General features: G+C 42.3%; 1 protein-coding gene and 3 non-coding genes across 6 annotated transcripts; 1 reads left to right on the top strand and 3 right to left on the bottom strand.

The window, feature by feature from the left end:
* Positions 1 to 3,614: 3,614 nt before the first annotated feature.
* Positions 3,615 to 97,363, bottom strand: rap1gap2b (RAP1 GTPase activating protein 2b). 3 transcript variants are annotated; one of them, XM_029701745.1, is made up of 25 exons: positions 97,012 to 97,363; positions 94,627 to 94,662; positions 51,767 to 51,857; positions 50,073 to 50,108; positions 49,570 to 49,620; positions 49,016 to 49,048; positions 48,599 to 48,838; positions 40,521 to 40,624; positions 39,622 to 39,700; positions 39,381 to 39,434; positions 39,204 to 39,287; positions 38,991 to 39,091; positions 37,601 to 37,730; positions 7,258 to 7,413; positions 6,766 to 6,837; positions 6,532 to 6,618; positions 6,143 to 6,286; positions 5,891 to 6,004; positions 5,595 to 5,695; positions 5,199 to 5,303; positions 4,889 to 5,009; positions 4,647 to 4,749; positions 4,445 to 4,515; positions 4,211 to 4,253; positions 3,615 to 4,104 (listed from the first exon to the last, which is right to left on the bottom strand). In XM_029701745.1, exons 1-24 carry the CDS (start codon positions 97,053 to 97,055, stop codon positions 4,245 to 4,247), a joined length of 2,166 nt encoding a protein of 721 aa, XP_029557605.1. In that variant the 5' UTR covers positions 97,056 to 97,363; the 3' UTR covers positions 3,615 to 4,104; positions 4,211 to 4,244. The 3 variants fall into 3 exon arrangements, with proteins under 3 accessions (XP_029557605.1, XP_029557606.1, XP_029557608.1); XM_029701746.1 differs by having other exon boundaries at positions 49,570 to 49,617; XM_029701748.1 differs by lacking the exon at positions 49,570 to 49,620.
* A 21,258-nt stretch (positions 97,364 to 118,621) lies between these two features.
* On the bottom strand, positions 118,622 to 118,703 carry trnas-uga (transfer RNA serine (anticodon UGA)). The gene has a single exon. It is a non-coding gene; the product is annotated as a tRNA-Ser (tRNA).
* Positions 118,704 to 119,160: 457 nt separating this feature from the next.
* On the top strand, positions 119,161 to 119,232 carry trnaa-cgc (transfer RNA alanine (anticodon CGC)). Its single transcript has one exon. It is a non-coding gene; the product is annotated as a tRNA-Ala (tRNA).
* A 2,865-nt stretch (positions 119,233 to 122,097) lies between these two features.
* Positions 122,098 to 122,170, bottom strand: trnav-uac (transfer RNA valine (anticodon UAC)). Its single transcript has one exon. It is a non-coding gene; the product is annotated as a tRNA-Val (tRNA).
* Positions 122,171 to 124,013: the final 1,843 nt, after the last annotated feature.

Genomic DNA, 124,013 nt, shown 5'->3' with positions numbered 1-124,013 from the left:
GACGAAGGCGACTTATACATATTCACGAATTGGGTGTGGGAATTTCCACATGGAGTTTAATACAGCTAATATGTTATCTGTATTCAAAAGATTAGCCAGCTGGCTCTATGACTGGTTCTGGAGCTGGATTTGTCATACACATTGATTTAGGGAAAACTTTGCCACAGATGGAAACCACTGGCCTATCTTTGACTTCTCTATCTATTGTTATCTCCAAAGTTTTGGCATCTTCCATAAAATGCGCCATAGAAATAGTTAGAAAGAATAAGATGAAGCTACAGTAATATGGATATTGATACATTTCTACATTGTAATGGACCTTTGGTAGGTAGGCTGCTGCAGGCCTAGGCTGCGGTACAGCAATGCCAAGTGAGCCCGTTCTCATAAAATGATAGGCTGCAATGATCATGCATGGCGCAAATTACATGTAACTTTAATGAGAAGGGCCTTGGTCAGAGAGGTGACCAAGAACCCAATGGTCACTCTGACAGAGGTCCAGAGTTCGTCTGTGGAGATGGGGGAGAACTTTCTAGAACCATCTCTGCAGCACTCCACCAATCAGGCCTTTATGGTACAGTGGCCTGACGGAAACCACTCCTCAGTAAAAGGCACATGACAGCCCGATTGGAGTTTGCCAAAAGGCACCTAAAGGACTCTAAGACCATGAGAAACAAGATCCTCTTGTCTGATGAAACCAAGATTGAACTCTTTGGCCTGAATGCCAAGCGTCCCGTCTGGAGGAAACCTGGCACCATCCCTACGGTGAAGCATAGTGTGGCAGCATCATGCTGTGGGGATGTTTTTCAGCAGCAGGGACTGGGAGACTAGTCAGGATCGAGGGAAAGATGAATGGAGCAAAGTACAAAGAGATCCTTGATGAAAACCTGCTCCAGGGCACTCCGGACATCAGATCTGGGCGAAGATTCACCTTCCAACAGGACAACACACAGCCAAGACAATGCAGGTGTGGCTTCGGGACAAGTCCTTGAGTGTCCCAGCCAGAGCCCAGACTTGAACCCAATTGAACATCCCTGGAGAGACATGAAAATAGCTGTGCAGCAATACTCCCCAACCAACCTGACAGAGCTTGAGAGGATCTGCAGAGAAGAATGGAAGAAACTGTAATCGCTGCCAAAGGTGCTTCAACAAAGTACTGAGTAAAGGGTCTGAATACTTATGCAAATGTGATATTTCAGTTTTTTTTAATTTGTTAAGTTTTCTTAAAACCTTTTATGGGGTATTGTGTGTAGATTGATGAGGAAAAAAACACAATTTTGAAAAAGTCAAAGGGTCTGAATAGTTTCCGAATGCACTGTAGATGGGAGGGGTTGAGGGTAGCTGAAGGGTGAGACTAAAATGAACAAAGGAAGAATTTTTAATATCTCTCATTGACTGCTCAAACCCCAAACCCCAGCCTGGTCTGTTTGGCAAGTGTTCCCAGAAGTCCCACGATGGTGTGCCTCTGGGTTTAGAAACTCTTTTGATATTACCTTGCTTAGGTGGCCTACGCCATTTGCATTCCTGTAATGATTATTTAAGTTAATATATTTTTTAAATTCTTTACCCCTTTTTCTCCCCAATTTCATGGTATCCAATTGGTAGTTACAGTCTTATCCCATCGCTGCAACTCCCGTACGGACTTTGGGAGAGGCGAAGGTCGAGAGCCGTGTGTCCTCCGAAACACAACCCATCCAAGCCACCCTGCTTCTTAACCCAGAAGCCAGCCGCACCAATGTGTTGGAGGAAACACTGTACACCTGGTGACCACGACAGCGAAACCCTCCCTTAATAAGGATGACGCTGAGCCAATTGTGCGCTGCCCCATGGGTCTCCCGGTCACGGCCAGCTGTTACAGAGCCAGGATTCAAACCAGGATCTCTAGCTGCACAGCTAGCACTGCCTTAGACCACTGCGCCACTCAGGAGGCCCTTTTAAGTTCCCACCTTGCCAACCGAATACCCACATGGGGCCAACAGAGTGATGTTTGCTGGGTACATTTTTCTTTTTCTTTGATTTTGCATTGTCATTTTCTCTTTTGCATGGATGATTGTTTCAGACAAAGAAATAGAACAATTAGAACAGAATCAGGAATCACTTTATTCCTTCTGAACAAAAATATAAACGCAACATGCAACAATTTCAATGATTTTACTGAGTTTCAGTTCATATAAGGAAATCAGTTAATGAAATAAATTAATTAGGCCATAATCTATGACTTCACATGACTGGAAATACAGATATGCATCTGTTGGTCAAAGACACCTTTGAAAAAAAGGTAAGGGCGTGGATCAGAAAACCAGTAAGTAACTAGTGTGACCACCATTTGCCTCATGCAGCGCAACATCTCCTTCGCGTAGAGTTGATCAGGCTGTTTATTGTGGCCTGTAGAATGTTGTTCCACTCATTGTCCATGGCTGTGCGAAGTTGCTGAATATTGGCGGGAACTGGCCAACTGTCGTACATGACGATCCAGAGCATCCCAAACATGCTCAATGGGTGACATGCCTGGTGAGTATGCAAGCAATTGGAAGAACTAGGATATTTTCAGCTTCCAGGAATTGTGTACAGATCCCTGAGACATGGGGCCGTGCATTATCATGCTGAAACAAGAAGTGATGGCGGCGGAAGAATGGCACGTCAATGGGCCTCAGGATCTCATCACGGTATCTCTGTGCATTCAAATTGACATTGATAAAATGCAATTGTGTTCATTGTCCATAGCTTATGCCTGCCCATTCCATAACCCCACCGCCACCATGGGGCACTCTGTTTACAACGTTGACATTAGCAAACCACTCGCCCACACAACGCCATACATGCTCGCTGTCTGCCATCTACCCGGGTACAGTTGAAACCGGGATTCATCCGTGAAGTGCATACATCTCCGGCGTGCCAGTGGCCATCGAAGGTGAGCATTTGCCCACTGAAGTCGTTTACGACGCCGAACTGCAGTCAGGTCAAGACCCTGGTAAGGACGACGAGCACGCAGATGAGCTTGCCTGAGACGGTTTCTGACAGTTTTTTGCAGAAATTATTCGGTTGTACATACCCACAGTTTCATCAGCTGTCCGGGTGGCTGGTCTCAGACTATCCCGCAGGTGAACAAGCCGGATGTGCAGGTCCTGACCTGGTGTGGTTACACGTGATCTGTGGCTATGATGCCGGTTGAACATACTGCAAATTCTCTAAAATTACGTTTAAGGTGGCTTATGGTAGAGAAATTAACATTCAATTCTCTGCCAACAGCTCTGGTGGATATTCTTGCAGTCAGCATGCCAATTGCATGCTCCTACAAAACTTGAGACATCTGTTGGGTGACAAAACTGCACATTTTAGAGTGGCCTTTTATTGTCCCCAGCACAAGGTGCACATGAAATGATCATGCTGTTTAATCAGCTTCTTGATATGCCACAGCTGTCAGGTGGATAGATTATCTTGGCAAAGGAGAAATGCTCAGTAACAGGGATGTAAACAAATTTGAGCACAACATTTTAGAGAAATAATATTTTTGTGCGTATCGTTCTGGGATCTTATTTCAGCTAATGAAACATGGGACCAACACTTTACATGTTGCATTTATATATTTGTTCAGTGTAGAAATTCCAGGCACCCTCAGATTGTAACATTTTATTTTGTATGGCAAGCCATGATTATTTTTCCCTTTCCAAGAATGGCCGTCTGGACATCAATATTGCCTCCATTGGTGATGCCTATGGCCAGAGTTTTTCCTGGTTAGACCAAATGGTCAGGAAAAACTCCTGGCCTTAGTGATGTTGAGTTGAATCTATGCCTTACAGTTCTGTGTGGTATTGAATGCAGTGCAGTTGCTGACAAGGATCCATGTTAGAGCCACTCGTAGAACTTTGATCAGTGTTCAGGAAACAACTAACTACACAGACAGCTGAATATGAAAGGACCGTTACCCACTAGGCAGAGCACAGCCTGGGCCCAAAACTTCCACTGTAGTGTGTGTACCGAATCATCCATCTTGAGCCATTTCTCTTCTTTCATCCTCTTCCTCAGGTTGGAGGGGCCTTCTCTCTCTTGTTATTTCTCTCCACCCATCCCTAATGTACTGCCCTTCATACCTCCATCCCGTTTGAACTGAGAAAGTGGGAAAAAGAGAAACAGTTCCAACTACAAAATGAGAAACAACAGAGTGAGAAACAAATTAAAACATCACATTTCAATTCACAAGAGCCTTCCTCACCTGTTTTATCTCTCTCTCATCCCACATCTCTCACCTAGTGTCCCTGTTAGAAAGACAGGAGGGGTTGGTGACACACACAGGTTCTCTTTCTTACACACACACACACACACACACACACACACACACACACACACACACACACACACACACACACACACACACACACACACACACACACACACACACACACACACACACACACACACACTTCATACTCAGAGAGACAATACTTACTGCTGCAGAGTGACTCAATTTATCAAAACGGAACTTTAAGTTGGATCTAGGAGAACTCTTATTCTTTAACTCTAGATTGAAAAGAGAAACAAAACAAGCATTTATAAACAAACATTTCCTCTGATGTAATAACTAAGAAATATTTACGTTAAGTTAGAAAAGTATGATTATTAAAAGCACAGGAAGCTGTTGTCGTGGTTACCTGTGGGGCTGCGACACATAATGACAGGGGTCCCTGAACTCTGACCTTCAACAGTGAGGGAGGGGCTGTGAACAGAAGGGAACACTGAGGGTGCCAGGGTGTTCTAGAGAAAGAAATGGGGAGGGATGGAGAGATGTAGAGAAGGGATAAAGTGAAAAATACACTACACATACCCACATTCTCATTCTCTTTGAAGTACGCACACACGCACACACACACTCAAACAAACAGGTCCCACTCACAGAGTCAGTGTCGGTGGCCTCTCCCTCTCCTGCTGCACTGCTGAAGCTATTTGTACTAGATGAGGAGCGTGAGACGTTAGTCCTACTGGCACTGCACTCATTCAACTTTACACTGCTGGGCCTGGGGGGGGGTGTAAGAGAGACGTTAGTCCTACTGCTCCCCCTTAACTTTATACTGTTGGGCCTAGAAAGAGAGAGAGAGAGAGAGAGAGAGAGAGAGAGAGAGAGAGAGAGAGAGAGAGAGAGAGAGAGAGAGAGAGAGAGAGAGAGAGAGAGAGAGATCCAATTTGGGGGAAACACGCACACACACCTTTCCTTAAGGGAGGCCTCTGGAGAGCTGGGGTTAGAGAGGGTCTCTGACCTCACTTCCTGCGTGGGGTGGCCAGTATCAAAGCTTCTCTGGTCACTATGGAGACTGTAAAGGACAAAAGCGGCACTATCATGTACTAAATCTTTTTATCTTAATTGTTTTAACAGAGTCCCATTGAGACCAAGGTCTCTTTTGCTAGGGAGCCCTGTGTCGTACAATTACATAACAAATTCCAAATAGGAAATACACCAGAAATACAAATACAAACAAAAAAACAGTCATGAAAAACGATTCCATTCCTCAATGAACACTCTGAACTGCCCGAAAGGCACCAACACATTCATTACATCTATAGATGTGATCTACATCTATAGTCTCTGTGTGTCTGTGTCCTACCTGCGATGATTGTGGTTATGTCTCTCTGTCTGGCTGTCTATACTGAGCAAACGAGGGAAAAGACCAGAGCGACGTTTCACTGGAGACTTAACATTAGTTGCCTGAGAGAGAGAGGAGTAGGGAAGAAGTAGGAAAAAGAGAGCCAGATGGGTGAGAAGTTGTAACAGCATTTTTATCAACTATATGACACTGTCCCCCTGTCCTCGCCTTTTTAACCACCCATCATCCCCACTCCCCCCTACTCTCTCCCACCTCCTGACCCCTGCCTTCACTTCTAACCCCCCCCCCCCCCTCACATCAGAGCTGCTGTGGAGCAGAACCCCTCCACTCAGACTGGTAGACAGGCCACCGCCACCTCCTCCACCCTTTGCCATCATCTCCATGGAGACACTCCTTCCTCGCATCGCCCTCTGAGAGGGGGAGAGAGAAAGAGAGAGAGAAAATGTATTCTTGTTTAGTCATTAATTAATGCCCTTTTGAGTTAAAATATGTGGAGGTAGGAGAGAGGGAAACATGAAAAGAGAGAGATAGTTGTGTGTGTGTCTGACCTTGATGGACTCCAGCAGTCCTCCGTGGCCGTGTCCATTCTCCGCCCGCTCCTCCTCGGGGCCAATGCCCACTCCCAGCATGCGCTGGGTGTGTCTGTGCAGCTCGTCATGTAGACCGTCGAGCAGGGCCGCCCGCGTCCGCTCCTACACACACACGCAAGTAATATAAACCCCATAAAATGCACTTAAATATGTTATACATTTGACCTGAGGTAAAATCTTGACCTTGTGGTCTTAGACTTGGGAGACCATTCAAGACCACATGAACACGGTTTTGGCATGGGTCTGGGGTTGTCCTCCTAGGTTTAGGTGAGTCTGAGACTCCCTCTGTAGTACGCAATGTGCTTACCATACAATTTAATCATTAAAATAACTTATTTATTACCCACCTCCAGCCTGGCGAATCTGTCACTCTTGTAGCAGGCATTTTCTGCATTGATCAACTTAGTGAGAAGATACTCTCTGAACTCTGGACCCTGGAGGGAGAGAGAAGAAAAAACAGACAAATGTAACAAATGGTCTCAAAGCCCAGAGCAATTATTCATGAATAGGTAAAAGCTGAAATCTATTTGAATTCTCTCAGAATAGACAATGTTTCCTAAATCTCTTCAGGCTGCTCTCACCTTTTTAAACACTGCTGGACTGGGGAGGGGCGGGCCAAATGAAGGTACACCCTCTCGGGCCGTGACTGACACCTGTCAATCATAACCATAATGACCAGAGTTGTCATCATGTGCGTGTGTATGTTAGGTTAGAGAAAGGGTAGACAACTTGATTCAGCCATAGGCTGATTTTTGTCAGAACAGATGGTCGGGGGGCCAGAACATAATTATAATAAATTGTACAATGCAAATTGACCCAAACTAAGCCCAAAAATTAACTGAATTTGAAAATAACAATAATTTCATACAATCACGTGGGAATACTTGGGAACAGATTTCCAAAATTAAACAAATGATTTGTTGAATTCCTGGTGATTTTACAAAACGACCCCCCCCACCCAAAAAAATCAACGTTATTATAGATTCTTTTACAAAAACATATTTTGGGTGCCCAAAAATATTACTTGCGGTGTGGCCGACCCCTGGGTTAGAGTGTGTGTGTTTGTTCAGTACCTTGTAGGTGGTTTGTTGGGTACAGGGGTTGTCCACCTGCACCAGTATGAAGGCGTGGAGGAAGTTTGAGGCAATCATGTCTGCTACGAAGGGTGTGGCCTCTTCCTGGAACACCACTCCTACGATGTCATTTCCTATGTGTCGCTTCCTCTGGAGCTGTAGGGGCGGGGTTACTCTCATCAATTTCTATTTCATCAAAAGTTACGAACCAATGTTTTGGTACCAAGCTACTACCTTTGTCAGGGTTTCTTTCAAATACTTATTTTGATGTATCACATGTGGGAGTTAGCTAGGAACTCCTACTCTCTCAGAAGTACCTATTAAAAGCGTCTGTTGGAGACAGGTGACCCTCACTTCCATAAAAGGACCCACTCTCCCGCCCTCTGGTTATTCTCGCTTCTCTTTGTCACAAAGAGTGTCACTCACTACTCTAGCTCTCCTAATATTGACTGGATACCTGTTGCCTGCTTAATCTTCTCACATGCAAACCTTGAAGGATATTGCTGCCAAGCTTAGGTCTTCAGAGCCTGTCGAGAGGGCTTAGGTGTCTTTTTGTGGAGCAAAACTTTTTGTGCAAGATACTACGCTGTGTACAGACCCCCCTGCGCACTCAATGTCATCAAGATACATAGAGTTTCCTTGTAGGCCTATTTGGCGGGGAAACTGTGAAGCGAGCTGTAAGCCTATTTCCTGTTTCTGAGTCTTTTATTAAAGAATGTCAAACAATATAGTCTGTTGGCTGCTTTTTATTAAGTCATGTAGCTGTTTTTATATGGCAAAAAGTAAATGTGTTCATATGGGCAGAATGTTATCTATAGGCTATAGTATACCTGAATTTTGATCAGTTATGAAAATAAAACAGTTAATGTGGAAAAATTTATTTTGATAAAAGAGACAAAAATATGATCTTTGTCACATGACCATATAAATCAAAACATTGTGATTTTAGAGAGACAATGTAACAATAATCTATGATTAAGGGGACTACAGTCAATCTGTTACTGGGCTCTCACCATCATCATTAGGCTATTCACATAATTAAAATGAATTCACATGCACAATGCTCCGGGAGAAAAAAAGTGTTCTGATTGTATAACATTTTAAAATCCAGTTGCTTGGAAAACACAACTCTCCTGTTGTCACAGATGGAGAGAGGATGTTCTCAGCTTTCTGTAGGTAAACTTTTTATTTCTCTTTTTATTTCTGTTGAGCTTAATATCAACTATTTTACAGAGAAGATAATGCGCATTGGTCATTACGAGTGCATAGGACTAATAGGGCAGTAGGCTACATTTAACTTTTTTTTTACATTAAATATTCTGTTAGATTAAAACAATTCCATATGTTAGCGTGATGGAGAAAATGTTAATGGGCTGGTGCCACCATCTGAAAAAGGATGTCTGAAATTGTTAGTCTGGAGTCTGCTACAAGGGGAATGTCCTCTGTATGGACAAGTTTTAATATTGTAGCGGACAAAGATGAGAAGAACGTTGATTCGGCCAAATGCAGGCTACTGTGCAACTCGCTATTCAGGTAGGATGCAATTTTGGAACTTTAATTTATTTATTTGTTAATATTTTTAAATAACTTGTTTTATCATTATTATTATTGTGTATCATTGTTATTTTTGTAGGCCTATTTATTAATGTAATTAATCTAGTTCTTTAAATATGCAAAAAGTGTTTTGTTTCATTCTGTTGAGACATTTTTGTTGGTTAAATTAAGTTTGATCTGTCTTTTTAATTGTGCTCCATATTTACATTAAGATCGGTTATAAGTAGGGGAAACTGGGGATGGTTGTAACATGGGATAGTTGTAACACTCAATATTTCTAATCAGGAACAAGCTAGAATCATGTGACTCACTGTTCACATGCTCAATTTAGTCCTCAACCCTCATGTGAAAAAGTAAGACCCTGTGATAGGCTTTGATACATTTTGAGGTAAGAAAGAAAATGCTTTGACCAAATTTTTGTGAGCTTTATAACCAGTTTGTAGCCACACTGGTTTATAACCAGTGTGTATATATACACTGAGTATAAAAAAATGAAGAACACCTGCTCTTTCCATGACATAGACTGAGCAGGTGAATCCAGGTGAAAGCTATGATCCTTTATTGATGTCACTTGTTAAATCCTCTTCAATCAGTGTAGATGAAGGGGAGGAGACAGATAAAATAAGGATTTTTAAGCTTTGAGGCAATTGAGACATGGATTGTGTATGTGAGACATTCAGAGGGTAAATGGGCAAAACAACATATTTAAGTGCCTTTGAACGGGGTATGGTAACAGGCGCATCGGTTTGTGTCAAGAACTGCAATGTTGCTGGGTTTTTCACGCTCAATAGTTTCCTGTGTGTATCAAGAATGGTCCACCACCCAAAGGACATCCAGCCAACTTGACAACTGTGGGAAGCATTGGAGTCAACATGGGCCAGCATCCTTATGGAACGCTTTCGACACCTTGTAGATTCCATGCCCCAACGAATTGAGGCTGTTCTGAGGGCGGGGGGGGGGGGGACTATTAGCCTTAGATGTAATGTCCCCTGAGCCTATGTGACGTAGGATGTGAAATCTGACACCACTTGAAGCTGGGATGTACGTCCTACCATTTAGTTTGCTCTTCCAGCTGTCCATCAACTCCTGGCTGAACCCTACGTCACAGCCACTGACAAAGCACATGCCTGCAATCCTTACATTGTAGCACAGCAGGAGAGAGTGGTTTCAGTACTGTACTGTAGCAATTCAGAGATTGATTTATAGCCATTAATCTAAAATAATTTAAAACAAAAAACACTTTGTCATACACAGACAATATTAATATGAAATGAAAGGTGAGTTCCTAATGGGTTCAGGAAGCCAAGCTAGAGCTATGTGAGACATTCATAGTGGTAGGGGCAGACATTTTATAATATTTAGAATGCATAAAAATCATTCACTTGAGTTTTTGTCCTCAAAAGTGACTGCACCTGTCACACACTGATCTGTTTCACCTGTCTTTGTGCTTGACTCCACCCCATTCCAGGTGTCGCCCATCTTCCTCATTATCCCCAGTGTATTTATACCTGTGTTGTCTGTTTGTCTATTGCAAGTTCATCTTGTCTTGTCAAGCTTACCAGCATGCTTTTCCGTGCGCCTGCTTTCCTAATCTCTCTTTTTCTAGTCCTCCCGGTTCCGACCCGTTCTCCCTGCCCTGACACTGAGCCCTCCTGCCTGACCATTCAGCCTGCCTTGACCTCGAACCTGCCTGCCCCCACTGTACCTTTCGGACTCTGACCTGATTAATGAACTTCTGCCTGTCCCCGACCTGCCCAATGCCTGCCCCTTGTATTTCAATAAATATCAGAGACTCAAACCATCTGCCTCTGGTGTCTGCATCTGGGTCTCGCCCTGTGTCGTTTGAACACCTCAGCAATTTATAACTATTTTTGATATTAAGTTGAGATTTGAACCTCCGACAGTTGAATTTGAGTTGAGGAAGAATGCTTTAGGACTACCAGAGTTACTGCTATAATCAAACAATATAATGCTTATCTTTAAAACAAATATTCTGATAGAAAATGAACTAATTAGCCTCCTCCTGTACGCCTATATCTGTATAGCCGACGCAGTAGCCTATCTGACATATCTATCTCTGTCTCTGGGCTAAGCCATAGCTTCTCTTCCTTTATATTCATTTTTTATATTAATATCATACAAAACAATAGGTTTTGCATATGCTACATATCGAAACACAAGGAATAGTGCTTTTGTAATTAGTTGTAGGCTGTTTTTAAGGACATAAATGTGGCTTGTTTGGCCAACATCCCTCGTTTATTGATGGCGCTGGCTGTGTGGGTGGACGCCCTAATGGATTACACACCCAGTGCATATTGATGACCAGTAAATGTCCCAAATGTCCAATACATTTAAATCTTCTTGGTCACTAGTCCGGAAAACTTGCTGTGCAGGTCAGTCACATTTCAGTCTCCAATTTTCAAATTGAAAAAAAATGCAGACAATTGACACAGACTTTCCATATTGGTGCCGATCACTAGTAGCCTAATAACACTCCTCCAAACTATGGCGAGATATTCAATGTTGCTGAGAAACATCATGTTTGAGACCCTCGAGGGAATTGGCCCGAGTAAGCCGCTATGCAATATCTAATCCAGTTACTCCCAAAGGGCTGTCTACTATTACGAGCGGATACAAGCTTCAGTTCGCTATGAAATCACCTCATTTTCTACTGGTTCTACTTAATTGGTGACAGGGGGCAGTATTCGGAAATTCAGATGATTAATGTGCCCAAATTAAACTGCCTGCTACTCGGGCCCAGAAGGTAGGATATGCATATCATTAGTGGATTTGAATAGAAAACACTCTGAAGTTTTGAAAACTGTTTGAATGATGTCTGTGAGTATAACAGAACTCATATGGTAGGCAAAAACCTGAGAAAAAATCCAACCAGGAAGTGGTTTGATGTTTTTCAAGTGATTCCCTATCCAGTATACAGTGTCAATTGGGTCATTTTGCACTTCCTAAGGCTTCCATTAGATGTCAACAGTCTTTGGAACGTTGTTTCATGCTTCTACTGTGACTGGGGAGAGAATAAGAGGTCCTGGAGTCAGATGACTGAGAGAATGACATGAGTTCAGTGGCGCGCACTCCCGTGAGAGTTAGCTGTGTTCCTTTTCTTTTTTGAAGACAAAGGAATCGTATGGTTGGAATATTATGGAAGATTTATGATAAAAACATCCTAAAGATTGATGCTATACATCGTTTGACTTGTTTCTACGAACGTAAATATAACTTTTTTTGACTTTTCGTCGTGACATTTTGCGCGCAGTGGACTAAACGCGCAAACAAAAAGGAGGTATTTGGACATATATATGGACTTTATCGAAACAAATGAACATTTATTGGGAACTGGGATTCCTGGGAGTGCATTCCAACGAAGATCATCAAAGGTAAGTGAATATTTATAATGTTATTTCTGAGTTTTGTTGACACCACAAAATGGCGGGTTGGTTTCGTCTCTGAGCACTGTACTCAGAACAGCCAGTGAAATAGCAGGGAGGCAAATTCATAACAACAAAAATCTCATAATTCAAATTTCTCAAACATACAACTATTATATCCCATTTTAAAGATAAACTTCTCGTTAATACAACCACAGTGTCCGATTTCAAAAAGGCTTTACGGTGAAAGCACACCATGCGATTATGTTATGTCAGCGCCTAGCCACAAAAATCCATACAGCCATTTTCCAAAGAAGGAGAGGTGTCACAAAAGTCAGAAAGAGTTCAAATTAATCACTAACCTTTGATGATCTTCATCTGGTGGCACTCCCAGGACTCCATGTTAGACAATAAATGTTTGTTTTGTTCGATAAAGTTAATCTTTATGTCCAAAAACCTCATTTGAAATTGGCGTGTTATGTTCAGAAATGCATTGTCTCAAACAAACATCCAGTGAAAATGCAGAGAGCCACATCAAATTACAGAAATACTCATCATAAACATTGATATAAGATACAAGTGTTGTACATACGATTAAAGATACACTTCTTGTTAATCCAGCCGCTGTGTTCGATTTCAAAAAGGCTTTACGGTGAAAGCACACCATGTGATTATGTTAGGGCAGCGCCTAGCCACAAAAACCATACAGCCATTTTCTAACCAAGGAGAGGTGTCACAAAAGTCAGAAATAGCATTAAAATGAATCACTTACCTTTGATGATCTTCATCTGATGGCACTCCCAAGTCTCCATGTTAGACAGTAAATGTTTGTTTTGTTCGATAAAGTTCATCTTTATGTCCAAATACCTCCTTTGTGTTCACGCGTTTAGTCTAGTAATCCAAATGCACAAAGTTTAGACGAAAAGTCAAAAAAGTTCCACTTGAGTTTGTAGAAACATGTCAAACAATGTTTCTAATCAATCCTTAGGGTGTTTTTGTCAAAAATATGAAATAATGTTTCAACCGGACAATACTATTTTCATTAGAAAGGAAAGGGAATGGAGCTCACGGCCACACGTGTGACTAAACTAAAGGCTTTCACCTGGGCCATCTGCTTTGAGTGCTCTTATTCTCTCCCCTTTCACAATAGAAGCCAGAAACAACTTCTAAAGACTATTGACATCTAGTGGAAGCCTTAAGAAGTGCAATCTGACCCCACAGACACTGGATATTCAATAGGCATTCACTTAAACTACAAACCTCAGAATTCCCACTTCCTGGTTGGATTTTTCTCAGGTTTTCGCCTGCCATATGAGTTCTGTTATACTCACAGACATTATTTTACAGTTTTGGAAACTTTAGAGTGTTTTCTATCCAATTGTACTATTATGTGCATATTCTAGCTTCTGGGCCTGAGTAACAGGCAGTTTACTCTGGGCACGCTTTTCATCCAACTCCCCAATGCTGCCCCCTATCCCTAAAGAGTTGGTCATTCTTCCGCTTTCTCGGCCTGCCGAGGCACCGACAGTGGCCATCCGAATACCCATACTGGGCTCCCCTGATTTAAATAAAAGTACAAAAAAATTATAATACTTGTTTCGATGTATCACATGTAGGGATTTGACCAACTCCCGTATCATAAAACATGCTCTCTGAAGCCAGGGTATTCCCAACATCAGCAACCCTCAGATGTTCCGTAACTAAGAAGTACTTACCGAGAAGGTGTAGAGACACACTGAGTACTATTTAAACAATTTCACATACCATAAAACTGTTAGTATAGCATGTGAAATATTGAAAATAGTATTCTAAATGTGTCATCGAATGTGCGATTACATTGACTCCCGCCATTCGTTAATTTTGGTACAGCGTGTCAATTAATCTGATTGTCAGCTGCTGTCAAAGTTCAGAAAAGTTGAGTGAATTCTACTAGATAACACACAGAAATGAGTATGCAGTTTAAGTATGTAGTATGCTAGTATGGGTATTCGGACCCGGCCAGTGATACAGTTTATCTATAACTGTAGTCTCTAAGGGGGCCACGTCATTTACACCCAGACTCTAAGCTTTTAGCTCATTCTGGGACATGTTTATTGTGCTTAAAATCCTTTCACAGCAGCTATTAACCGCTGGAAAGTGTGAAGACGTAATAGTCCTCCTTCTTTCCCTTTATTACTGCCCTTAGCGTCCCTAAGCGTATGGGTGGACTGTGCTCTACCAGCCACTGTTCATGCCCACAGTATATACAGGGGTTTTTCAAGTTTAATTACCTAACCCCATTTTTGGTCTGGGTCAACTTTTTCCCCTTGTCTCACCTTGGAGCCTATGGCTTTTCCTCTGTCGCCTTACCCAGAAACTGAAGGCGGATTTTCCTAATTTGGTGGAGACCTGAGGAACCTCAAGAGTTAACCAATCCTGTGAACGGGTTTGGTAACTGAAAGAGAATTTAAGGTTATGTAACCCCGGTTCTCTCATAATAGGAGTGCGATGTATCACTGCATTATAGCAAGATAAGCATGCTTGAGAATAACCAAAGGGCGGGAGAGTGGCTCCTTTTATGGAAGTGATGGTCTCTCCTCTTTCGCCAGAAGGAATTCACACCCCTTGACTTTTTCCACATTTTGTTGTGTTACAAAGTGGGATTAAAATGGATTTTTTGTCAACAATCTACTCAAAATACTCTGTAATGTCAAAGAGGAAAAAAAATCTAACATTTGAAATTAGTGGATTCAGCTATCTCAGCCACACCCCTTGAAATTAGTGGATCAAATCAAATCAAATTGTATTGGTCACATACACCTGTTTAGCAGATGTCATTGTGGGTGTAGCGAAATGCTTGTAAATTCAGCTATCTCAGCCACACCCATTGCTGACAGGTGTATAAAATCGAGCACTCGGCCATGCAATCTCCATAGACAAACATTGCAGTAGAATGACCTTACTGAGGACCTCAGTGACTTTCAACGTGGTACAGTCATAGCATGTCACCTTTCCAACAAGTCAGTTCGTCAAATGTCTGCCCTGCTAGAGATGGCCAACTGTAAGTGCTGTTATTGTGAAGTGGGATCGTCTAGGAGCAACAACGGTTCAGCCGCAAAGTGGTAGGCCACACAAGCTCACAGAACGGGATCGCCGAGTGCTGAAGCGCATATCGCGTAAAAATCCTCTGTCCTCCATTGCAACACTCACTACCGAGGTCCAAACTGCCTCTGAAAGCAATGTCAGCACAATAACTGTTTGTCAGGAGCTTCATGAAATGGGTTTCTATGGCCGATCAGCCACGCACAAGCCTAAGATCACCATGTGCAATGCCAAGCATCGACTGGAGTGGTGTAAAGCTTGCCGCCATTGGACTCTGGAGCAGTGGAAACGTTCTCTGGAGTGATGAATCCCGTTTCACCATCTGGTAGTCCGATGGACGAATCTGGGTTTGGTGGATGCCAGGAGTACGCTACCTGCCCCAATGCATAGTGCCAACTGTAACGTTTGGTGGAAGAGGAATAATGATCTGGGGCTGTTTTTCATTGTTCGGGCTAGGCCCCTTAGTTCCAGTTAAGGGAAATCTTAATGCTGCAGCATACAATGACATTCTAGATGATTCTGTGCTTCCAACTTTGTAGCAACAGTTTGGGGAAGGCCGTTTGCTGTTTCAGCATGACAATGCTCCCGTGAGGTCCATATAGAAATTATTTGTCGAGATCGGTGTGGAAAAACGTGGCTGGCATGCACAGAGCCCTGACCTCAACCCCATCGAATGCCTTTGGGATAAATTGGAACGGCGAATGCGAGCCAGGCCTAATCGCCCAACATCAGTCCCCGACCTCACTAATGCTCGTGGCTGAATGGAAGCAAGTCCCCACAGCAATGTTCCAACATCTAGTGGAAAGCCTTCCCAGAAGAGTGAAGGCTGTTATAGCAGCAAAGAGGGGATCAACTCCATATTAATACCCATGATTTTGGAATGAGATATTCGACAAGCAGGGGTCCACACACTCTTGGCCATGTAGTGTATCTTGATTAGATAAGTATTCAACCCCCTGAGTCAATACATGTTAGAATCACCTAAGGCAGTGATTACAGCTGTGAGTCTTTCTGGGTAAGTCTCTAAGAGCTTTGCACACCTGGATTGTACAATATTTGTACATTATTCTATTTAAAATTCTTCAAGCTCTGTTAAGTTGGTTGTTGATCATTACTTTGCCATTTAAGTCTTTTTATTTGTATTATTATTATTGAATGATAAAACATACAATCTAATTACAGTGAAGCTGCTCAACATTTACATTACATTCATTCATCTAACAGACTCCCATCCAGAGCGACCCACAGAAGCATCCAGGATCAACGCCCTGCTCAAGGGCACGTCGACAGATCTCCCACAGGGTAAAAAACAGGAACCCGAACCAGCAAACTTTCAGCCACCGGCCCAAGCTCCCAACTGCCAGGCCACCAGCCCTCCAAGATCACCCCCACAGTTCCCTGAGAGCTGCTCCGCAACCCCCCCCCCCCCCACCCCGAGATTACGCTTTGTATCCCAAACAATAAGGGGATTTGCTGAAACTATATTGTACTGAATTGTTTTTAGAAATTCTTTTGTCTTAGGTAAAAATAAATTGTCCTCCAGTAGACTTCGATAAAATGTCCAATATCTCCGTCCACGTGGAAATTCTGTAAGAGTTATGTGAAGGCCGATTAGACGATGATCCGATTGCATTCTGTCTCATATCAATATTTTTTAACCTTTGATGCAAGAGAGAAACAGACAAGAAAGTAGTCAAGACGACTAGCTTGATTAAGTCTCCTCCATGTATATCTCACTGGTTCAGGGTTTTTTAGTCTCCAAATATCAATTTTCAAGTCTTGCCAAAGATTTTCAAGCTGATTTAATTCAAAACTGTAACTAGGCCACTGAGGAACATTGAATGTTGTCCATCTTCAGTTCTCATATCGCAGCCATTAAACTCTAACTGTTTTACAGTCACCATTAGCCTCATGGTGAAATCCCTGAACAGTTCCCTTACGCTCCGGCAACAGAGTTAGGAAGGACGGCTGTATCTTTGTAGTGACTAGGTGTATTGATACACCATCCAAAGTGTAATTCATAATGTCACCGTGCTTAAGGGATATTCAATGTCTGCTTTTTTTTACCATCTACCAATAGGTGCCCTTCTTTGTGAGGCATTGGAAAACCTCCATGGTCTTTGTGGTTGAATCTGTGTTTGAAATTCACTGCTTGGCTGAAGGACCTTACAGATAATTGTATGTGTGGGGTACAGAGATGAGGTAGTCATTCAAAAATCATGTTAAACAATCCTGAACTTATTTAGGCTTGTCATTACAAAAGGGTTGAATACTTATTGACTCAAGACATTTCAGCTTTTAATTTTTATGACATTTCAAAAAATATCTAAAAACATCTTTCCACTGACATTATGGGGTATTGTGTGTAGGCCAGTGACACAAAATGTGGAAAAAGTCAAGGGGTGTTAATACTTTCTGAAGGCACTGTAGGTACTTAAAAAAATTACTAGCTGGAGCTCGCTGGTTACTTAATGCTGATTTGATTGGATCTGCCCACTATAACTGCTTGTCCAGTTAGAACATGAGGCCTGTGAGGGAACATTTTATTGTCTGAAGAGATAAGCCTTGAATTGTAAACAGCATCTCCTCTCACTCCATCTTGGTTCGTGCAGGTGACTGTGACCTCCTCCTCAGACCAATTGGCAGTACGCCCAGAAAATTGCTCTGGGAACCAAAAGGAGTATCTCAGTTTCAAGGTCCCAGCTTTGCGAGAAGAAGCCTTGTGAGATGTCAGTCAGTCACGTGCAGAAACCAATGTTAATGATGAATAATGAATCATGTAAATCATGCTTACATGACTTGGTTGTGTTGTAGTATAAGAAGACTGAAAGAGAACACCCTCTTCAGAGTTTTCATCAAGCTTGGATTGATGAATAATAATTATCACTGGCTGTGATAATAAATATTGATTAATTTACTTTGAGTTTGAGTTCTTAGTGGTGAATTTCCACAACAGGCCCATATCTGTATACTTGGTTGTCAGCACACATGGATGCACAAACGGACACACACACGGTTACACACACAGACAAAGCTGCTTCCATTAAATGTATTTTATGTGTGGTTCTAAAAGGGAAAGAACAAATACACTCATGAGGACTCATCCATACAATAATAAAACACAAGCATAATTATTCATAATGAGAAGCCTACATGCAAAGGTAGAGAGATGTGTAAACATATGGAATAAACATGCTAATGAAGGAATAAACTAAGCTAACATATGGACTTGTTTAAAGATGGTCATACCAAGCATAATTTTGCTATTTGATTTGGAAATTGATGAAACATTGAATTTGGCCTTACTGCTATTAGTCCATAGAAACGCATTGAATAACAGATTCATACATGGAAAAACAGACCGTCCAAAAATAAATCAAAAGGAAGTTTGTTTTAAAGTCTTAGATCTGAGAGATCAGGAGATTAGAAACTTTTTTTATGCATATAAAAAAAATGGGGGGCATTAAACTACTTCCCAATACACTGAGTGTACAAAACAGTATGAACACCTGCTCTTTCCATGTCAGACTGACCAGGCGAAAGCTATGTATACTGCTATGTATATTATATACTGTTTTCTTGGGAACTGGCCCAGATCCCCGTGATTTGTGTGAAGAGGAGGCGGAGACAAAGGGTCCGGAGGGTATGCTGCCTTCTGAGAATTCGTAGGCGATCAAATAAACCCCCACTTCCTTCCATTCTTCTAGCAAACGTGCAATCTTTGGAGAATAAAATAGATGACCTACGAGGAAGATTAAACTACCAATGGGACATTCAAAACTAATATCTTATGCTCCACGGAGTTGGGCTGAACGACAACACTATCAACATACAGTCGTGGCCACACATTTTGAGAATGACACAAATATTAATTTCCACAAAGTTTGCTGCTTCAGTGTCTTTAGATATTTTTGTCAGATGTTACTATGAAATACTGAAGTACAATTACAAGCATTTCATAAGTGTCAAAGGCTTTTATTGACAATTACATGAAGTTGATGCAAAGAGTCAATATTTGCAGTGTTGACCCTTCTTTTTCAAGACCGCTGCAATCCACCCTGGCATGCTGTCAATTAACTTCTGGGCCACATCCTGACTGATGGCAGCACATTCTTGCATAATCAATGCTTAGAGTTTGTCAGAATTTGTAGGTTTTTATTTGTCCACCTGCCTCTTGAGGATTGACCACAAGTTCTCAATGGGATTAAGGTCTGGGGAGTTTCCTGGCCATGGACCCAAAATATTGATGTTTTGTTCCCCGAGCCACTTAGTTATCACTTTTGCCTTATGGCAAGGTGCTCCATCATGCTGGAAAAGGCAGTGTTCATCACAAAAACTGTTCCTGGATGGTTGGGAGAAGTTGCTCTCGGAGGATGTGTTGGTACCATACTTTATTCATGGCTGTGTTCTTAGGCAAAATTGTGAGTGAGCCCACTCCCTTGGCTGAGAAGCAAGCCCACACATGAATGGTCTCAGGATGCTTTACTGTTGGCATGACACAGGACTGATGGTAGAGCTCACCTTGTCTTCTCCGGACAAGATTTTTTCCGGATGCCCCAAACAATCGGAAGGGGGATTCATCAGAGAAAATTACTTTACCCCAGTCCTCAGCAGTCCAAATCCCTGTACCTTTTGCAGAATATCCGTCTGTCCCTGATGTTTTTCCTGGAGAGAAGTGGCTTCTTTGCTGCCTTTCTTGACACCAGGCCATCCAACAAAAGTCAGATGCACTCACACCTGCCTGCTGCTATTCCTGAGCAAGCTCTGTACTGGTGCTTCCCCGATCCCGCAGCTGAATCAACTTTAGGAGATGGTCCTAATGCTTGCTGGACTTTTTTGGGCGCCCTGAAGCCTTCTTCACAACAATTGAACCGCTCTCCTTGAAGTTCTTGATGATGCAATAAATGTTTGATTTCGGTGCAATCTTACTGGCAGCAATATCCTTGCCTGTTAGGCCTTTTTGTGCAAAGCAATGATGACGGCACGTGTTTCCTTGCAGATAACCATGATTGACAGAGGAAGAACAATGATTCCAAGCACCACCCTCCTTCTGAAGCTTCCAATCTGTTATTCGATCTCAATCAGCATGACAGAGTGATCTCCAGCCTGTCCTTGTCAACACTCACACCTGTGTTAATGAGAGAATCACTGACATGATGTCAGCTGGTCCTTTTGTGGCAGGGCTGAAATGTAGTGGACATGTTTTTTGGGAGATTCAGGTCATTTGCATGGCAAAGAGGAATTTGCAATTAATTGCAATTCATCTGATCACTCTTCATAACATTCAGGAGTATATGCAAATTGCCGTCATACAAACTGAGGTAGCAGACTTTATGAACATTTATATTTGTGTTATTCTCAAAACTTTTGGCCACGACTGTACAGCTGGCTGGTTATACGCTGCACCGGCAGGATAGAACAGCGGCGTCTGGTAAGACAAGGGGCGCTAGACTATGTATTTTTATAAACAACAGCTGGTGCACGATATCTAAGGACGTCTCGAGCTATTGCTCGCCTGAGGTAGAGTATCTCATGATAAGCTGTAGACCACACTATCTACCAAGAGTTTTCATCTGTGTTTTTCGTAGCTGTTTTACATACCACCACAGTCAGAGGCTGGCACTAAGACAGAATGAGCTGTATTCCGCCATAAGCAAAGAAGAAAATGCTCACCCAGAGGCGGCGCTCCTAGCAGCCGGGGACTTTAATGCAGGGAAACTTAAATCCGTTTAACCACATTTCTATCAGCATGTTAAATGTACAACCAGTGGGAAAGAACTCTGGACCACCTCTACTGCACACACAGCTCTCCCTTGCCCTCCATTTTGCAAATCTGACCATAATTCTATCCTCCTGCTTACAAGTAAAAATTTAAGCAGGAGGCACTAGTGACTAGATCAATACAAAATTGTTCAGATGAAGCAGATGCTAAGCTACAGGACTGTTTCGCTAGCACAGACTGGAATATGTTCCGGGATTCCTCCGATGGCATTGAGGAGTACACCACATCTGTCATTGGCTTCATCAATAAGTGCATCGATGATGTTGTCCGCACAGTGACCGTACGTACATACCCCAACCAGAAGACATGGATTACAGGCAACATCCGCACTGAGCTAAAGGCTAGAGCTGCCGCTTCCGAGGAGAGGGACTCAAACCCGGAAGCTTAAAATAAACCCCGCTATACCCTTCGACGAACCATCAAACAGGCATTAACGTCAATACAGAAATAAGATTGAATCGTACTACACCGGCTCTGACGCTTGTCAGATGTGGCAGGGCTTGCAAACCATTACAGACTACAAAGGGAACCACAGCCGCGAGTTGCCAGTGACACGAGCCTACCAGACGAGCTAAACTATTTCTATGCTCGCTTCGAGGCAAATAACACTGAAACATGCATGAGAGCACCAGCTCTTCCGGAAGACTGTGTGATCACTCTCTCCACAGCCGATGTGAGTAAGAACTTTAAACAGGTCAACATTCACAAGGCCGCAGGACCAGATGGATTACCAGGACGTGTACTGCGAGCATGCGCTGACCGACTGGCAAGTGTCTTCACTGACATTTTCAACCTCTCCCTGTCCGAGTCTGTAATACCAACATGTTTTAAGCAGACCACCATGGTGCCGGTGCCAAAGAACACTAAGGTAACCTGCCTAAATTACTACCGACTCGTAGCACTCACGTCTGTAGCCATGAAGTGCTTTGAAAGGCTGGTCGTGGCTCACATCAACAGCATCATCCCAGAAACACTAGACCCACTCCAATTTGAATACCCCCCCAACAGATCCACAGATGATGCAATCTCTATTGCACTCCACACTTCCCTTTCCCACCTGGACAAAAGGAACACCTATGTGAGAATGCAATTCATTGACTACAGCTCAGCGTTCAACATCATAGTGCCCTCAAAGCTCATCAATAAGCTAAGGATCCTGGGACTAAACACCTCCCTCTGCAAATGGATCCTGGACATCCTGACAGGCCGCCCCCAGGTGGTAAGGGTAGATAACAACACATCCGCCACTTTGATCCTCAACACAGGGGCCCCTCCTGTACTCCCTGTTCACTCATGACTGCACGGCCGGGCATGACTCCAACACCATCATTAAGTTTGCCGATGACACAACAGTGGTATGCCTGATCACCGACAACAACGAGACAGCCTATAGGGAGCAGGTCAGAGACCTTTCCTTGTGTTGCCAGGACAACAACCTCTCCCTCAACGTGATCAAGACCAAGGAGATGATTGTGGACTACAGGAAAAAGAGGACGAGCACGCCCCTGTCATGACGTTGGCCTCTTTGGGTACAGGAAGGACAGTTGACCCCCTCCCCTTTGTACCATCACCCAACCTACCTTCCCCCCCAACCCAGGGTTGTAAAAATTCCAAGAGGAGAATCTACTACAACATGTTTCATAGAGAGACAAAGTAAATTCTTCCAACTCATAGAATTGGAGAACCTAGCGACATGTGTGTTCTGGAGAAGATATGGAAGATTGATGAAGACTCCAGCTACGAACTGATCCGCTTGGTACAATTTTGTGATACTCAGAAGAGACAATATAGCCATATTACCCTAAAACGGTCTACAGGATAGCCTCAGCGATGAGACTGAATCCACATGGGTGTATACAATGTATTATTAAGGATAAAGCTATTTGTAATACATTGAGATGCTATGTACTGATGTTAATGTGATAGAATTATATTTCTGTAACCAAGTCTAGCTCAGTCATAGGCACGCCCCCAGGGACACATACAGGACCAGGCGTCATTTGACAAGCCTGTTCTCTGGGTACTATAAAAGACCCCCTGATTTACATTTCTACAGACCAGGCCTACACTCCATCGTGAGTTTGGCCCAGAGGTTTGACCAGCCAAGTACTCTACTGAAAGTGAACTATACCACGTGGTTAACTTTTACTATCGAGACCGACAGAATAAGAACAAGTCTTTGATATTAATTATTAGTCTGCAGCTAAGTAAATTATATCATCGAACGCGAAGACCAACCACATCCATTCTATGACGACATTCATGAATGTCGCTCTGACAGATCCATTCTAACCGAGAGAGAGAGAGAGAGAACGCTGACAAACTCTCCATCAGAACAAAACTCTCCAACACGAATCCCGACGACACATGAGCGTAAATATATATTGATATTACAATTGTTCCCGAATGAGTGAGCCTTCAATTGTTAATATTAATGAACTCTGTGTAACTTCTCAGCTTACCGTTTTATGACCCATTGTCTAACAGACCAGCCATGCTTGTTAGCCAGTAGGGCACATTCCCCTACCAATCCTGTGTGACGATAATTACTGTTTGTATGTTTTCTGTTAATTACTTAGTGTAGTAAATAAATGATTTTAAGACAATTGATGTATGGATGATTTTAGTAAAGACTGGGTTCGTGCAGATAACCAAGAATTACAACTTTCATGATGAGACTGAAACAACATACGGGTTAAGATTGACTGCTATTGATGTAAAATATTACTAAGTATTTTAAGAGTTTATTCAGAGGATAACAGCTCTATAAACGTTCTTCTGTGGTGCCCCGACTTTCTAGTTAATTACATTTACATGATTAGCTTAATCAGGTAATATCAATTACAGAGAAATAATTTTATAAGTTAGCATGTCATATCACTTAATCCGGCATAGCCAAAGACACGACATATATGGTGCCCCCGTGTGAGGACTCAAACTAAAATGCACGTTGGCTCATTTTGATAATACATATATGGAGCCCCCGTGCGAGGAATCTAAGATAGAATTGGACTTTGCTGTGAAATTCTATATATCAATTGTGCAAACAGAATTGTACAAACAGCCTGCTATCTAAACAAAGTGATTGTGCATTTTCCATTGAGAGAAGCTATTTAAAATAGCCCCGGTCTTATATCGATAGCAGTGAGGAATAAATTCCAGTTTTAGTCCGTTAGGCCAAACGGTACTATTTCTGTCGGTAAATATTAACTTCTAGAGTAAGGTTAGAATTTAGAAGTTAACTGTCCGGTAACCGAGCCGAATAATTTGCCTACCGCACTAGGACAGTGTGGGCAGACCGTATGCGTATCTGTATTTTAGTACCGTGTCGCTCCGGTCAGCAGAAACGCTAGCAGAATATGCTGAATGGGGTTAAGGTGAGACGTCACTAGAAAACCCACCCTTTCCATAAGTGAAAGGATCCTATTTTGGTGCTTGGAAGGATACTTCTGAACCAAGTAGCAATAGCTTAGCATTACGGGCAAGCTAACAGAGAGGGAACATTTCCTCTCTCCGTACCACGTTTAAAATTCATCCGTAGCGCGACGGAAGTCCGACCTTTGTACTTCCGTTTAAATTTCATCATTCTGCACCCTGGTGGTGAAGAATTGCCAGCACATCTCTAGGGGAAATTCAAACGTGGAGCACGGGATATGACGTCTCATTCAATTTAACTAACAAGTGAAATTGCCAGATTTACCTTTTCAAGTGGATCTTTTTAAAAAATATCCAAAATTGATTGGGCGTCCATAATGAGACATGATTAACTTTTTCCAAACTTAACTTAGATGAAGCAAGGCTCTCAGGTTAATTGAAAGTTAATTCCCAGATAGCCTATACAGGTTTGATATATCATAAATAGATTAATCAGTAAAATCTGCTTTAGCAAGGCACATTCAGTAAAACCCATTACTGACGGGAGTGAATCCCATGTGGCTTCGGCCTTAAGGGAAAGTATAGTGGTGAATGTACCCTAAACATTTAAACTACATTACTGTTAGGATAACTCCGCAATCTGAATTGCTTGGGTATCATTGCCTCATTCAATTTATTTAGTTAAATTGTCGAACATACCTTTCTAGGTTCTTCCAACTAAATGAGACAACTTAAACTTTGCATATTAACCTTGATGAAGCAACCTCTCAGGTAATTCAAAGTTAATTTCCAGATAGCCTATACAGGTTTGATATATCATAAATAAATTAATCAGTAAAATCTGCTTTAGCAAGGCACCTTCAGTAAAACCCATTACTGACGGGAGTGAATCCCATGTGGCTTCGGCCTTAAGGGAAAGTATAGTGGTGAATGTACCCTAAACATTTAAACTACATTACTGTTAGGATAACTCCGCAATCTGAATTGCTTGGGTATCATTGCCTCATTCAATTTATTTAGTTAAATTGTCGAACATACCTTTCTAGGTTCTTCCAACTAAATGAGACAACTTAAACTTTGCATATTAACCTTGATGAAGCAACCTCTCAGGTAATTCAAAGTTAATTCCCAGATAGCCTATACAGGTTTGATATATCATAAATAGATTAATCAGTAAAATCTGCTTTAGCAAGGCACCTTCAGTAAAACCCATTACTGACGGGAGTGAATCCCATGTGGCTTCGGCCTTAAGGGAAAGTATAGTGGTGAATGTACCCTAAACATTTAAACTACATTACTGTTAGGATAACTCCGCAATCTGAATTGCTTGGGTATCATTGCCTCATTCAATTTATTTAGTTAAATTGTCGAACATACCTTTCTAGGTTCTTCCAACTAAATGAGACAACTTAAACTTTGCATATTAACCTTGATGAAGCAACCTCTCAGGTAATTCAAAGTTAATTCCCAGATAGCCTATACAGGTTTGATATATCCTAAATAGATTAATCAGTAAAATCTGCTTTAGCAAGGCACAGTCAGTAAAACCCCTTTACTGACGCTCAGCCCAGGTAGGAGCGTACCCTAGTGGTGAAGGGTCCCAACATTTGACCTTCGGTTTACACTTATGATATCCAATCAATGGAGATTGTAGGAACCAATCGTCTCATTCAATTTAATAAGTTAAATTGTCGAACATACCTTTCTAGGTTCTTCCAATTAAATGAGACAACTTAAACTTGCATATTAACCTGGATGAAGCAAACTCTCAGGTAATTCAAGTTTAATACCCAGACAGCCTACCCAGGTAGGACTAATCATTGGCATTGATTAATTCAATTTGCTTTTGCAAATTCATTCACGCCCAACTTCCACAGTACTGTACAGTACTGATGGTTCATTAACGTCTATAAATAGATTAAAATCGTCTTTGCAGCTCCCCACGTTCCAAAACCAAATTTTGGAAAATTAGGAAAAACATTTTTCCTTTCAAATGTTCTAATAATGTGCAAGCTATCAGAGGGGGTGGTCCCCACTCGCCCGCTAATTAGTGAACCTCCACCCGTAAATGGATTGATCTCTGACCTCAGCAGCGATAACAACCCTAATTATGCCATTAGTGGAAAAGCAGACAACAATGTTTTCCAAAATCAACCATCGGGTGCAGGCCTCGTAAAGGTTCTCTCCAGTCTAGCTCTGATGTCTTGCCATCCGAGATTGCCATCTGTCCAATACCGCAGTGCACAGCTGAAGCACGAGCAGGTAATGGTAGACATAAAGGGACAGGTGGAGAGAACCGGGAAACCAATGACCAAGGCAGACAAGGGAAAAATTCTGCTAGCTATGGAACTGCGTTCGAAAACTGAACAATTAAATGTAATTGCAAAAACGTATGACGATGAACAAGCACAAGCTCTTCAACAAAATCGTTTTCTACAGGAACAAAATCATAGGCTACAGGAACAACTCGATTTAGCCAAAACTAAATACGATGATGTCCACGCCAAACTAGATAAATCTGAAGAGTTATCTACAAACAGGAGCGCTCAACTTGACAACATGCATGCTGTTTTGTTGAATGTTACTCAAAATAACACGGTGCTCCTCAAAGCGCTGCAGACCAAAGACGATCAGTTAATGAACACAATGACAAAGTTGGATGATAAATCAGCAGAACTTATTGAAGTCGCTGACCAAATGAATGATGAGAGAACTCAGGTGATGAGGTTGGAAATATTGATTTCTAAGCAAGCAGAGGAAATCTCATCACTGAATCTCTCGCTCCGTACTCAAGACCTCTATCTGCAAACCATGACAGATAAGTTTGAGACCGAAAGGAGCAGGTGTGACACTCACGTGTCCAAAATCAGTACTCTAAGCGCTCAAGTGGACTCTGCAATGCAGCAGAATTCCACCCTTAGGTACCATCTGGAGGAAATCCAGAATGGTACCGCTCTACAGCGCGACTTCCCATCCAAGCAACCGGAGCCCTGTACTCACAGGAGTGAAGACAATAGGTTTCAGACATTGCCTCCCTCATGTGTCCCTCAGTCTTCTCCTCTTTGCCCTTCGGCACTGAGTTATATGGCGCCTCTTGGCCAACAACAACAAGGCTTGGCTTCCTCTCTTGGCCTTTCGGCCCCAATCTCTCCACAGGATGAAGCCAACCCTCTCCGCCCGCTTGGCACGGAATACCTTGACAAACTCGTCAAGAATTTCCCCACCTTTGACCCCATTCCAGGTCAGCCAAACGATACTGAGACGTTCCTAGCTGACATAGAGGATGCGTTGGATGGCTACCCGAACGCTACAGGTTCTGACAGGGTTTACCTGTTGAAGCGAACGTCAAATAGACACGTGACAAGGTTCATTCGTCTACAACAGCAACACGTGCTAAATGACTACACTAAACTTGCCACAGCTTTGAAATTAGAATTCAGTGGTTCTGCGACTCGCAAACACGATAGCTCACTGGCTAACACCGTCAAACAAGCTCGGAACGAACACCCACAAGCTTACTATCATAGGCTTCGTTCAGCTTACTTTGGCCTACTCACAGAAACAGGAATGGAAGAGCTTTTACCATTCAAACAAATGTTTCTGTCGAACATGTATCCCACCTTCATTACCTACTTGGGCCCTGCCGCCCACGTTGGCTTGCCTATCTTACAACTCAGAGAGCTTGCAAGCACAGCTTTTGAGGCATCAAAAGTTCACAACGCTAAGAGCCCTGACCACTCAGTTTTGAAGTTTAACCAGGAGCACTCACTCCAGTTAGAGGGTGCATTATCAGGTATTGGAGCGTCGAGTGATGACGCACAACAACAGTTTCTACCACGAAACCATGATTCCAATAACCTCCGCGGTCGAAATAACTGTAAAGTACGTAGCCATCAACATGACTACCGCTACAATCGACCCGTTCGCTACGTTCCTGCACCCAACCCACAAAAAGTGTCAGAGCACAAGGGTAACAAAGGGTTGAAGGACGATCAAAACGTAGACCAATGTTCTCCAGAAGTCCCACTACGGGAAGAACTTAAGCGAGAACAATTTGAGAAAAGGGTAAAAGATAAGTCACAAGGACTAGACGGGGAATTACCGGACACCAGGTCCACAGGAATTAACACCCATAGCAAGGACGTTAAAGTTCAAATTTCTCCCGCTCTCATTCAAGACCCTATCCAGGGCCCGCTTGATCAAGAAACAAGCCCCCGGGCTTTGTCTATAGACTCTGATACTAAAGTTGTGAAGATAAAGGTCAAACGCTTCGTTAAAGCCAAGGCCACTCAAAATCGGAAAAGTCAATCTGCTTCCATCTTGAACAGACATGGCACATCACGTCGTTGCGAACGACCACTCCACTTTGTGGGGAATATGTCCACTAACCACGAATCTAAACGGCCATACCTGGAAACAGTCCTGGAGGACTGCTTAGCTTGTCATGCGCTAATTGATTCGGGTGCGACAATATCACTCATCTCTCAAACATTGTTTGATGATCTCAAAAGGGCTTTGAAGCCAACTAAACGTTGGTTAAAAGTGGAACGATGCGACACTAAACTTCGAGGGGTCACTCAGACTACCTCGCCTCTCACATTGAGAGTCATGCTGAAACTACACTTCCAGGACGTATCGCTCGTTCACCCTGTGTATGTTACCAGCCTCGAAACTGTAACCCTCCTACTTGGAGCAGACTTGATGGATCGGTTACTCCCATTGATGGATTGGAAAACCAACCAGGTATGGTCACAGGCCACCGTGCCTTCTCCACTGACCACACTGTCTTCCCCTAACGCTAGCTGCAACGCAGTCCTTCACGAGGGGTATCTGTCGAAAGCACCCCTTGGGAAAAAGACGTTTAGAAACCTCTTGGTGCAGAATCCGATCCAAGGAGATATTACGATATCTCAACACATTCCATCAGCCAACCTGATTGACCATTCTTTTCATGATTTCGAGCCAGCTGCCTCTGTGAATAAGCAACTTCCCTCCTCCTTGCAGTCGTGCAATACGATAGTTGACATGAACTTCTCTTGCCCTTTGGACACTTCCGCAAGCACTGCGGCCGTCTCAGCAAGTAAAACATTGATGCACAGAGTATACTCTGCTTCCGATGATACACCTTCCGCTTTGTTCGGGACTGTCACCCCTTACAATGACACTAATGGCGTCAGTCCAGCAACTGACCCGATGACCCCCACTGGTGAAACACTTTGCGATATCACAGACCGATATCCTCGTCTCAGTTCGCAGGTAATGAAGAGGTTGCCACACGCGGACGCGGTGGGGACTGACATGCCTCGACAGCCACTGAGCGTTTTGAAGCACAAACACCAGGAGATTTGGTTGAAAGGTTACAGCCATTCTCATAACAACGCGGCCGCTGAAAGCTCGTACGTAGGGTCCGATCTTCTTGTTTGCGCATCGGGCACCAACACCACCCGCTGGTGGGGGGGTCCCGAGGCACAAAGGGGGGAATAGTAGCCCAGACCCATGATGAGCCTCATCGAGGCCGGTGGGGGGGTCAAGACTACGGACAACACCGTACGAGGCCGCCAGAGCATAAATCAAATCTAGTTGTAAACTCTCCTATGAGAACAGTGAGGAGCAGACAGGCCCCTAGACGGGGATTATCTTAGAACACATCTAAGATAGTAATGAGGTGTACCACACTGGTCGTAAAGGAAGTCCAGTGGACTTGTCCACCTCCAAAACAAATGGCATCAATAATCATTCTTTGCCATGTGTAGGTTCAACTACAATACAACTAGTAAAATGCTCCAATCATGTGTTCCGGTAGATAATATTTCAGAATAAATCGGTAGGATAACTGGTCCCCTTGAGTACCAGTACCAATACTAGCAACAGTCAGTCCAGCTACAATCAGTAAGAAGGTTAGAGATTTAACCAATCAAATTACCATTGACAACAGCGACATAGGAGTCACTCAGAGTGCAACACGTGGAGGGGAATCTCCAGTGCACTCTTCCAATGGTTAACACACATGTCACTAATAAATAGGACCCTCCATTCAGGAGGAAAATTATTAGAAGTCATGAACCATGATCACACCACGTATGACTGGTCCAATACTTAAAGAGTACTTCCGTCGTGAGGTTAGCTCCTCCGTGGATAACATAGCTATGAAATAGACTTCATACCTAACGCCACTACAATAGTGGAAGACACCGTGACTTGTAGAAAACTACTACAGACTCCCTTGACACCAATTCTGACTGACCTCCAGGCATTGACCTGAAAATTACCTGACTACGTCAGACTCATTCTGAACAAGTTGTAATCTGCCCGGATACTTGGTTTTCTTCCCTTGACATGCGCGCTTGTGTAAGCATAAGCGCACATGCACAACGGAACATCCAATTAGGATTTATGCTAGGACCACTTACGGGCCCAAGCAATATACCAGCCTTAGTAAAGTTGAACATTTACTTCTAGGCCTTTGACTCTACAGCACTCACCAGTTTTCTTCCCAGAAGTCCATAGGTCATCCCTGTAGACTGCCCAAAACTAGTGCATTACAGCTGTAGACTTATCATATAGTTATCAACTTAGGATAGCGCCTAAGCAACACACCAAGTAGGAAAAACCCTAGATATGGCATTAGAGACAATGCCATGATAATCATTTTGCCAGAACATTGGACGTATATAGAATACAGTCCAATTAGATGATTTTTTTTTTTGTGTGAGAACTATATTTTATTTATTTTTTGTTTTGTTTATGCTTTCATTCCTTTTCGGTTCAGTTCCTTTGACGCATAGGAAGTGATAGAGCCATAAACAAAGTCCCCATACAACCATCACTTAGTGCCACAACGCCGCTCATTGGGGAATGAATGTAATCATATATATTTCATGAGTGTGTGTGCGTTGTTAACATCTGCCTAAGTTACTGCCCAGATCTTCCAGTCTGGACGACGGGTCCGGAACGGCGACCCCAAATCCGGACACCCACAACCTATCCTTGTGGCGGCATGCCCGCTGTCAGAGAGACTACCAAGGTAAACCACCAGAGGGGGGGACCGCAACGGCGATCAACAACCAGGACATCCCCTGGCCCTCCCTGGGGTACTTTACAGCTTCCAGGGAACCTACCAAGGTACGCCACTAGAGGAGACCGCATCGGCGATCACCAACCGGACCTCAACTGCCCATCCTTGTGGTGGACGGCTCCGCTTTCAGAGAGCCTACCAAGTTCAACCACCAGAGAGGACTGCAACGATGATCTACCAATGGGACATCACGTGGTCATGATTTTATGTTGATTTGTAACTTGCAGGATAAACAAGATCCAAACCACCAGGGGGGGTATGTCATGACGTTGGCCTCTTTGGGTACAGGAAGGACAGTTGACCCCCTCCCCTTTGTACCATCACCCAACCTACCTTCCCCCCCAACCCAGGGTTGTAAAAATTCCAAGAGGAGAATCTACTACAACATGTTTCATAGAGAGACAAAGTAAATTCTTCCAACTCATAGAATTGGAGAACCTAGCGACATGTGTGTTCTGGAGAAGATATGGAAGATTGATGAAGACTCCAGCTACGAACTGATCCGCTTGGTACAATTTTGTGATACTCAGAAGAGACAATATAGCCATATTACCCTAAAACGGTCTACAGGATAGCCTCAGCGATGAGACTGAATCCACATGGGTGTATACAATGTATTATTAAGGATAAAGCTATTTGTAATACATTGAGATGCTATGTACTGATGTTAATGTGATAGAATTATATTTCTGTAACCAAGTCTAGCTCAGTCATAGGCACGCCCCCAGGGACACATACAGGACCAGGCGTCATTTGACAAGCCTGTTCTCTGGGTACTATAAAAGACCCCCTGATTTACATTTCTACAGACCAGGCCTACACTCCATCGTGAGTTTGGCCCAGAGGTTTGACCAGCCAAGTACTCTACTGAAAGTGAACTATACCACGTGGTTAACTTTTACTATCGAGACCGACAGAATAAGAACAAGTCTTTGATATTAATTATTAGTCTGCAGCTAAGTAAATTATATCATCGAACGCGAAGACCAACCACATCCATTCTATGACGACATTCATGAATGTCGCTCTGACAGATCCATTCTAACCGAGAGAGAGAGAGAGAGAACGCTGACAAACTCTCCATCAGAACAAAACTCTCCAACACGAATCCCGACGACACATGAGCGTAAATATATATTGATATTACAATTGTTCCCGAATGAGTGAGCCTTCAATTGTTAATATTAATGAACTCTGTGTAACTTCTCAGCTTACCGTTTTATGACCCATTGTCTAACAGACCAGCCATGCTTGTTAGCCAGTAGGGCACATTCCCCTACCAATCCTGTGTGACGATAATTACTGTTTGTATGTTTTCTGTTAATTACTTAGTGTAGTAAATAAATGATTTTAAGACAATTGATGTATGGATGATTTTAGTAAAGACTGGGTTCGTGCAGATAACCAAGAATTACAACTTTCATGATGAGACTGAAACAACATACGGGTTAAGATTGACTGCTATTGATGTAAAATATTACTAAGTATTTTAAGAGTTTATTCAGAGGATAACAGCTCTATAAACGTTCTTCTGTGGTGCCCCGACTTTCTAGTTAATTACATTTACATGATTAGCTTAATCAGGTAATATCAATTACAGAGAAATAATTTTATAAGTTAGCATGTCATATCACTTAATCCGGCATAGCCAAAGACACGACACCCCCATTCTCATCAACGGGGCTGCAGTAGAGCAGGTTGAGAGCTTCAAGTTCCTTGGTGTCCACATCACCAGCAAACTAACATGGTCCAAGCACACCAAGACAGTCGTGAAGAGGGCACGAGCATCCTGACTCGTTACGTCACTGCCTGGTATTGCAACTGCTCGGCCTCCGACCACAAGCGGTATCGGAGTGCCAAATCTAGGTCCAGGAGGCTTCTAAACAGCTTCTATCCCCAAGCCTTAAGATTCCTGAACACCCAATCAAATGGATACCCAGACTATTTGCATTGCCCCCCCCTCCCCCTCTTTTACACCGCTGCTGCTTTCTGTTGTTATCATCTATGAATAGTCACTTTAATAACTCTACCTACATGTACATATTACCTCAACGAAACTGGTGCCCCCGCACATTGACTCTGTACTGGTACCCCCCATATATAGTCTCGCTATTGTTATTTTACTGCTGCTCTTTAATAACTTGTTACTTTTATTTCTTATTCTTATCCGTATTTTTTTTAAACCTCATTGTTGGTTAGGGGCTTGTAAGTAAGCATTTCACTGTAAGGTTGCATTTCACTGTAATTTCACGTGTTGTATTCGGTACATGTGACTAATACAATTTGATTTGATGTCACTTAGTAGTAAGAATTGCAACACTGCTGTGTTTTTCATGCTCAACAGTTTTCTGTGTGTATCACGAATTGTCCACCACCCAAAGGACATCAAGTCAACTTGACACCACTGTGTGAAGCTCTTCAGTCTAGTGTTGGGCGGTATACCATCTTTCTCTCATCCCGGGACTTACAGTATTACCGGCTTAGAACACAAGGGGGCGCAAAAAAATCCCGCAAAAAAATCCCATTGGGCGTCTATTACCAGAATGCTAAAATTAGCACAAATTGAGTTTCCACGGAGGCTGCGAGCTGAATATGCTAAAGAGCACAAAGACAGGCTCATAAAGTTATACATGTATACAGTTGAAGTCGGAAGTTTACATACACATTAGCTAAATACATTTAAACTCAGTTTTTCACAATTCCTGACATTTAATCCAAGTAAAAATTCTCTGTCTTAGGTCAGTTAGGATCAGCACTTTATTTTAAGAATGTGAAATGTCAGAATAATAGGAGAGAGAATGATTTATTTCAGCTTTTATTTCTTTCATCATATTCCCAGTGGGTCAGAAGTTTACATACACTCAATTAGTATTTGGTAGAATTGCCTTTAAATTGTTTAACTTGGGTCAAACGTTTCGGGTAGCCTTCCACAAGCTTCCCACAATAAGTTGGGAGAATTTTGGCCCATTCCTTCTGACAAAGCTGATGTAACTGAGTCAGGTTTTTAGGCCTCCTTGCCCGCACATGCTTTTTCAGTTCTGCCTACACATTTTCTGAATGATTGAGGTCAGGGCTTTGTGATGGCCACTCCAATACATTGACTTTGTTGTCCTCAAGCTATTTTGCCACAACTTTGGAAGTATGTTTGGGGTCATTGTCCATTTGGAAGACCCATTTGCGACCAAGCTTTAACTTCCTGACTGATGTCTTGAGATGTTGCTTCAATATATCCACCTAATTTTCCTCCCTCATGAAGCCATCTATTTTGTGAAGTGCACCAGTCCCTCCTGCAGCAAAGCATCCCCACAAAATGATGCTGCCACCCCGTGCTTTACAGTTGGGATGGTATTCTTCGGCTTGCAAGCCTCCCCCTTTTTCCTCCAAACATAACGATGATCATTATGGCCAAACAGTTCTATTTCTGTTTCATCAGACCAGAGGACATTTCTCCAAAAGTACGATCTTTGTCCCCATGTGCAGTTGCAAACCGTAGTCTGGCTTTTTATGGCAGTTTTGGAGCAGTGGCTTCTTTCTTGCTGGGCGGCCGTTCAGGTTATGTCGATATAGGACTAGTTTGACTGTGGATATTGATACATTTGTACCTGTTTCCTCCAGCATCTTCACAAGGTCCTTTGCTGTTGTTCTGGGCTTGATTTCCACTTTTCACACTGAAGTACGTTCATCTCTAGGAGACAGAACGGGTCTCCTTCCTGAGCGGTATGGCGGCTGCATGGTCCCATGGTGTTTATACTTGCGTACTATTGTTTGTACAGATCAACGTGGTACCATCAGGCATTTGGAAATTGCTCCCAAGGATGAACCAGACTTGTGGAGGTCTATAATTTGTTTTCTGAGGTCTTGGCTGATTTCTTTTGATTTTACCATGATGTCAAGCAAAGAGGCACTGAGTTGAAGATATACCTTGAAATACATCCACAGGTACACCTCCAATTGACTCAAATGATGTCAATTAGCCTATCAGAAGCTTCTAAAGCCATGTCATAATTTTCTGGAATTTTCCAAGCTGTTTAAAGGCACAGTCAACTTAGTGTATGTAAACTTCTGACCCACTGCAATTGTGATACAGTGAATTATAAGTGAAATAATCTGTGTGTATACAATTGTTGGAAAAATTACTTGTGTCATGCACAAAGTAGATGTCCTAACCGACTTGCCAAAACTATAGTTTGTTAACAAGTCATTTGTGGAGTGGTTGAAAAACAAGTTTTAATGTCTCCAACCTAAGTGTATGTAAACTTCCGACTTCAACTGTAGGTAGGAGCCACCCAAATGTCATTGTGCAAATAAACAAAGTTTTGACGCATGCTTGTCTTAAGGAAAAACAGTACTGGCTCTGGAGCAGCATGTGTACATGCTGTGTCTATGTGGAGTCTGGATTTGCTAGGGCAACTGGCCGCCTGCTCTGTTCAGAGAAGATGGGGGAGGAGCAGACGGGCCCAGGAATGGAGAAGGGAAAAAATGCAAGGAAATAAAAAGATAGCTGTGGCAGCTGTACAGGTAACTCATGAAAAGGCTTTGACTTCTCAAACACAGCTAACACAATATGATGCCCTGTCACCTTATTAATTCAGCCACTTACTTAGATAACTAGCAAGTTAAACGTAGGGGTCACGTTAACGCAGAATTCTTTGCTTTTCACGCAGATAAAAAATATAAAACACATAAGAAATAACTTGCTATGTTTCGTCAACACACAACTAAATGCTTCTAATTGTGATTTCTGCTTGGCATTAGATTCATTTTGTGCTTCAGTTGCACTTCTCCACTCGTGAATTTACAAACAGGCAATTTATGAGCAGACTGACTGATGTGAGCTCTGACTGATGTGTAGCTACTTTTCCCTTGTACTTTTCTTGGTGTAGCCAGCCTACTTTTGTCCAGTAAAATGCCAGATTAACTTTATGCAAAACATTAGGAAATGTAGCTGACCACATTCTTTCTATGATAAACAGAAACATGATGGCCATTCATAGTTTTTGCAAAAAATATCTTGCTTTTTCATTGTAAACTCATTTACTTGTGTGGCTGCATGCTGACAACATTCTTTGTATGATAAACAGAAACATGATGGCCATTCATCATTTTTGCAAAAAATACCTTGCTTTTTCATTGTAAGCTCATTTACTTGTGTGGCTGCCAGCCAAATAGCATTGCACTTGCAACTTAATATTAGGAAGGTGTTCTTAATGTTTTGTACACTTAGTGTACGCTCCCATAATTTAAAAAAAAACTGGTATTTCTTTAAAACGTGACCCCTACCTTCAGACGAGATTCTCATCTTTCCATTGAGTGGTCATATTAGACTGAAGGTCAAACCGTTCGGACTCTACAGAAGTTTTGGTGAGAAGACCGATTTTCGGGATGTCTCATGTTCTGACAAACACCACTCTAGCTCTGTCACCTTTCACCACAGATGTGGAAGGCTACCATTGGCGGATGCGGTAAATTGAGATGCAGCCCATACAATAGAACTGATATCGCTATCTTAAACAGACGGATTTTGATGGGGACTTTTTAATTATGCTAATTTGATTCATGTGGATGCTACCATGATTACGAATAGTTCTGAATGAATCGTGAATAATGATGAGTGAGAAAGTTACAGATGCACAAACTTCACTCAAATGCTTAGACCTGACAAGTAGGCCTAGTCCTCCACAGGACAGGCATTGCACAACACAATATACACAATTTCCAACACTGACATGTCAATGTACGCACAACATTTCAGTTATGAACAACATGCGAAAGTCCATCAGCAACACAACTATTTGCTGCTCTTGCCATGACAAAACATGCACTAACTAGAGGTGAGGGGAGGCGGAGTCCTGCAGCATATTCAAGTGCCCTGATTGGTTGAAGGAACAGTGGTGTTAAGGGTGATTGACAGGGTTGCCTATCAGGTTGAAAGGGCCTGCCTTTTCTACAGAGAGAGTAGGCTGTCCTAGCGAACCCCCACATGTGATACATCTCAGTCATATTATCAGAGAACCGGGGTTATGCAAGTAACCATACGTTTCAGAAAGGTGTGTGCCGTTACGTGTAGGATTTTAGGTGTGTGTGTGTGTGCACCTGTTGCATGTCTCCCTCTGTGTAGGGCAGCTTGGTAGAGATGTGGAACATGATCTCCTGTTCTCTGTAGTCTGTGTAGACCGACTGTGAACCTGTCTGACCATGACACACATCCAGACCACCACGGAACCTACAGGGACAGGGAGAGAATGAACAGGGGGTTAGGATTAGAGCCTGTGTTATTCTTAACTTCTCATTTCTTTACCTCTCACCGTCAACTCCCATTCTCTCTTTCTTCCTCCCTCTACCACTCACTCTCACCCACTCCCCCTTCCTATTATCTATCTCTCTCTGTCTTTACCCCCCTGTCTCTCTCTCTCTCTTTCTCTCTCTCACTCTCTCTGTGTCTCTCTTCACCCCCCCTCAATTCAATTTCAATTCAAGGGCTTTAATGGAATGGGAAACATATATTAGCAATACCAAAGCAAGTGAAGTAGATAATAAACAAAAGTGAAATAAACAATACAAATGAACAGTAAACATTACACTCAGAGAAGTTCCAAAAGAATAAAGACATAAAAAATGTAATATTATGTCTATACACAGTGTTGTACTTAAAAATTGCACTGTTGGTTAGGGCCTGTAAGTAAGCATTTCACTGTAAGGTGAAATACCTGTTGTATTCGGCGCATGTGACAAATACACTTTGATTTGATTTGTAACGCTGTGTAAATAATTAAAGTACTAAAGGGAAAATAAATAAACATAAATAGGGGTTATATTTACAATGGTGTTTGTTCTTCACTGGTTGCCTTTTCCTTGTGGCAATAGGTCACAAATCTTGCTGCTGTGATGGCACACAAACTGGTATTTCACCTAGTAGATATGGGAGTTTATCAAAATTGGGTTTGTTTTCAAATTCTTTGTGGAACTGTGTAATCGGAGGGAAATATGTGTCTCTAATGTTGTTATACATTTTGTAGGAGGTTAGGAAGTGCATCTCAGTTTCCACCTCATCTTTTGGGCAGTGTGCACATAGCCTGTCTTCTCTTGAGAGCCAGGTCTGCCTACGATGGCCTTTCTCAATAGCAAGGCTATGCTCACTGAGTCTCTTTAGGGCCAAATAGCATTCTAGGTTGCTCTGGTTTTTTTGTTAATTCTTTCCAATGTGTCAAGTAATTATCTTTTTGTTTTCTCATGATTTGGATGGGTCTAATTGTGTTGTTGTCCTGGGTCTCTGTGGGGTTTGTTTGTGAACAGAGCCCCAGGACCAGCTTGCTTAGAGCCCCAGCCAGCTCTGTCTCTTCTTCAGGTTCATCTCTCTATAGGCGATGGCTTCTCTGTCTCCCTCCCTTCTCCCCCTCCTCTCTCTCTCTGTCTCTCTCTCTCTTTACCCCGCCCACTCCCTCTCTCTCTGTCTGTCTCTATCTCTCTTTACCCCCCCTCTTACCCTTTAAAGTCCTGTAGGTCTACAGTCTCTCCCAGTAAACTGAGGAACTCAGTGAAGGCTGGTGTCTCCTCACTGTTTTTAAACAACTCCTCCTCCGAAACCTGACAGACAGACATTGAGAAAGAGAGAATAGTGTTAGATTTATTTTTTGGGTTGTTATTAAAACCTAAACAGCATAGCTAAACTCCAGCACACACACAGAGGAAAACTCACCTGTCCAAACCTCTGGTAGATGACCCCAAATTTGAAGGTGGTGTTCACCTCATGTTCATCATAGCTCACTATAAGCTGGGAGGCCTGGTAAATACGCAGAGTAATCATTTAGAGCAGTGTTGTTGGTCATGGTGTGATATACTGCGTGTATTTCTGCGTATCTGAAGTTGAGCTCACCTTGGGATACAGAACTGGACTGAATCTGAGACCAACAGCATCCTCACACAGCAGCTGAACACACAACAAGTTATGAACCCACCGAAACACACAACATTTAGTTAGGAAGATATGTACGTACACTGTACATAGCTAGATCTTATCTCAATGAACCAAGATAATTCAAAAATATTTGCTAAATCCTCCAGAAATATGGTGGTCCCCTATGGTTTCTGTAGTAACTATGTAGTGGTTTGGTTACCTTGGCTAGTTGAGGGACACTAGGCAGCTCAGGAAGTTCTGCTAGAGATATCCTATCATACATTGTTTTCATCCTAGACCTGAGAGAGAGAGAGAGAGAGAGAGAGAGAGAGAGAGAGAGAGAGAGAGAGAGAGAGAGAGAGAGAGAGAGAGAGAGAGAGAGAGAGAGAGAGAGAGAGAGAGAGAGAGAGAGAGAGAGAGAGAGAGAGAGAGAGAGATGCATTGTATGGCAACTGCTCGGCCTCCGACCGCAAGGCGCTACAGAGGGTAGTGCGTACGGCCCAGTACATCACTGGGGCCAAGCTCCCTGCCATCCAGGACCTCTATACCGGCGGTGTCAGAGGAAGGCCCTAAAAATTGCCAGACTCCAGCCAGTAATAGACTGTTCTCTCTGCTACCGTACGGCAAGCGGTGCTGGAGACAAAAGGCTTAACAGCATCTAGCCCAAGCCATAAGACTGCTGAACAGCTAATAAAATGCTTACCCAGACTTTTTTTACGCTGCTGCTATTCGTTGCTTATTATCTATGCGTAGTCACTTTACCCCTGCCTACATGTACATATTACCTCAATTACCTCGACTAACCTGTACACTGACTCGGTACCGGTACCCCCTGTACATAACATTTTTTACTTTAGTTAATTTAGTAAATATTTTTCTTAACTCTTATTTTTCTTAAAACTGCATTGTTGGTTAAGGGCTTGTAAGTAAAGCATTTCACTGTAAGGTCTACTACACCTGTTGTATTCGGTGCATGTGACAAATTCAATTTGATTTGAAATTGTGCATGTTTTTCTTACTCATGTTAGGTGTGAGCTGTCACAAACGGTGTGTAATGATCAGTTGTGTTCAGGAGTGTTCAGGTGTGTTCAGGTGTGTTCAGGTGTGTTGTGTTCTTACCTGAGGATGACATGTAGATACTCCTGACCCTTCACTTCCTCGTGTTTCACAGACAGAATGAGGTTGCCATGACTACTGGCCATGCAGTAAAAATTCAAGTGGTCCTATCACACAGAGAGGGAATAGGACAACATTTATAGGAAACAGACAAGCACAGAAAAATATAGGACAACATGAACAGTACGTAACACTGAAAGAATAGGACAGTGTAAGTGTTTATACTCTACAGAGTTAGAGAGAATGGTCAGAATGTGATACATTAACAGAAAGTATAAGACCCATAGGGCTCTGGTCAAAAGCAGTGCACTACAGTGCCTTCAGAGCGTATTCACACCCCTAGACTTTTTAAAATGGATTAAATTGACATTTTTTTGTCACTGGCCTACACACAGTACCCTATAACACCAATGTGGAATTATGTTTTTCATAATTGTCTTGAGTCAATAAGTATTCAACCCCTTTTGTTATGGCAAGCCTACATAAATTCAGGAGTAAAAATGTGCTTAACAAGTCACATAAGTTGCATGGACTCACTCCGCGTGCCATAATAGTGTTTAATAACATAATTTTGTAATGACTATCTCATCTCTGTACCCCACACATACAATTATTTGTTAGGTCTTTCAGTCAAGCAGTGAATATCAAACACAGCTTCAACCACAAAGACCAGGGAGGTTTTCCAATGCCTCATAAAAAAGGGCACCTATTGCTAGATGGATAAAAATAAGAAAATGCAGACATTGAATATCCCTTTGAGCATGGTGTAGTTATTAATTACACTTTGGATGGTGTATCAGTACACCCATTCACTCCAAAGATTAATGCGTCCTTCCTAACTATGTTGTCGGAAAGAAAGGAGAAAGGAAAGAAAGGAAACAGCCAGAAGACTGGCCACCCCTCATAGCCTGGTTCCTCTCTAGGTTTCTTCCTAGGTTTTTGGCCTTTCTAGGGAGTTTTTCCTAGGGAGTTTTTCCTAGCCACCGTGCCTCTTTCACATGCATTGCTTGCTGTTTGGGGTTTTAGGCTGGGTTTCTGTACAGCACTTTGAGATTTCAGCTGATATACGAAGGGCTATATAAATACAATTTGATTTGATTTGATTTGAAACTGCTCAGGGATTTCACCATGAGGCCAATGGGGACTTTAAACCAGTTACAGAGTTTAATGGCAGTGATAGGAGAAAACTGAGGTTGGATCAACACCATTGTAGTTACTCCACAATACTAACCTAATTGACAGACTGAAAAGAAGGAAGCTTGTACAAAATAAAAATAAATAAAAACATGTATCCTGTTTGCAACAAGGCACAAAAGTAATACTGCCAAAAAATGTGGCAAAGCAATGCACTTTTTGTCCTGAATACAAAGTGTTGTGCTTGGGGAAAATCTAGTACAACACATTACTGAGTACCACTCTCCATACTTTCAGCATAGTGGTGGCTGCATGATGTTATGGGTATGATTGTAATCGTTAAGGACTGAGGTGTTTTTCAGGATTTAAAAAAAACGGAATTGAGCTAAGCACAGTCAAAGCCCTAGAGGAAAACTTGGTTCAGTCTGCTTTCCACCAGACACTGGGAGATGAATTTAACTTTCAGGAGGACAATAACCTAAAACACAAGGGAAAATCTACACTGTATTTGCTTACCAAGAAGAAAGTGAGTGGCTGAGTTAGAGTTTTGACTTAAATCTGCTTGAAAATCTATGGCAAGACTTGAAAATGGTTGTCTAGCAATTATCAAGAACCAATTTGACAGAGCTCGAAGAATTTTGAAAATAATTTAACAACAACCAATTTGACAGAGCATGCAGAATGTTTAAAAGAATAAAGGCCAAATGTTGCACAATCCAAGTGTGGAAAGCTCTTAGAGCCTTCCCAGAAAAACTCACAGCTGTTATCGCTGCCAAAGGTGATTCTATTTTATTTTTTTATTTTTTATTTATTTCACCTTTATTTAACCAGGTAGGCAAGTTGAGAACAAGTTCTCATTTACAATTGCGACCTGGCCAAGATAAAGCAAAGCAGTTCGACACATACAATACAGAGTTACACATGGAGTAAAATAAACATACAGTCAATAATACAGTAGAAAAATAAGTCTATAAACAATGTGAGCAAATGTGGTGAGATAAGGGAGGTAAAGGCAAAAAGGCCATGGTGGCAAAGTAAATACAATATACGTGGGTGAAAAAACTATTTGATCCCCTGCTGATTTTGTATGTTTGCCCACTGATAAAGAAAAGATCAGTCTATAATTTTAATGATAGGTTTATTTGAACAGTGAGAGACAGAATAACAACCAAAATATCCAGAAAAACACATGTCAAAAATTTTATAAATTGATTTGCATCTTAATGAAGGAAATAAGAATTTCCCTCTCAATCAGAAAGATTTCTGGCTCCCAGGTGTATTTTATACAAGTAACGAGCTGAGATTAGGAGCACACTCTTAAAGGGAGTGCTCCTAACCGCAGCTTATTACCTGTAAAAAAGACACATGTCCACAGAAGCAATCAATCAATCAGATTCCAAACTCTCCACCATGGCCAAGACCAAAGTGCTCTCCAAGGTTGTCAGGGACAAGATTGTAGACCTACACAAGGCTGGAATGGGTTACAAGACCATCGCCAAGCAGCTTGGTGAGAAGGTGACAACATTTGGTGCGATTATTTGCAAATGGAAGAAACACAAAATAACTGTCAATATCTCTCGGCCTGGGGCTCCATGCAAGATCTCACCTCGTGGGGTTGCAATAATCATGAGAACGGTGAGGAATCAGCCCAGAACTACACGGGAGGATCTTGTCAATGATCTCAAGGCAGCTGGGACCATTGTCACCAAGAAAACAATTGGTAACACACTACGCTGTGAAGGACTGAAATCCTGCAGTGCCCGCAAGGTCCCCCTGCTCAAGAATACATATACATGCCCGTCTGAAGTTTGCCAATGAACATCTAAATGATTCAGAGGACAACTGGTGAATGTAGCTGTCACGTTCATCGTAAGGATGGGACCAAGGCGCAGCGGGAATGTGTAAACTCATCTTATTTATTGAGAAGAAAACGAAACAAAACACTTGAATCAAAACAACGACGAAGAAACAGTCCTGTGAGGTACACAGCTACACATGGAACAACTACCCACAAAAACCAATGAAAAAACAGGAACAGCTGCCTCCAATTGAAGGTCAACCCAATAAACTAAACATAGAAATAGAAAAACTAGAATGAACATAGAAATATACTGACATAGAACATTAACCAAAAATCCCCGAAACACATAAAACAAACACCCCCCGCCACGCCCTGACCAAACTACAATAACAAACAACCCCTTTTACTGGTCAGGACGTGACAGTACCCCCCCCAAAGGTGCAGACCCCGGATGCACCTCAAACAAAAAACACAAGAATAAACCCCAAAACAATAATAATCCCAAACTAAAGGGAGGGAAGGGAGGGTGGCCACTGTCACCGAAGGTTCTTGTGCTATACCACCCCTCCCCAATCCTCCTACTATGCAGGTGGCTCAGGCTCCGGCCTTAGTCCCCAACCTAACCTGTCCACCCCCGCTGAAGGCTCAGGGCTAAGGCGCGTCGCTGGAGACCTTGGGCTGGAGGGCGACTCTGGGAGCTCCGGACTGGAGGGCGACTCTGGCTGCGCCGGTTCCGGACTGTCGGGCGACTCTGGCTGCGCCGGTTCCGGACTGTCGGGCGACTCTGGCTGCGCCGGTTCCGGACTGTCGGGCGACTCTGGCTGCGCCGGTTCCGGACTGTCGGGCGACTCTGGCTACGCCGGTTCCGGACTGTGGGCCGTCTCTGCAGCCTCCGGACTGTGGGCCGTCTCTGCAGCCTCCGGACTGTGGGCCGTCTCTGCAGCCTCCGGACTGTGGGCCGTCTCTGCAGCCTCCGGACTGTGGGCCGTCTCTGCAGCCTCCGGACTGTGGGCCGTCTCTGCAGCCTCCGGACTGTTGGCCGTCTCTGCAGCCTCCGGACTGTGGGCCGTCTCTGCAGCCTCCGGACGGTGGGCCGTCTCTGACGGTTCCGGACTGTGGGCCGTCTCTGTCGGTTCCGGACTGTGGGCCGTCTTTGCAGGCTCCAGACTGTAGGACGTCGCCGGAAGCTCTGGATGGGGAACTGTCTCCGGAAGCTCTGGACGGGGAACTGTCTCCAGAAGCTCTGGACTGGACAGGCGCACTACAGGCCTGGTGCGTGGGGCTGGTACTGGAGGGACCAGACTGGATACACGCACCTCAAGGCTAGTGCGAGGAGCAGGAACAGGACGTACTGGACTGGGCTGACGCACTGGAGGCCTGGTGCGTGGTGCTGACTTTGGAGGCGCCAGACTAGAGACACGCACCTCAGGGCTAGTGCGAGGAGCAGGAACTGGATACACCGGGCCATGAACAAGCACTAGAGGTCTGGAGCGCACAGCCTGCACCACCCGTCCTGGCTGGCACCGGGCGAACTGGGCTGTGCAGAGGCCTGATGGCTGCCGTGCGTAGAGCAGGCGTAGGGTAGCCTGGGCCTAGGAGATGTACTGGTGGCCAGATGTACTGCGCAGGCATACTCCTACCTGGCTGGATGCCCACTCTAGCACGGCACGGCACGTTCGTCATAAGGATGGGACCAAGGCGCAGCGGGAATGTGTAAACTCATCTTATTATTTATTGAGAAGAAAACAAAACAAAACACTTCAATCAAAACAACGACGAAGAAACAGTCCTGTGAGGCACACAGCTACACATGGAACAACTACCCACAGAAACCCATGAAAGTACACCCCTACTAAATAGGACCTTCAATTAGAGGCAACGAGGAACAGCTGCCTCCAATTGAAGGTCAACCCAATAAACTAAACATAGAAATAGAAAAACTAGAACGAACATATAAATATACTAACATAGAACATTAACCAAAAAAACCCGAAACACATAAAACAAACACCCCCCTGCCACGCCCTGACCAAACTACAATAACAAACAACCCCTTTTACTGGTCAGGACGTGACAATAGCAAGTAAAACACTGGAATGGTAGATGTGTAGTAGAAGAAAGTGCAAAGTATAAATAGAAATAATGGGGTGCAAAGGAGCAAAATAAATAAATAAATAAATAGATTAGGGGAGATAAGTGTTTCCAGTTTCAGAGATTTTTGTAGTTCGTTCCAGTCATTGGCAGCAGAGAACTGGAAGGAGAGACGGCCAAAGGAGGAATTGGCTTTGGGGGTGACCAGAGAGATATACCTGCTGGAGCGCGTGCTACAGGTGGGTGCTGCTATGGTGACCAGTGAGCGGAGATAAGGGGGGACTTTACCTAGCAGGGTCTTGTAGATGACCTGGAGACAGTGGGTTTGGCGACGAGTATGAAGCGAGGGCCAGCCAACGAGAGCGTACAGGTCGCAGTGGTGGGTAGTATATGGGGCTTTGGTGACAAAACGGATGGCACTGTGATAGACTGCATCCAGTTTATTGAGTAGGGTATTGGAGGCTATTTTGTAAATGACATCGCCGAAGTCGAGGATCGGTAGGATGGTCAGTTTTACAAGGGTATGTTTGGCACCATGAGTAAAGGATGCTTTGTTGCAAAATAGGAAGCCAATTCTAGATTTAACTTTGGATTTGATGTGAGTCTGGAAGGAGAGTTTACAGTCTAACCAGACACCTACGTATTTGTAGTTGTCCACAACCGATCGCTGCCTGCACGTATTTGTAGTTGTCCACAAGTCAGAACCGTCCAGAGTAGTGATGCTGGACAGGCGGGCAAGTGCAGGCAGCGATCGGTTGAAGAGCATGCATTTAGTTTTACTTGTATTTAAGAGCAGTTGGAGGCCACGGAAGAGAGTTGTATGGCATTGAAGCTCGTCTGGAGGGTTGTTAACACAGTGTCCAAACAAGGGCCAGAAGTATACAGAATGATGTCGTCTGCGTAGAGGTGGATCAGAGACTCACCAGCAGCAAGAGCGACATCATTGATGTATACAGAGAAAAGAGTTGGCCCAAGAATTGAACCTTGTGGCACCCCCATAGAGACTACCAGAGGTCCGGACAACAGGCCCTCCAATTTGACACACTGGACTCTATCAGAGAAGTAGTTGGTGAACCAGGCGAGGCAATCATTTGAGAAACCAAGGCTATTGAGTCTGCCGATGAGGATGTGGTGATTGACAGAGTCAAAAGCTTTGGCCAGGTCAATGAATACGGCAGCACAGTATTGTTTCTTATCGATGGCGGTTACGATATCGTTTAGGACCTTGAGCGTGGCTGAGGTGCACCCATGACCAGCTCTGAAACCAGATTGCATAGCGGAGAAGGTGCGGTGGGATTCGAAATGGTCGGTTTGTTGACTTGGCTTTCGAAGACCTTAGAAAGGCAGGGTAGGATAGATATAGGTCTGTAGCAGTTTGGGTCAAGAGTGTCCCCTCCTTTGAAGAGGGGGATGACAGCAGCTGCTTTCCAATCTTTTGGAATCTCAGACGACACGAAAGAGAGGTTGAACAGGCTAGTAATAGGGGTTGCAACAATTTCGGCAGATAATTTTAGAAAGAAAGGGTCCAGATTGTCTAGCCCGGCTGATTTGTAGGGGTCCAGATTTTGCAGCTCTTTCAGAACATCAGCTGAATGGATTTGGGAGAAGGAGAAATGGGGAAGGCTTGGGCGAGTAGCTGTGGGGGGTGCAGTGCTGTTGACTGCGGTATGGGTAGCCAGGTGGAAAGCATGGCCAGCTGTAGAAAAATGCTTATTGAAATTCTCAATTATAGTGGGTTTATCGGTGGTGATAGAGTTTCCTATCCTCAGTGCAATGGGCAGCTGGGAGGAGGTGTTCTTATTCTCCATGAACTTTACAGTGTCCCAGAACTTTTTTGAGTTTGTGTTGCAGGAAGCAAATTTCTGCTTGAAAAAGCTAGCCTTGGCTTTTCTAACTACCTGTGTATATTGGTTTCCAACTTCCCTGAAAAGTTGCATATCACGGGGGCTGTTCGGTGCTAATGCAGAACGCCACAGGATGTTTTTGTGTTGGTTAAAGGCAGTCAGGTCTGGGAGAGAACCAAGGGCTATATCTGTTCCTGGTTCAAAATTTCTTGAATGGGGCATGCTTATTTAAGATGGAGAGGAAGGCATTTAAAAAAAATAACCAGGCATCCTCTACTGACGGGATGAGGTCAATATTCTTCCAGGATACCCGGGCCAGGTCGATTAGAAAGGCTTGCTCGCTGAAATGTTTCAAGGAGTGTTTGACAGTGATGAGTGGAGATCATTTGACCGCTGACCCATTACGGATGTAGGCAATGAGGCAGTTATCGCTGAGATCTTGGTTGAAAACAGCAAAGGTGTATTTAGAGTGCAAGTTGGTTAGGATGATATCTATGAGGGTGCCCGTGTTTACGGCTTTGGGGTGGTACCTGGTGAGTTCATTAATAATTTGTGTGAGATTGAGGGCATCGAGCTTGGATTGTAGGATGGCTGGGGTGTTAAGCATGTCCCAGTTTAGGTCACCTAGCAGCACGAGCTCTGAAGATAGATGGGGGGCAATCAGTTCACATATGGTGTCCAGAGCACAGCTGGGGGCCGAGGTTGGTCTATAGCAGGCGGCTCAGGGGGTTGAATAAATATCTAATCAAAATACATATATATTTTTTTTACAAATGTAAGAATTTTTATTCCACTTTAACATGTGTAACCTTTATTTACCTAGGCAAGTCAGTTAAGAGCAAATTCTTATTTACAATGACGGCCTACTGGGGAACAGTTCAGGGGCAAAATGACAGATTTTTACCTCGTTAGATCAGGGATTTGATCTAGCAACCTTTTGGTTACTGGCCCAACGCTCTAACCACTAGGCTAGCTGCCTTCAACATTACAGAGTATGTTATGTAGATCGTTGATCATAAATGACAATTAAATACATTTTAATCCCACTTCGTAACACAACAAAATATTGAAAAAGTCAAGTGGTGTGAATACACTCTGAATGCATATTGGGAATAGGGTGCATTTTGAGACGCACATTAGGCAGCACAGTATTTAAATTATTGACATGTTACAGGTCAGAGAAAAAAGTGATGTGTTCCCATGTCACTGACCTTGCCCAGGAAGTGCTTCCTGTAGGCGCGTGCTGCGTCGTTACTCTCCAGCCGGTACCCATAACCCACTTGGGCAGCGTCCCCCTCTTCCCCTTCTCCTCCCCCTCCGCCATCCCCCCTGTCACACAGGCTGGGGTACTGAGAAGGGGGTGTGGGGACGAGGGTGTCAGGGTCCTCGATCCAGTATCCCCCAAACTCTGGCAGGATCACCTGGGGGTACGGACCACCCCTCTCCAGCACCTGGGGAGAGACAAATAACAGAGTAAGAACCATCATCTGTGTGTGTGTGTGTGTGTGTGTGTGTGTGTGTGTGTGTGTGTGTGTGTGTGTGTGTGTGTGTGTGTGTGTGTGTGTGTGTGTGTGTGTGTGTGTGTGTGTCTGTCAGTATGTCTGCATGTTATCAGTTTGCTGATGTACCTCCTCTATCCTGGGGTATGGGATGTAGTCATCCTGTAAGAGAGAGTGGAATCAGGTTCGGCTGTACATACAACACACACACACACAGTAGTCTGTACAAAGATTTGAAAAGCAGCTAACACAAAGGACAAGATGAGCTCGACACAAAATAAATATGACCATGAGGTGTTTTTTGTCTTTCTCTTGTAACAATGTAGAATGAATAAATTAGTGCTTTATGTTTTTACACCACAAAGACAAGCAAACTCACATGCATTACTGTCTGAACTAAAAGCTCAAATAAACTTTACTTGACTTTTCAAATCATTGGTGAATGGGATAAGGACCGTCTAAATGAATGAATGACAACAGAGAATATGAGTTTGTAAATAAAGAGGTATGAAAGTCATTCATAGTCAATTTCCACTATATACAGTACATTCAGTGAACGGATGGATATGAGGACAGACAGACAGACAGACAGACAGACAGACAGACAGACAGACAGACAGACAGACAGACAGACAGACAGACAGACAGACAGACAGACAGACAGACAGGTAGGCTGTCCACACCTTCAGTCTCTGAGGACCAGCCACTGTTTTTTCTGCTACCTCTGGTACCTGCTTAGGGGAGTTAGGGGTTATACGTGCCATGTATGGGGTAGATGTTAGAAGTCAGGGTCAGAAGGTTGGGGGGTTGGGTAGGTCGGTATGGTGTGATTTGGAGGCAAGGGGTTAGGATGTAAGGGATAGAGGTTTAGGGAAAGGATGTTGGATATTTATGAGGGTGAGATGTTTGGAGTTGTGATTTATGAGAATAAGGATTGTAGGCGTTAGAAAGCACAAATAAGATAATATTAAAAGCATAGTAGTAAGAGTGTAGAGTGAATGGTTCTGAAACCTTGTTGCTATATATAATGACTGACAATGCATTCTGGGAAGTGTCAAAGGTCATGAACCCCCTGATGACCTCTTGGTAACCTTTGACCTGTGACCTTATTATCAGTTCTGTTGTCACCTGGAGGATTCTGGGTTATTAATCAGACAGACACAGACGGCAGGAGTTTCATGCTTACCTCCATCTTCTCCATCATGTCGAAGAAATGGGCAGACTGGAGAGAGAGAGAGAGAGAGAGAGAGAGAGAGAGAGAGAGAGAGAGAGAGAGAGAGAGAGAGAGAGAGAGAGAGAGAGAGAGAGAGAAAGAAGTGAGATTCTTTCTCACTCTTTTAAAGTCATTTTTTGGGCCATTTCTCTGACATCGCTTCTTATCACATCACTTCCTGGTCCTGACTGAACTGCAGCGGAGAGGAAGAGGCAGAGTGAGAAGTTCTACTCATTCCAAAATCTGTCCAAGTGAAAATAACTTGGCATACTGCCAAGTGAGGAGTTTTTGTATGGGGGTCAATGAGAGAGCGTTGAATTTAGTCAAGATAAAAATGTATTGTTATTTTGATACATGAGGCTTATTTGATCGAGTAGAAGTTTGTTAATGCTTAGGTTGTTACGAGTGTACTGATATAAATGTGATGCAAGTGACATCCCAGCAACTTTGAGAAAAAACACTTTATATCGGAGTTGTCCCTGTTTAAATTCGAGATGATCTATGCATATTCATGAGGGTAGCATAGCATCTCACTCTCCATTTAATACGTCAATACCCCTCCTAGAATATTCAAAAATGTATTAAAATAACGAGATGTATCCACCAATCCAAAGAGAGGAATAGGTGGGAGCTTGATAGCCCGCCGTTCCACGTTGTGGTCAACGAATCCAATTGTTAGGGTGGAGACACAAGCGTCTCGTCATTATATCCAGTATCTCTGGCTGCAGAAGCAGCAGAGACACATCACTCCCTCCCAGGCCGGACTCGGATGACCCAGCATTTCACTGAAATAGACCCTGACTGTAGACTGTACTCTAACAGCTATTATAAACTGTGTGGTTTGAGCCCTGAATGCTGATTGGCTGAAAGCTGTGGTATATTTAAGCAATAAGGCATGAGGAGCTGTGGTATATGGCCAATATACCACGGCTAAGGGCTGTTCTTACGCATGATGCAACGCGGAGTGCCTGGACACAGCCTGTGGTATATTGGCCATATATCACAAACCCCTGAGGTGCCTTATTGCTATTATAAACTGGTTACCAAAAACAAATTATATTGGTAACCAGTTTATAATAGCAATAAGGCACCTCGAGAGTTTGTGGTATATGGCCAATGTACCACAGTTAATTGCTGTATCCAGTCACGCCGCTTGCGTTGTGCTTAAGAACAGCATTCATATATCCCTACTCAGCTGCATACAATCTGTATATTGTTGAAATGTTCAGCTGAACAACAGCCAACTCCTACATTACACATACTGTAGACATAGTAGGATATGTACTGCAGTAACGTTTGTTTCTATGAATGCATATACCTAGGAGTGTTGATTTCACACACACAGAACCCAACACACATTTACAAGCACTCTCTCACACACAATCATCACATACAGCATACTGTGGCACAAGAAATCAAAGGTCGAGAACGCAATGCCGATAACGGATATACATTTACATAAGTGTACACATTCAAAACGTCATACTACCTGCTGGGGATGGTCCATTGGAAACTGGTTCTCTCTCCTTCTCCATTCTCTATGCCTGTGTGGGTGTGTGTATGTGTGCGTGTGTGTTTCTATGTGCGTGTGTGTGTGTGTGTGCGTGCTTCTATGTGTGTGTGTGTATGTGTGCGTGCATGTGTGTGTGTGCTTGAGTGTGTGTTACCTTCATGGTGGGGGGTGCGGTGCGCGGAGGAGAGGGGGGGCAGTCTGCCAGGGGAACATTAGAGATGGTCAGCAGCTCTCTCTCCTGCTTCCTAAAACAAACAACAGCAACAATAAAACGGTTATCACTCCTACAATACACCTTTAAAACGGTCCTCTCTCTGTCTACCTCGTTCTATCACAAACCCACACAACAATCATTATGTGTACTAAACTTCTCTGTGTGACACAGAAATTAAATATGTCCTAGTTTGACCATTGTTATCATCTGCACAGTGAAAAAAGATAGAAAGGGGAAAGGGAAATTCAAAGAGAGACAGAGAGAGAGCGAGACGGGGGAGAGAGAGAGACGGGGAGAGAGAGAGAGAGAAAGAGAGACAGAGAGAGAGAGACAGCGGGGAGAAAGAGAGACAGAGAGAGAGAGAGATGGGGAGAGAGAGAGAGAAAGAGAGAGAGAGACATGGGGAGAGAGAGAAAGAGAGACAGAGAGAGAGAGACGGGAGGAGAGAGAGAAAAAGAGACAGAGAGCGAGAGAGACAGGGAGAAAGAGAGACAGACGGGGGAGGAGAGAGAGACAGGGGAGAGAAAGAGAGACAGAGAGAGAGAGAGACGGGGAGAGAGAGAGAAAAATAAACTTAGAGAGAGAGATCGGGGAGAAAGAGAGACAGAGAAAGAGAGACAGAGAGAGACGGGGGAGAGAGAGAGAGAGACGGGGGAGGGAGAGAGAGAAAGAGAGACAGAGAGAGAGAGAAAGAAAAAAGAGACGAGAGAGAGAGAGAGAGAGAGACGGGGAGAGAGAGAGAGAAAGAGAGACAGAGAGAGAGAGACAGGGGGGAGAAAGAGAGACGGGGAGGGAGAGAGAGAAAGAGAGAGAGAGAGAGAGAGAGAGAGATGGGGAAAGAGAGAGAAAAAGAGACAAAGAGAGAGAGAGAGACAGGGGAGAGAGAGAGACGGGGGAGAGAGACGGGGAGAGAGAGACGGGGAGAGAGAGAGAGAAAGAGAGACAGAGAGAGAGAGAGAGACGGGGGGAGAAAGAGAGACAGAGAGAGAGAGATCATAGAGAGAGACTCATAACCCCAATCTTTAAGAACGGAGACAAATTTGACCCTAACAATTACAGAGGCATTTGTGTGAACAGTAACCTGGGGAAGGTTTTCTGTAGTATCATCAATGTAAGAGTTCTAAACTTCCTTAATAAGCACAATGTCTTGAGTAAAAGCCAAATTGGATTTATACCAAAACATCGCACAACTGATCATATTTACACCTTACACACCCTGATAGATTAACATGTCAACCAAAATAATACCAAAATATACGCTTGCTTTATCGACTTCCAAAAAGCATTTGATTCTATTTGGCATACAGGACTGTTCTACAAAGTTATTGAAAGTGGTGTAGGGGGTAAAACATATGACATAATTAAATCAATGTATACTGGCAATACGTGCAGCATTAAAATTGGTAAGAAAAGAACAGAATTCTTTAACCAGGGGCGGGGCCTTCGTCAGGGTTGCAATCTGAGCCCTGCACTCTTCAATATTCACATTTACGAATTGGCCACTATTCTAGAAAAATCCTCAGCCCCTGGTGTTAGTCTCCACAATTCAGAAGTTAAATGCCTACTCTTCGCAGATGACCTATGCCTGCGGTCACCCACAGCACATGGCCTACAGCAGAGCCTGGACCTGCTAGAGCAGTACTGCCAGACCTGGGCCCTGGCAGTAAACCCCAAAAATACTAAAATAATGATTTTCCAGAGAAGATCCAGATCTCAGGGAATTAGACCAAAGTTCTCAATTGGTACAAAATATATAGAGTACTGTACACACTATAATTACTTAGGTTTAAAAATAAGCTCAACTGGACACCTTAATGAGGCAGTGAATGAACTGAGAGAGAAAGCACGCAGGGCATTCTACGCCATTAAAAAGCAAATTGAAATTGAAATACCTATTAAAATTTGGCTAAAACTAATTGAATATGTCATTGAACCAATTGCACTTTATGGCAGCGAGGTGTGGGGTCCACTTGCAAAACAAGATTTCATCAAATGGGACAAACACCCCATTGAAACCCTACATGCAGAGTTCTGTAAGATTCTCCTACGTGTCCAGAGGAAAACTACAAACAATGCATGCAGGGCAGAATTAGGCCAATATCCACTAATAATAAAAACTCAAAAAGAGCAATTAAGTTTTGGAAACATCTAAAATAGAGTGACCCCCTCTCATATCATTACCAAGCCCTGCTATGCCAAGAGCTGAGCAAAGAAAAGAGTCCCCTCATCCAGCTGGTCCTGGGGCTGAGTTCACAAACCTCTTCTACTAACACACTGAAGCCTCAGGACCAGAACATCCAATCAATCAGAATAAACCAAATTACAACACAGTCAAAACAAAACTACATTGCTTATTGGGAAACACAAGCACAAACACAAAGCAAAATGCAGTGCTATCTGGCCCTAAATCGACAGTACACTATGGCTAAATATTTGACCATGGTTACTGACCAAAACCTTAGAAAAACCTTGACAAAGTACAGGCTCAGTGAGCACAGCCTTGCCATTGAGAAGGGTAGATACAGGAAAACCTGGCTCCCTGTAGAGGAAAGGCTGTGCAACCACTGCACCACAGCAGAACCTGAGACGGAGCTGCATTTCCTGACAAAATGTCAAAAATATAAAACAATTAGAGAGTGTCATTTCCCCAAATTTGAAACCCTTATTCAAGGTTTCAAAGACCTCTCTGATGAGAGTAGGCTACCCGTCCTGTTTGGGGAGGACGCATAGAGCTGTGTGTTGGCCGTGCACTACATTGCTGCATGCCATAAGTTGAGGGACAGTGTCTGACAGACCAATAAACCTGCACATGTCCTCTACTGTATGCTTATTGTTATTGTTGAATGTATGGTTATTTTGACCCTTGGTTATTGTTGTTACTGTTGTCCCGTTGACAATTTTGATTCTCATTTTTTATTTATTTTTATATTGTAAATATCCAAAATAAGCTTTGGCAATATGTATATTGTTACGTCATGCCAATAAAGCGAATTGAATTGAATTGAATTGAGAGAGACGGGGGGAGAGAGAGAGAGATACAGAGAGAGAGACGGGGGAGAGAGAGACGGGGAGAGAGAGAAAGAGAGACAAAGAGAGAGAGAGACGGGGAGAAAGAGAGACAGAGAAAGAGAGAGAGAGAGACAGGGGAGAAAGAGAGACAGAGAAAGAGAGACAGAGAGAGAGAGAGACGGGGGAGAGAGAGAGAGACGGGGAGAGATGGGGAGAGAGAGAGACGGGGGAGAGAGAGCAAGAGAGACAGAGAGAGAGAGATGTGGAGAGAGAGAGAAAATAGAGACAGAGAGAGAGACAGAAAGAAAGAGAGACAGAGAGAGAAAGACGGGGGAGAGAGACGGGGGAGAGAGAGAGAGAAAGAGACAGAGAGAGAGACGGGGAGAGAGAGACGGGGGAGAGAGAGAAAGAGAGACAGAGAGAGAGAGAGAGACAGGGGGAGAAAGAGAGACAGAGAAAGAGAGAGAGAGAGACGGGGGAGAAAGAGAGACAGAGAAAGAGAGACAGAGAGAGAGAGAGACGGGGAGAGAGAGAGAGAGAGACGGGGAGAGACGGGGAGAGAGAGAGACGGGGGAGAGAGAGACAGGGAGAGAGAGAAAAAGAGACAGCGAGAGAGAGAGATGGGGGATAAAGAGAGACTGAGGAAGAGAGACAGAGATAGAGAGAGAGACAGAGAAATTATCTGTTCTCTATAAATACCAGCCCAATCCCTCATAAGCTCTTTCTCTGTCAATAGACCGCATAGTTTCTTCACTGAACCCACTATTACTAAAGAGACAGCAACACTTAATCTATTATAGACTAACACACACACACACACACACACACACACACACACACACACACACACACACACACACACACACACACACACACACACACACACACACACACACACACACACACACACACACACACACACACACACACACACACACACACACATACAGTGGTGGAACAAGTGCTAAATTGCCATACTTGAATAAAGTACAAAGTTAAAGTAAATGCTATGCATAAATTCCTTATATTAAGCCAACCACACAACACCATTTTCTAGTTTTATTAATTTACGGACAGACAGGGGCACACTGAAACACTCAGATATAATTTACATACACAGATTTTGTGTTTAGTGAGTCAGCCAGATCAGAGGCAGTAGAGATGAGAATGTGTTATGTTGATAGGTTGCCTGAACTGGACCATATTGCTGTCCTGCCTGAGCATTCGAAATGTAACGATTACTTTTGGGTGTTATGGAAAACATTTTCTTTATGAATTTAGTGAAGTAAAAGTAAAGTAAAGTACAGATACCCACAAAAGCAACTTAAGTAGGACTTCACAGTATTTTATACCACTACACACATGCACACACACTTGCATCGCACACACAAACACACATGCACACTTCCACATACATGCAGACATGCACAAGTGTAAGACATGTGCAAGAGATACTGGCATGCATACACACACACTTCTGTCTTACTGCTATAACATACTCTTTCATTCTGCACTCAATCTATGCTATCCATTCACACCATCTATGCCATAGTTCCAACAGACACACTGACAACCTAATTCAACTACACTATCAACATAGTTCAAATACAGTAGACACTAAACACTTTCTTACTAATAAAATCATTGTCAAACACAAAACACACACATGCTTCCACAGATCACAACTCATCACAAGCACACACACACACACACACACACACACACACACACACACACACACACACACACACACACACACACACACACACACACGCATCCTCAAACACCACCTTCATGAAAAGAAGAGTTGAGTTTACCCACCACTCGTCCTCCTTCTCCCCCTCTCTCTCCCCCTCTCTGTGTTGTCTGGAGCGGTAGAGCGGTCCGATCAGCGCCACCACAGAACGCACCCCTGCTCTCTTTGATCCCACTCTGGTGCCCCCCTCCCACATGATGAGGTCCCGCTTACCCCTGTTAATGCGGTTACAATCAGTGCCAAGCTGGTGGTCCAGTTACTTTATTACTATGGTAACAGCAGACAGAACGGTTACGGTGCCAGTGGTCAAGTCATCATTACAATATGTTACGAGATGGTCCCGTTAACCCAGTTACTACGGCAACAGTACAGCACCCTTGAGCCGGTGGTCCAGTCACTCTGGTTAGTAGCATAACTAACGACACAGGGTCTTCTGCTGTTCTAGACTACAGCCTCCTGAGACTAACACGGCAGATAGCACTGTAGACTGACACAGACAACCTTTCTCTACCTCTTGCTGTCGCTCCCTCCTTCTGCCTCTCTCTTATTCCCTCTCTCTCAGTCTCCCTCTCACTAGTTGTCTAACAGACACACGTGGTCTCTCTAAACTTCACTATCACTGTCTCTCCCTCTGTCTACAATAACAGATACACACAGTCTCTCTAAACTTCACTGTCAACTTACCTGCTCTTCTCCTCTCTCTGTCTCCCTCTTTCTCTAGACAATTTGTTGTGGTTGTTAGATACTACCTGCTCTTCTCCTCTCTATCTCTTTTTCTCTTTCTCTAGGTGATTTTTTGTGGTTGTTGTTCCTCTCTCATTACCCACTCTCTCTCACGCTCCATCCCTCGTTTTCTCTCTCTTTTTCCCTCCATCATTTCTCTGTTGTTTTATTTTTGCTCCAGACACAGTAGAGGTATGTATTGTCTTTTTTGGCGTCTATGTTGATGCATGTAACTGGTATACAGTATGCAAAAAGAGACTTCAGTTCAGTCTCATATAGATACACATACATAGGCACACACACACAGTGGTGATAATCTGGTCTTAATTTGAGAGTGAATTGGTTTGGGGATTCTGAGGTGTGTGTGTGTGTGTGTGTGTGTGTGTGTGTGTGTGTGTGTGAGAGAGAGCTGAGCAATTAGTGCATTTTGAGGTCGGTTTGGTTTTGGTTCGATGATCAAAATATATTTTTTACATTATTACATTATTTGGGTTGAATGCTGTAATAACACAGAACAAAATAAATAATAAAAGTCCCATGGTGGTAGTGACTACCCATTACTGCTTATCACTTATTAACCATCATTTATTCACATCACTTTACTTTAATAAAATATTTCAGTTGTGTATATTACATTTGTTTTATTTGATTACTTTATTATTTCATTCCAAGTCATCTTATCTCTATAGAGCTGCGGCCTATGCTGTCTGCCAAAATCACTATTTTAGTAGTGCTTCAAAGTAAATAACACATATTTTATGACTGCTAAATACCACATATCAATCACTTAGATCATGTATTTTCAGGTAGAGATACCTCTCCATGCAATTGCTCTCTATCCCTCTCCATCGCGCATTCTTCAGTCACTTCTCTCCCTCTCTGTGTCTGCCCCACACTAACCTAAAGTAGCAGGCGTAAAAGAAACACACAGATCGGACAAGTAGGCGAGCAATGGATTATGATCATTGCAGTTAGTTTAGCGCAGAAAATGTGGTAATTATGTCGAATATTGTCCTGTTGGAAACTACAACTCCCTATTACATCGCACAGTTCGGCCTTGATCTGATTTATCTCTAGAGAAACTGCGCCATGTGTGCATTGAGCTCACACACATTTTTAATAACAGTTGTTATTTTAAACAATTAGTTGTTTAAAAGCGTGTATGTGTGTGCCTTTCTGTATGTCTGTAGAAGTAAACATTATTGCATAAGATGAAGAGATGAGTATACAAGACTGATGTAATGTCACGTCCTGACCATAGAAAGCTTTTATTTTTCTATGGTAGAGTAGGTCAGGGCGTGACAGAGGGTTTTGTCTAGTTTATTTATGTCTATGTTGGTTCTAGTTTCTTTTTCTATGTTTTTTGGGGGGATGATCTCCAATTAGAGGCAGCTGGTCATCGTTGTCTCTAATTGGGGATCATATTTAAGTGGTTGTTTTTCCCACCTGGGTTTGTGGGAGATTATTTTGAGTAAGTGTATGTTGCACCTCTTCGTCACGGTGTGTTTTGTTAAGTTTATTTGTATGTCTTGCATAGTTTCACAGTTTAAATAAAATGTGGAACGATACACACGCTGCGCCTTGGTCCCATTCTTCAGACAGCCGTGACATGTAAACTGTATAAGATCTGGTTGAGTAGCCAAAAAGTGTGTGAGTGACAACATGTACACCCACCACACAACCATACACACAAACACACACGGTTTCATTACTGTTTCTCTTTCCCACTAATTTATCGATGTCTCTCTCCCTCTTGCTCTCTCTCTCTTCTCTCTGTCTTTATGACTGTATGAGGTGAGGCTGGTTGGTGAGGTGGGCTCAGGCTGTGTGTTATTTCATCAAGCTGGGAGCAGAAGGAGCTGTAATGGATTTGAGTTAATTTTGAAGATAACATTTCCACTGGATTGTCTGTCAGCCAGCCCACAGGCAATTTTAAGAAGGTTTATGCCATTGTGTTAAGGTGAGTGTGTGTGTGTGTTCAGGCAGATCTAGGGCCCTATAAAATCAGTTTCTTTTTTGGCTGATATTTCCTTGTTTTTTTTTACAGGTTTTTGGTCCCAAAACCACACGTTTTTAATAGGAAAACAATTTAAACAAATGTTTAAACGTCATCAGGAGACCCTTTTTTAGGTAGGTCTGGGATTATTATTTTTTGTTTTGGGTGTAGTTATCCTTTAATGCCAATGCACACCAGGAAGAGACCGTTTGGTTAGCTGTGATGCTGTAGCGCTCATGTGAGTTTGAAAAACAAATGACCACTGGATTGATGCAAATAATCCTGATATCATTCTGCCAGGTAGGCATAGGATACTTTGTAGTTAACATTTCATTGAGAAGGTTTTTGGGAAAGCGTATCCATCTCTACCAGAAGAATATTATCAATAGCGTCATCGCTAACGGCTACACAAAGTGTAGACATAGGCGCGCAGGGCACACATACACACAGACGGGCATTCCTGTGCCGTTTCAGAAAGTTTAATGAAAATACAAATTACTGATTAATTTTGTTAATGTCTTATGATTGGTCAAATTAATGCATTTTCTTACAAGTTAAATAGATTTAGTTGATTTCCTACTAAGTTCAATAAATGTTTCAATACTGTTGAATTCCGTTTTAACGTCTGGATTCCGTGTTTCAGTCCATGTTCTCCGCAGCCTGGATTTTATAGGGCCCTACAGATCGCTCAAGAGTGACTTCGAAATTGGACGTCTAGCAATGTCCCTGAGGACACTGGGAAATGCTTTCAAAACCGGCCACTAGGGGCAACAGTGAGCACTACTACCATCAAGTAGGCTTGGGTTTTCCTAAGGCATTGTGGATGGGGGTGTCAGATGGGCACAATCCCATGACTCTGGATCAGACAGGTGCATGTTTGATCCCAGTGGTGGACACTTGTTTTACATTTTTTACACCCTATCCCAAACCTTAACCATTAACTGGAGTTGTGCATAAAGTGTGTGACCACTGAAGAAGTTGAAGAAGCTGAACTACTAGAATTAACATTGGATGGTCAATTATCATGGTGAAGTCATATTGACAAAGTTGTTGTGAAAATGAGAGGTATGATTGTTATAAAAATATATTCTGCGTTTTTGACAAAGATCAACTGTACAAGTTATTCAGGCTCTGATATTGTCCCATCTTGATTACTGTCCAGTAATATGTTCATGTGCAGCTAAGAAATATCTAGCAAAGCTGAAGCTGGCTCAAAACAAAGCAGCACGACTTGCCCTTAACAGCACATACCAAACTAACATCAACAACATGGTTGAGGTTTGAGGAGAAATTGACCACTTCAAATTTAGTCTTTATAAGAAACATTTGTGTGTTGACAATGTCTAACCAATTATATAATTTATTTGCATTAACTTACAACAGACATAAATCCCACCAGACACGCCAGTATGGGATTCTTCACGGTACCCAAACCATTATGTATAGAGCCATGTCATCATGGAATGATCTGTACCAGAGGTTACTCAGTGATGTATGTCATCATGGAACTCATCATGAAATGATCTGTTACCAGAGGTTACTCAGTAATGTATAGAATCATGTCATCATGGAATGATCTGTACCAGAGGTTACTCAGTGATGTATGTCATCATGGAACTCATCATGAAATTATCTGTTACCAGAGGTTACTCAGTAATGTATAGAATCATGTCATCATGGAATGATCTGCTACCAGAGGTTACTCAGTTATGTATAGAGTCATGTCATCATGGAATGTTCTGCCACCAGAGGTTACTCAGTTATGTATAGAGTCATGTCATCATGGAATGATCTGCTACCAGAAGTTACTCATTTATGTATAGAGAGAGCCATGTCATCATGGAATGATCTGTACCAGAGGTTACTCAGTTATGTATAGAGTCATGTCATCATGGAATGATCTGCTACCAGAGGTTACTCAGTTATGTATAGAGAGAGCCATGTCATCATGGAATGATCTGTAAACAGAGGTTACTCAGTTATGTATAGAGAGAGCCATGTCATCATGGAATGATCTGTAAACAGAGGTTACTCAGTTATGTATAGAGAGAGCCATGTCATCATGGAATGATCTGTATCAGAGGTTACTCAGTTATGTATAGAGAGAGCCATGTCATCATGGAATGATTTGCTACCAGAGGTTACTCAGTTATGTATAGAGAGAGCCATGTCATCATGGAATGATCTGCTACCAGAGGTTACTCAGTTAAGTATAGAGAGAGTCATGTCATCATGGAATGGTCTGCTACCAGAGGTTACTCAGTTATGTATAGACCGTAATGGTACAGGGCAACCCTAAACAGTTTCAGCTGGACATTCACATTATCAAAGAGATAGCTCAGCAGGATAAGCTCTCTCTTGAGAAAGATACCACCACCCTGAGCGGGTCAGACCAGACCTCTTCAATAATCAACCCGAAGCAGAAAGTCATCCTCCCAGCACAGAGTACTACTCCCTCCCTTCAATTAAGAATAAATTCACCCAGCTGGAGTTAAGGCAGGTGGAGCTGGAACAGCAGGGGAACACACTCCAGTTAGGACAAAAAATAGTTCAGCTCAACAACACCCCCTCAACCAGACCCGGAGAGCTGGAGGTGGAGAGAGACATATCTGCACTCTGGACTGTGGTGAGACAACATCAACAGGAGCAGGATCAGGAGAAGAACAGAGCACTAGAGGAGAGGATTAGAGTGCTGGAGGAGAGGGTGTGGGGGATGGCGTGTGACAGAACAACCTATTAGAGAGGTGGCCACCCCCACAGAGAAGCCAGCAGAACAGCCCACCTCAGCCCCCTGCCAAAGTCTTGACACCACAGCAGAACAGTCCACCCCAGACCCTGACCAAAGCCTCGATATCACAGCAGGACAGACAAATGAAGAACCCCAAGCCCAGGGGATCCCACCCTCTTTGAGCACCCCCCCCCCTGTCAGCCACCCAGATAGCCCTCCTTACAACACCCACTAAGGACATACACAAGCCACAGATTGTACTCCTTATGGACTCAAACGGGAAATATATACAAGAAAAAAAACGTTTTCCCAAAGACAGTGTGTCTAAGCTCTGGTGTCCAAACACCCAGCGTGCTCTAGACCTTCTGTCTGAGGATCAACTAAGGTCACCCAGCCACATAATAATACACACAGGCACAAACGACCTGCTAACATACAGTGGTTATTTCCCGTGACTGTGGCTCAAAACCAAATGTTTACCTGGCCCATCACTCCACCCTGGACTTGAACAGTCTTTACAACCAGGTCCACCTATACAAGAAAGCAGTGCCCACCTTTGCCCGGACCCTAAAGGACATCGCCCTCAACCGCAGCTCCAACACCTCACACAGCAGCAACAGATCAATAGACAACCCGCCCAGACCAGTGAGATACCATCGAGACCCCCCCCCCCCCACATCACCACCACCGGACTACACAGAGACGACCCACGCCAAGAGGACCTACATCCAGACCACAGCACCACCAGCCACATCTACACCCCCACCCCAACCAATCAACAATCCCCCAAGTCAACCATGCCGGCACCCCATTTGGGCCCCCTCAGATCAGACCTATTTCTCTTCTGCCCACCCCATGCTCGACACTCCCGCAAAGAAGGCCTCAACATGAAAGTCACAGATACACCCAGGCCATGAGCAGGCAAACAGGCCCAACCCCCACTGTTTCTCTAGCCCAAGCCAATGGCATGTACCAGATGCTCAGCAGGCTCTGCTCACACTTACTGGCATGAGGCCAAACCACACGACTGAACAACATCGGACACTTTATGGGACACAAAGCCTTCAGTATCTCATCCTGGAATATCCAAGGCCTGAGGTCAACTGCCTTTGGCCTAAAGAGCAGGAACCTGGACTTCATCAAAGAATCGGGAAATACAGACATTGTCATCCTACAATAAATATGGTACAGAGGGAATGGACCCACTGGTTGTCCCCTAGGTTACAGAGAGCTGGTAGTCCCATCCACCAAACTACCAGGTGTGAAACAGGGAAGGGACTCAGGGGGTATGCTAATTATGGTATAGAGCAGACCTAATTCACTCTATTAAATTAATCAAAACAGGAACATTTTACATTTGGCTGGAAATTCAAAAGGAAATTATCTCAACAGAGAAAAATGTCCTCCTGTGAGCTACCTACATTTATATATATTTTTTTTACATTTTAGTCATTTAGCAGACGCTCTTATCCAGAGCGACTTACAGTAGTGAATACATACATTTCATTTCATGCATTTCTTTTTTTTTCTTTTCTTTTTTTTTTTTTTGTACTGGCCCCCCGTGGCACCCCGTCTATCAACCCAATAGAATCACCATACTTTAATGAAATCAAATAAAATTGTATTGGTCACATATAAGTGTTTAGCAGATGTTATTGTGGGTGTAGCGAAATGCTTGTGCTTCTAGCTCCGACAGTGCAGTAATATATAACAAGTAATATCTAACAATTTCACAACATATACCCAATACACACAAATCTACGTAAAGGAATGGAATTAAGAATATATAAATATATGGACGAGCAATGTCAGAGCGGCATAGACTAAGATATAGAATACAGTATATACATATGAGATGAGTAATGCAAAATACGTAAACATTATTAAAGTGACTAGTGTTCCATTTATTAAATTGATTTCAAGTCTATGTATATAGGCAGCAGCCTCTAATGTGCTAGTGATGGCTATTTAACAGTCTGATGGCCTTGAGATAGAAGCTTATTTTTCAGTCTCTCGGTCCCAGCTTTGATTCATCTGTAATGATCTCGCCTTCTGGATGATAGCGGGGTGAACAGTGGCTCGGGTGGTTGTTGTCCTTGATTATTTTTTGGCCTTCCTGTGACATTGGGTGCTGTAGGTGTCCTGGAGCACAGGTGGTTTGCCCCCGGTGATGCGTTGGGCAGACCACACCACACTCTGGAGAGCCCTGCAGTTGCCGGCAGTGCAGTTGCCATACCAGGCAGTGATGCAGCCCAAAAGGATGCTTTCAATTGTGTATCTGTAAAAGTTTGTTAGGGTTTTAGGTGCCAAGCCAAATTTCTTCAGCCTCCTGAGGTTGAAGAGGAGCTGTTGCACCTTCACCACACAGTCTATGTGGGTGGACCATTTCAGTTTGTAAGTGATGTGTACGCCGAGGAACTTTCCACCATCTCCACTGTGGTCCCGTCAATGTGGATAGGGGGGTGCTCCCTCTGCTGTTTCCTGAAATCCACGATAATCTTCATTGTTTTGATGATGTTGAGAGGTTATTTTTCTGGCATCACACTCCCAGAGCCCTCACCTCCTCCCTGCAGGCTGTCTCGTCATTGTTGGTAATCAAGCTTACTACTGTTGTCATCTAAAAACTTGATGATTGAGTTGGAGGCGTCCTTGGCCATGCAGTCATGGGTGAACAGGGAGTACAGGAGGGGGCTGAGCACGCACCCTTGTGGGGCCCCAGTGTTGAGGAGTAGTGAAGTGGTTTTGTTTCCTACCTTCACCACCTGGGGGCGGCCCGTCAGGAAATCCAGGACCCAGTTGCACGGGGCGGGTTTCAGACCCAGGGCTTTGAGCTTAATGATGAGCTTGGAGGGTACTATGGGGTTGAATGCTGAGTTATAGTCATTGAACAGCATTGTTAAATAGGTATTCCTCTTGTCCAGGTGGAATAGGGCAGTGTGCAGTGCGATGGTGATTGCATCGTCTGTGGACCTATTGGGGCAGTAAGCAAATTGAAGTGGGTCTAGGGTGTCAGGTAAGGTAGAGGTGACATGATCCTTGACTAGTCTCTCAAAGCACTTCATGATGACAGAGGTGAGTGCTACAGGGCAATATTAATTTAGTTCAGTTACCTTTGCTTTCTTGGGTACAGAAAAAATGGTGGCCATCTTGAAGCATGTGGGGATAGCAGACTGGGATAGGGAGAGATTGAATATGTCTGTAAACACACCAGCCAGCTGGTCTGCACATGCTCTGAGGACACGGCTATGGATGCCGTCTGGACCGGCAGCCCTGCAAGGGTTAACACACTTAAATGTCTTACTCATGTTGGCCACGGAGAAGGATAGCCCACAGTCCTTGGTAGCGGGCCGCGTCAGTGGCACTATGTTTTTCTCAAAGCGGGCGAAGAAGGTGTTTAGCTTGTCTGGAAGCAAGACCTCGGTGTCCACAACGTGGCTGATTTTCCTTTTGTAGTCCATGATTGTCTGTAAACCCTGCCACATACGTCTGTGTCTGAGCCGTTGAATTGCGACTCCACTTTGTCTCTATACTGATGTTTTGCCTGTTTGATTGCCTTGCGGAGGGTATAGCTACACTGTTTGTATTCTGCCATATTCCCAGTCACCTCACCATGGTTAAATGCGGTGGTTCGCGCTTTCAGTTTTGCGCAAATGCTGCCATCTATCCAAGGTTTTTGGTTAGGGTACTGTAGACTACTGAAGACAGCTTCTTCTTTCTGGAGGGGACATGGGACATGTACTAGTCTGTGGCGACCTAAATGCCAGAATTGGACAAGAACCTGACACCCTCAGCGCACAGAGGGACTAACACCTACCTGGAGGTGACAGCATTCCCTCCAGCATATGCCCGCCAAGGCACAACTACACAACTTAACCAACAAAAACGGGTCACAACTCCTGCAGCTCTGTCGCACGCTGGGTATGTACATAGTCAATGGGAGGCTTTGAGGGGACTCCTATGGTAGGTACAAGTATAGCTCATCTCTTGACAGTCGTACTGTAGACTACTTTATCACTGACCTCAACCCAGAGTCTCTCAGTGTTCACAGTCAGCCCACTGACACCCCTATCAGATCAAAGCAAAATCACAGTCTACTTGAACAGATTAATACTCAATCAATTAGGCAACAACAAATTCAATCCCTTTTAGACAATTTCCTGAACAAAACATTCCACTGTAATAGTTAAGGTGTAAACTTGGCAGTAGAAAACCTAATCAGTGTATTTGACCTCTCAGCTTCCCTATCAAATCTAAAAATGTTAAACAGAAATCCAAAGAAAATTAACAACAATGACAAATGATTCGATGAAAGCAAAAACCTAAAAGAAATTGAGAAACCTATCCAGCCAAAAACATGGAGACGCAGAAAACCTGAGCCTACGCCTTCACTATGGTGAATCACTAAAACAATACAGAAATACACTACGGAAAAAGAAGGAAAAGCACGACAGAAATCAGCTCAATGTAGTTGAAGAATCCATAGACTCTAATCACTTCTGGGAAAATTGGAAAACACTAAACAAACAACACGAAGAGTTATCTATCCAAAATGGAGATGTATGGATAAACCACTTCTCCAATATTTTTAGCCCTATAACAAAGAACAAACCGCAAAAAAATATACATGATCAAATCTTAGAATCAACTATTACGGACTACCAGAACCCACTGGATTCTCCAATTATAGTGAATGGACTACAGGACAAAATACAAACCCTCCAACCCAAAAAGTCCTGTGGTGTTGACATTATCTTCAATGAAATTTTAAAATATACAGACCACAAATTCCAATTGGCTATACTAAAACTCTTTAACATAATCCTTAGCTCTGGCATCTTCCCCAATATTTGGATCCAAGGACGGATCACACCAATCTACAAAAGTGTAGACAAATTTGACCCCAATAACTACCGTGGGATATGTGTCAAGAGCAACCTTGGGAAAATCCTCTGCATTATCATAAACAGCAGAAAACAATGTACTGAACAAATGTCAAATTGGCTTTTTATCAAATTACCATACGACAAACCACGTATTCACCCTGCACACCCTAATTGACAAAGAAACAAACCAAAACAAAGGCAGTCTTCTCATGCTTTATTGATTTCAAAAAACTTTTGACTCAATTTGGCATGATGGTCTGCTATAAAAATGTATGGAAAGTAGTGTTGGGGGAAAAACATATGGCATTATAAAATCCATGTACACAAACAACAAGTGTGCTGTTAAAATTGGCAAAAAACACATACATTTCTTTCCATCGGGCCGTGGGGTGAGACAGGGATGCAGCTTAAACTCCACCCTCTTCAACATATATATCAACAAATTGGCGAGGGCACTAGAAAAGTCTGCAGCACCTGGCCTCACCCTATTAGAATCTGAAGTCAAATGTGTACTGTTCTCTAATGATCTGGTGCTTCTGTCACCAACCAAGGAGGGCCTACAGCAGCCCCTAGATCTTCTGCACATATTCTGTCAGACCTGGCCCTGACAGTAAATCTCAGTAAGACAAAAATAATGGTGTTCCAAAAAAGGTCCAATCGCCAGGACCACAAAAACAAATTCCATCTAGACACCATTTCCATAGAGCACACAAAAAACTATACATACCTCGGCCAAAACATCAGAGCCACAGGTAACTTCCACAAAGCTGTCAACGATCTGAGAGACAAGGCAAGAAGAGCCTCATATGCCATCAAAAGGATCATCAAATTTGAATCAGTTATAGAACCCAATGCCCTTTATGGTTGTGAGGTCTGGGGTCCGCACACCAACCAAGAATTTACAAAATGGGACAAACACCAAATTGAATTCTGCAAAAATATCCCCAGTGTACAATGTAAAACACCAAATAATGCATGCAGAGCAGAATTTGGCCGATGCCTGCTAATTATCAAAATTCGGAAAAGAGCCATTAAATTCTACAAACATAAAAGGAAGTGATTCCCAAACCTTCCGTAACAAAGCCATCACCTACAGAGAGATGAACCTGGAGAAGAGTCCCCTAAGCAAGCTGGTCCTGGAGCTCTGTTCACAAACACAAACAGACCCCACAGAGACCCAGGACAGCAACACAATTAGACCCAACCAAATCACGAGAAAACAAAAATATAATTACTTGACACATTGGAAATAATTAACAAAAAAACTTTGCAAACTAGAATGCTATTTGGCCCTAAACACAGAGTACACAGCGGCAGAATACTTGACCACTGTGATTGACCCAAACGTAAGGAAAACTTTGACTATGTACAGATTCAGTGAGCATAGCCTTGCTATTGAGAAATGCCACCGTAGGCAGACCTGGCTCTCAGGAGAAGACAGGCTATGTGCACACTGCCCACAAAATGAGGTGGAAACTGAGCTGCACTTCCTAACCTCCTGGCAAATGTATGACCATATTAGAGACACGTTTCCCTCAAATTACAGATCCACAAAGAATTTGAAAACAAACCCAATTTTGATAAACTCCCATATCTACTGGGTGAAATACCACAGTTTGCCATCACAGTGTAATATGTACTGTTCATTTTTTATTTTATTTATCTTTTGTTATTATCTACTTCACTTGCTTTGGCAATGTTTACATATGTTTCCCATGCCAATAAAGCCCTTAAATTGAATTGATTTGAGAAGATTTCTTTTTATATAATTATTTTCCAGGAAATATCCAGATCTCATGGAATTAGACCAAAGTTCTCAATGCGTATATAATATACTGCTCAAAAAAATAAAGGGAACACTTAAACAACACATCCTAGATCTTAATGAAAGAAATAATCTTATTAAATACTTTTTTCTTTACATAGTTGAATGTGCTGACAACAAAATCACACAAAAATAATCAATGGAAATCCAATTTATCAACCCATGGAGGTCTGGATTTGGAGTCACACTCAAAATGAAAGGAAAACCACACTACAGGCTGATCCAACTTTGATGTAATGTCCTTAAAACAAATGAAAATGAGGCTCAGTAGTGTGTGTGGCCTCCACGTGCCTGTATGACCTCCCTACAACGCCTGGGCATGCTCCTGATGAGGTGGCGGATGGTCTCCTGATGGATCTCCTCCCAGACCTGGACTAAAGCATCCGCCAACTCCTGGACAGTCTGTGGTGCAACGTGGCGTTGGTGGATGGAGCGAGACATGATGTCCCAGATGTGCTCAATTGGATTCAGGTCTGGGGAATGGGCGGGCCAGTCCATAGCATCAATGCCTTCCTCTTGCAGGAACTGCTGACACACTCCAGCCACATGAGGTCTAGCATTGTCTTGCATTAGGAGGAACCCAGGGCCAACCGCACCAGCATATGGTCTCACAAGGGGTCTGAGGATCTCATCTCGGTACCTAATGGCAGTCAGGCTACCTCTGGCGAGCACATGGAGGGCTGTGCGGCCCCCCAAAGAAATGCCACCCCACACCATGACTGACCCACCGCCAAACCGGTCATGCTGGAGGATGTTGCAGGCAGCAGAACGTTCTCCACGGCGCCTCCAGACTCTGTCACGTCTGTCACATGTGCTCAGTGTGAACCTGCTTTCATCTGTGAAGAGCACAGTGCGCCAGTGGCGAATTTGCCAATCTTGGTGTTCTCTGGCAAATGCCAAACGTCCTGCACGGTGTTGAGCTGTAAGCACAACCCCCACCTGTGGATGTCGGGCCCTCATACCACCCTCATGGAGTCTGTTTCTGACCGTTTGAGCAGACACATGCACATTTGTGGCCTGCTGGAGGTCATTTTGCAGGGCTCTGGCAGTGCTTCTCCTGCTCCTCCTTGCACAAAGGCGGAGGTAGCGGTCCTGCTGCTGGGTTGTTGCCCTCCTACGGCCTCCTCCACGTCTCCTGATGTACTGGCCTTTCTCCTGGTAGCGCCTCCATGCTTTGGACACTACGCTGACAGACACAGCAAACCTTCTTGCCACAGCTCGCATTGATGTGCCATCCTGGATGAGCTGCACTACCTGAGCCACTTGTGTGGGTTGTAGACTCCGTCTCATGCTACCACTAGAGTAAAAGCACCACCAGCATTCAAAAGTCACCAAAACATCAGCCAGGAAGCATAGGAACTGAGAAGTGGTCTGTGGTCCCCACCTGCAGAACCACTCCTTTATTGGGGGTGTCTTGCTAATTGCCTATAATTTCCACCTGTTGGCTATTCCATTTGCACAACAGCATGTGAAATTTATTGTCAATCAGTGTTGCTTCCTAAGTGGACAGTTTGATTTCACAGAAGTGTGATTGACTTGGAGTTACATTGTGTTGTTTAAGTGTTCCCTTTATTTTTTTGAGCAGTGCATATAGAGTACTGACACTCTACAATTACTGAGAACTGAGAGAGAAAGCATGTAGGGCATTCTACGCCATAAAAAGTTAATTCAAATTGAAATACCTATACAAATTTGGCTAAAACGAATTGAGTGTGTCATTGAACCAATTGCACTTTATGGCAGTGAGGTGTGGGGTCCACTTGCAAAACAAGATTTCACCCAAATGTTTTTAATTATTATTATTTTTTTTACCTTTATTTAACTAGGCAAGTCAGTTAAGAACAAATTAATATTTACAATGACGGCCAATGAGACAAACACCCCATTGAAATCCTGTTCTGTAAGATTCTCCTACATGTCCAGAAGAAAAACACAAACAATGCATGCAGGGAGAACTACGGCAATATCAACTAATAACAATAATAATAATAATAATAATAATAATAATTTTAGAAAAGCAATTCAGTTTTGGAAACAAAACAGTGACCCCCTCTCATATCATTACCAAGCCCTGCAATGTCAAGAGCTGAGCAAAGAAAAGAGTCTCCTCATCCAGCTGGTCCTGGGACTGAGTTCACAAACATGTTCAACTAACACACTGAAGCCGCAATCAGAATAAACCAAATTACAACACAGTCAAAACAAAACTACATTACCTATTGGGAAACACAAGAACAAGAAGAAAAATGCAGTGCTATCTGGCCCTAACTCAACAGTACACCATGGCAAACTATTTGACAAAGTACAGGCTCAGTGAGCACAGCCATGCCATTGAGAAGGGTAGACACAGGAAAACCTGGCTCCCTGTAGAGGAAAGGCTGTGCAACCACTGCACCACAGCAAAACTAGAGACAGAGCTGCATTTCCTGACAAAATGTAAACATTTTATAATTTCCCCAAATTTGAAAACCATATTCAAGGTTTCAAAGACCTCTCGGATTAGAATAGGCTACCTGTCCTGTTGGGGAAAGATGCAGAGAGCTGTGGGTTGGCAGCACACTACATTTCTGCTTGCCATAAAATGAGGGACAGTGTCTGACAGACCAACCAACCTGCACATGTCCTCTACGTCGTTGTTATTGTCCATTGTATGTGTCACGCCCTGACCAGGTGAACTCTTCTATTTTGGTCAGGGTGTGGCATTTCTATAGTTTATTTTCTATGTTTTTGGTATAGCCTTGCTTTGGGGCGTATTTCTATGTTGGGTTCTGTCGATTCCCAATCAGAGACAGCTGTCGCTAGTTGCCTCTGATTGGGGAATCATATTTAAGTTCCTTTTCCCCCCACGATGTTTGTGGGTTGTTGTCTCTTGGTCTTTGAGCAGTAACGATACGTTTATTCTCTGTTTTGACCGTGTTATTTCAGTCTTTAATAAATAACATGTGTTCGCTCCCAGCTGCGCCTTGGTCCACTTCTTCCTTCCTGCACGACGATCGTTACAGTATGGATATTTTTACCCTTGATTATTGTTGTTACTGATTGTTCATATTGTAAATTAATCACTTAATCTCTAAAGTACGCTTTGGCAATATTTACATTGTTACGTCATGCTAATAAAGCACATTGAATTGAATTGAGAGAGAGAGAGAGAGCGAGAGACATGAGGACAGAAGAACACAAGAGAAAGAGAGGTATTCTTTCCTCTTTAAATTCAAGGCTATTATTGTACTTCATAGATTAGATTTCTACCCAGACATACAGATTGGGAAAATGGCAGAGGGATGGAGGAGAGATGGAGAGAAATAAATGGAAAGATAGACAGACGAGAAGAAGGGCGAGGCAACTTTCTCTTGGCGAGAATCTCAGCCCCCTATTGATAGGAAAAGGTCAGAGCAGACGGACTCCACATGGTTGGTTGGTTGGTTGGTTGGTTGGTGTGTGTGTGTGTGTGTGTGTGTGTGTGTGTGCGTGCGTGCGTGCGTGCGTGCGTGCGTGCGTGCGTGCGTGCGTGCGTGCGTGCGTGCGTGCATACTACGTGTGTGAGATTGTGTATGTGTGTCCAGTAGTCAACTTCTTTCTGTAAACAAGTGTCCAGATTAACTCAATATACAATGTAAATTTGCCACAGCTTACTCGCTCTCTCTATCTCTCTCTGTAACACTTTTTACAAAGCCAACTATCTAAGCCATTTATAGCTCATTCAAGGGCTGTAACTTTTTTAATTTTTTATTGATTTAAATTTTTTATTTAACTTTATTTAACTAGGCAAGTCAGTTAAGAACGAATTCTTATCTACAATTACGGCGTACACTGGCCAAAACCGGACAATGATGGGCCAGTTGTGTGCCACCCTATGGGACTCCCAATCGTGGCTGGTTGTGATACAGCCTGGATTCGAACCAGGGTGTCTATAGTGACGCCTCAAGCACTGAGATGCAGTGCCTTAGACCGCTGCGCCACTAGGGAACCAACTAGGGTCTCTAACAGACTGTAACTAGAGGCTGTAACTACCCTGTTTTTATTTATTTGTATTTCACCTTTATTTATTAACCAGGTAGGCTAGTTGAGAACAAGTTCTCATTTACAACTGCAAAGCAGTGCGACACAAACAACAACACAGAGTTACACATGGAATGAACAAACATACAGTCAATAATAGAATAGAGAAAGTCTATATAAAGTGTGTGCAAATGAGGTAGGATAAGGGGGGTGATGCAATAAATAAGCCATAGTGGCGAAATTATTACAGTATGGCAAATTAAACACTGGAGTGATAGATGTGCAGAAGATGAGTGTGCAAGTAGAGATACTGGGGTGCAAAGGAGCAAAATAAATAAAATAAATAACAATATGGTGATGAGGTAGTTGGGTGGGCTATTTACAGATTGGCAATGTACAGGTACAGTGATCTGTGAGCTGCTCTGACAGCTGGTGTTTAAAGCTAGCGAGGGAGATATGAGTCTCCAGTTTCAGTGATTTTTGCAGTTCGTTCCAGTCATTGGCAGCAGATAACTGGAAGGAAAGGCAGCCGAAGGAGGTGACCAGTGAAATATACCTGCTGGAGCACGTGCTGCGGGTGGGTGCTGCTATGGTGACCAGTGAGCTGAGATAAGGCGGGGCTTTACCTAGCAACGACTTATAGATGACCTTGAGCCAGTGGGTTTGGCGACGGATATGAAGCGAGGGCCAGCCAATGAGAGCATACAGGTCGCAGTAGGGTATGTTTGGCAGCATGAGCGCCCTAACAATGGTATTCAAACTACTTTTGAAGTTTGATGTGCTACTATTGCCTGAATATTGCACAGCAGGGAAGTGTTAACACATAGCTACCATTGATATTATGATTTTGTCTAAGACCATCATGGTACTTTCTAAGTGAAAGTCGATTGAAATTCGTTCAGAAACTAGACAACGGGGTGTATTCAATAGGAACCAAACAAAAGCAAACAGTTGCAAATGGAACGAAACAGGGAGGGAACTAACAGCATCTTTTAAATAGAAACTCTAGTATTTCGTTGCAAAACGTTTTGCAACAAACATTTTGCAACAAACATTTTGCTACAGTGTGCGACTAATGAATACACCCCAGAAAGCATAATGGTTTGTTTAACATGGTGGTTCTCATGCTTTAAGCTCACAGGCAGCTACAGACCATTAGTTTTATTCAGTCTATGCTACTCACATGAAAAAACACAGTTTACTATAGAATACTACAGTACTTACTATAGAATTATGTAGTAAACTGTAGTATACTGTAGAATACTACACTACACACAGTAGTATACCTTGATCATGTGTAGTACCTACTATTAGATGTTGTAGTATACTGTAGAATACTATAGTAATAACTACAGTAATGTATGCAATAAACTAAAGTAATTACTATAGTATATACTACAGTATTTAACTTGCATATAACCTGCCTATTCCCATCTCCCGTACTCCAATTTGTGCCACCCATAAGTGAGAAACCTACATGCCAAGTATAGATAATATATTGTGTTCCCTACAGGTTATAGAAAAGAGCAGAAGCACTGAACTATCCATTCAGACCACAGTCCTACCTACCTACAGGTATAAATTTGCTTTGAGTATTTTGTCCAGTAGGTTTCCTCAAGGACAAAGCACCCACTACTATGTCAAAGATAATAAAACAAAAACAATATAGTAAATACTACAGTAATGTCTGCAAAAATAATACAGTAAATACTACAGTCCGCAGAAACACTGCAATAATTACTATAGTATATACACCACAGTTTTTCTTACTACAGTATTTAAACTATAGTAAACTGCAAATACTACAGTATACTACAGTCATGTCCGCAGTGTTTTTCGGACTTCATTGTATTTAATCATAGAATCCTATAGTATTTTTTCACATGGGTACAGACAGCGTGTTTATTGACACTGTTAAACCATAGATCTGGAAATGCTCTTTGTTGTTTTCAACCACTGATCCAGAGTTACACAACCTGCTGAAACATTTAACAGGACAAACTCTCTCTCTCAATCTCCCTCTCTCTACAACCCACTCTCTTACTATCCCCCATCGCAGTCATTGCCCCTCTCTTTCTCCAGCGTGTCTCTCCCCCTTCCTCTCTCCCTCTGTGCCAGGAGGCTGAGACTGTAGGTTAATGTTGAACACTAGAACAACAAAGAACAGCATTTATGTCAGAGAGAGAGGTGAGCCAAGGTTGAGTCTACACTCTTCTTTTCGTTTCCATTTCAGTCTGATCTATCATATACTGTTCTATTGTACTGTATTACACTGTATCCCTTAATATTCTATTTCAGTTGTTTTATTAGTTTAAAATGGCTATCATGACTTACATTCAACTTTGCAAAAACTACAATTGTATTTTATATTCCCTAATTTTATTTTCTATTTAAGCTGTTCTGCTATCGTTAATACTAGGATAGAAATACCCATTCTACACATATTATGTAGGATGTTCATAAAAGCAGGACAATATCTGTGGAGAGACTTGACAACAGGCAAAATACATGTTCCAAATGTAGACTGGCTGTGGCTTGGTAAATAGATGAAGGGCATAATAACTATTGTTCTACACTGAGACAATAACATCACTTCAGGGAGGAGCCTCTGGTTAATTTCCCCAGAAGTCACAATGTCCTTAGTGTTTGTTGCTTTCCCCACGGCTCTGGATAGTGTCTGTTGTAATGAATACATCAGGCGTACCATGTTTTTAGTATAGATGTTTCGGCGGTTGTCGGTATTCTCGTACTAGATTTACGTAATTTCTAGCTGCAGACTAGTAATTATAAGTCTAAGACATCCAATCTGGAACTGAGTGAGTAATGTTTAGTCTGAAGCTATATTTCATTTCCAAAAGCCAAGAAGAAAAATACATGACATTACTTTATAAGGACTGAATGCTAAATTAAGGCTGCCAAGCTTGATACAACTTCAATTAGCACTGACGTTTCAAGTGAGAGGTGTCAAAGCCCTTTAGCCCAACAATGGCAGGAGAGTCGCACAGTCTACTCCAACCAAATGGAGAGGCCTTAGAAGCTGCCTCCCGCTGTTCAGAGGTAATTAAAATACAGAACCCCTGTGTATGTAAAGAATGATAAGGCAAGAAAAGATCACAAAATGAAGCTCCTTATGGAAAATCCTGAGACACTTTTTGCTGACTATTATAAAAATGGGAACATCAGCAACCTCATCTTCCACACAAACCATCCCCTAGCATGGTACAGTGCTATATTAGCACACTACCCCTCTGTTAAGAGGGGGGGGTGTTAACGAAGGGTGGAAACTCAGGATACTAGACAACGAGGACTCTGAGTCAGCTAATATACATCTCCATAAGTCTGGAACAGTATTGGCACAGGGCAACCCCAAAAAGTTTCAGCTGGACTTTCACCTAATCAAAGAATTTGCTCAGCAGGAGAAGCTCTCCCTTGAGAAAGATACCCCCATCCCGATTGGGTCAGACCAGATCTCTTCATTATATAACCCCACAGACGAGCAACCCCAAGTGGAAAGTCAACCTCCCAGCACAGAGTACTACCCCCTCAATGAAATGAAGGATGAATTTACCCAACTGGAGGTAAGGCAGGTGGAGCTGGAACAGCAGGTGATTACACTCCAGTCAGCACAGACCCAGACAACAGTCCAGCACAACAACACCCCCTTAACCAGACCCGGAGAGCTGGAGGTGGAGAGAGACATATCTGCACTCTGGACTGTGGTGAGACAACATCAACAATATAAAAAGCAAGAGCAGGAGAAGAACAGAGCACGTGAGGAGAGGATCAGACTGCTGGAGGAGAGGTTGAGGGGGATGGCGTGTGACAGAGAACAACCCACTAGAGAGGTGGCCACCCCCACAGAGAAGCCAGCAGAACAGCCCACCTCAGCTCTCGACAAAAGTCTCGACACCACAGCAGAACAGTCCACACCAGACCCTGACCAAAGCATCGACATCACAGCAGAACAGACAAGTGAAGAACCCCAAGCCCAGGGGATCTCACCCCTCTGAGCACCCCCCGTCAGTCACCTTGATAGCCCTCCTGACAACCCTCCCACACCCACTGAGGACATACACAAGACACAGATTGTACTCCTTATGGACTCAAATGGGAAATATATACAAGAAGAAAAAAAAATTCTCCCAAGCACAGTGTGTCTAAACTCTGGTGTCCAAACACCCAGCGCGCCCTAGACCATCTGTCTGAGGACCAACTAGGGTCACACAGCCACATAATAATACACACAGGCACAAACGACCTGAGAACACAGCAGGAAAGGGTCGCCACAGCACTGAACGGAGAAATTGAAAAAGCTTCTTCCTCAATGCACAAGTGGTTATCTCCACCCTGCTACCACGAAAAGACTTCCACCCTGCTACCATACAGCGGGTAAACGCAAGTATTTCCCATGACTGTGCCTCAAAACCAAATGTTTTCCTGGCCCAACACGCCAATTTTGACTTGAACAGCCTCTATGACCAGGTCCACCTATACAAGACAGCAGTGCCCACCTTCGCCCGGAATCTAAACGACATCGCTCTTAAACGCAGCCCCAACACCTCACACAGGAGCAACAGATCAATAGACACCCCTCCCAGACCAGCGAGACACTCTCCCAGACCTGCGGGACCATCCACCAAACTACCAGGTGTGAAACAGGGAAGGGACTCAGGGGTATGCTAATTTTCTATAGAGCAGACCTAATTCACTCCATTAAATTAATCAAAACATGAACATTTTACATTTAGCTAGAAATTCAAAAGGAAATGATCTTAACAGAGAAAAATGTCCTCCTGTGTGTCCTGCCTATATCCCCCCACTAGAATCCCTATACTTTAATGAAGACAGCTTCTCCATCCTGGAGGGGGAAATCAATCATTTCCAGGCCCAGGGACATGTACTAGTCTGTGGTGACCTAAATGCCAGAACCGGACAAGAACCTGACACCCTCACCACACAGGGGGACAAACACCTGCCTGGAGGTGACAGCATTCCCTCCCCAATATGGCCCCATAGGCACAACTATGACAACATAACTCCTGCAGCTCTGTCGAACGCTGGGTATGTACATATTAAATGGTAGGCTTCGAGGGGACTCCTATGGTAGGTACAAGTATAGCTCATCTCTTGGCAGTAGTACTGTAGACTACTTTATCACTGACCTCAACCCAGTGTCTCTCAGAGCGTTCACAGTCAGCCCACTGACACACCTATCAGACCACAACAAAATCACAGTCTACTTGAACAGAGCAATACTAAATCATGAGGCATCAACGCCAAAGGAACTGAGTAATATTAAGAAATGCTATATGGGGAAGGAATGTAGTTTGGAAACCTACCAAAAAACAATTAGGCAACAACAAAATCAATCCCTTTTAGACAACTTCCTGGACAACACGTTTCACTCTAATAGTGAAGGTGTAAACTTGGCAGTAGAAAATCTTAACAGTATATTTGACCTCTCAGCTTCCCTATCTTATCTAAAAATCTCAAATAGAAAACCGAAGAAAATTAACAACAATGACAAATGGTTTGATGAAGAATGCGAAAATCTAAGAAAGAAATTGAGAAACTTGTCCAACCAAAAACATAGAGACCCGGAAAACCTGAGTCTACACCTTCACTATGGTGAATCCCTAAAACAATACAGAAATACACTACGGAAAAGAAGGAAAAGCATGTCAGAAATCAGCTCAATGTAATTGAAGAATCCATAGACTAACCACTTCTGGGAAAATTGGAAAAGACTAAACAAACAACAGCATGAAGAATTATCTATCCAAAAGGGAGATGTATGAGTAAACCACTTCTCCAATCTTTTTGGCTCTATAACAAGGAACAAACAGCAAAAACACATACATAATCAAATACAAATCTTAGAATCGACTTTTAAAGACTACCAGAACCCACTGGATTCTCCAATTACCTTGAATGAACTACAGGACAAAATAAAAACCCTCCAACCCAAAAAGGCCTGTGGTGTTGATGGTATCTTCAATGAAAGGATCAAACACACAAACAACAAATTCCAATTGGCTATACGAAAACTCTTTAACATAATCCTTAGCTCTGGCATCTTCCCCAATATTTGGAACCAAGGACTGATCACCCCTATCCACAAAAGTGGAGACAAATTTGACCTCAATAACTACCGTGGGATATGCGTCAACAGCAACCTTGGGAAAATCCTCTGCATTATCATTATCAGCAGACTCGTACATTTCCTCAGTGAAAACAATGTACTGAGCAAATGTCAAATTGGCTTTTTACCAAATTATCATACAACAGACCATGTATTCACCCTGCACACCCTAATTGACAAACAAACAAACCAAAACAAAGCCAAAGTCTTCTCGTGCTTTGATGATTTCAAAAGAGCTTTCGACTCAATTTGGCATGAGGGTCTGCTATAGAAATTGGTGGAAAGTGGTGTTGGGGGGAAAAACATATGGCATTATAAAATCCATGTACATAAACAACAAGTGTGAGGTTAAAATAGTAAAAAAACACACATTTCTTCCCACAAGGCTGTGGGGTGAGACAGGGATGCAGCTTAACCCCTACCCTCTTCAACATATATATCAACAAATTTGCGAGGGCACTAGAAAAGTCTGCAGCATCCGGCCTCACCCTACTAGAATCTGAAGTCAAATGTCTACTGTTTGCTGATGATCTGGTGCTACTGTCACCAACCAAGGAGGGCCTACAGCAGCACCTAGTTCTTCTGCACAGATTCTGCCAGACCTGGGCCCTGACAGTAAATCTCAATGGTGTTCCAAAAAAGGTCCGGTCGCCAGGACCACAAATACAAATTCCATTTAGACACCGTTGCCCTAGACCACACAAAAAACTATACACACCTTGGCCTAAACATCATCGCCACAGCTAACTTCCACAACGGTCCGCTCACCAACCAAGAATTCACAAAATGGGACAAACACCAAGTTGAGACTCTGCATGCAGAATTCTGCAAAAATATCCTCCGTCTACAACGTAGAAAACCAAATAATCCATGCAGAGTAGAATTAGGCCGATACCCACTAATTATCAAAATCCAGAAATGAGCAGTTAAATTCTACAAACACCTAAAAGGAAGCGATTCCCAAACCTTCCATAACAAAGCCATCACCTACAGAGAGAACCTGGAGAAGAGTCCCCTAAGCAAGCTGGTCCTGGGGTTTTGTTCACAAACACAAATACACCCCACAGAGACCCAGGACAGAAACCCAATTAGACCCAACCAAATCATGAGAAAACAAACTTGACACATTGGAAAGAATTAACAAAAAAACAGAGAAAACTAGAATGCTATTTGGCACTAAACAGAGAGTACACAGTGGCAGAATGCCTAACCACTGTGAATGACCTTTGACCATATTAGAGACACATATTTCCCTCAGATTGCACAGATCCACAAAGAATTCGAAAACAACCCCGATTTTGATAAACTCCCATATCTACTGGGTGAGATACCACAGTGTGCCAACACAGCAGCAATATTTGGGACCTGTTGCCACAAGAAAAGGGCAACCAGTGAAGAACAAACACCATTGTAAATACAACCCATATTTAAGTTAATTTATTTTCCCTTTTGTACTTTCACATCGTTACCACACTGTATATAGACATAATATGACATTTGAAATGTCTTTATTCTTTTGGAACTTCTGTGAGTGTAATGTTTACTGTTCATTTTTTCTTCATTTTTTTTTACTTATGTTTATTATCTTCTCCACTTGCTTTGGCAATGTTAACATATACTATCATTCCAAAGTTTGGGGTCACTTAGAAATGTCCTTGCTTTTGAAATAAAAGCACATTTTTTGTCCATTAAAATAACATAAAATTGATCAGAAATACAGTGTAGACATTGTGAATGTTGTAAATGACTCCTCAATGCCACCGGAAGAATCCTTGGAACATATTCCAGTCTGTGCTAGCAAAACAGTCCTGTAGCTTAGCATCTGCTTCATCTGACCACTTTTTTATTGACCGAATCACTGGTACTTCCTTCTTTAGTTTTTGCTTGTAAGCAGGAATCAGGAGGATAGAAATATGGTCTGATTTCCCAAATGGTGGGCGAGGGAGAGCTTTGTATGCGTCTCTGTGTGTGGAGTAAAGGTGGTCTAGATTTTTTTCCCCCTCTGGTTGCATGTTACATGCTGGTAGAAATAAGATAAAACGGATTTAAGTTTACCTGCATTAAAGTCCCCGGCCACTGGGAGCGCCGCTTTGGATGAGCATTTTCTTGTTTTCTTATGGCATTTTCTTGTTTTCTAAGACCGCCCTCGTTGTGCCAGCATCCATTTATGGTGGTAAATAAATGGCTACGAATAATACAGATGAGAACTCTTGGTAGATAGTGTGGTCTACAGTTTATCATGAGGTATTCTACCTCAGGCAAGCAATACCTTGTGACTTCTTTAAATTTAGACATTGCGCACTAGCACAATGCCAATGCATCGAGAAGCCACGTATCGGTGAAACATAAGATTTTAATGTCCCGTTGGTAGGATAGTCTTAATCGTAGATCGTCTAGTTTGTTTTCCAATGATTGTACATTGGCCAAATATACTGAGGGAAGTGGTGGTTTACCTACTCGTTGGCGAATTCTTACAAGGCACCCCACCGTCCTCCCCCTTTTCCTCTGTCTTTTCTTTATGCTGATGACGGAAATTAGGGCCTTATTTTGACAAAGCAGTACAGCCTTCAAGTCGGACTCATTAAAGAAAAAATCTTTGTCCAGTTCGAGGTAAGTAATCGCTGATCTGATTTGCAGAACCTCTTTTCGATCATAAGAGACGGTAGCAGCAACATTATGTACAAAATGAGTAACAAACAATGCGAAAAAACAAACAAAATAGCAGTTGGTTGGAAGCCCGTAAAATGGCAGCCATCCCCTCCAGAGCCATTATGACAGATAATATGACATAATAACCATGTCACATGGTAATTGTATTAAACAATATACAGTACATCCCACCTGGTTCACCAGGCATTGAGAGTGTATAATCTAGAGATCAAGAAGAGAGAAAGTGGGTTTGGTGCTTGGTGTTGCATTGGGCAACAGCCTAAAACATTTGACAAATGATAGCTTTGAGGCTAGCAAGATACTGTACAGTCACAGTTTTTATCCTTCCACCTCTGGTCTGGTGGAAGTTTCACCGCCGTGTCGGCTCTCCACAGCCGACTGGCGTGTGCTAGGCAGGGTTCCATCCCCGAAGTGATCTCCTCCTTCCCTGTATAACGGAGCTGTTCTCGACCCAACCAACCAGCCATGGAGGTACGCCACTCGCCGTGGAAGTCGAGGAGGGCATCCTCTGGCAACGGGAGTCTCCATGGAGATGTTGAGCCCGGAACTGACACAGACCAGAAACAGCTTTGCCGCCCTGGATCCAGAGGTTCCGGCGCCTTCGTCCTTGGTGGCTTCCCAATCAAGATCGGATCCGAAGTTACCTGTGTCTTCGTCCTCAGTTCTGTCTCCCTCTCCGGTGGTTTCTACCTCGGGTTCAGATCCTCTGAGCTCCCAGCCTCATTAGACCGTGAGGCTGCCTGAGAGACTGGCCCATTCAACATCACCAGCTGTCATCATAGGCAGCTCTACGGTGAGAAACATCTCGGTCCCCAAGGCAAAAACCTTGTGCTATCCAGGAGCACGAGTACAGGACATAACAAGGCTGCTTCCGACTGTTCTACCACAGATGCCGGGAGCTGACACTGTCGTAGTCCATGTGGGGTCAAACGACATCAGGAGGGCTAGCTCGGAACATTTGAAAATGGATTTTAAAGAACTGATTTTAGCATTAAAAGACTCCAAAAAATGGACTGCCTATAGGGAGGAGGTCAGAGACCTGGCATTGTGGTGCCAGGACAACAACCTGTTGCTCAACATGATATAGACAAAGGAGATGATCGTGGACTACAAGAAAAGGAGGGCCGAGCACGCCCCCATTCTCATCGACAGGTCTGTAGTGGAGCAGGTTGAGAGCTTCTTTCCTTGGTGTCTACATCATCAACAAACGATCATGATCCAAACACATCAAGACAGTCGTGAAGAGTGCACGACAACACCTATTCCCCTCAGGAGATTGAAAAGATTTGGCATGGGTCTTCAGGTCCTCAAAGTTCTACAGCTGCACAATCGAGAGCATCCTGACTGGTTGCATCACCGCCTGGTATGGTAACTGCTCGGCCTCCGACCGCAAGGCACTACAGAATGTAGTGCGTAAGGCCCAGTACATCACGGGGCCAAGCTTCCTGCCATCCAGGACCTCTATACCAGGCGGTGTCAAAGGAAGGCCCTAAAAATTGCCAAAGACTCCAGCCACCCTAGTCATAGACTGTTCTCTCTGCTACTGCACGGCAAGCGGTACCAGAGTGCCAAGTCTAGGTCCAAAAGGCTCCTTAACAGCTTCTTCCCCCAAGCCATAAGACTTCCGAATACCTTATCAAATGGCTATTTGCCAAGAGTGTGCAAAGCTGTCATCAAGACAAAGGGTGGCTACTTTGAAGAATCTAAAATATATTTTGATTTGTTAAAAGGATCGGACCCTTTTTTTCAATTTTTGCCTAAAATGACATACCCAAATCTAACTGCTTGTAGCTCAGGGCCTGAAGCAAGGATATGCATATTCATGACACCATTTGAAAAAAAACACTTTGAAGTTTGTGGAAGTGTGAAATGAATGTAGGAGAATACAACACATTAGATCTGGTAAAAGATAATACAAAGAAAAAAACATTTTAAAAAATTGTACCATCATCTATGAAATGCAAGAGAAAGGCCATAATGTATTATTCCAGCCCAGGTGTAATTTAGATTTTGGCCACTAGATGGCAATAGTGTATGTGCAAAGTTTTAGACTGATCCAACGAACAATTGCATTTCTGTTAAAGATTTAGTATCAAGACTGCCCAAATGTGCCTAATTGGTTTATTCATACATTTTCAAGTTCATAACAGTGCACTCTCCTCAAACAATAGCATGGTATTATTTCACTGTAATAGCTACTGTAAATTGGACAGTTCAGTTAGATTAACAAGAATTTAAGCTTTCTGCCAATATCAGATATGTCTATGTCCTGGGAATTTGTCTTGTTCCTTACAACCTCATGCTAATCGCATTAGCCTACTTTAGCTCAACCGTCCCGTGGGGGACCCACCAATCCTGGTGACTACCTGATACCATATGTGTTATTTCACAGTTTTGATGTCTTTGCTAATATTCTACAATGTAGAAAATAGTAAAAAATAGAGAAAAATCCTTGAATGAGTAGGTGTGTCCAAACTTCTGAGTGGTACTGTATATTAAACCACATATTGTAGGTCACCCTCTGTTTCGGCACTCAGATCTGGGTAGATGTTCATCCTCCTCAGATCCCCCGATTCCACTGCGGGGGGAACAATTTGCCATTTGACTTCAAAACTGTGCATTCGTACTCTCATACAACAAGATCCATTCCGGCGAGAACCCGTACGATGTGCAATGTTTATCAACGGCATGGGACCTAGCTTCTCCTGCCCAAACAGTTCATAGAAAGGTTGCTCATGAAGGAAGATGGGTTGCCGGCTTCCACGCAAGTCCTGTGACCTGCACCTTTAATTTACAGGAATGATTTTTGAGTGATTCTGTTTTCTTTTCAGGAATTGATTTCCCTTTCTAGCTTAGTTTGTTTCCAGGTCATGGAGTCGCCCTTCTGTCACATTGACCGCTGTCTCCAAACTTTTCACTTTAGTTGAGTAGTGTAGGTATCCACTTTAGAAGTGAGCAGTGCAAGATATTCATTTATCGGCTTAAATTGCAAGTCGAGAATAGAGGTAATTTCCTCATTAACAATATCTCGACAGTAGTGGCAAACTCTTTCTATTGTCAGGTGTTGAGAGTCGCCATGTTTTCAGCTACAGTAACTAAATAGACCTGTTATCGTTCATTATAATATAGTAAACATCCCACATTAATGTGATGTTATATGTTGACAATTATTTGAAAATAAGTCAGTCAATTCATAGTTATTTTGCAAAAGAAAAGCCATCCGTTTCAATGCATGCCACCAGAACCGGACACCTGGTCATGGTTTTTCAAACACTTCTTGATTTTGAAAGGCCTCTGAAGGTACACTGAGCAGAGTGTCTGTCTTCGACCAATCAGACACACAAACACACGCAAAGATGTGCGTGCAGGCACACACACACTCAATTACATTTATGCTTAGAGCACCCTAAGTGCCAGAGACAGAATGTAACAAGATTATATTCATGACTTACTGTAGGAGCCATTAGATGATTACATAATAGTGAATTATTAAACTGTACAGTCCAGGGCTTAATCCCAAATAGCACCCTATTCACTATATTCGACTAGGGCTCTGGGATCCATCCTAGCTGTAGACCACTTTGCTATTAGTATGACGTAACCAGGCCATGTATTCTCCATTTGACTCTGCATCCTGGAAAGAACCTGGCTAGAAGCATGGCATCAAAGCTTTTACTTTAAACTATAGCCTAGCCCTAAACAAGGCTGGTATTGGTAGCAGACTTGGACTAAAAAGGTTTCTAAACACGGTTCAGTGTCCATCACAATCTAAAACAAAAAACAATGCAACAGACTTGCATCCCTTGAAAAACTCAAACACATCAAAAACACACTCAAACACATTAAACAAACTCAAACAAACAAACTCAAACACATCAAAAACACTCACTCAACCACGTCAAAAACACACACTTAAACACATCAAACACAGTCCAACACAAACACAGTCCAACACATCAAACACAGTCCAACACATCAAAAACACATCATACACACTCACTCAAACACATAAAAAACACAAACACATAAAAAACACTCACACTAAAACATCAAAATCACTCACTCAAACACATCAAAAACACAAACACATAAAAAACACTCAAACACACTAAAACACATCAAAATCACTCACTCAAACATCAAACGCATCAAAAACACTCAAACACATCAAAAACACACACTCAAACACATCAAAAACAAACACTCCAAGACATCAAAAACACTCACTCAAACACATCAAAAACACACACTCAAACACATCAAAAACACATACACATAATGTCACGATTGTCGTAAGGAGTGGACCAAAACGCAGCGGGAAAATGTATACTCATCTTCTTTTTAATTTTTTATTTGACGAAGGACAAACAAAATAAACACGTATACAAACGACTCCAAACAGTCCCGTCAGGTGCAACAAACACTAAACCAGAAAATAACTACCCACAAACCCCGATAGAACAAACACCCCTATAAATAGGACCTTCAATCAGAGGCAACGAGAAGCAGCTGCCTCCAATTGAAGGTCAACCCAATAAACACCACATAGAAATAGACCAACTAGAAATAACATAGAAATACACTAACATAGAACAAAACACAAACAACCCCAAACCACACTAAACAAACACCCCCTGCCACGCCCTGACCAAACTACAATAACAAACAGCCCCTTTACTGGTCAGGGGCCTGTTGCACAAAAGTAGAATTAAGACATCCGGGATAAATGACTCAGCTGAGCTCAATGAAGCCAAAACATGTGCGTCCAGGCTTAATTGGTTGCACAAAGACCAAGCCAGGATGAGCAGACACGGATTCATTAAGCCAGGTGAAACCAATCCTGGATAGGTGCGCGCTCACGGCTCACTCAAATAGACCCCGCCACAGATCACAGATTAACTGATTTACCATGGCAACTAGAGCCGCGTACTTTTCCCCGTCGGAAGCACAAATCCTCATGGAGGCATACGAGGAGGTAAAAGATATAATTAAGAAGAAAGGCAACACCGCCACAGTGATAAAGCAAAGAGAAAAAGCGTGGCAAAGTATTGCAGACCGCCTGAATGCGTAAGTAGTGCACAATTACACAGTCACCGCTCCGCTGAAACATCACAATTACAATTCAAATATTTAATTCACATCTCCAAAAATGCAGTTGTACTGTAATTATGAAACGGTTAAATTTTTAATTGAAATGCACTGCAGATATGAGTGAAATTGTGTAAAGTAACTCCATCACACTGTATAAAGCTATGATAGATTTTTAGATATTTTTACTGAAAACAAGACAAAAATACCAAGTAATTTTTTGCAGTGTGACTCCATTAAATGTGTGTGTGTGTGTGTGTGTGTGTGTGTGTGTGTGTGTGTGTGTGTGTGTAGATTAAACATGAACGGGCCAAAACGGACATGGCAGCAGGTCAAAATCAAATACAAGAACATTCTGCAGAATGGTATGGTCCCTGACTAATATTTAACAAAGCACAAGCATATATTGTACCCAGAAGGTGCCTGCTCACACATTGTCTGTACTGTTTTAGCAGTGAAAAAGAATACCCACAGACAAGGCACGGGTGGTGGGTCACCAAAGGCTGACCTTACCCCAGCAGAGGACATGGCCTTGGAGCTAAATAAAGGCAGGCCCGTCTTAGAGGGGATCCCTGGGGGGAAAGAGACGAGCATAGGTTCCTCCCAAGATGCCACCCGCTTCATTCAAGGTATGTCCTTCCATCTCTACATGGGATACAACCACATTCATATTGAATCAATTTGGACTGTCTGACTTTGGTTTACCTATTGCCTTGCAGTGTCTGGCAGCACTGTGTTCCTGTTAGAGCCACCAGCACAAGCACCAGACGATGCTGATCCAGTGAGTACTCCATCAAAGGCATACTGTAGGCCTGGCATGTCTTGTCTACTAGCTTCAATATGAATCCGATTAAATGTGATAGGGTGAAGGCCCCAGTGCAGCAGCAACAGCACATGATGGAGACGATGATGAGGAGGAGACCATCTCTCTGGATTCCAGAAGGCATGAGGTATCATGTTAAGACTGTGAAAGTACTATTTACTCTACAATGGTGAGGAGTCCTCATCAAAATCAAAAAATCTAATTTCTTTTACAGGACCCAGATGCTATACAGTGGGAAAACCAGCCTGGCAACATAGTGCGTATTAATAAAAGGACACCACATCCTGCCAAATTCCAGCTGCGCTAATTGTATTGTGTTCACAGAGCTCACAAGCTATCAGAAAGTTGTATGGCAACCACCTCCGGCGCCAAATAGAACTGGCAGACATAGACATTCAGTACAAGAAGAAAAAGATGGAAAATCTTGCACTGGAGTCCGAAATAAAAAAGAGGACAATTAGGAAACTGGACCTTGAAATAAAAAAACTTGAGGGAGGTGAGATATGCCTTCAATGTACACTGTATGCTAACTGTAACACAAATGTATTAATCATTATTTTTCTTTCCTCCCCCAGCTCCAAGAAGATGACACAGCTCAAAATAAAAATTAGGTATATTCTCGTAAAGTCAAGTGAGCCATGACATATGAGCTCTTATTGTGAGCACACAGGACGGTGGCATCTTTCTAAGGTTTTTTTTATTTTCCCAGCAATCAGTACAACCAAGTCATCGTTATAAGGCATCGCCCTCTTTTGCCCACCCCCCCAGCACCAGGTGTGGCCACTAGCCTATATGAAGGCCCAAAATTGTGTGTTCCTTTCTGCTCTGACAATGGCATGCCCATTCGTGCGAGATGTGGTGGATGAAGAAGCACTTGTGCTGAGGAGAGCCTTCAGGCGAGAAAGGGTCTTCAGGGACCGGTTGGACCCACTGGCCTTCCCTGATGACCATCTATATGAAAGATACAGGTTTTCTGCAGATGGCATCAGGTATCTATGCAGACTACTGGGTCCCAGGATTAAGCACCGCACTGCACGGAGCCATGCACTGAGTGTGGAGCAAATGGTTTGTGTGGCCTTGCGCTTTTTTTCTAGTGGAGCCTTCCTGTACTCAGTGGGGGATGCAGAACAGCTGAACAAGGCCACAATTTGCCGCACAATAAGGAGTGTGTGTCTGGCTATCAAAGCATTAGCAGATGTCTTCATCTCCTTCCCTGGCCACAGAAGACTCTGTGACATCAAAGAGGAGTTCTATAGGATTGCAGGTAAGAGGATCTACAAATTACAGGACAACTGTTAACACATAGTAGGATACTCATTACTTTGTGTGACAGGTTTCCCCAATGTCATTGGTGCAGTGGACTGCACACACATAAGGATAAAAGCCCCCTCAGGTGCCCATGAGGCCGATTTTGTGAATAGGAAATCCTTTCACAGCATTAATGTTCAGGTGAACATAACTTTTTGATATTGTCCATTGACGAACACTCTGCATTGCCAGTGATGTGCATTGATTGGTGTAATATTCCTCATCTTATGATTTCAGATGGTCTGCAATGCTGACTGTGTGATCAGCAATGTTGTGGCAAAATGGCCTGGCTCAGTCCATGACTCCAGAATCTTTCGGGCCTCTGAAATCTATCAGTGCCTATCACAAGGTAAGCCACACAACCCCTATTTATAACCATCATGGCTGTGTCAAGAATATCACTGTGTTTATGAGGTAGTAATGATGAGATTTTGTGTTGACAGGTGAATTCTCTGGTGTGTTGCTGGGAGACAGGGGGTATGGCTGCCAGCCTTTTCTCCTGACACCTTTCACAGACCCCCAGGAAGCACAGCAGGCCTACAACCATGCCCATGCCAGGACCAGGGCCAGAGTTGAAATGACCTTTGGCCTCCTGAAGGCACGCTTTCACTGCCTTCACAAATTAAGGGTCAGCCCTGTTAGGGCATGTGATATTACTGTGGCTTGTGCTGTCCTCCACAATGTGGCCTGCCTGAGGAAGGAGAGGGCCCCCAGAGTGCCACCAGCCATGGACTGGGACAATCCGGCAATCTTCCCTGATGACGACAGTGGTCGGCTGCTAAGGGACCAATATGTGTTGAATTATTTTAGTTAGTATGTGTGCTTTCAATTTTGGTTAAATATGTCCTGCGGTGGCAGAGGAATTGGGTTTTTTTTGGGTTCGTTTTTTTACGAATTTGGCCTCTTATGATGTTTGTGCGGTATACTGTGTGTAATACAAGGCTGCAGGGAGGCTACTGCATCCATTCATTTGTCTGTTCAGTTGATGTGTATGGATTTGTCCTGCATTTATTTTAGTGTGCAGACATGCAGGGTGTGTTATATACAGACCTTTGAATGTGTATGTATCATTTTGTATAATATGCTTGGATTCTGTGCTTTCCATCTTGTAGTCACTGTGACTTCAGTTTCGAAAGGAGCTGATGGTTTACCTGCTTTGTTTTGTCCTTATTCAATAAAGGAACATAATGTTACACATTGTGTTTTTATATTCATATGGAATGTGTATTTGTTTATATGCCAGAGTACTAGGGCCACACTGAAGAAAAAGGATAAAGTCATAAATTTATGAGGCTGGTTCTTTCTGCAGAAAAGCTACATATTGTTTTTACAGTTTTGATACTTATGACAATGTGATACTTAATATTCTGGCACATCAGCATGTCTTTGTTTATGAAACCATACTGAAGTACAATTTCACGAAATGCCCCACATCTGTCATTTTAACTGTCCTCCTTTAAAACAACCGGTTACAATATTATTACTTGTGTTTTTTTCCCCTCTGTGGCCCTAATATTCTATCATTTTATATATAGCCTTATAGTCTATGGGAAACTGTAAATTATCTAATGATAGCAACATAATCAAAAAATTATTTTTTATCCAAAATCATTGAAATTAATGATCACAAACGTTTAATGACAGTGGGTCTAGTTATATGTGATAACAATGTATAGTGAGCAGTGAAATAACTATTGGTTTCCATTTGTGGTGACTGCTGACTGACATTAGGGATGAGATTAAATAGATCCTGGAATTTAGCCTGGTCTGGAGCAGGCTAGCTCCACAGAATAAATCTCCATGGTAATTTATACCATAACATATCCTCCTGCCCCCTATCCATCTTTAGTGCAACCGGATTACAGATCAATTGAGCCAGGATCACCAAGATATCCTGGCTTAATCCCTTATCCTAGTTTTGTGCAACAGGCCCCAGGACGTGACACAAACACTCAAATACACTAAAACACATCAAAAACACTCACTCAAACACAAACACATCAAAAACACCTAAACCTCAAAAATGCATCAAAAAAATCACTCAAAAAATATTAAAACACACACTCAAAAACATAAAAAACACTCTCTCAAACAAAACAAAAACACTCAAACACAAACTCTCCAACACATCACACAGTCAAACACATCAAAAACACACACTCAAACACATCAAAAACACACACTCAAACACATCAAACACAGTCCAACACATCAAAGACAGTCCAACACATCAAACACACACAAACACATCAAAAACGAACACTCAAACACATCAAAAACACAAACACATAAACACTCAAATACACTAAAACACATCAAAAACACAAAAACACATCATACACATCAAAAACACAAACACATAAACACTCAAATACACATCAAAAACACTCACTCAAACACATCAAACAAACACATCAAAAACACTTAAACCTCAAAAATGCATCAAAAACAAACACTCAAACACATCAAAAACAATCACAAAAAAACACACACTCAAAAACATAAAAAACACTCAAACAAAACAAAAACACTCACTCAAACACATCAAAAATTCTCCAACACATCACACACTCAAACAAATCAAAAACACACACTCAAACACATCAAAAACACACACTCAAACACATCAAAACACTATAACATATCAAAAACGAACACTCAAACACATCAAAAACACAAAAACACATCATACACATCAGAAACACTCACTCAAACACATAAACACTCAAACACAGTAAAACACATCATAAACACTCACTCAAACACATCAAACAAACAAAACACACACTCAAACAAATAAAAACACACACTCAAACACATCAAAAACAAACACTCCAAGATATCAAACACATCAAACACACCAAACACATCAAAAACACATCATACACATAAACACTCAAACACACACTCAAACACATCAAAAACACTCACTCAAACAAAACAAAAACACACACTCAAACAAAACAAAAACACACACTCAAACACATCAAAAACTCAAAAACATCAAAAACACATCAGAAACACTCACTCAAACAAACACAAACACATCAAAAACACTTCAACCTCAAAAATGCATCAAAAACAAATACTCAAACACATCAAAAACATGAAACATCAAAAACGCATCAAAACACACACTCAAACAAATAAAAACACACACTCAAACACATCAAAAACAAACACTCCAAGACATCAAACACATCAAACACACTCAAACACATCAAAAACACCAAACACATCAAAAACACAAACTCAAACACATCAACAAAGCTCCAACACATCAAACCCATCAAACACAACAAAAACATACACTCAAACTTATCAAACACAAATACTCATACACATCAAAAACACTGAAACACAAAAAAACACTCAAACATATCAAAACACTGAAAAACACCAAAACACTCAAACACATCCAAAACACACACTCAAACACGTCCAGAACACACACTCAAACACGTCAAGAACACACACTCAAACACGTCAAAAACACACACTCAAACACGTCAAGAACACACACTCAAACACGTCAAGAACACACACTCAAACACATCAAGAACACACACTTAAACACGTCAAGAACACACACTTAAACACATCAAGAACACACACTCAAGCACGTCAAGAACACACACTCAAACACGTCAAGAACACACACTCAAACACATCAAGAACACACACTCAAACACGTCAAGAACACACAATCAAACACGTCAAGAACACACAATCAAACACGTCAAAAACACACACTCAAAAAAGTCCAAAACACACACTCAAACACAAAAAACATTCAAACACATCAAAAACCATCAAACACATCACAAACACTCAAACAAACACATTTAAACATCAAAAACACTCAAACATTCAAAACAGTAAAATAGTCAGTTCGCTACTTAATCTTGAGCATGAGTACCTATCAGAATCTTTTCTTGACACACACACACACACACACACACACACACACACACACACACACACACACACACACACACACACACACACACACACACACACACACACACACACACACACACACACAGAGAGAGAGAGCACAAAAGAGGGAGGGAGAGAGTGGAGGGAGAGAGTGAGAGTGTGTGAATGAATGAGTCAAGCTCTAAATAAAGGGATGACAGGGAAGATGATAGTGTGCTGTTTAGAACGTTACATGGACATTGAGTACTCATTCATAAAACATACACAGTTTAAAACCAACTTTAATAAGTTATACACAAACCGACTAAGCATACACAGTCATATGAACGTACCGTAGACTCCTGCAGAATACAAATACAACACACCACAGGCATACACGAACGCACAGACCCATGAGCCTACAGGAATATGCACATGTAGCCTACATGATGCTAACCTGACTTGGCACACCCTCCAGTCTCACTATCTCAATTCATCACGCTCATCTAAACATTGCTTGCTGTTTGGGGTTTTAGGCTGGGTTTCTGTACAGCACTTTGAGATATCAACTGATGTAAGAAGGGCTTTATAAATACATTTGATTTGATCTATAATACCCAACGGTAAATCCATGGATAAATCAAGCAGATTATTATACATTACTGCTGCTGCTAACTTTATAACATACAGTGCCCTCCATAATAATTGGGACTGTGAAGTATTTATAAAATAAAAAAGGATTTCAAATCAAACAATGCCTGTGAGTTTAAAGTGGAGGCTGTCAGCTTTAATTTCAGGGTATATTCATCGGGTGAACCATGTTTTGTTCATAGTCCCCCCATGTTAGGGGACCAAAAGTATCGGGACAAATGTAATCACATGTGTAATAAAGTAGTCACCATTACAATAACAGGGGAGATTAGCATTTTGAGGAGGGTATGATGTGCGTCTGTAATTTCCTCACTCATTATTATTCACGATTCATTCAGGATCCTCCGTAATCATGGTAGCATCCACATTCATGTAGAAGTGTTTAGAAACATATTCTTATTTACAGTAAAAGTGACTCCAAAATGACACAATACATTATTTACCATTCATTTCTATTGGGTACTAAATAAATTGAAACGCAACCACAACAAACAGCAAATGCAGCCAAAAATCACTGTATGACTCTATTATCTGTAAGACTGTGTGTGTGAGGTTGTGTGACTGACAAAGCCACAGAACGGTATGGCTGTGAGTCTCACCTTTGCACAGAGGGGTCATATCAGTGTGTAGCCCAAACTGTTTAGACGCTACAGACAGAAGTTGGCAGATCGGCTGTGGCGACTTCGGACGAGTACCAAGACAGTTTGTGGGGGTCATGGAGCAAACAAAGAACGCCATCGTGTTCGTGAGAGTCACATCTTTCCACAAATGATTCATAATAGTTTGGACGCTACTTACGATTTTGTGAGAAGGCCGATTTTCGGGATGTTTAATGGTCTGAGAAACACCGCTCGAGCTCTGTCACCTTTCACCGCCGATGCGGAAGTACGACATAGGCGGATGCGGTGGATTGAGACACATCCAATGCAAAACATATCTGTAACTTAAACAGATCCCTTTTTATGGGGATTTTTTTACTATGCTAATTAGATTTCCACTGAAGCGTGGACATCCACCTCAGGGGTTAAGTGGTCAGATGTCATATAAAAAATGGCTTCCATATTAAAAATACCACTACTGGTTACTACAGCCCTCAGTACTGTACCACACAGAGAGGGTACCTACCCAATGGTTCTCTCTCTCTCTCTCCCTCTCTCTCTCACACACACACAAATGCATTCACTTATAAGCATTCATGTGGACGTGAATGCCCTTCCTTCCAGCAAACCCAATTTTATGAACAATTTTTGTGTATACTTTTTGAATGTGCGTACTACTCACCGTGCTCTGAGTGCACTGACAGTACTCTTATCAACCCTGAAGAGAGAGATAGAAGGGAGAGAGAGAGGGATAGAGAACATGTTCAGTTAACTTGTCATGTAGCTATGACAACAGGGGCACACGACCCCATTCACCCTCACTGGTGAAGCACTTCCTTCCTCCACAGCCTGGCTCCAGAGATGTCCCTCACACAGACATACACACACAGACACACATGGACATACACACACAGACATACACACACACACACACACACACACACGTGCAGGTATGAACGCTGGCACACGGACACACACGTGCGCATTCTGACTCACACACACACAGACACACACACACACACACACACAAACACAATTTAATTTAATCACCATGGCATAAAAGGCATGTTGTTAATTATCTCTTCCTTCATACCTTCTTTCTCTCCTTCTCTTCCTGTCCTCCCTCTCTCTATCTCAGTGTGTGAGTGTTTTGTCTGTCATATGTATGTTATCGCCTTAGGAAGGGTCTTTACTACACTGAATTACACACTAATGGCTGACAAGCTGTCATCACATAGCTCTGCTGTTGTGACACACACACACAAACTCTCGCTCTCTCTCTCTCTATCTCTGTGGGAGACTAGATCACACTATAACACACCCTTCCTGTGCTGGAACCCCTCCCAGTACTGCCTTAAACCACACACACGCACACACACGCACACACACACAGTTATCAAGACAATGATCAGTAACACAGTGACTAGTGCATGCCATTGCATATTTTCCATCCCAAAGTTTTTTGTTGGTAAACAATCACACATACACACACAAATGCACACACACACACAGGTAATCTTTTGTGAACACTTGTTTTTCCATCATGAGAAGTCAATCTGTCTGTCAATGTTCTATTTTCCGTTTGCATTTTCAAACTAACTCAGACTCACAGTAACCATTAACCCTGCTGTGTCACTGTGTTGTAAAGAGATAATGAAGGAGTAAGGGAGGGAGATGGAAGGAGAGAGAGGTGAAGAGAGTAGCAGAGGGGAAGAAGAGGGAGATAAGAGAAGGGAGAGAAAAGGAGAGAGGGTGTAGGAGGAGAGTTGCAGAGGGGAAGAGAAGGGGGATACAGAGATAGTAGAGGAGAGAGAAGGAGAGAAAAGGAGAGAGGGTGTAGAAGGAGAGTAGCAGAGGGGGAGAGAAGAGGGAGATGGAGAGGAGAGTAGAGAGGGTGCAGGAGGAGAGTAGCAGAGGGGAAGAGAAGTGGGAGACAGAGATAGGAGAGAAAAGGAGAGAGGGTGTAGGAAGAGAGCAGCAGTGGGAGCAGTAAACGTTAAAAGCTTCATATGATGAGTCTGAAACCTCTGTTCGCACTGGTCATAAATAAAACATTTAGTGCTGCCACACACACACACACACACACACACACACACACACACACACGCACACGCACAACAGCTCCACCCATATGCTAAAATCAACCACACAACACACACACCTCAACTGACTTAGCCCACAGTGAAACAAAACATGCTGAATAGCTGATAAAGGGGTGGAGAAAGGAAGAGAATGAAGGTGAAAGAGAGGAAGAAAGGAGAGAAACAGATGAGAGAAGGGAGGGAATAATAATGCTAATATCCACTCTTCCCTCCTTCCCCAAAAAGTATTTCCTGCATTATTTGACACTGCCTCACTATTACCTCTCACACATTCAGAGAGATGGATGGAGATGGAGAAAGAGAGCTAGATAGAGAGAGAAAGATGGAGAGCTGGAGAAAGAGAGGGAAAGGGAGGGAGATGGAGAGCTAGAGAAATGGAGAGAGGAAAATTGAGTATGAAAGTGAATGGTTGAATAGAGGCTTGTGTAAGTCTTGCAACTTCTCTAACCCCACACACATGCGAGCGCACAGACACACACACGGACAGACGCACAGACAGACACAAGCCTCTTGTGTATTCTGGGCACAGGTTGGATTTGACAGGCCGTATGCCGAGCTGAGATTCAGTGAGGTAAAGAGCTCTGTATCACTCAGAGAGAGAGAGAAAAAGAGGAGAGAAATATGCTGTCTCATACCTGCAAGAAGACAAAGAAAGGGGATGTTTAGGGGATAAACAAATACCCTGGCTGTATCATAGAGGGATAGAGATAGTTATCATCCCGTTACTCTGCTACTACTGCTCTCTGTCTTATCACTTACCTGGTTTAGCAGTCACAAACTAGTCTAAATACAAACTAGCAAGGATCCCTGCCATAGACAATCAACTGTCATAACATAGCTAACACACCCCCAAACAATACAACAAACTACTTACAATCACAATCACATAAACACGCCACAACAAACTGAGCCATATGCAAAATTGCATACACAACACACACTATCTCTGTCACACACACACTTACCATCCAAACCCTCCGAAGGACACACTCCTCTTCCTCCTTAGCATGGTGTTTACGTCTCTTTCGCTCTCTCTGGGAGTCTGTGTCTGCTTCTCTTGAAATTCTTAGTCCTACAACACTCTCTATCTCTCTCTCCACTATGTGTCGTCTGCCTCCAGCCTTCTATCTATACAGTTAGCGCTTTAGCCTTTTACCATGCCCTCACTGTTTTTCTCTCTCTATCTCTCTCACTCCCTGGTTCCCTCTCTCTCTCTTGTTCACTCTCTCACACAGTATGAGCTAACACCTGCCTAGTCTCTCCTTCTCACTCCACTGCACTGCTTGCCTCCCTCACCACCCGCTAGGCTGGAACGAGTGAATGAGAGAGATAGGGCGATAGTGTGAGAGAGAGTGAGAGGTTGGGAGGGGTGGAGGGAGGGGACCGGGAGGAAGGGAGGTGGTGTTTTCTGTGTATTTCTCTACCTCTATTCTTTGACTCTGAGAGAGACAGACTGACAAGGCAAAAAAAGTGGCATTGATGTCAAAATAATAGACCATGTTAATATGAGTACCACAGTGTCTGAAATGGAATGAAGAAGGTCATTTTAGGTGCCAGTACCAATTTTTAAATACTTGTGTTCATATTCTAGAGATTGAATATTCTAGAAGAGCTGCCGGTACTTGAGATATTCTAAAGAAAGCAGATTACCAGATCATCTTTTCATGTGTACTCAAGCAATAGAAAATTAGAAGTGCTGCATCAGCCTAATTCAAACACTGACCTGGAGTGCTTTCTTTGTGGAGTCATTTATGTTTGAAACATCTCTTGTTTAAATGTCAATGAGAGTTCTATTAACCTGAGCTGCAGTGCACTGATCTATGGCCTGTGACGTGAACGGACAAAAGCGGTGAGGGAGGAGCGCCCTTCTCAAACCGAACAGTAATCTGCGCCGATCATGTTGTCAACAAGGCAGCATGGTGCATTGTCCAGAAACATACACATTTTTCCACCATAAAATATATGTTTGAATTGTCTAACCATACTGAAAAAATACACTACCGTTCAAAAGTTTGGAGTCTCTTAGAAAAAGAAAAGCAAAAATGGTCCATTAAAATATCATCAAATTGATCAGAACTAAAGTGTAGACATTGTTAATGTTGTAAATGACTATTGTAGCTGGAAACGGCTGATTTTTTTATTGAATATCTACATAGGCGTACAGAGGCCCATTATCAGCAACCATCACTCCTGTGTTCCAATGGCACGTTGTGTTAGCTAATCCAAGTTTAACATTTTAAAAGGCTAATTGATCATTAGAAAATCCTTTTGAAATGATGTTAGCACATCTGAAAACTGTTGTCCTGATGAAAGAAGCAATAAAAACTGGCCTTCTTTAGACTAGTTGAGTATCTGGAGCATCAGCATTTGTGGGTTCGATTACAGGCTCAAAATGGCCAGAAACAAAGAACTTTATTCTGAAACGTGTCAGTCTATTCTTGTTCTGAGAAATTAAGGATATTCCATGTGAGAAATTCCCAAGAAACTGAAGATCTCGTACAACGCTGTGTACTACTCCCTTCACAGAACAGCGCAAACTGATTATAACTAGAATAGAAAGAGTGGGAGGCCCCAGTGCACAACTGAGCAAGAAGACAAGTACATTAGAGCGTCTAGTTTGAGAAACAGATGCCTCAGGGGGTTAAGTTATCAGATGTCATATAAAAAATGGCTTCCATATAAAAAATACCACTACTGGTTACTACAGCCCTCAGTACTGTACCGCACAGAGAGGGTACCTACCCAATGGTTCTCTCTGAATAAGCTTTTGGCATCATTTCATATTTAGCCAAAACGTTTGACACGGTTGATCATAAAATAGGTTTTCATGATCATACATATAATTGTCTATATAGTTATGTTTATGTTAGAGAACAATGTGTTTTTTCAAACGGCTGTGCATCTACCAGGGCCAAGATATCCTGTGGTGTGTCACAGGGTTCAATGTGCAAACTCCTTCAAGACTGTTGGAAAAGCATTCCAGGTGAAGCTGGTTGAGAGAATGCCAAGAGTGTGCAAAGCTGTCATCAAGGCAAGTATCTAAAATAAGAATATATTTTGATTTGGTTACTACATGTTTCCATATGTGTTATTTCATAGTTTTGATGTCTTCCCTATTATTCTACATTGTAGAGCATAGTAAAAATAAAGAAAACACCCTTGAATGAGTGGGTGTCTCCAAACTTTTCACTGGTACTATATATATATATATTTGGTGATTACTGATCAATTCATTTATACATCTATATTTAGTAGGTTTTTCTTATCTGTTTAAACAAACTTTTTAGATTTTTTTACTTTGTACTTTTGTGGTGTGGTTTTCATATAAGCTTTCATATAAGGCTTCCAACCTTCACACAGTGTTTTTAATTTGTTTTTATTTGTATTGTTGTCTATCACTTGTTTTCTTTGGTATAATAAATAATGGCTTTGCGAAGTTGCTGGATATTGGCGGGAATTGGAACATGCTGTCAGACACACTGATGCAGAGCATCCAAAACATGTTCAATGGGTGACATGTCTGGTGAGTATGTAGGCTATGGAAGAACAGGGACATTTTCAGTTTCCAAGAATTGTGTACAGATCCTTGCGACATGGGGCCATGCATTATCATGCTGAAATTTGATGAATGGCACGACAATGGGTCTCAGGATCTCATCACGGTATCTCTGTGCATTCAAATGGCCATTGATAAAATGCAATTGTGTTCGTTGTCTGTAGCTTATGCCTGCCTGCCCATACCATAACCCCACCGCCACCATGGGGCACTCTGTCCAGAACGTTGACATCAGCAAACCACTCGCCCACACAACGCCATACACGTGGTCTGCAGTTGTGAGGCCGGTTGGACACTGCCAAATTCTCTAAAACGACGTTGGAGGCAGCTTATGGTAGAGAAATTAACATTCTCTGGCAACAGCTCTGGTGGACATTCCTGCAGTCAGCGTGCTAATTGCACACTCCCTCAAAACTTGAGACATCTGTGACATTGTGTTGTGTGACAAAATTGCACATTTTATAGTGGCCTTTAATTTTCCCCAGCACAAGGTGCACCTGTGTAATGATCATGCCGTTCATCAGCTTCTTGATATCCCACACTCGTCAGTTGGATGGAGTATCTATGCAAATGAGAAATGCTCACTAACAGGGATGTAAGCAAATTTGTGCACAACATTCTTGAGAAATACGCTTTTTGTGCATATTTCTGGGGTCTTTTATTTCAGCTCATGAAACATGGGACCAACACTTTACATGTTGCCTTTATATTTTTGTTTAGTTTTCATTGGGAAGGCAGATAAAGTGTTTTCATCAAAAACAATCACTTTTGCATGTCAAAACACAGAATCCTACTCATTATTCCACATGCTTAATCTAGCCTAGGCTACGCCGTGGGCTTTGATCAAGGCACCTGGCTTGCGCCCTGGAGGCAGCCTTGTTCCAAAAGAATGCAATCATTTTTCACCCGGTGCAAACTCCTCCCACCAGGGTAACCCAGGCCAGATAATCGAATCCCCTCAGTGAAAGGGCAGAAGTCATTTATTGGTGCTGGTTAAACAGGGTGGTGATGCAATCAAGCATCTGTTTTATTTTAGACTCAATATGGGACACTTAGAAGGTTTGGAGTGATACAGTGTTTGTTACATTTTATACAATGGGTGGGTCTAATCCTGGCTGCTGATTGGTTAAAAACATGTTCCAGCCGGTGTCTATTCCACAAGCCACAGGTTAAGGATATGACATTGAAATGCCTATCTACTGTTTCATCTCACTGCACAATCCACTCTCATCAGTCCAACTAGGCAATTTATAAACTTGATATCAATTGTAAAAAGCATCTAGACATTATCGCCCCTTTCCTTTAGACTAGCATTTGGTTTTCAACAGCGGAGACTTGTAAACCTTGCTGTCTGTCTCATCGACCTTTGCAACATCATTTTAATATTGAAATTCGGTCTCCACTGTCCCATTGATGATTAACGTGTCAGGACAAGACAGACAGCTTTTCTCAGCCAGTCGAAATCCCGACTCAGCATAATTTGTATGGATATATACAAAGAAATGTTTATATAAAAACAGGTAAAATCTTCAGTTTGAAGTGATTGTGTTAGCTGTGTATTTGGCTAGCTCCTGGCGAGAGAGCAAATGTTCTATGCCAGGCGAAATCGTGCATCATTAGCTCATTGTTATGGGTGTATCCAAATAAATGTCACTAGAAAAATGCTTAAACAAACGCAAATGCAGCAAGCTGTTATTCTGGATGCACTGTTTGACGTGACTGTGTTGCCAGCCAGCATGGCAACGGAACTTTTAGAAGAAATGACTGGGTCGCGTCTATACTCTAGATATAGAACAAAACACTTCACGACTGGGTCGCATCTCTGGCAACCTAACCGATAGAACGAACGACCAGCCGTCTTGGGTAGCAAACCTAGATTTGTGTCGGGACTATATCTCATGGAAGGATGAAATAGTATGAATAAATTAATCAAAATAAAGGTTTTAATGAAAATATGTCAATCATTATTTGAATATGTTGGCAACACGTTGTATAAAAGTGATAATGCCGGTGTTTGGAGGTGTCAATAAATCCTCCAAACACCGGCTTCTCTGGCATTATCACTTAAATAATATTAAAGTGTCAGTCTGTTGTTATGTTCCAAATGGCATCCTACTCCCTTTATAGTGCACTACTTTAGAAAAAGTTATAGTGCACAATGTTGGAAATAGGGTATTTCTCGGAGTCTCTAGGGGTTTAGCTCACATGGGCTAGATTTTCAGACTAACACATTTCCAGTTAGCCTACTTCATGGATCATCCCAGACATTCATCTAAACAGAGACATACACAGTGACATTGACATTTCACTAATATGTTCTGTCAATATCACAATGTAAGTGTCTGTTTTGTCTCTGTCTGTCTTTCTGCATGCCTGTCTATCTGCATGTCTTCTGACAGTGTCACAGTAACACAGAGAGAGGTGGGGGAAGATGAAGATAAAGGGAGAGAAAGAAAGATGGACCATATGGCCTGACATGGCATGCTGCTTCATCCTGTGCTGCCAAGACAACTTCAGGAGAGAAAGAATGAGAGAAAGGACAGAGAAAGAGAATAACAGGAGGACAGAGGGCGATATTCAGAGCAGGGTCAGAGAAAGAGAATAACAGGAGGACAGAGGGCGATATTCAGAGCAGGGACAGAGAAAGAGAATAACAGGAGGACAGAAGGCGATATTCAGAGCAGGGACAGAGAAAGAGAATAACAGGAGGACAGAGGGCGATATTCAGAGCAGGGACAGAGAAAGAGAATAACAGGAGGACAGAGGGCGATATTCAGAGCAGGGACAGAGAAAGAGAATAACAGGAGGACAGAGGGCGATATTCAGAGCAGGGACAGAGAAAGAGAATAACAGGAGGACAGAGGGCGATATTCAGAGCAGGGACAGAGAAAGAGAATAACAGGAGGACAGAAGGCGATATTCAGAGCAGGGACAGAGAAAGAGAATAACAGGAGGACAGAGGGCGATATTCAGAGCAGGGACAGAGAAAGAGAATAACAGGAGGACAGAGGGCGATATTCAGAGCAGGGACAGAGAAAGAGAATAACAGGAGGACAGAGGGCGATATTCAGAGCAGGGACAGAGAAAGAGAATAACAGGAGGACAGAGGGCGATATTCAGAGCAGGGACAGAGAAAGAGAATAACAGGAGGACAGAGGGCGATATTCAGAGCAGGGACAGAGAAAGAGAGAGCGAGAGAGAAGCAGAGAGAGAGAGATATTATAAATAATATATCATGTAGCTGGCAGAAAATGACATTGTGTTCCCAATGATGAAGGCCAGGTATAGCAGTTAGTGATGAGTGGGTTGACTCATAACCCGCAGTCCCTGTGGTTATATCCGCGGTCAGGTTTAAGGTCATTAAATACCGTGTGGATGAAGGGAGGGTGGGTAGTGGGCGAGTTGAATAAAGAGAAAACAATGCATAAAAAATCTATACATTTATAATTCTTGTGCAATTCATATCTATAGGCTACATTGAGGTTTTTCTTTCATCCAGCAATTTTTATCTGGCATTAGGCACAAACAAGCCTAAGCTTTAGGACCTAACTGTAGCCTACTGTAGGCGTGACAAATATGCATGAGGCAAAAAGGACAATGTCAGAGTTTAATTCAGTAAGAAATAAGCTGTGAAATGGAGAGTTGGAAATAAAGAGAAGGGTGGGCCAAAACATTAATGTTTGGGAAAGATTTGGTGAAGTGGTAAAAGAGGATGTTATGTGTATCTTCATCAACATCATAAAAGCTGATAGTATTTCAACCACATAAAATATGCATCCAAGCCGACCTGAAATCTTATCAGAAACATGATTGGTCATTTTCACAGCTTTAAATGTACTTAAAACCGGTCAAACTAATGTAATTTGAACAATTTGCACGGAACATCTTAAAAAAAAAAAAATTGAATTAGCCTATTGCATTTTCTCCCTGGTCCCTAAACATCTTTGCTCCTTGAGAGAAGCAGAGATTAAAGAGAAAACTTGACCAACGTTGAAGCATTCATTCTATCGATTTATGACATTATTCTGGTGAGCAAGGGTTTTAATACTCTTTTAGGGCAAGTAATGACAGAAGAGATACTGCGTCTATCTAATTATAGACAAGCTGACTAACAAATTTTGCCAACCAACATTTTTGGGACAGAAACCATACTGTCGTTGGCAGAAACATATCTAAATTAGACCCCCCCCCCCCAAAAAAAACTTGCGAATATAACCACTGACTTTTCCTAATTTGTGTTGCTCCACTGGAGACGTAGCGGCCTTGGCATACTATGTAAACTGCAATTCAATTGGCACATGTGCATTCGCGCTGAATTGAGCAACACAAATAAGGAAAAAGTCAGTGGTTGTATTCAATAAAAGTTTTTATTAAAAGTATGAATTCCAGCACCTGCGGAAGGACCGCGGTTGTACAGGACAAACATTAGGTACAGATGAGCGTTTTTTCTGAATTAACATTTTTACAAGCATCGACTGATGGTGACTCAATGTTGTTGCTAGCAAATCGTGCGACCAGTTATCAAAACTCAACTCCGCTTCGATATAAGTAGGGTGTTAGGGGTCCAAATGAAACTTTGGTTCTGCTGTTATACGTTGTATTCCATGTTATAGAGCACCTTTTCAGGAACACAGACCACTTTATGTAATGAGGATACGACTCACCATTGCTGAGATATCTTATTTTCAAGTAATCAAAAAAAGTCCTGATCTTGTTCACATTCTGATTGTGCCCACAATTTTAGACAGGTGTAGACAATCAGTAGACACGTTGTGATCTGATTGTAATCAGCATGGTTTGTCTGACAGATGTTATTTCTATGTAAAATATTCTGTAACAAGTGTTGTTTTTGTACTCAATGGTGGATCTATTCATAATTATTTAAGAGATGTAATCAGATCATCCTGCCAACCTCCGGAGGTAGTCAGACACTCATTGTGTGTGGATATCTTACAAGTATAGAGATCTGAACCGACAAACCATTTAAATCATTATTCTGCCCTCTAAAATCATTGACTGGTGGCACCATTGACTGTTTACATCAATATGTGCCTTACAATAAATAAATATTATTTTGAAAATAGCTGTGAAATAAATTGCGTAAATGAAGAGACCAGGAAGTCGGGTCACAATGCAGACATAGTGGACAGATAACAGTCACATTTCAATACCATGTGTGGACACATTTCTGTAAATGTGGGCACAATCAGAATGTAGACAAGATCAGGAAAAAGAACCAAATGTTACCACCAGGTATAAATGGGGCTATTAAGGTACCAAATCCCCTGTCTGGAATCTTAAATTCAACACTTTTTATCCAATATCTCAAAATAGGGGGGGTCATACTGTTATGACATTTTCAGAGATGACGTAGAACACAAATAAAAGTACAATTTATTAAAAGAATATGCTATTTATGCTACATTTTGCACTTAATATGCAAATTAGGCAGCATGGAATAAATAATTACAGAACTTCAGCCCAATAATTTAAGGTAAGGTGTTAAATTTAACACATCTTCATGCTTTATGCAAAACTGAGAGTTTGTAATAATGTGAAACAATTTATGAAATTATAAAAAAACTTTTGTAATATGCTAATTCGTCTGTACAGAATGAAAAAATACAGAATGTTAAACCCATTAATTTAAAGTCAGGTAGTTATGTTGTTAACATATATAGAGGTTTTATGCAGAACTGGGAGTATACACTGAGGAATAAGTACCGCCAATGCTCTGCTTGTTAAACACACACACGTGCACACACACGTGCACACACACGTGCACACACACGTGCACACACACGTGCACACACACACACACACAACAGGGGTGGTAACAGAGTACAAATAATTGGGATTACATGATCATGAACATAAACAGTGTTACTATACATGTACAGTGCACAGTCAGAAGAGGACTGGTCACTGCTCAGAGCTGGTTCCTCTCTGGTTCTGCCTTTCTAGGGAGTTTTTCCTCTGTAAAAAGGCTTTATAAATACATTTGATTGATTGATTGATTGGCCCCATGTTTCATGAGCTGAAATAAAATATCCCATAAATGTTCCATATGCACAAAAAGCGTATTTCTCAAAAATGTTGTGCACAAATTTGCTTACATCCCTGTTAATGAGCATTTCTCATTTGCCAAGATAATCCATCCAACTGATGGGTATGGCATATCAAGAAGCTGATTAAACAGCATGATCATTACACAGGTGCACCTTGTGCAGGGGACAAAAAGGCCACTGTAAAATGTGCAACATAATGCCACAAGTTTTGAGGGAGTGTGCAATTGGCATGCTGACTGCAAGAATGTCCACCAGAGCTGTTGTCAGAGAATGTAATGTTAATTTCTCTACCAACATCGTTTGAGAGAATTTGGCAGTACATTCAACTGGCCTCACAACTGCAGACCACGTGGACCACACCAGCCCAGTTTGGTGTCGTAACCGACTTCAGTGGGCAAATGCTCACCTCCGATGACCCCTGGCATGCTGGAGAAGTGTGCTCTTCACGGATGAATCCCGGTTTCAATTGTACCGGGTAGATGCCAGACAGCGTGTATGGCGTTGTGTGGGCGAGTGGTTTGCTGATGTCAACACTGTGAACAGAGTGCCCCATGGTGGCGGTGGGGTTATGTTATAGGCGGGCATAAACTACGAACAACAAACACAATTAATTTATCGATGGCAAATTGAATACACAGAGATACCTTGACGAGATCCTGAGACCCATTGTTATGCCATTCATCAAATTTCAGCATGATAATGCATGGCCCCATGTCGCAAGGATCTGTACACAATTCTTGGAAACTGAAAATGTTCCTGTTCTTCCATAGCCTACATACTCACCAGACATGTCACTCATTGAACATGTTTGGGATGCTCTACATTGACTTGTACGACAGCATGTTCCAATCCCCGCCAATATCCAGCAACTTCGCCAAAGCCATTATTTATTTATACCAAAGAAAACAAGTGATAGACAACAATACAGAGAAAAACAAATTAAAGCGCTGTGTGAAGGTTGGAAGCCTTATATAAAAGCTTATATGAAAACCACACCACAAAAGTACAAAGTAAAAAAATCGAAAAGGTTTGTTAAAACAGATAAGAAAAACCTACTAAATATAGATGTATAGATTAATTGATCAGTAATCACCAAATATATATACAGTACCAGTCAAAAGTTTGGAGACACCTACTCATTCAAGGGTTTTTCTTTATTTTTACTATTTTCTACAATGTAGAATAATAGTGAAGACATCAAAACTATGAAATAACACATATGGAAACATGTAGTAATCAAAAAAGTGTTAAACAAATAAAAACATATTTACGTTTTAGATGACAGCTTTGCACACTCTTGGCATTCTCTCAACCAGCTTCACCTGGAATGCTTTTCCAACAGTCTTGAAGGAGTTTGCACATTGAACCCTGTGACACACCACAGGATATCTTGGCCCTGGTAGATGCACAGCCGTTTGAAAAAAACACATTGTTCTCTAACATAAACATAACTATATAGACAATTATATCTATAATCATGAAAACCTATTTCATGATCAACCGTGTCAAACGCTTTGGATAAATATAAAAAGGTGCCAAGAGCTTATTCATTGTTTTTCAGGGATGTAAAGATTTTATCCACAAGTTGAAAAAAAGCCATATCTGTGGAGTAGTTTTTAAGAAAACCATATTGGTGCTCATATAGAATACAGTGTTGATTTAAATGTTTCAACATTCTCTTATACACTAATATTTCTAGGATTTTAGAAAAACATGGTAGTACAGATATTGGGCAATAATTTGTAAAAGATCTTGGATCCCCAGATTTATAGAGGGGGATAACTTTTGGGCATTTTCAATCTTTAGGAACAATACTAGTTTGCATTGATTTGGTGAAGATATACTTTAGAGGCTCAGTAAACAAAAAAGACACTGATTTCACCAAAGAAGCAACTATCTTATCATGACCTGATGCTGATATCTTTAAGTTACCAATTACCTCCATCACACCAGGAGGATCAAACTGAATCAGAAAAGAGAAATGTCCCTTAATGTAATTCAAGGGATTTCCATCAGTTTTCTCTATTATCTTTAACAGAGAGGAACCCACATTCACAAAAAAGTTATTAAATTCATATGAAATAACATCAGGAACACCGTAGGTCTTATTTCCAACAATAAATTGAGGTGGGATAGTTGTAAATGTATTTTTCTTATTTAACAGTTGATTGATGATTTTCCAAGTCGACTTTATATTATTCAAGGATTCTTGGGATTTGTTAGTAAAATATATTTTTGAGATATCCGAAGTGGGAAAATTTGTTATTTTTCTTTTTGTAATTTTCCGAATGTAGGGGAGAGGGATTTGTGAGAAACATTTTATACAGCTTGTTTTTTTTAACTGAGGCTTTTTTTGAGACCGGTTGTAAAACCAATGTTTCCAGAACCCTTCTGCTGCTCTCTTACATAGTTTAACTAAGGGAAAGCAGTGGTGAAATACACAATGGAAAGGTGGGAGAAAAGTCTGATACTCCACATCAGCCTGATTATAAAAAATGTCCTATGAAATGCGATCAATCAACATCTTAAAGCACTCATAATTACTTTAGTTAAATATTCTACATTTAATGCTACTCATCATTCCCATCTGTTAATTTCCAGCTGCCAAAGAGAAGTGTCAAATTGGAAAGTGTTCAGAAATGTCAGTATAAAGTATACCTGTATTAGCCACATTATTTAAAGAATTTGTCAAACTATTATCAATAAGGGTATACAGATAAACTGGTCAGTCTGTGGTCTTATAGATGAAGGGATACAGATATATGGAGCATAAAGTATTCAACAAGTCAGATGAACTGGTCAGTCTGTGGTCTTATAGATGAGGGAATACAGATGAACTGGTCACTCTGTGGTCTTATAGATGAGGGGATACAGATAGATGGAGTATAAAGTATTCAACAAGTCAGATGAACTGGTCACTCTGTGGTCTTATAGATGAGGGAATACAGATGAACTGGTCACTCTGTGGTCTTATAGATGAGGGGATACAGATAGATGGGGTATAAAGTATTCAACAAGTCAGATGAACTGGTCAGTCTGTGGTCTTATAGATGAGGGAATACAGATGAACGGGTCAGTCTGTGGTCTTATAGATGAGGGAATACAGATAGATGGAGTATAAAGTATTCACTCTGTGGTCTTATAGATGAGGGGATACAGATAGATGGAGTATAAAGTATTCAACAAGTCAGATGAACTGGTCACTCTGTGGTCTTATAGATGAGGGGATACAGATGAACTGGTCAGTCTGTGGTCTTATTAATGAGGGAATACAGATAGATGGAGTATAAAGTATTCAACAAGTCCGATGAACTGGTCTCTCTGTGGTCTTATAGATGAGGGAATACAGATAGATGGAGTATAAAGTATTCAACAAGTCAGATGAACTGGTCAGTCTAGTGGGCTTATAGATGAGGGGATACAGATAGATGGAGTATAAAGTATTCAACAAGTCAGATGTCAATGAGCAATGTTCCCTCTAACACGCAGCTCACCCAGGACTGCCATCCAGAAGAAATATCGGCCCGTGCAGAGAAGCACGAGATTGAACTTAACTCAACTTTCTAGTTTTCCCCTTTAGTTAAAACAAAACTAACTATGGGATTTTCTTGTAGGCAGAGCACATTGGCTTAGGATTCTATTACATTGACAGGTACAATTTAGGTACATACTCTACACAGACCGGTACGCCATAACCAATCAGAGAGGCAGTATCCCTATATGCAAATAGACCATTGCCATATATGGACTGTGCCATTCACTTTGAACTGGACTGTGTTGACATCACAAGTGGTCACGAGTAGATGCACTTGATTTGAAATTAAAGCAAGACCTGCATGTAGTCACGTGTGTACATTTGTTCAAATTATTTGCTAGTTAGTGAGTTATTAGCCCAGTTATAGCTAATTTCTAGTCAGCAATGGGGGAGTGTTTGCTTCCTACAAGAGCACAAAATATGTGCATTTCCAGCCATCATTCAAAAGCAAGTCAGATGAAGAGCTTTTTTTGTCTTAAAGGGGCAGTGCTATATTTTGAGACAGGCATGAATAAGCTAAGTAGCCAATAGGTAGAGGGTAGCATCATTTGATTGATTCACTGTAATAATTGTATGGGAATAATAATGCATTTTATTTTGTAAAGTAGTTTCTTGCATCAAACAATATAACATTTTCAGTCATCTCCTTGTCTGAAGGACAAGTGGATAAACAGGTTAATGTTAATGTGTACATGTTTTTTCCCCTCAAAAGTCTCATTGAATGTAGGCCTACATTGAACACCATACATTGGCTGCTACTGTAGGCTGAATGATAGATCAGCTATTTCCATGTTAAATGTTATGAGAAGCATTTTCTCCTTTGTTTTTGATGGTAGGCCACTCTGATAGGCCTACAAATTATCAAATAGCCACAGTAGCCTACTTGGCCACTGTTATAACTGTAACTTAAAGCGGGTACAGACTCAGTGTTCACAGTAAACGCGCATCAGAAGTTGCACAGAATTTTCACAAGGCTCAAGTTTGTGCTCAGCAGACCTGAAATTTGTTTAGTGCTGGAAAATATTAGAGGGAATATTGTCAGTGATTGGTTCAGACTTTTAAATAAGTTTATGTTGTTATCACCCAATAGAAAACACATTTGAGCTTCATTATTAATCAAATCGAAGGTTGATGCCAGGATATCAATGAAACTACCAATGTCAGAATCGGGATAGATGCATCCACTTTCAACTTTTTTACCACCAAAACATGAGGGAATTTCTATGAAAAGAGATTCAACACCAATGTTATCAGATGTAAGTGCGAGGTGCTCTCTTACAAAGAATTTAAAACATTTATGAACAAAAATGGACACTCCTCCTCCCACTCTTGATGTTGTACAGTGTTGAAACGCATTATAAGGAGACATGTTATAAAGCATGGTTGTCTCTTCAGTCAACCAGGTTTCTGAAAGGGCAACAATGGAACAATCATGATTGAGAGAAAACAGATAATGAATACGGTGGTCATGATTTTTAGGAAGACTGCAAAAGTTCAAATGAAAGGAAGAAAATAAGTTTGACTTGTTATTAGATAAAAAACTGCAACACAGATTGTTAAATTGCTTAACATTATAGTAATCACAAGTGATAGACTCATCTCTGGTAAATCTCAGGAAATTTTAATCTGGCCCAACACAATCATTATATTTCTCATTAGGTTCATAAATATCTAATGGGTTAAAGACCATGTTATCAGAGTTGATATCCTTGGCTTCATTAATATCTAATGGGTTAGAGACCATGTTATCAGAGTTGATATCCTTGGCTTCATTAATATCTAATGGGTTAGAGACCATGTTATCAGGGTTGATATCCTGCCCAACTAAGAGAGATATTTTTTTAATATATATTTGTTTAACCTATTTAACCAGGCAAGCTAGTTAAGAACAAATTCTTATTTACAATGACAGCCTACCCATGGCAAAACCCTAACCCGGAGGATGCTGAGCCAATTGTGTGCCGCCCTATGCGATTCCCAATCATGGCCGGTTGTGATACAGCCTGGAATCAAACCAGGGTCTGTAGTGACGCCTTTAGCACTGAGATGTATTACCTTAGACTGCTGCGCCACTCGGGAGTGGAACAGAAACATAGAAGTGCATGCCTCACATGTCCAACACAACCATACATTTGTGTTAGTTTTATTAATAGGGGTGCCCTTTCTATGGAATGTACATTGACACAGTCCACATAACACCTCTGAAGACTTCAGAAGGTTATGACATTTAGAGCAATGTGTGTTTTTGGTCATGAGGTTAGGTGAAACACAAAGTAGAATAAATGTGTGTGTGTGTCAAATCAGTTGACTTATAGGGCTGGGCGATATGGCCTAAAAATCTAGATTTTTTCAAATTTATGGCCGATTCCTAAAAAAGCATTTGAATTAAATGTCAAATACACTGCATTTCAAACAGCAATAATCTAATGAATTCAGGTCTTGTGAAGTTATACCAAGGCTAAATATAAGCCATCCATAACCATAAGACCCACTTACAACTTCTATCCCAAAGCCATAAGACTGCTGAACAATTAATCAAATAATCACTGATCTGGCTTTCAAATCTGTAAATCATATTTGAAAGCCAGTTCCACAGTTCCACAGACATGTTACAAATTTAACTAAACTCGGCAAAAAAGAAACTTCCTGTCACTGTCAACTGCATTTACTTTCAGCAAACTTAACATGTGTAAATATTTCCATGAACATAACAAGATTCAACAACTGAGACATAAACTGAACAAGTTCCTCAGACATGTGACTAACATAAATTGAATAATGTGTCCCTGAACAAAGGGGGGGTCAAAATCAAAAGTAACAGTCAGTATCTGGTGTGGCCACCAGCTGCATTAAGTAGTGCAGTGCATCTCCTCCTCATGGACTGCACCAGATTTGCCAGTTCTTGCTGTGAGATGTTACCCCACTCTTCTACCAAGGCACCTGCAAGTTCCCGGACATTTCTGTGGGGAATGGCCCTAGCCCTCACCCTCCGATCCAACAGGTCCCAGATGTGCTCAATGGGATTGAGATCCTGGCTCTTCGTTGGCCATGGCAGAACACTGACATTCCTGTCTTGCAGGAAATCACACACAGAACGAGCAGAATGGCTGGTGGCATTGTCATGCTGGAGGGTCATGTCAGGATGAGCCTGCAGGAAGGGTAGCACATGAGGGAGGAGGATGTCTTCCCTGTAACGCACAGCGTTGAGATTGCAGGCAATGACAACAAGCTCATTCCGATGATGCTGTGACACACGTTGGCTGCGGTGAAGGAGAGTCCGCAGGTTTTGGTAGCGGGCCGTGTTGGTGGCACTGTATTGTCCTCAAAGCGAGCAAAGAAGTTGTTTAGTTTGTTTGGGAGCAAGACATCGGGGTCCGTGACGGGACTGGTTTTCTTTTTGTAGTCCGTGATTGACTGTAGACCCTGCCACATACCTCTCGTGTCTGAGCCGTTGAATTGCGACTCTACTTTGTCTCTATACTGACACTTAGCTTGTTTGATTGCCTTGCGGAGGGAATAGCTACACTGTTTGTATTCGGTCATGTTTCCGGTCGCCTTGCCCTGTGGTTCGCGCTTTCAGTTTTGCGCGAATGCTACTACTACTTCCCTTTAAGAGTGTGCTCCTAATCTCAGCTCGTTACCTGTATAAAAGACACCTGGGAGCCAGAAATCTTTCTGATTGAGAGGGGGTCAAATACTTATTTCCCTCATTAAAATGCAAATCAATTTATAACATTTTTGACATGCGTTTTTCTTTTTTTGCGTTTTCTATTTGTTGTTATTCTGTCTCTCACTGTTCAAATAAACCTACCATTAAAATTATAGACTGATCATTTCTTTGTCAGTGGGCAAACGTATAAAATCAGCAGGGGATCAAATACTTTTTTCCCTCACTGTATAAGCTTCTTACCATCTACACTGCAGCCCAGTCGATATCGATTTTAAAAACTGGAACAATACATATCATGTAGCACATGGTAGCAAAAATTTCACTGGACCAACTCCAGTTTACCTATTGTCCAAACAAATGTCAATTATACATTTTTACATACATAGGAGTGCAAGTTTGCAGACGACACTACAGTGGTAGGCTTGATTACCAACAACGACGAGACGGCCTACAGGGAGGAGGTGAGGGCCCTCGGAGTGTGGTGTTAGGAAAATAACCTCACACTCAATGTCAACAAAACAAAGGAGATGATCGTGGACTTCAGGAAACAGCAGAGGGAGCAGCCCCCTATCTACATTGACGGGACAGTAGTGGAGAGGGTGGAGAGTTTTAAGTTCCTCGGCGTACACATCACGGACAAACTGAAATGGTCCACCCACACAGACAGCGTGGTGAAGAAGGCGCAGCAGCGCCTCTTCAACCTCAGGAGGCTGAAGAAATTCGGCTTGTCACCAAAAACACTCACAAACTTTTACAGATGCACAATCGAGAGCATCCTGTCGGGCTGTATCACCGCCTGGTATGGCAGCTGCTCCGCCATAACCGGAAGGCTCTCCAGAGGTTAGTGAGGTCTGCACAAGGCATCACCGGGTGCAAACTACCTGCCCTCCAGGACACCTACACCACCCGATGTCACAGGAAGGCCAAAAAGATCATCAAGGACAACAATCACCCGAGCCACTGCCTGTTCACCCCGCTATCATCCAGAAGGCGAGGTCAGTACAGGTGCATCAAAGCGGGGACCGAGAGACTGAAAAACAGCTTCCATCTCAAGGCCATCAGACTGTTAAACAGCCATCACGAACATTGAGTGGCTGCTGCCAACATACTGACTCAACTACAGCCACTTTAATAATGGAAAAATTGATGTAATCAATTTATCACTAGCCACTTTATATATATAACATTTACTTACCATACATTACTCATCTCATATGTATATACTGTACGCTATACCATCTACTGCATCTTGATGTAATTAAATGTATCACTAGCCACTAAACTATGCCACTTTATATAACGTTTTCATACCCTATATTACTAATCTCATATGTATATACTGTACTCTATACCATCTACTGCATCTTGCCATCTTGATGTAATATATCACTAGCCACTTTAAACAATGCCACTTTATATAATGTTTTCATACTCTACATTACTCATCTCATATGTATATACTGTACCCTACTGCATCTTGCTTATGCCGTTCGGCCATCACTCATTTATAGATTTTTATGTACATATTCGTATTCATTCCTTTACACTTATGTGTATAAGGTAGTTGTTGTGAAATTGTTAGGTTATATTACTTGTTAGATATTACTGCATGGTCGGAACTAGAAGCACAAGCATTTCGCTACAGTTGCATTAACACCTGCTAACCATGTGTATGTGACAAATAAATTTGATTTGATAAATTTGATTTGATTTTCTTTTATAGCTCTGCTTTCAACACCATCCTGACCCACAAACTGGTTAGCAGACTCAGGGCTCTGGTTGAAAACCCTGTAATAACAAATTCGATTTTTTACATTATCACAAGATATGTGTATCCCCAGAATGGACCGAACACCTCAACATGCTGACGACACTACCATGGTACACCTGATCACCAGTGATCATGAGTACATGAAGGAGCTGTGGGGTCTGACATAAAGGTGATAGGACACCAGTCTCAGCGTCAGCAAAACAAATTAGATGTGATACTTGACCATTCTCCCATCTACTGTACATTAACATGGAGATGATCAGCAGCTTCAAGTTCCTGGGCAACCTGATACCCTTTTCTGCCCTCAGTCACTTCACTCAAAGTCCCACTTGTGCTTCTCCACTACCCTCATCAACTTGCTGCACCACGACCTATGTACCAACTACAGTGCCTGTTTTTATTGCCATAACACATGTAAATGAATTGTCCATATTTACGGTAACATGGCACATATTGTAACATAGTCCCTTGACATACCCTGACTTAACTACTTTGCATAATGCTCACTTTACCCACTAAGAAATCATACATTTCTTTAAATATTAAAGCTGAATTATTTATTACTGTGTCCAATTGATTCTGGTTGGTTGTAAATGTTTTTGAAAACTTTCACAACACAACTTTTTTTTGTTGCTGATGGACAATCCTGTCAGAAACTTTCATAATATCAATCCTTTTGGGACACATCACCAATTAACATTGGCTGCAGTATTCTGAACTTACTAGGTAGTCCTGCAATAAACATTTTGGATAATTCCCCTTAAATGAATTCCCTTTCAATCAAATCAAATTGTATTTGTCACATGCGCCGAATACAACAGGTGAAATGTGAAATGCTTACTTACAAGCCTTTAACCAACAATGCAGCTTATATATATTTTTTAATTAAAGAGCAGCAGTAAAATAACAATTGCGAGGCTATATACAGGGGATACCGGTACAGAGTCAATGTGCGGTGGCACCGGTTAGTAGAGTTAATATATACATGTAGGTAGAGATAAAGTGACTATGCATAGATAATAGTAAATAGTCTGGGTAGCCATTTGATTAGATGTTCAGTAGTCTTTTGGCTTGGGGGTAGAATCTGTTTAGAAGCCTCTTGGACCTAGACTTTGCGCTCCGGTACCACTTGCCGTGTGGTAGCAGATAGAACTGTAGCTGTGGCTCCACTGGCAATCCCAGTTTAGGAATGCTGAAGCCCCCGAAGTCAAAATGAAAACCTTCTCCATGGTTAAAGGGACATTAAAAGTCCATAAGTAACACTTATTGGAGAACACAATACTCTAAGTGAAAGTAGTTTGGGATTTAATATATCTATTATGTTCTTAGGGGGCCCATGGAAGAATAAGGCTATAAAATGCTGTCCCACAGTAGTGAGTGATTAGGTGATATATTTTACTGATGTGGGCCGTGTTACTTCAATAATGATGGTTTTGCATCTAACCTTTCACCTCCAGCAGCCAGTCCCTCCAGAAATATGTCTCTGCTCTCTATTGCTCTTCTGTACCAGGTGGGGAGCGCTCTGCTTTGAAGAGAGAAGCTATGTCTTTGACCAAAAGAGGCTTCTCAGCGTAGATGAAAACCTCTCTGAAGAGGCTTGAGTGTCTATTCATGCAAGGTAGGAGACCTAGACACTCCAGACCCTCTTTGAAACTATAAAGTAAAAAAAGTCACATAATGAATTTGCCCTGAAGAATTTATTAGCTAAACTTATGAGATTCCTTAGATATATGGAAACGTACTGCTCAAGATCATCCAGTAGCCTGCTTTCTAAGTAGAACTTTGTGGCTGACACCACCAGGGCATCCCTCTCCAATGTACAAATGTATAGCACTGAACCCAACATGACCACTTCCTGTGCCTCGTTAACAGTTTGAACTAACTGGATCTTAGTTCAATAAACAGTGTTTTGGGACAAATTAGCAAAGCATTAAACTGATTATCCCTACCCTTATAAAAGATTGCCTGCCAACAAAAGGAAACCAAATCCATGTGGAAAAGTATTCATGAACATCTACAACCCTAATTGTTTTTTCAAACTTAGTGCAAATGAACAGTAACGTAACATCCATCACAGTATAAAGTTACTTACCTTCTCCAACTTCTCTCTGAAGTCATATTCCGCAATTTCTTTCAGTTCTGGCACAGGAGGTTGTAGGCCACACACTTGCCTGTATAGCCTCTGAAAAATTATGGCTATACACCCCCATGTACCAGACAGACAGCAATCATGTGGCCCACCTGCTTGTATACGCCATCATAGAGTGCTGTCACACAGAAGAAAAACAGTAAATATAGGACACATTAAATAACATGCAAAAATCAAGTCTCTTACTCAAGTCATACATATTGCCATATGTTGGTGTAAAAGTGTAACTCACCTTGAGAGTTGCAAGAAAGGCATTTTTGCCAATCAGGTCCCTCAAATATTGCAGAGGAATGGATGGTGCACATTAGCAGTCAAATCTCTTGAGGGACAACACTCATCAGCTGCCCCTTTTCCTTCAGCATCGCTAAAAACCATGTCTATTTTTTGCCTCCGGATTAAAGCGGGCTCTCTTAAAGCCTCTCATTGAACAAACAAACATTGTCCCTCATCACGTTAATTTGGTCGGCATCAGGGGCAAAAGCAGAGTCAACCTTGCTGCTCATTAACTTCAGCAGTGTTTGGAGGTCAACACACAAAAAAAGAGACATTCAGAATAACAAAGCTCAGATACTTCCCACAATTCACCTGTAATAAGACATTGAATTATTTACAGGGATGACGTACTCATTGTCATCACCAACATCAACAGAAGAGTGTGGTGAAGGTGGACGACAAGCCTCAGGGAATTGTGGAGGGGGGCCACAGGAAGTGGTGCAGAAGAGGTGTGTGTGGGGGGGGGGGGGGGGGGGGCACAGGAATAGGTTTTGCCACAAGTGTAGCCTTGTTGGAAGAAGTAACAGGTCATTTAAAGGCTTATACATTTCAAAAACATTTCATTTCAAAAACATGGAGAAAGCAATAAAGCTGTCAAAAGCTGTGTTATTTGCACTGCTGTCTCAGTGTCTGAGCCTCCAACATAGCTGCATAGCCATATACAGATCCGTCTTCTGTGTTAGCTAGCAGATCAACTTTATGATTAAGTAATAATAGTATTTAAAAATAATCAACCTTGTTAACGTGGACTGAAGGGCATCAAGTCCAGGATTATCGGAGAGCAGAAGCCGGGTGCAGCCATTTAGGCTCTGTTTGCAGCAGATAAGGAAGTTCCTTCTCGCCATCTTCACTTGTGGTGTTGTTGCATCAAACTGACTGTACACCGATTTAATGAAAGGAGGAGCTAAGGAAATTGGCTGGTAAAATTTGCATATTAAACAACAAGTTAAGTTAGCGTGTGTAGGACCGCTTGCAGCCGTTTATTTAGCACATGTTGGACCGCCTGCAAGCACATTTGCAAGTGCTTATTTGAAGCGTTTAGGCATTAATTTAGCGCGTGAAGATGTTAATTTAACGTGTGCACGCATTAATTTAGCGCCTGCACCTGCTTACTTTACACACATGTCATTAAAAAGATCGCGTTTTGAACACTTGCCTTATGACCCCAACGGTGTTCCATACTTCAGTAGGCGTACCAAAAATATTCACGGACCATTTTCTCAAAAGTGGGGTTAGAAGTTTATCAACTTTCAAAGCAGAATTACTTTCCCAATGTTCCTCAACTGTAGTGTATGGTATACAATTTTGTACTCTACTTTTATCCAATGTAAAAAAACAATTTTTGTTTTATTGAGAACGGAGTTGAGAGTTCCTCAGCTAGTGTATTTCGTGTACCTTTCAATCAGTCTATCGGCTATTTTAGCACATGCATAAGGTTTGATCGGGCAATCTGATGTCCTAAAAACATCTGATTCTTTTCGCATGGTGAACGGGGTTATTCGTCATAATCCCCAGTTATAAGAACTGATCATTTATTTTAAAAAACCATTTTCCGCTGCGAGCAGGGTTCGAACCTGCGCGGGAAGAACCCATTGGATTTCAAGTCCAACGCCTTAACCACTCGGCCATCGCAGCTTATAGTTGTTTCAGCTTATATTATAAATAATGAACGATTCTTATAAGGTGTTGACGATTCCGTTAACATTATAAAACCAGGCAGTTTAGCTAGCTACTTTGATTAAAGGCTACCATCCAAAACAGTGGATAGTATTTAGGTAAATAGCAATTGCACTGTCTGACAACAAACATCAGTAAACATCGCTAATCTAGCTACAACGTCATTTAACGTTAGCCATCAAGAAGCTAACGTAAACATGATTATGTTGTGCGCCACTGTAGACGTTGTTGACATCAGATATTGCAATGAATGTAGAATTAAAGACTAAATGCATAAATCACATACCAACCAACCTGATTAACAAGGTGCTATGTCGAATAATAGACGTTTTCAAAAACATAAAACCCTCAATAGCAGAGGTTCTACAGGAACTAGGTTTAAATTGCTTAAATACCCATTTCTACAGTATCACGTGGGGATGTAGCTCAGTGGTAGAGCGCATGCTTCGCATGTATGAGGCCCCGGGTTCAATCCCCGGCATCTCCATATTTTCTGAAGGTTATGTTTTTCCAATCTAGCTCCATTTATTATATTTTTTTCCACCTTTATTTAACCAGGTACGCCAGTTGAGAACAAGTTCTCATTTACAACTGCGACCTGGCCAAGATAAAGCAAAGCAGTGCGACACAAACAACACAGAGTTACACATGGGATAAACAAACATACAGTCAATAACATAATAGAAAAGTCTATACACAGTGTGTGCAAATGTAGTAAGATTAGGGAGGTAAGGCAATAAATAGGCTATAGTGGCGAAATAATTACAATTTAGCAAATAAACACTGGAGTGATGTGCAGAAGATGAATGTGCAAGTAGAGATACTGGGGTGCAAAGGAGCAAAAAATAAATAACAATATGAGGATGAGGTAGTTGGGTGGGCTATTTACAGATGGGCTTCCAACACGTCTCCAACGCCACTACGGGCGATAAAGTCCTAGACCAGTGTTATTCTACCAACCAACAAGCAAGCAAACAAGACCTTCCCTCTTCCTCCATTCGGCAAATCAGATCATGACTCCATACTGCTTCCGGTTTACAAGCAGACACTCAAACAGGAAGTACCTGTGACTTGCTCCATTGAGAAATGGTCACCAGAATCAGAGACTGTGCTGCTTTACTAGCACTGATTGGAACATGTTTTCGAGACTGCCGATAACATTGACGAGCTAACCACCTCCGTCACTGCCTTCATTACAAAATGCATCAGTGACGTTGTCCACACGGTTAGGGTTCGCTGTTTCCCCAATCAAAAACCCTGGATTAACACTGAGGTTTGCGCTAAACTAAAAGACAGGGCTACCACACACAGAGCTATCGTAGACAACCCTGAGGCTACGGCCGAGGACAGGAATGAATATAAGAAGTCCCTCTATGACCTCTACAGAGTCATCAAACAAGCAAAAGGACTATATACTGTAGGAATAAGGTGTAATTACACTACACATGCGCCGATGTCCATCGCATGTGGCAGGGGCTACAGTCCATTACGGATTACAAAGGAAAACCCAACAGTGATCTACCCAACAATGCATTTTATGCACACTTTGACAACAACAACGTGCCGGGTGTGAGGGCACTGACCCAGAGGATTGGATGATCTCACTCTCTGACGTGAGAAACGTCTTTAATCAGGTCAACAATCAGGTTCTACGCATGCTTTCTCAGAACATGCGTAGAAAAGATGGCAGGCATATTAACGGTAATTTTCAACCTCTCCTTGTCCCAGTCTATAATCCTCACATGTTTAAAGTTGACCACCATCATTCCTGTCCCCAAGAACTCTAAGGCTTCATGCCACAACGACTACCGCCTTGTAGCACTCGCTTCTGTAATCAGGAAGTGCTTTGAGAGGCTGGTTGTGGCACACATTAACTCTACCATCCCAGACACCCTAGACCCACTCCATATCACTCCAACAGATCCGTAGATTAAGTAATCTCAATAGCTCTCCACACTGCCCTTACCCACGTAGATTTTTGGGGACATCCCTGTCAAATCCCTGTCATTCGCGTGAAGTAAAGACGAAAATACATGGGGTAACAGGTGGTAAGGGTAGGCAACAACACCTCTGCCACACTGATCCTCAACACGGGGGCCCCTCAGGGGTGCGTGCTTAGTCCCCTCCTGTACTCCTTGTTCACCCACGACTGCGTGGCCAAGCATGACTCCAACACCATCATTAAGTTTGTTGACAACACAACAGCGTAGGCCTGATGACCAACAACGATGAGACAGCCTATAGTGAGGTCAGAGACCTGGCTGTGTGTTGCCAGGACAACAACATCTCCCTCAATGTGAGCAAGACAAAAGAGATGATCATGGACTACAGGAAAAGGAGGGCCGAACACGCCCCCACTCTCATCAACGCGGCGGATCGAGAGTTTCACGTTCCTTGGTGTCCACATCACCAACAAACTATCATGGTCCAAACACACCAAGTCAGTCGTGAAGAGGGCACGACAACACCTTTTCATCAGGAGACTGAAAAGATTTCGCATGGGTCCCCAGATCCTCAAAAAGTAATACAGCTGCACCGTCGAGAGCATCCTGACCGGTTGCATCACCGCCTGGTATGGCAACTGCTCGGCATCCGACCGTAAGGTGCTACAGAGGGTAGTGTGTATGGCCCAGTACGTCACTGGGGCCAAGCTTCCTGCCATCCAGGACCTATATACTAGGCGGTGTCAGAGGAAGGGCCAAAGAATTGTTAAAGACTCCAGTCACCCTAGTCATAGACTGTTCTCTCTGCTACCGACTTCTATTTGAACCAGGTGTTTATTTCCTAATGCACACAGCTTTTGCTCAATAAATTGTTGAAAAGACTACCACACTGTTTATTGTGACCAGTATAACCAGTGTAAACATTATAATAACAAATCCATCACTGATCAGAGATGCATTTAATTTAAGTTTTATGGTATGCATATTTTACAGTTTTTTTTCTCACCTTCTCGCCATTAAATCGAGTTAAGGAGGAAACGGATGCATTTGCAGCCTGAATGGAAATTGTTTTACATTTACATTACATTTAAGTCATTTAGCAGACGCTCTTATCCAGAGCGACTTACAAATTATTTTTATGTACGAACCGTCCAAAAGGGATCCGAGTGTATAGCCGGCCTCATAGATACCCTTTGGATGGTAGAATGAAACGACTCAATGTCGCCATCTGCAGGCATTTGGGCGTAAACTCAGTCAATTACTTGTTGACTGAGTGACTCACAATAACCTATGTGGATATCAACAGCAAACTCTGTATTAAAATCGTGTAGGCTGCCACCACCTAAATAGACACATGCATTAGTAACACTTTAGTGTATCACATAACGTATGTACGTAAATTAAAAACTTGGTTCCACTGGGGCTCGAACCCAGGACCTTCTGCGTGTAAAGCAGACGTGATAACCGCTACACTATGGAACCAATTAGAAAAACAGATTCCGGTATGCGGTGAAGTATGTTGCGTACTTTTAACTCTTGCAAATAAGACTATACACTTTGCAATGTCAATTTAACGTGGCAAAATGGCTAGCTAACTAGTATCTAATTACTGTTGTTAATTAAGCCAGTACATGTCAAAAACACAAATGTAAAGACATATCCTGAGCTAGTTTTTTCGGAGCTACCATAGAAGTGGCTAACACATGTGCATCTACTGGGACACCAGCTAGCGTTATCTAACTTTAACGGCCACAAAACTCCGATGTAAACTCCCATTCACCAGCTCTGCAAGCGATATATTGTCAAAATACGTTCGTTGATCACCAAATAAGGAGTTTGGTTGAGCAACTATCTTCATTAATCCAGATTGACAAGGGCGGCATTTTCTGAGCTAAACTGGCCAAAACGCAACTCCAACAACAACCTTGAAAACCTCACAAAATTCTGTCCAAAAACAACAATGACAAATTCTCTCAACCAGTGGCATTTGGGCTTTTCAGGTCAGCGCTGATGCCGCCTTTTAATAAGCAGTGTCCACTTTGTCAAAGGCAGGAGCACAACATATTTTGCTTGTCCTTTCCCAGGGCGCCTCTGCAGGGTGCTCTCCTAAAACGTTCTGTCAATTTTTTTTACATTGATCATGTAACAGATATAGGATATGTAGCATACAGGCAGGGGCGGAAATCCCGGGGGGGACGGGGGGGACACGACCCCCCCATCCTGGGAAAAATATGATTTGTCCCCCCAATATATCACTGAAACATAACTATGTAATTTAAATAATATTAATAATACGCAATGAAAGCAATTGTGCTGATTATAGACACTTAATAGCGCGTTTTTAAGTTTCAAAAGATTGCTACCCCCCCACCCTTTTCCTCACAATGGTTTGATCCACTGGCAAGGTAACAGAGGGGTTGTAGCCACTGTCTGAAAGGCACTCAATGAACGTAACTGACGTGAGGTTAATCCAGTCAATCGCGCACACACACTAGCTGAATATGCAGAGCTAGCGCGCAAATATGAACTATTAAGCTAGCTAGTACCTATTCCATTTATGTGGCCTCGTCAAAGATGGAATCTTTGCTATCGTCAATTTATTCCGAGATCAGCATGCAGATGATGTAAGTTAGTGCTTCAAAGTCCCTGTGATAAGGTAAGCGATAAACTGAAGTCCAAACTGAACAGAACTACACTCTCTTCTACCATTGTCTTAAATATAATTAATGGTCTCGTTGCAAAAGCTAAATTGTCGCAAGGGAACTTTTATTTATTTATTTTATTTAACCCGGGTAGCAAAGATTATAGCAAACACCACTGAAACTGAATTGGTGCTCGCTAGCTTTGCAAATTTAGCTATTGTTGGAAGCCAGCCAATATGAAACAAACTTAAAATTACAAAAGGTTGCAGCATATGTTGTGTAAATGGTGAACTCATACAGCTGTCAACTCTTGTCAATTTAATCCGTTTCACATTTGCTAGCTACCTTTTAGATCGAAGCCCAAATAGAATGATAAAAGATAAGATGATAGAAGCCCATCTCCTACTGTAAATAACCTACACACTGTGTGTGTGTGTAGCCAGCCAGCCAGGTAGAAAAATGGTAGTATTTGAGTATTTTTCAGTACACCAAAACGCAAAGTAAGAACCCTAGTAGCCTAATATCTCAAAGACTAGTTGATAAAATGTTCATAAGAAAGAAATGAAATTCTAATGGAAATGTTTCACAATGATGTCATTAGGCAGAGCAGGCAACAGATGGCACACAGACAGCAGAGTTGGGGACAGATATGCAGGGACAGACTGGCAGAGACGGAGTCTCAG

This window comes from Salmo trutta, chromosome 19 (genome assembly GCF_901001165.1).
Source record: "Salmo trutta chromosome 19, fSalTru1.1, whole genome shotgun sequence".
Taxonomy (NCBI): domain Eukaryota; kingdom Metazoa; phylum Chordata; class Actinopteri; order Salmoniformes; family Salmonidae; genus Salmo; species Salmo trutta.
The sequence above is the reverse complement of the archived record's forward strand: the minus strand, read 5'-3'. Positions and strand labels throughout refer to the sequence as shown.

Coding starts and splice junctions, on each gene's coding strand:
- rap1gap2b (XM_029701745.1), bottom strand. CDS start 97,055: ATGCTAAGGAGGAAGAGGAGTGTGTCCTTCGGAGGGTTTGGATG. Junction 50,109..51,766: donor CCGCACCCCCCACCATGAAG/GTAACACACACT, acceptor CTCTCTCTCCAG/TCTGCCCATTTCTTCGACAT. Junction 4,516..4,646: donor TATGTGTCGCAGCCCCACAG/GTAACCACGACA, acceptor TTTTCAATCTAG/AGTTAAAGAATAAGAGTTCT.